Source organism: Mytilus edulis, chromosome 8 (assembly GCF_963676685.1).
Source record: "Mytilus edulis chromosome 8, xbMytEdul2.2, whole genome shotgun sequence".
NCBI classification, from domain to species: Eukaryota; Metazoa; Mollusca; class Bivalvia; order Mytilida; family Mytilidae; genus Mytilus; species Mytilus edulis.
Genome location: NC_092351.1, coordinates 78,337,977 through 78,482,155, shown reverse-complemented (window position 1 = coordinate 78,482,155; position 144,179 = coordinate 78,337,977). Strand labels below are relative to the sequence as shown.

Genomic DNA, 144,179 nt, shown 5'->3' with positions numbered 1-144,179 from the left:
TTAAGTTCGCAGTCACGTCCGGTCAGAAGGGGGACGTTAAATTCGATGCCTCGTGTAAAGAACGTGCCACGTTCTTTGCACGTTAAGAACCCTTGCAACAACTCTTTGAGGGGTCCGTAGGTGGCCTGTTGCAAGGCAAAATTTCTGTCCCTATCCAATATACCCTCCTTTTCCGGTGGCAGTCCAAATTTCTCCGACCATCATCCCAGATGGCCTCTATTGTATCAACCTACCTATTGTATTTATTGTGAACTTGTTCTCGTCCTGAATATGCATGAAATATTTGCCACTGGACGTTAAGCAACCAACAATCAATCAATCAATCGTGTGCTTTCTGAAATGGTGACTCTTGTCGGCTTTTAAACTCCTTGTAACAGTCTGTGCAGCTAGAGGTATTCTGTAATAATGAAAGTTCGTTTGTTTAAGTAGACAAGTTTTCATTTAATTTTCCCCTTTTTGCTTTACATTATAATTGTTCATTTAATATATGAATCAACTCCATAAATAAAGACAATGCCTGTTCTGTGCAAAGTAGGGTGTATAATATTGACAATAAAAAGAAATTTTGCACTTCAATCATATATATTTGGTAGTTCATGAACGTACATTTCATAACATGTCTTTACCAGTATATCTTTATCATTAACAGCTGTTCCAACGCTTTCTGTATTAACAGCTTCAGATAACAAGTGCACACTATCTGGTATACGTCTCTCACAATCATACTCTTTTTGTTGCCGTACCTGCATCATGTTTACTTAGTGTAAGGTTTTTAGATTCATGTGATCTTTCTGTTGGGTAGTCATTTAGTAACTTGTGAGATTTGGGTACTTTTTTCCAAATTGAAAAGTTCGACAAACGTATCAGAGGCATTCTACAGTCCTTTGATGGTGTAAACCTCCCACTAACACCATACACCATCCGAGGACGTGATTACAATTTCTTTTAAATTTCCTTTTTTTTTTCCTTCTGCTTTATTTCCACTGTCGGTATTCAAGCATCAGAATGGGAGCTAATTGGATTTTTTATACTTTTTATACTGTTCTTCAAATAGAAGCTCTGCCAACTCCATGCAAGAGTCAGCATCTGTTAATGTCAATGCTGTCTGCTTGACAGGCTGAGGAACATCATTGTATGGCATTTTTTTATGTAGGCCACTGGTTGCTGGCTGCGTGGTATTTGAAAATAGGTTTTCTTCTTTGACCCAATTTCACCAGGTTTTCGGATGCTATGTTTTTCTCCCAGTGTCTAAACAAGTGTCCAAATGGGGACTAGGTTTGGATGGTTTAACCATCAAATTTGTTAAACAAAGCTGTTGCTGCTCAATGGCTTTCAATTGCTGATTAAATTCTAAAAACTGTTGATGTACCAATTAAAGTATATATATCCACATTGTAACCATACAATCTCATGAGTTGTCAGCAAATTGTGAATAGTCTAGGGCAATTTGGGTATCTTGTTTTCCACAGAGACAAAGGAAAACTTAAAATCTTTGATATACATCGTGTCTTTGAGATCTAAACCTCGCAACATTAATACAGCATCGTTAAGTAAATGAATGCTGTCAACTGAAATATTCAAATTAGTGCATTCTTGGTTCTGAAATATTTCCAGTTGAGATAATCATTTATTGTAGATGTAAAACAATGCAGGTGAATCTTGTGCGATGCAGGTAAATATTCATTTGAAACGTTGTGGTGACGCAAATGAAGAATAATTGAATTGAGTAATCTATTTGCATTTTCCCCCGTGTACAGCAGTATACTACTGTTGCTTCTCTTTACCTATAAATGATTTTTTGGGGGGATTGCGACAGCACATTTTTTTGCATAATCAAATCCACATTCTCCAACAGCTACATATCTTTGTTTGTTTTCTCCCGACCGGCAGTAAAACGCTTGCCGAAGTGGGGCGTCCGTTTTGGCTGTGCGGGATGTATCAAGTTCGCAGTCACGTCCGGTCAGAAGGGGGACGTTAAATCCGATGCCTCGTGTAAAGAGTGTAAAGAGAGTGCCATGCTCTTTGCACGTTATAAACCCTTGCAACAACTCTTTGAGTGGTCCGGAGGTGGCATGCTGCAAGGCAAAATTTCTGTCCCTATCCAATATACCCTCATTTGCCAGTGGCAGTCAAAATTCCCACGACAATCATAGATGATCTCTATTGTATCAACCTACCTATTGTAGTTATTGTGAACTTGTTCTCGTCCTGAATATGCATGACATATTTGCCATTGGACGTTAAGCAAGCAACAATCAATCAATAAAACTTACATTTGCAACATCTGTCCATCCAGACCCGAACGTCTCATTACATGAAACACCGTTTCTTCCACAGGTACCATTGTAGGTGAGGCATATTCCAGAAAAAATATATATAATGCCTTTAAAATACAAATTTCTTTAAAATTGATTCAAATAAATACAATAAATAAATGCACTTTATGTACAAATATGCATACTCTCAACTCACAACACTAAACTGGAATGAAACATTTAAATTTCATTTATATTCGTTCTAAATAACCAATCTCTTCCCAAAATATCAAAATCTTTTACCCAACCTTAAAAGTGTTTCTAATTACTCTACCTTTGATATAATTTTTAACATAACTAATTTCTAAAAGCCTATAATTGTCCGAATATGAGAACAGTTCTATTGATAAAAATTAAAGTCCATGTTATCTTCTTTTATGTCCAGATCTAATTCTTCTGTTTCTTTTTCCACTTCTATTCTGCAATCTTCTGTTTGAACGCTTGTCTCTATCTTGACACCTATCCTCGTCTGGGTGGCTGCTGTTACAAGCACAACCCTCTTATCCTCAGTTTGCGTAGACATTTGTTGAAGTTGAAGCACTTCTGTCTGTGTCTCTTATGTCTTCAAACTGTGAAAAGATGGATCTGATATTAAGGTAGCAGACAGTTCCATCGGGCAGAATACACAATTCGTCTTTCTTTACACAACCATATACTTTTACTGTTAGCAATTCACTACCTGTATACTTTCCCGTCTTCTTTGCATTCTCAGCTACTAACAGACCTTTGGAGGCTTCATAGGAACACTGGAAGCGGGAGGGTGGGCCTAAAATATGTCTTCAGGACAGACTTCATCCCCAATAGCAGGCAATTCCAAATGCTTACTATCCCTAATAATACTAGTAACTGTGGATGGTTCTGTAGTTGGTTGCTCGGATACCATAATGGGTTCTATGAGCTCTTCCACTGCCTGTCTTGTAGGCGAGTCAAATAGATCGACTAGCTTTTTCTTAACTGGTGACAGGGAGCTATAATCTCCAATTCCCATAGAAACACTGCAAGGGGATATTTTGGACAGTGGCGAAATATGTTTTACAGATTTTGTCAGTATTGGTGTAGTTGGCGGTGTTCTTAGCCTAGTGATAGTGCAGCTTTGTCTTTTATGGAAATAAGATGTTGGCACTGGTGTTCTGGTTGGATTTTCTGGTATTATAAGTTATCGGTCTTTTGTTCTGGGGTTCATGATGTCTGTGAACATTCTTCTCATGAACCATCAAGCGGAAAGTACGAGCAAAATCTGCATTGCAGCATCTTCTTAAGATGTTTGTCCCTAACATGTCTGGTTAAAGGAAAATCACACTATTTATACTACCAATAATAATTCATTGAAATTTTGCTTGCGGACAGATCTTTTTAATTACTTAAAACAATACTTTAAGAATTGCGTTATACCGAAATAAAGAAATAGTGCTCTAAAATGCTTAAAGAAGGCTAAATAATTGAAAAATGATGTTTAACTGGTTTAACTAAAACCGTCATTATTAACTTTTACCTTGTACACATTTATTTTTCTCAGTTTCCTTATTTTTTAAGGCCTTTTTACATTTCCCGCCATTTTTAATTGCTATTTATTATAGATTTTTGTTGAAATAAAAAAAATCTACGAATGTTTTTTTCCATCAGACATCTTCATAAGTTGCAGCTTATGGGGAATTTTAAAAGCATAAATAAAAAAGGAGGTCACTGATCTTTTAAATCCGCTACAACGGAAATAATCTTATTATCGTTTTTTTGAGGGAATTATAACTTTTTATCTTAACGTTATAGAACGACGTTGCTAGCATAGCAGTATTTCTTGCAATGCTTTAAACTATTGGGGTAAACCTTTTCACTAAAAAAATATATTAAAAACATTTTTTCAAGGTATTTTGTTCGTTGTGAGCCAAGGCTCCGTGTTGAAGGCCATACATCGACCTATAATGTTTTACTTTTATAAATTGTTATTTGGATGAAGAGTTGGTTCACTGGCACTCGCACATATCTACTCTGAATATTCATTGTTAAACACAGCAACAGTTTATTATAATGTTATTGTCAAAGTTGAAGTCATCTAAACAAATTTAATTGCATTCGTCGTTGTTATAGGAAAAACGAATATTTTAATAAAAAATTAATTTACGGCTTGCAGATTAAGAATCTTCTTCGGAAGATTGAGGGTTCCTGGGCTGAAAATAACACGTTCCATTTAGATTACAAACAGAATAAATTCACTAACTTGTCCATTTTCACCAGGAAGATAAAACCTGAAATGCCGTGTTTAAGAAGCCACAATATCCGCTCTTTAAAAAACAAGGCCTCAATGACACCGTTTTTGGAAAAAAAATTAAAATTGGCTTACATATCTGTAATTACAAAACGCTCCATAATCGGAACAAATTAAGTTCGAGTTCCAGTTAAATTTTCAGTTAAAATTCAAGTTTATTTTTTATTTCGAATATTTATTCTAGTGAAGTTCTAGTTAATAGAGATTATTAAAATTTTATATTTTCAATAATCTGGTTTAATTCAATCGAATATTTGTGTGGGTGCGTGGGTGTTGCAGTCTGTAGCTCATTGCCATATTCGGCATGGCCATAGATGGCGCTCGCAGCTTGAATCAGATTTTTGGAATTTCCGTATCAGCTTGAATTAGAATTTTGGAATTCCCGTATCGGGCACTTGTTAATTTGCTGTCGACTTGAAAGCAGTTGTTTCACAAATAAGTTAAACTATTTCATTTAAAAGAAAAAGAAAAGATGCCAAACAAAAGAAATGCCATAGGATCGCCATCCAGGGTCATGGGAAAGAAGAGAAGAACGGCTAACAGGACAGGCGGACAGAGAATGCAGAACGAGGAAATCCCACAAAAGAAGGATGGAGCTGGACGGAGAAGAACTGCCAAGAAAACACAAGGGGTCGGACATGTGGTGGCAGAAGGACCGGTGGAAACTACTGATTTCTCATCAGGTAATGAGTCGGAGGAGGATGCACGAGCGTTCCCCTCTTTAAGGCACGACCCGTTACACCAAAACTTTGAAATTGCAAATAATTCCATTGATTTCACTCCGTCTCAAGAATCTAGCATTCATGACACAGTGGGGGAACACGTGTCTTTTAAAAATAAAAAAAAATAAAATTTGGGAGGGAAAGTTTATTGAGCTTCATTCTCTTTTGAGAACGCGAAAAGCAATGGAAGAGGTGGACGAGGGCGATTTGAAATTAAAAAGGGGAAACATTTGCATTGAAAAAAGATCGTCGAGTGTTTATTTGTCCATAAATGAATGGACTTCAGCATTCATGGTTTTTATGAGTGTCTACATTGAGAAATACAGCACACGGGCACAGGAATTGTTAAAATATATGCGCGATATAAGACTAGCGGCAACGAGGTCAGAAAACTGGGCCACCTATGACGAGCAATTTAGGCTAAAAATAGAAAAGAATCCAAATTTATCTTGGGGAAATATACACGGTGAATATTGGCTATTACACATCACATCTCCCATAGTACAAAACTGTGTGTCAGTGCAATCATAGGGTGACAGAACAAATACACAACATCCGCTAATCTGATGATTATAAATTCCTAACTGTCAGTATTAATTATAAGTCAAGTCAACTATAAAAGTGATAACGTATAATGTTAACATAATTTAACAATCCTCCCTCTTTTAATTTAGAAGATCAAGATAAACAAGATTAATCTCTAGTGAATGAAAGTCATAAATTCAATTTGCACTCAATTGAACTAAATAGCTACAAGTTTTACTGTCTATATTTTTAATGTTCAATTATGAAATCCTAAACCTACAGTGATATCACTACACTAACTTAACCACAAATATTTACAGTCATATGTTTCTAATAAGTCTCTCTGGTGCCTTTCTTACTATTTCTGTGCGGTGCATAACGATAGTATCATTAGCATTTTCAACTGTTTTATTTTTGGTTATTTTAGTTTGTTCGGATTCATTGTTATTTTCAGAGTTTTCGGTATCGCAATTGAATTACATGTTGGTATTGTTATGAATTCAGTGTCAATATCAGATATGGTAATTTTAAATATGTTTGGTATGTTTTTATTTTCCTGCGGTACGAATTCACGAATCTGATCAATATGTCTCTTCCATACTAAATCTCCAAATTGGACTTGATAAGTTACTGTTCCGAGTTTATGAACGATAGTTCCTTGTTTCCACTTGCTATTGTCTCTTTAGTCTCTTTAAGAATGGATGCAAAAAGAATATTTGTTTTTTACCATCTCCTCATTTTATTATTATTCTCTGTGGAGCTAATGATTTGACAGATTTAGAATTGACAGGGAATGGTTTAATTGAAAATGTAAAAATGGTCTACCCTACGTTACCAGGCTTTATTTAAAAAGGTTATTATAATATGGTCTTCAATGCTACAGTGCGATACTGGCATGTTGCACCCTTGGATGCGGGTGCAATAATAGAACAGAACAGAAAAAGAGAAATTTAGTGGCCAAAAACTTTGTTACAGAAAATTGGGGTAAAGCTATATTACATGAGAACATTAAGGCGTGAAGTGTCTTTATACAGAACAAATGGAACTAATTTGTCACAAACTGGAAATCAGGTTTTCTTGAATAATATACAAGGGTATGGGGGTTGAGTCTTTCCTACGCACACCATAATCAACTTTTCCTAAGATTCAATAATGAAAATTTTGTGGAGGTGAGAACCCATGTCAGATTTGGTAGCTGACTTGGGCTCTCATGTGGCGGTCCAGGGAGCTCGAGACTGGTAGTGATTGGGGGATTATTTCACTCGGCCCTTGCTCTGGGCCTGACAAGTTCTAAAACTTGCAGGTTTGGAAAATGTGGTTAGTGGTAACGGTGGGGTCTACAGATGGGTGACTCTGGGACCTCCTCCACCTCATCTTATAGAGGGGAGGCCTACACCTGCCAACAGGTGGGGCACTAATAACTGGAGCATTGGTAATACGAGTGTTTTCCCCGGTCACTCCCCATGGTAGGTGGTGGTGTAACCGTGTTTAACTACCAGGGGTTTTATGACACTATGTCAACATAGGTCAGCTGATAGCCATTGTGTATAGGTAATCGGTAGTCACCATGGCGCCTCAACAAAATATTATAGAATACTCTGTAGCCAAAGTAATGCCACAAAGTAAAAATGTATATTCTAGTCATGAAAATGTAAATACAAGTTGGTGTAATAAAATGTATTTTTAATTCAAAGGATTGTTTTTGTATAAGTTGTAAATGAAATACAGAGGATGGAACCTCTACACAAATGAGTAAAATATACAGAAAGTCTGTACAGTATTTGAATTTTGGTATTTGTGAATTACAATTAACAACACACAAAGAGAGACAACTCTAGTTTAATTTTTAACATATTTTAGAAAATACGTCAACAACTCTTGATCGTTGTTCTTCGTCTCATTGTTATTCGTTCAGTATTGATATAGGGTCTTCTTATATGAGTATTGCAATTAATAGAGATTATTAAAATTTTATATTTTCAATAATCTGGTTTAATTCAATCGAATATTTGTGTGGGTGCGTGGGTGTTGCAGTCTGTAGCTCATTGCCATATTCGGCATGGCCATAGATGGCGCTCGCAGCTTGAATCAGATTTTTGGAATTTCCGTATCAGCTTGAATTAGAATTTTGGAATTCCCGTATCGGGCACTTGTTAATTTGCTGTCGACTTGAAAGCAGGTGTTTCACAAATAAGTTAAACTATTTAAAACCCGCCCACCCTCCCTATGAGAATAGTTGCTGCTGTTTTTGTTTTATATTTTCAGGCACTTGTTTCTTGTATTTGATTGGAATATTATGGTTACCAGTATCCAGGCTGACCTTCATAGTATTGGACCAATACAGGATAATTTCGAATAAACTTGCGTTTTTATGAATTGGACATTTCAGTTATTCAGCACTTTTTAACATATTATGGACTATTGTGATTTAAGCATCCAGAATTAATTTTAGTTTTTAGTAATTAACGATTTTAATAATTGGAAAGAAAACAAGACACTTTTTAGAAATTAATCATCTTCTACTATCCTTAGGCGCAGAGTCAATTTTGAATGGGGGGAGGTCCAGGGAGACTGGTAGTGGTTGGGGGATTATTTCACTCGGCCCTTGCTCTGGGCCTGACAAGTTCTAAAACTTGCAGGTTTGGAAAATGTGGTTAGTGGTAACGGTGGGGTCTACAGATGGGTGACTCTGGGACCTCCTCCACCTCATCTTATAGAGGGGAGGCCTACACCTGCCAACAGGTGGGGCACTAATAACTGGAGCATTGGTAATACGAGTGTTTTCCCCGGTCACTCCCCATGGTAGGTGGTGGTGTAACCGTGTTTAACTACCAGGGGTTTTATGACACTATGTCAACATAGGTCAGCTGATAGCCATTGTGTATAGGTAATCGGTAGTCACCCTGGCGCCTCAACAAAATATTATAGAATACTCTGTAGCCAAAGTAATGCCACAAAGTAAAAATGTATATTCTAGTCATGAAAATGTAAATACAAGTTGGTGTAATAAAATGTATTTTTAATTCAAAGGATTGTTTTTGTATAAGTTGTAAATGAAATACAGAGGATGGAACCTCTACACAAATGAGTAAAATATACAGAAAGTCTGTACAGTATTTGAATTTTGGTATTTGTGAATTACAATTAACAACACACAAAGAGAGACAACTCTAGTTTAATTTTTAACATATTTTAGAAAATACGTCAACAACTCTTGATCGTTGTTCTTCGTCTCATTGTTATTCGTTCAGTATTGATATAGGGTCTTCTTATATGAGTATTGCAATTAAAGGGATGAATTAATTCCTCCATCGTTGATTTTCATCCATGGAGATCCCTGCATATGTTGCTCTTATTCATCTAGTTGTAATTTAATAGTTTTTCCCTTTTGATTGAAAAGTTACAGATTTTGGTCCAAGTCCGCATGATTCGGCAAATCTAAGTGCTTTTTCGGTGACCGGCTTCAAAGATGTTAATTTATAGTACCGTTGTGATTTTGCAAGTTCATCAACGATTTTTCCGTTGTTTCTTGTTATACTATGTTGTTGAATTATGTTCTTTATCCTCAGCAGGTCTTCATATTCTTGACGTTGTACGTTAGCGTCGTCTTGCGTTTATTACCAGTTCGGTGAGTAGTTCTGTATTTCTGAGAAACACGACATCAAATATTGTTCAGTCTTTCTTCATGCCTATCAGTCCTTTTCAGCTGGAAAATTTTTATTTGCGTATTCATTATATCTACATCTCGCTTTATAGAGTTCCGAGATGAAAGGATTGTAATCAGTTCAACTGTAACTGTTTATTTGCCACCAGCTTAATGCATTTTTCTAGTTACATGTCACCACACTTTGGGCAGTTGCAAGATACTGTCACAACAGAGTAAGTTCAATGTTCAAAACCAAATATCCCCACAGGAGAAATTGCGTAGCACCATATTTTTCTTGTAAAGTAACCTTCTTCACTGTTTCCTTCGTTCGCTATTATCTTGAAAACGTAGCTCTGTCAACTCCATGTCAAGAGTCAGCATCTGTTAATGGCGATGCTGTCTTCTTGAACATCTTTGGGTGGCATTTTATGTAAGCCACTGGTTGATGGTTGTGTGGTATCGAAAACAGGATTTCTTTTTGACCCAATTTCACCAAATTTGGGGGTATTATGTTTTTCTCCCAGTGTCCATACGGGGACTAGGTTTGGATAGTTTTACCATCAAATTTGTCAAACAAAGCTCTTGTTGCTCAATGGCCTTCCATTGTTGGTTTATAGTTTTTGCTGTACATTGACCTTGTCAGTAACAATTTGTTTTAGTCGTTGAATTTGTTCTGGAAGGTCAGATATGTGCAATTAATTATACTGGGTTATATATTTATCAAAACCAATATTTACATAGCCAACATGCATTTGTATGAAGACAAAAAATATTGATAAATAAAATGATTTGTTGAGCACAGCTTGATACGACTGCATGCGTAAAATATAAACGAGTCACTGATGATTCTCGAGGGGTACAATCAAAATCACGTGATGGATATACACACACCGGAAGTTACAGTCGAATTCGCCGCTTGAAAGGTTTGTAGTTGCATTTTCTTGTTTATATCAATTAAATTTTGATTAATAAGTTGGCACACCGAATGTCGGATAGTATGTAGTTTTAAAATACACAATTGTTTTTGCTAGAAAGCGTGCAGTTATTGCAAACACTTCGACACAGTTCCAAATTTTCGACGCATAACACATACACTCAATATTTTTTTAACGGATAACCACACACTTTGAATATTTTTAATCAAAATTTCATGAAATTGTTTTCTTTATGATTTGTTTGGCAAAATAAATGCATGTCTCAATTTAACACCGCTACTTTTGATTTGTACAATAATTTCTTTTACGATAAACGCTTGGTTTATTGTTGAAAATCAAATTTTCAAAAATGATACCACACACACCGAGAAAAACAACGGATAACACACACACACATTATTTAAGCTAGTCGCAAAGAACGTAAAAATAAACAATCATCATGACATGCAGTTCGTACTAATTGGTTGTCCTCATGAGTTTATAGTAAAACCATTCATTATTTAAGTTTATCTCGTATAAATAATGAAATTTTGGCTAGTATTTGTACATGTGCGACTTGTGATTGGATCATGCCATGCATTTACGTATTCTGTAAAATGTTTTTTTTTAAATTTTAGGACATACAATGACCAGAAAAAAATCAAAGCTTGTCCTTGAAGATATCTTTTTGATATGAAAACTTTATTGCAAAAAGTGCATTTGGCTGATTCTGTGTTGTGTACCTTCTCATTTGTGTGAAGGTCTTGTTACAAATATCAAGACCTTCAGCAACTTCGTGGGTTTTGCTATGCTTCGAACGACTGCTTCTGAAGCGGTATGCTTTGTCGCATATCTTGAAAATTTTGGAATTTATCCCTGTGTGCATATCTATGTGGTCTTTCAGATGGGATGCACGACTAAATGTAGCTTCACATTGGGTACATTTGTGATCGCCTCCCTTGTCCCCATACAGGCAGTGGTTCTTCAGATAGGCATCTGTTACAAATGACTTTCCACACGTTTTTCATATGAATGGCTTATGGTTTTGGTGTTTTTCGCTTGCCAAATGGGAAGTAAAGTTTGACTTGCTGAAAAAAAACAAGCTTGCATTCATCACATGAATATGGCCCCTGTCAATCATGCCTCATCTCATGTTGTCGTAAACCACTTCGACCTTTAAATTTTTTTCCACAGTGCTTGCACAAATGTGACATGTTCTATAAGTAAATAGAAAGAAAATAGATTTTTTTTAAATGAATATAAGAAAAATATAAATAATCTAACGATAGATATAATCTATTTAAAAACTTATCTCTCGTCGCTTCTATTTTAAGATATGTTGGTGTCATGCGTGAGTTACTACTACGGGAGAGGTTAACGACTATGACTGGCTATAAAGCCCTTTTACGGTAGGAAAACTGAAATTTGTGTATTTATATTGATATGCAAATGAGATGATTTCGGTTCTGTATGTTAATCAAATCTGTTCGCCCTTCGTTATACAAATGCGTTAAGTCCCTTCGATTAAAAGAGGGACGAAAGATACCAAAGGGACAGTCAAACTCGTAAATCTAAAACAAACTGACAACGCCATGGCTAAAAATGAAAAAGACAAACAGAAAAACAATAGTACACATGACACAACATAGAAAACTAAAGAATAAACAACACGAACCCCACCAAAAACTAGGGGTGATCTCAGGTGCTCCGGAAGGGTTAGCAGATCCTGCTCCACATGCGGCACCCGTCGTGTTGCTTATGTGGTTACAAATCCGGTAAATAGTCTAATGCGGTAGGTCAAATTCATAAAAGGGAAGGGGATTGTAGTTACGACGTAAGGAACATATCCGATATCATTTGTGAAACGGTTATTCCATAACGGCCAACCAACTCGTGATGGCGTCCGTAAAATTTACGAAGGGATGATTTCAACTTCACCATTTGGAACTCTTGGTTCAATAGCTTCCTTGTAAGCAGTAACCCTCTATCACGAAAATCATTATAGGAAATGCAAGCACGGGAATATCGTATCAATTGGGAGATATATACCCCGTATGCAGGTGCTGCTGGAATGTTGCTACTTAGAAATGGAAAGTTCACAATTGGAAAGCTGAAATCATCTCTTTTGTCGTAAAGTTTTGTTTTCAACCGACATTCGATAAACAATCAAGGTCGTGAAAGCTGCAAAATGTTTTTTTTTCGAACAGAACACCATTCCGAGTTCACTTGTATAAATTTTTAAGACCTCTAACCAGGTTTTTAGTCCAGTCAATCTAAAGGTAAAAAAAACTTTAAACTTTAAAGAAATTGCAACAGAATTAATGTATGTGTTTTAGTATTGTCTATGTATACTTTAAGCCATATAAAAAGTCTTCTTTTGTATTTTATGGGTAAAAATGGTAAAATGTATGACTCAAGCCGGAATTTTCGGCTTATTTCCCAAAAAAAGACTATAATAACTTTTGACACTTTTAATAAAGATTACAATGATAACGGACTTAATAAAATCAAGTAATAGTTTACAAATCCATTTGTACATGGAAAACTATTCAAACAACATGTTATAGGATAAAAGAATGCAAGAATCTTACTTTATACGAAAAAAAATACATTTGAACTCTTATTTTGATATTTTTAACTTTTTATCAATTTATTTTTCAATTCATCTTAGAAAGGTTTCATTTATATTTAGCAAATAATAAAGCAAATAGGTTTTTAAAGCTTTAAAAAAAATGTAAGCAAAATATAAAGAAAACATAGTCATTTGCAAATTTTACACAAACATGTTATCGGTCAAAGATTTTTCTTTAAAAAAGGAACATTGTAGAATATTCTGTAATTTTAATGATTATTTCTTATGAGTCATAACAATGTTAGTTATTGTTTGAAATAAAATGTTTATAATCAGGTAGAGCTAAATCTAAGCAGTTACAGAAGGTGAGTTTGAACAGTTTACTCCTCTACATTCTCCACAACTAATTGAGCAGTCAAGTCCATGTTTTCGACAAGTGCAACGTTTTGAGTCACAGTTTTGTTTACAATTATATCTTATGATATTTAAAAGTACTTCTGGTGCTGGTGGTAAAACTGATTAAGTTATAAGAAATTTGTTGTCACTTATAAACCATCCATATTCTTGAGCGTTTAAATCGTCACTTTTGTCAATCCATGTTTGATTTTGCAAATAAACTCTCAAGCTGTGAAATCTGGCTGCATCTGCTGTTGGATGTAGTGTATGCACCTGTACACATGCTGTTCAAAAACATTCTAAATCGAAGGATGTCTAGTCCTTCGTATGGCAGTCCTCCAAAAAAAAAAACAGGAGCTTCTTCACCAGCTTTTATAACCTCCACTTTGCTTTTATTCTCGCTCATGAAAACTACTGCCTGCTCCTTAAAATGGTCCTTGTTCATCACTTTCTTTAGGGCTAATCTCTTACCGATTCCATATACCCGTGATGTTGTATCGCATGAACAAATGGTACAAAAATGCATGTCTCTTCGCCCAAGGCTGTTTTGGTCATTTTAACATCCCATATTCTAAATTTCTTTGCTGTCTTCTTTTGAGTATCAGACTTGAAATAGATATTTCGGGTTGTCATATCTGCATGGTAGCAAAGGAGAACAAGATCTGTATCTTCCCCAACCAAAAACAACATCTTGACCACCATTAGCTGCACAAGAAACAGCAGTTTGAACTATCAGTGTATCGGCATCACCAGGAGCATGAAATGTTTTGCATCCCTTTTCACTTAGCTTGCTACTTAGAAGATTGATAAACTGTTGTTAGTTTTCTATGTTTGATAGAAATATTTCCTTCTTTGTTTTGCATGGCATATGCTCTGTGAAGTTTACCTTTTGGTAGACTGCACCTTTTGTACGTCGTAAATGAGTAATATCTTTTGTTGAGGGACCATCTAAATATCCATCAAATACAACGACCGGGTTCTTATACTTCTTTACTTCATATTCTGTATAGATGTTGCAGATTGATGAGAATGAGATACCTTTCGGCCATGGAATACGCTGTAAAAGTGACTCTCAATCTATATATATATCGCTTCTTTCTATTGCTGACAAGCCACATTCGCCTAGGGCTCATATATCATCAGCAAGTGTCGGGTTGTGTGCCTCTCTTGGAAAGCCAGATGCATCAAATATCGATGGTGGGAGACTGCATAATTCATATTTAAATATCTGTGACTTGTCTTAAAGAAATCATTAGATACTGTAATCAAGCGTTGAAAAGGAAGATGAGGATCAACTTGTACTGATTCCCCACAAACTTTTATTGCAGATTTTACGCTTAAAGTAATTGCATGATTTGATTTTTTGAAAGTATAATCAAGGATATTTTTACCAGCCATAGATTCTATTATCTTCATGCCGATTTCTTTTTGCCTTGTCCACATTTACACTAGATTCAGCAGTGACACCAGTTTCAATATTTCGTAAAGACTTGTCATCAGTAAATGGGTTTCTCTCCTGCAGAAAGGACAGAATCTTTAGGGTGTCCATTTCATCTCTGTTTTTTTTCTTGAATGAGACATTTCTTTGTGTTGTTCACTGGTATCAAAACCAACAGCAGTAAGGTTCTACATTGCAGTGTTGACATCGGCACATGAAGGCATAGAAAGAAGCCATTGTGATCTTTGAGTTTCTGTTATACCACGACCCCTGGTTAATCCACCAGACGTTTTCAACTTCTCATTAACACTCGTTCTATGACATGATCTGTTGTCAGTCCAGCCCAGTAACGGTCACTTCTCCTGAGGACATGATAACCTTCCAAAAAGATTCTATATACATCTGGGTGGTCTTGTTGAAGCATTTGCATCATAGAAATGTACATATAGTCAGATTTAGCATACATGTTATGACCAGCTGCAGCAAAATATGGTAACATGTCTTATAGAGTCTGTAAATGGAGTTCCCAATTTCCAGTTCTCTCAGCTTTAATAAATCTTTTGAGAATATTCACCATTTCAGAATATCTCATCCATAGTGAAGCTGTACGAGATACTTCTAGTTCCTTTCTTTTAGCTGCAATTCTTGCATTTATGTCATCTAGGATGCTGCTCTCACAAATGGTGTCGACAGAAAGATCTTCATTTATCAACTGATTGTACTGATTAATAGCAACAGATAAGACAACTTGAGATGAATTTGAAACATGTTCTTGTTCTTCTGTTGAGGTTTCTGCTATCTGGTTCCTATCTTGAACATGTTCCTCATTTGTCAAATGTTGTTTCTCATCCGGTAGAGGAATATCAAATGTCATTGAAACAAGTAAAGCATTCAATGCAGTGTCTACAATCAGATGTCCCCTTACTGCCCTAGCTAAAGCTTTTCCTGTCATCATATGGCCAACAGCATTCGTTGAATAGACAGTTTCTTAATCTTCATTTAGACCAGATCTACTCATCAACTGACCAATACTACCAAGAAAACTCATCTCGGAATGAAATCCACCTAGTCTTCTCCCGACCGGCAGTAAAACGCTTGCCGAAGTGGGGCGTCCGTTTGGCTGTGCGTGATGTATTAAGTTCGCAGTCACGTCCGGTCAGAAGGGGGACGTTAAATCCGATGCCTCGTGTAAAGAGAGTGCCACGCTCTTTGCACGTTAAGAACCTTTGCAACAACTCTTTTGAGCGGTCCGTAGGTGGCCTGTTGCAAGGCAATATTTCTGTCCCTATCCAATATACCCTCTTTTTCCGGTGGCCGTCCAAATTTCTCCGACCATCATCCCAGATGGCCTCTATTGTATCAACCTACCTATTGTTTTAATTGTGAACTTGTTCTCGTCCTGAATATGCATGAAATATTTGCCACTGGACGTTAAGCAACCAACAATCAATAAATCAACCTTTTTTACCCTCTGTTACTTTCATGTATGGAATTTTGAACAAAACATCTTGATCGATATGTATACCCTTTCCCCTAATATCCATAATTCTTGTTGCTGTAGCCTCCCCGTTGCCAGGTATGCAGGTAAGTATAACTCTAGGGCAGGTGTTTATGTTGATCATATACCCCTAACGACTCTGCATAATGGCTTATGGTTATTTACTCAGTTTAATACATTTATTTGACTTTATTTCAATATCAATCAGAAACAAATATATATATTCAAAACAATAATAGTTTTTTATTCAATAAAAAGTCAAGTCAGTAATAAAATACACAACGGAACAATGTAAAATCACTCGCTCTTCTGTTTGTTTACATCCGTTTGGTACAAGATGGCGTCCAAATCTCGCGGCAAAACACCTCGCTATGAACTTAGAAACTTCTTTTTAAAACTACCAGTAAAGTGTTACTTGGCCTGTCTAGCTGGGCTCTACGTATACCCCTAGGATTATGTATGCAACAGGTGTAAATATGTGTAGATATTTACCTTATGGTTTAGTTTCCTACAGGGATTGATCTCGTATATTTGTAGATAGGTTTATTCCGTGATTATCTAGGTCAAGAAGAGGCTGTAACCGGTCAAGCGTGACCCTTGTGGCATGTCTTTATTCGGGGCTCTCAGTCTCTACCAGGCCATACACGTCACCATTCGGGTCTCTGCTCTTTACCAGTAGATCACACCAGACAGAGGAAACCCCCTAGAACTACAGGGCAATTACACAACAACTTCAATATTTAAATTATTTTTTTCAAAACCAGTTTTTCTCTAAAGTGAATATTGATCAATATTTTCGAAGGGTTAAATATTTCTCAGTGGTGTCTTGCCATGGCTTTGTTTGAACTTGTTAGTTTGCTTTTTGGTCTTGAATGTTTGTCTCTAATATTTTATTAACTGTGCATTTGCAATCAGATATCGCAGATCAAATTTATTCGTTCATTGTGTATTAATTTACGTTTTTTGATTGAGTTAAGACTGCCAATTGATATTTTATCGTGTATTTTTCTATGTTGTGATGTCATGCTATTGTTTCAGAAAAAGAAAGAAGGTTTGGATCCATTAAAACGTTTAATCCCGCTGCAAATGTTTGTACCTACCTGTCTTAAGTCAGGAATCTGATGTACAGTAGTTGTCGTTTGTTTATGTAATATATACGTGTTTCTAGTTTCTCGTTTTTTTATATAGATTAGACCGTTGGTTTTCCCGTTTGATTGGTTTTACAATAGTAATTTTGGGGCCCTTTATAGCTTGTTCGGTATGACCCAAGGCTCTGTGTTGAAGGCCGTACATTGACCTATAATGGTTTACTTATTTTTAAATTGTTATTTGGATGGAGAGTTGTCTCATTGGCACTCACATCACATCTTCCTATATCTATTTTTGTCTTATTTTAAAAATATACTTCAAATTGTAAAAATATTCGAATTAGGTCTCGCCGCGATATAGCCTTTTTGTGCTGATGCGGCGTCAAGCAACCGAAAATCAATCAATCAATCAAAATGTAAAAAGTTAACGCCGACGACCACGGACGCCAAGTGATGAGAAAAGCTCACTTCGCCCTTCAGACCAGGTGAACTTATGATAGAACATAGGGGTGAAATGCAGTTGTTGGCTTTTATCTCATAACATTTAGAGCAAACCTGATGTGATGTAAAAATGTTCATTCGGTGATTTTCTTTGAGCTATACAATTTTCAGATGAATTCAACAACGCATTGTTGGGTTGCTACCACTAAAATAGTAATTTTTAGGAAATTTTGCAGTGTTTGGTTATTATCTTGAATTATATAAATGATAAAGATAAACTGTAAAAGAGCAAAAATATTCAGCAAAGCTCAATCTCCAAATAAGCCTGTATATGAAAAAAATGTCTATTGACCCCCTTCTTTTTTTAGGAGTTATTGCCCTTTAAATACACGTTTTCACAATTTGTTCATCAAATTTGCTTGCTTTAAAAATTAATATTTGTTTTTTTCCGTATTGGCCCTGTTTTTAAAGTCATATTAATATTTAAGAATGTACATCACATGGCAAATTTACCGTAATAGATAATTTATAATCATATCATGTAAAAAACACTTTGATAATATTAACTGTAATTCAATTGTCCACAATAAAACCTAGATGCGGACTTGACATAGTAATTATGTGAAAGTGTATTTTCAATGACTGTTCCTTGTCGTGTACATGATGTAATGATGTTTAGAAGTCAAACTATGTTTTACAATTTGAGTGACTTGAAATTCAAATTATCATGATTGCCATTCCAATGCACTTTATAAAAAAAAAAAAAAAATCGATTCGAGAGTCACTGATGAGTCTCTTGTAGACGAAATGTGCGTCTAACGCAAATTCAAAATGTACAAGCTTTGTCTAAAGTTTTATTCAATATCTTTTTTCATTTGACTTTTTTGTATCTATTTACATTGATCATGAATGATATCCTTCTCATTTATTCCAATAAAATTAACGGTACCAATTTTCTGGCACCAGATGCGCATTTCCACAATATATGTCCCCTCAGTGATGATCGTGGCCACAATATTTAAAATGCAAAGCTTATATAAAAGATGAAGAGCTATAATCCAAAAGGTCCAAAAAGTATAGCCAAGTCCGTAAAAGGAATCAGAAATTTGCATGAGGGAGATACATTCCTTAATTTATAATAATTTCTATCATTTTAATAACACAAAAAAAATCCGTATTTTTACGAAACGCGCGTCTGGCGTATAAAATTATAATCCTGTACTTTTGATAACTATTTACACCACTGGGTCGATGCCACTGCTGGTGGACGTTTTGTCCCCGAGGATATCACCAGCCCAGTAGTCAGCACTTCGGTGTTGACATGAATATCAATTATATGGTCATTTTTATAAATTTTCTGTTTACAAAACTTTGAATTTTTTGAAAAACTGAGGATTTTCTTACCCCAGGAGTAGATTACCTTAACCGTATTTGGCACAACTTTTTTGAATTTTGGGTCCTCAATGCTCTTCAATTTCGTATTAATTTGGCTTTTTAACTATTTTGATCTGAGCGTCACTAATGAGTCTTATGTAGACGAAACGCGCATCTGGCGTATAAATTTATAATCCTGGTACTTATGATAACCAATTAAAGTTTTAGTTTCCTCAATAAGTTTAATGTCAATATTTTCATTTTGTGCCACATTTTTTGCAATAGTATACCAAGAGTATGTTTCCTTAGTATAACAATCCGTATTTCCAACATTCCTGTCGTGTTGTGCTGTTGTCTAACCTTGCTTTTACAAAAAAAACAAAAATGCATTTGAACAGCATGTTTATTGATTTATATTTATACTAAAGTAGTCAATACACGATGGCTAGTGGTTGTTATCATGTATGTACATCCCGCACGCTTATAAGAAATTACATAACATTTGTTTTGCATTGTTTTGATTCATCATCTTTCAAAGTGAAAATTTCCAGGTTAAATATAGAAAATAAAATTTGGTCGATACGATGTTATAAAAGGATGCGATCAACGGTAGTATGTATTAAAATACAAAGTCTGTTACAACTGTTGTTGTTTTTACAAATGGGCTATTCCAGAAATAATCCATCCCCCCCCTATGGAAGACATGTTTATTTATTTTTTAATTCCATGGAATTTTTTTTAAGAAACCAAAAAAAGTCCTGGAAATAATTTTCCTAATGGAAAAAACAAGTACGGAAATTTCTAAACAAGGGATAAATTTTCTGGAAATAATTGAAACTTCTTTTTTTTAACCTATGGAAGACAGTGTAACCACTAAAGAAATTCCATGGATATTTTTCCAATCATGATTATTTATCTGGAAATTATTCAATACAATTACAATTGTTTAAATTGTAATTGTGCTGTGATGCAACCTAGGTCCTAGCTAAACATGTACTGTTTAATCTTGTATCATACTGTTACCATCATAAGCCATTAAGGGACCCTTAATAATTACCATGTTATGAATGAAAGAGATTAACAGGCTGGAAAATGTCACTATTTCATGCTGCATTATATATGAAAAGGGCATGAAATTTAGATTAATTATACCATTAGGTTTGAATTTAACAATGAATTGATTATATCTTAACTGTCTGAAACTAATCATATGTCAGTATTGATTTTTGATGTGGCTAAACCACAGTCATAAATGTATCGGATAAACACTAATTCTGGAGTCATCACATGTGGTATTCCCACTGGTCCTAGAATATAAGCATTATTTTGAGATTTGCAATTGATTAACATTTAAAAGATCTATAGTATACATGAAACAAGATACACATGATAAAGAGGAACCCTATGGCAAAGTAACTTTTTAACTTTTTCATTTATACACAACTAAAAGTGTATATTTCATCAAAACTTACATAGTGGAAATTTAAATACCTTTTTATAATGAAATATATTATAAGCGGACACATTATTCAAGGTATAGAGGAAATGAGTCTTTATAAAAAGACATTTATCGGAAAGTAAAAAGGTTTGTGTTGCTCCTGCATATGAGTTGTTGGTACACAAATGTTGCTTATGAGGTTTTATAACTGGTTAAATATAAGATTAAAGTAAATTAGAATATATACAAATGATATTATCTTATCATTCTTTTAAACAGTTTTAAGGCTAGGGTATTTGATGTCTCAGTTACACATCCCTACCATGACGAAAGAAAATTCTTAAGCCCCTTTTCTTGTCTCATCACTAAATGTCCAAAAATTTTGGTTCCAAAAAGCAGATTTAATACATTATTTCTAATATAAAGTCAATAGTACTGTTAGTGCATAGATGATACAAGTTTTTAACAACCTTGACTGACTATACAGCCCTTGCATGGTCGGTGTGGATAGATGTATAACCAATCTGCATTTTACACATGCCTGTTCTTGTAAGAACTTCAGAAATTCAACTATGTTTCTTATAATGTTTTTTGTTTTCTTGCTTTGTGTAAAATTTAGGCCACTAATTTTCTTGTTTAAATTGTCAAAACTCAGTGTTGAAGGCAATACTGTTACCTTCAATTGTTACACCAACCAACAGTGTTTGGTCTTGCATTGAGCATTGTCTCATCTGCAATCACACCACATCTTCTTATTTTGTTAGTGATTTGTTTTTATAACTGTTACAGTGTATATAAGTAAACAAAGTTCAGCATGTTTAATCCTGCTAACATGTTTAATCTCGCCACATTATTTATGTATGTGCATGTCCCAAGTCAGGAGCCTGTAAATTCAGTGGTTGTCGTTTCTTACAGAAATAAGGCTGTTAGTTTTCTCCTTTGAATTGTTATACATTGTCTTATCGGGGCCTTTTATAGCTGACTATGTGGTATGGGCTTGGTTCATTGTTGAAGGCCGTACAGTGATCTATAGTTGTTAATGTCTGTGTCATTTTGGTCTTTTGTGGATAGTTGTCTCATTGGCAATCATACCACATCTTCTTTTTTATATTAATTATAAGAGTTGTATAAGTTTCATATGGTTTATAATAAAAAAATCAAAGAGCTGCTAAATATATAATACAGTGTAGACAATGTCATATAATTAGATTACAACAGAGACAACAAGTCTCTGAATATCAAGTAATTGTAAAAAAAAAATAGTACAAGTTATTTGATATAAATTATGATGAGGACAAAATATTTGTTTTATCTCAAGAACATTGGATCTAATCACCTGCTTGATTAATTGAATAAGATAAATGATTTATTTTAGATCAAAGTGAAATTTTAAAATTTATCCAAAACAAGTTATATAAGTTATTTCCAGATTATTAACAATATCATCATGTACACAAAAACCAACTACACCAACATTTATACACATGTATATTTACATTTTGTATGGTATGAAATATTTCAAAAATGATAATGATATTCTACAAACTTCATAGCAAGTAAAAAGACATAAGAGCATTGTCCCAAATATGAATCAACATTTTAAATTTTATAGCTGTTAAATTTATTGCATTTATACACTTTTTTGTCATTTAAACCTGTATAGTCTGTTTTCGGATAAAAGTAGCACTATGAATAAAACAGTTTTTTGATTGTTTAAAAGATTAAGTATATTAATTTCACCCAGAAAAGATGATTTCAAGCAACTGTTTTGAGACTATTAAAGACCTTTAGCTTTATGCAGATAAAACCATGAGTATTTTCCCTATTGGGCAGAGGAAAATAAAAAAATAATTTCAACTATAAACTGTAGCTGTTTTAGATAACATCTAGACTTGCTACATGTCCCTTCCTAATTATGTTTTTTCTTCTTTTTTTCAATTTTGCCCCTTTAATAGTTTTACTGCTCAATTTTGCCCCTTTAATAGTTTTACTGCTATAACTAGGAGATTACAATTATAATGACATCTGCAGGAGGACAATCAGTAGGCTAGCACTTATCAGTAAAAAACATATAAATTAGTAAGAGAAAAATAATAGAAAGGGAATTGTAGCAAGTCTAGATAACATCATACTTATTGTTCTATTTTTAAAGCATTAAAAACAGAAACACTATACACATACATGTATGACAGGAATATATATATAAGCAGGAGTTAACTTCTTTTCAAAATTTTGAAATCCATGTATGGTTATCATTACTTTTTTAAGTTTAACCTGTTTTTAAGCTCATTCCCTCTAAAAGATTTTTTTCTGGGGACAAAATGAATATTTGAAAATGTAAATTAGAAAAAATAATAAAACTTTTGTTATTTTAAATGAAGAACATATTCACCATGTTCACTTTTTAAACACGAAAAGTAATTTATATGTTGAAATTATAAATACTAAACCAATAATACATCAATTATTTGCAACAAATACATGTGTATTGTCTTTAAAAGTTGACACTTTCAGATTTTTTACTTTTCCTTCTTTTCAGAATAAAAAGGGGATGAAACAAATTTTAGTTTTCCACTTAGAAAAGCTGAAGAATAATCTATATTGTATATAGAACCAAGTTCTTTTAAGTACTCTACTTCTAAAGAGTCAAAAGCTTCATCATACGAAACAACATTTCCTGTATACCAGCCAACACTCCAATTAGATGTTCCTATTTCTTCTCTTGTCCAATATACTTTAATTCTGGACCCTATTTCTTTGCATTGTTCATAATGGTTGGCTTCACATGTGCGTAAATCATTTTCATTTGTTTCAATTTTTGAGTGCAAAACACTATCCAACCAATCAAACAATGGGTCAAAGACTTCATGCAGGTTTTCTTCTGAAATGTGCTCAGGAACTTTAACTTGTGAGTTGGTGCGATTTTTAATATTGGAAAACTTTCTTTGACGGTAGATATGGTTTAATCTGTTATGGTGTCTTCTCTGCCATATAATGATACTGACTGCCTTTTCGGCTCCTTTTGATAATTTGCTAATGGTTGATTCCAAAATCAAATATGATCTTTTATGCCGAAGAAGGAAAACTCTCATTATCAATTCATCCTTTGTTCCACCATAATTCAAATTGTGATATTTTAGAATGCTTCGAAGCTTAAATATTGAATAGTTTGAAAGACTGCTTACATCTGCTGCAACACTACTCAAATTGCCATTATATGTTTCTTTCAGCGATGGAATGCACAGTTTCTTCTTTTCAGCTATTTGCTGCATAAGATCTGTTTTGGTGTATTTGCTGGCATATGTAATGTTTAGGTTTTTGGCAATGTCTTGAAGGTCTGCAAGAGACTTTTTGAAAAGTTCATTATCTTTCCATCGTTCCTTAATTTCATCAGCTGCAATCTGATGTTCTATTTTCTCCTCAATTTTTTTAAGTTCTTTTTCAATTTGAATAGGAGTCAACCATGACAGTAAAGCAGCAGAAGCCATAACAGTTTCAGGTATACTCACACACAATTCACTCAGCAAAATTAATGTGTTGGATGGGAGAAACAGTTCTTCCAAATCCCATTCACTGAAGGGTACTTGCTGTCGAGACTCAAAACACATGTAGTGTAATTCATCGCTCTCAATCCAACGCATAAAATCAGGCAATGGCTCTTTAACATATCTATTTACTTGAGTTGTTGGGCATTTGGTAAATATTGTTGCAGAGTATTCTGTTAACCATGCAGTTCTTACATTATCCGAAACAGAGTTGCATAAATGATTATAGTCTTCAATATAGGATCCTGCAAAGTTAGGTAGTAAATTCCAGGTTTGGCAGATGTTTGTAAGTAAAGGACAGTCTTTTACAAGAAAATCCGACTGACAGTCATTTTTTCCAAGTTCAGAAAGTTTCAGAAAATGCTTTAATTGATCTTCATCATCAAAAATATAGTTGTCTTTTACTCCTCGGAAACTGAAAAATTGGTTATTTCCAAATCTTGCAGATCTTAAACATGATATGACTTCATTTGCCATGCATTCCATATTTTCTAAATGATCAGAAGTTCCAGGTTTAGCATTTTTGTGGACAAATATCTCAGGCGACTTGAATGGACCATGTCTACTTAAAACAAGGTTTTCTGAGGCATGCGGTCTTTCAGCAGGATTGTCTTTTGAATTTAATTTTTCAAAAGAGATTTGTGTAACACTATCTAATGCCAGAAAATTAACAAGTCTTACTAATAGCATTCGTACAACGGAACTGGCTGGTGCCTCGGAAGGTCCATTATCCACCACAAATATCCATTTCTTCTTTAATTGTCCTGTGACAGAGTTGCGATAAAAAACATCAAGTGCAGGAATTGAAAGCAAGTGAAAAAGTTCATTGAAACATCTAAAAACTGTTTCAGGCTCATAAAAAGAAATATTGACCAGAGTGACAGGTTGACCAGTTCTCACCACATTCATAAGCGTTAAATTTGATGACTGCACGACAGTAGAAGAGGAGACAGTTTCCAGGAATAAATGTGTCATTGGTGTACATGCATTGGTTCTTGACTGATCAAACTGGTGATCTTGTCGAGTTTTGTCCCTCCAACTTTTGCCAATATTTTGTACAGGATCAATATCAGCACAGACTATGCCTTTGGCATCCTTTGCATCCACCAATGTGTTTTCTTTATCCGCAGCTGCCATTTCTAAATGAAAGTTTACATTAGATCTACAGTAGTGTGCATTTATTCTTTCCTCCATCATACCGACTCTTGGTAATGTTTTTAAAGAAATCTTTGCATTTACATTCTGTCCATCATGATGACGCTTTGCCTGCAGGGTGTTTTTCTTGAAATTTTGGGTGTAGGTATAGCATGTTGATAAGGCTATATTTGGTATACTGTCTGTGGCAACAGTCAGCAATATTTCTCTTGCGTCGGACATAGTTAAAGACAAATTTGGATTTTTGTACCTTGTATCATTTTCGAGCCTAGGGTGTATTTTACTTCCCTCTCCAAAGGCAAGCTCCAAAACCTCTGCAAGCTGAGGAAATTTATCGGCAATCTTTTGTCTTCCAGCACCTTGAGCTCTGGCTTTAAATGCATTTGCTTTCATTTTTAATATCTTCCTATTGTAAAGGCACTGCTGCTGTTTGTTTGTTAAATCATTCCTAACCGTTAGTAAACTCTGTTTTAAAATTTTGAATGAATGCATTTTTCTAGGAATTTCATCTCTAGCTCTTCTCCATGTCTGCTTGAACTTGGACCCCTCAATCTTACTCAACGCATTCACAGAATACAGCTGCACAAGAACTGCTCGTAAAATGCCTTTGTCTAGTTCAGTATCTGTAAACTGGAGATAGTCTTTTAAATTTTCCAATGTCTGGTCTAAATTCCTGTTTGCAAATTCCTTATGATTTACGGTATTAGCAATGGTATCAACAAATTCCTGAACATCACCTTCTCTGGATTCCATTATGTACCCTGTTCCATTTATGTAAATTTGCATTACAGGTAGGTACTTAGAAAGAGTTTCCAAGAGTTCAATTGATAGCTTCCGTTTATGAGTTGTCTCTTGTGAACCTTGATATTCTTGTTTGGATATCTTCAAAATGTCACACAAAGTCTGTGTCTTAGCTAGCGGCCCATTTTGTATTATATATGAGCCACATGCAATAACTCCTGCTAGATGACCTCGCTTTGACTTTTTTATTTCACACAGCATGCGTTTCTTTACAAATTCCAGAGCTTCTACCAATGAGCGGTCATATAACTTTGATCTATTTACGCTTATATTTTGGTTTGTTAAATCTTGAGCAACAGGATTAAAATTTCTATTTTTATTTCTGCTTTCATTCAGCGCTGCTAACCTCCCTAACTTGTAATAAAACTGTTCGCTAACATCATACGGTAAGGTTTGAAAAGATGAAATTTCCTCAGCTAATTCCTTTGTTGTATCATTAACTAATGTGGTTTCAATATTTGATTTGGGTGGTGTTTCCTTTTCTTCTGATATATTCATTGTGATATCTGGTGAATTGGGTATTGATGTGTCACTGTCTGATAATGTACCATAGCTGACTAATGGTGTGTCACTGACGGATGGTGTGTCACTGTTGACTAATGATGTGTCATCAACTGATGGCGTGACACTGCTGACTACTGGTGTGTCACTGACCAAGGGTGTGTTACTAACTGATGGTGTGTCACTGACTGACGGTGTGTCACTAACTGATGTTGTGTCACTGGCTATCGTTGTTTCACTGACTGATGATGTGACACTGCTGACTAGTGGTGCGTCACTAACTGATGGTGTGTCATTTACTGATGGTGTGTCACTGACTGATGGTATGTCACTGACTGATGATGTGTCACTAACTGATGGTGTGTCACTGACTAATGGTGTGTCCCTAACTAATGGTGTGTCACCGACTGGTGATATGTCTATTCTTGATGAATTAAATGGTTCATTTGATGATGCTTCCTTTTCTTGTAATTTGCATGTTCTGATGTTTTGAGAATTTGATGTTCCCTTGACTGTCTGAGTTGGATTGAGTTTCTTAATCTTGGCTGGTCTTTCATCACACTGAAATTAAAGAAAATTTTTCTAAATGATACTATCTTAAATGATATTTTAAATGTTATCCTTTTATATGTATTTTTAATTTATTATGATTTTATTATGGATATATTATAAAAGTAACAAATAAAAAAAAATATCTTTTTGCTGTCAAGGTTCATAGTCTTTATAGTCAAAGTACATGTAGTTTATACAGCAAACTTCTGACAAATATTTGTTAATGAATCCCAAAAGCTCTAAACTCAACCATTGCTGTACGGACAAGTTAAGAGTAAGTTCAAAAACAAAATGTAACCTTTTTGAACCTCAGACCTGGTCTAATTATTTATAAACATTCAAATAATCCCCCTTAATTTTTTTTTATCTCAAATGTGCTCTGCCTATAGAGCAGCTTAAAACAAGGGCCAAGAATGGACAAAATTTTCAAGCTTGACACGGCTCTGAATTTGGATAGAGATTAAGTATTTTACACATAAAAGGTTTCTGACACAGAATAAATGTGAGTTGAGAACCTAAAAATTTGAAATGGGATATTTGATTAACTAAATGGTCCAATATCCCAAATCTAGTTTAATGGTTAAATTCAGCATAAAAAAACCCACACAAAGTCAACTTAACATTCCTTTTGTGATATGGTACCTGGCGGCTCAATTTCATAAAGATAAAATAAAATAAACAATGCTACAAATTTCCATTAAACCATGCAGAAAAATAATGTTCCCCCTTTTTTGCCTCTAATTTCTAGTTCCTAAAAGGAACTGAGCAACTCAGCCTTGTAGTAGTGTTTACATTATAAGTTATATTGAACAAAGCACTGCCATATACATTTGGACAAGTACACTAATATTGCCAAATTCAATCATGATGAGGTCAAAGATATTTATTTAGTAAGTCCTTCATAGTTAAGTGTCTTAAATTTTTTTTTTATGTAGTATGTATACATGTATCTCTTATCATTCAGATACGTTTATCACTATAAAAAAATATAAACATGAAAAGCCATATTTTATTTGTTTCTTGAAAATTTCTGTTGAAAGTATTGCTCTCATAGCTTGATTAGCTGTCCTTCTTCAATATTGGGTAGTTCATTAACTTTTCATAGAGGTATATATATAAATTTATAAGCAATTAAAATCTCGTTCGTTTGTTATTTTGAAAATCCTCTAGGGAGCAGTTTTTGAAGGTTTTGTGGAGTGAACATCTGTGAATACAGGAGATTGTTGTATTTAAAGGATGAAAAGAATGTTTAAGGCATGTTTACACTTCTCAAAACTTAAAAATGGGATTGCAATAAGAAAGTTTTGTTTTTATAAGTAATTCTTTATCTTGAAATTAACAATTATATTTATTAAGTGCTAATTCTTTTGCTGAGTAATCTTGCAATTATTTACCTTTATTTCTTCAGTTCTTTTTTTGACTCTAATGCTTGGGAAAAAATCTCCTAAGGTAAACTTTCCTCTTCTTGGTATGTTACCAGCCTGTAGCACATTTTTCTTTAAAACACATGGAACAAAATGGTTTGGAGACCACCATCTGTTATATTTTGAATTAATTACTGTTGTTGTCCACATAATGTGAATAGTCTTATTTGTTCTTTTTAATTCTGGGTCAACTTTTCTATGATATAGACTACGATACATAACAGTTCCTACAAGATCTGGATAGACAGATATGATTGTACATCCTAAAACATTTGACATAGCCATCAGATGCCACATTTCACCCCAGGATGATTTCTCAGTAAACTTTATCGTACATCTTTCAAAAATTTCTTCAATAACCTTTGGTATTCTCAATTATCAGCGGGAAGTAATGTTTCTGTGTACTGTGCATATTGGTGATTTCTACGATTAGACAAATACTGGTCCTTGTTATTTACCATTTCTGCAATTATACGGCACCTCAACTCTATATGTTGGTTTTCATATCCAAAAACATACATGGAACCACTCCTACACAAACAGTTTCCATCACCATACACTGGAGTTGGTTCAAAACCTGTACATAGTGGATCATCACTCGGATATAACTCCAAAGATATTTTATCTGTTTTACTGAACTCAATTTCCTTTACATCTGGTAGGACATAATCACTTATATTTTTCAATTCACTTTCAACCTCTTGTTTAAGAAAGGTGTATCCAATTTTCCCTGCTATATGAAATTTCTTCAACAGCTGCTCAAAAAACAAATTTCTTGATTGATCCATCTGTGCTTTTTATGTATTCTACAATATTTACAAATATGATAATTAGTACATGTATATTGACTTTAAAAAAAAATTGCATGTAAAGGGAAAAGGGGGGGGGGATATTTCTATACTTTTTTCAAGCCCCCCCCTTCAATATATGTCCCTTTCAAAATAGATCTTTTGAATTCCCTACCCTATTTGCCAACCTATGATGAGTTTTCTAAAAATATATAATCATTTTCAATAAAACATTGTATCAGTGGAGGCTGCAGACCTCGAGGGAAAATTATGGTATTGATATCATGGAACTTATTACTGATAGCCTGGTGTGATCAAAATATCAGTTGGAGATCAAGGGGGTAAGGGGTTGGTACTACCCCCTTTTTGTCCATTGATTATAATGGGACATAGTTAAACTCCTCTTTTTATCCTGGGTTGGGGAATTCACCCTTTTAAAAATGGCCTCAAAATATATACCAACACATGTATCAAAGTAAGTTGCATCTACAAAATGTACAGTGACCGAGAGCTCACCCCAATTTAGTAAATTGTTGTTTTAATGTCTTATCCTTTAATTATACTTCTATAAATAATGCAAATAAACTAACTTAAGAGTAAAAAAACTGAAGTTACTATGACTTGGCAGGGAACATGGGGGTAACAACCTTGACATGCCAAAAAGCCAGTATGCATTTTTGAGCCTTAAATAATTTAAATGGCATATATTTATATATGTAAAAGTACAAAGTTACATGTAGCTAAAACAGATTGTTCATGGAGATAAGGTCACTTTATGTTCTACTACATGATTGTTTATTCATATTTTTTCAATAATATTTTCGCATTTATCTTCATTTCTGATATAAATAAATGATATATAAAGTATATGCAAAAGCAGTTATACAGACTGTTAAAGATAGTAAATATATTGAAGTCACATTGAGATCCATGTGTTGTGGCTTTGAGGCATGAAATCTTGACCACAGGATTTAGAAGATAATCATACTGTAATGTAGAAAAGCACCTGCTGTGCTCATGATTGAATTTCAAGGATAAACAATTCACTATGTGTCTAGATATAAATTATTCCCACACTGGGCGTCTTATCTGTTTCCTTGCTTACTATATAGCTAATCCCTCTAATCCTGGGAGAAATGCTTGAAAATTTATAGAAAGTGTTTTGTTTTCCATTAAAAAATTAATTATTCAAGATCTCTTCATGAAATTTCTATTAAAAAACATATTTTGTAAAAGAAAGTCTAGATTTTTACCAAAATATAGAAAACACAAGATACTGAAGAAATATAGTGAAAAAGTTATTACACTTATACAGCTCACTTACATGTACATATATGTTGTTTTTTTATTCTTAATTATTTTGAAAAAAGTAAATTTCCAAAGGTAAGTGAAAAAATTGTTCCCAATAAAACAGGGGGAAGTATTAAACTATTTGATAGTGTGCTTCAAAAAAATAAGATTGCGATCAAATTTGAGTAAGTGAAAAAAAAAGTTTTAGTTAAATACTTATAATTGTCCCTAAAAATAGTGTTTATAGATGAATATATGGCTAAATCACAGGCACCTGTGTCAGAACAAAATATGTACCTACAAGCACATTAAACAAACAGTTCTTGTCATTCAGGATAATATATATCTAGAAGTAAAACAAGTAACATTTTACTTTGTAATGTAAAATGCGTTTGAAGTGTATTTTCAACTTTATATTTTAAAATAATTGTGTGGAACCTTTTTTGATATAAGGGTATAATTTTTGCCTGAGACCAGTTCTTTTGGACTAAATTGCTGAAAGAACATAATTTTAATTTATTGAAAACTCATTCATTTTGCATTATTACCAAAGAACATGGTATAAATTAGATGGTACTTAATGAAAGTATTTCAAACATGCATCAAATGGGTATTTTACAGTGATTTTTTTTTAAATACAACGTTAAAATTAATAATGGGTTTCTTTTTTCCCTGCTCTTGCTATAATACCATCTTGTTGGCTGTATAGGATTCCTATTTAAATAGTTAACAACATTTTTTTCTACTACATGTATAATTATATAAATTGTACTTACCAAACACTTAATATTTCTGGAAAGATAGTTTTACTAGATGTCAGTACTATAAATCTATTGTTGATGATGAGTATCTTGATGAATTTCATGAACAATGCTTGACTGGTCTACATGCATGTACCGTATATTATACATGTAAATGAAACTTGAAGCTTCCAAACTCTTCTTGGATCTTAGATTTATTAATTATCACTCTTGGGCACCAACTATAGTCAACCCCTTGTGGTTATGGACAAACAACTTAGCTTGAACCCTTTGATAAAATCTTGTTGTTTGAATGAAAGTTTGAATTTCTAATTAGTGTATAATTAGTTACATCAGTAATCTGTCATTTATATCAAAGGCAAAGAGCCTGTTTCATTCATTCTTTGAAACAAGAAACAAAATGGAGATGTGTATAGATTTTGATGAATTCTTTGCAAAATATGACCTTGGAAGTTTGAAAGAAAAGTTTCTAGAAAATGAATTTTCAAGTTTTTTGGCATTGACTGAGGTTTCAGATGATGATCTTAAGGAAATTGGTGTGAAGGCAATGGGCAAAAGAAAACAGTTTCTTGCTGCAATCAAAGATGTTACCAGAAAATCTTTGCAGGGTAAGTAGATAATCAAACTTTTTTTTAAATACAATAGACATTTTTTAACATACTCCATGATTTAAACATGTATTTCATAGTCGGTATATATGTAAATCATAGATTATGCATACTGACTGATTTTTCAGGGATTTTGCATACTTGTAATCACTAAAGTCATAAATGATTATATATAAATTCCCTGAAAATGATCAGTGATTTTAGATAGTCACTGAGAATTATCTAAAAAGTAATTGTACAAATTCTCTGAAATACTATCAGGGATTATCATTAAAACAAATATTCTGCATTTGGCAAAAATAACTCAAATACAGATAAAGGAACCATATGAATAAGTTCTTTATGGTCTAAGAAGACAGCTTTCATTTCCTGTCATTTAAAAATTCGTATTCAAATGAGCAGTTTTTCTGGTGATATTTGATTGAACTATGTTAAACCATATGAACTTAATTACATAGGTCATGTAATTTTCAATTACACTAAAGGGATGAAAGTTAGTGAATACTAGGAATTCAAACTAAGCAAATAAAGGCTACTAAAAAAGGCTCAGCAGAGCAAATGTTCAATAGTAAAGTATCCTTATGGTTTACAGAATAGAGAATAATTTGCAAACCGTGCAAAATAAAGTGCTAAAATATAAAGAATAGACGAAAACAGACCAAAAATAAGAATAGACAGTAATTGTGTGCAAAAATAAACAGATAAGAGAATAATTGGCAAATTAAATTAAAAATTTGTATACAAAAAAATTATTAAATAATAAAGAATAAAGAAATGAGGGATCCTATCCATACCTTCACACAAAAGGCATTGGATTACTGCATGTGTTTAAGATTTTTAAACATCATTTTATAGAATAAATTATTCTACTTTTATTTATTATCTCTTCATTCCAGTTATTATGTATAATCCCTGACATTTTTTCTAGTAATTATATGCATAATTAAATGAAACTTAATAATTATAGATAATCATTAAATTTACGAGAAACTTACATGTATCTCTTTTCTATAAATTCACTGTTACATATATGTATGATGTATCTATTGATACATGTCATTACATGTTCATACAAAAAAAGGGGGGGGAGAAAATATGTATATAGGTGTCATACCACCAATTAAAAGCCCCTATCTGTTCAACCAAATTTTGCAATTTTCACAGCTTTCTAAATATTTTACCTTAAGTATAACTTCATAGAAACTAGGTATATCCTGAACTGTACAGGTGTCACCTTCTGCATGCCAATTTTCAACATACATTCAAAATCATATAAGAAAGAAGAGAGCTCCCGAAAGGAGGTACCACTAAAAATAACCCCTTGTTTTCTCGAAATCTTAAATTAGTATACTATGGAGAGCATTGATCCTCAATTTTAAATGCAAACTCCTAGACAGGTAAAATTAGGCTCAAAATGGTCTTAATATATTTCTCTTTCAAAAAAAGTTCAATTCTGCAAATTTGTTGGTTAGTTTAGGTGAACAATGACATCAAATGCACTATTTTTTGTCCAAGTAGGCCTACTTTTACATACGTTTTAAATTTGAGGGAGTAATTGGTGGTAAGACACCTAAAGGTCAGGAAAACTATCAGAAATATATATATCAACCAAGTTTTCTCATGTGAAAACCCCTCACTCTTTCCCCGTAAGCATGCATATATATGTTTCTCATAATAATTAAAAGTAGAATGATACAACTAAGTGACAAACAAGCATTTGATTTACTATTATAAAATATATACAGTTATAAGCTTGGAGCTGATTTGATATCTTGTCATTTTTTAAATGTATTTTTAGTGGAGAATAGGATAATAGATGTTGCCAACAAATCCAAGACAGAATTTCATCAGGATAGAATTGATACAGTTGTTGACATTGAAATGCCAAAACTAAGTGAGCCTAAACCAAGATCCAATGAACCACCCTCTAAGAGAAGACTTGATGTTCAATGTAAGTAATAACAATACATGTATATTATCAATATATGGTTTCACTCCACAAATTTCTAAAAACTTCATTGTTAATTCATTGCTTTAAAAGATCAAGCTTTTGTTTAGTACATCAAGTACAAATCTATTTATTTCGTTTCAGTTGAAGAAGATGAATTTTCCTGTACACCTAAAAAGCAGTCTGGAAGTACAAGCAGCACACCAAGCTCAAGGTAAAGTTTTTCTCTAATTATACATATATATGTACAATATTAGGTCAGTGTCAGAAAAATATAAACTTTTTGGTATGAGGCTGGGAAACTGAGGAAGGGCTAGGTTCTACCAAGCTTTTCACAAGTTTTGTGTTGCAACTGATAGCTATTTATATTGGAACACAATTTCAAACTTTTTTCATCCCTTAATAAACCCATGACTGGAAAAAGTGTCACATATGTATGATGAAATTGACATTGCAAAAAATATAGCTGTGTGACTATTTATGGAATAAACACAACTAGTTGCAGTATAAATATACATCTGTCTTTAGCAAATATATAATATGGTGTATAAGATTACACTTTGAAATTTCATTCACACTTTTTGCTAAGCAGGGGAGGATCCAGCTATTTTAAAAAAAGGAGAAGTTCCCAACCCAGGACGAAGTTGGGGTTCCAACTATATGTCCCCATTCAAATGCATTGATCGGCCAAAAAAAGGGGGGGGGGGGGGTTCAATCCCTGGAACCCCCCACCTGGATCTTTCTTTAGTTTTCTATACTTGTGTTTCGCGAACTATTGTTTTTTGTTGGTCCTTTTCCTTTTTGGTAATTTGCATGTTAATATATATATATCTAAAAGAAATAACTTTATCTTATCATGTTTGGTCCATTATATATAATACCATGTGTATACAATCTTTAATAAATATAAGAAGATGTGGTATGAGTGACAATGAGACAACTCTCCATCTAAGTCACAATTTGTAAAAGAAAACCTTCATAGGTCCAAAGTATAGTCTTCAACACAGAGCCTTTGACTAACAGTCTAATCTATATAAAAAAGAAGAAACTTTTGAACTACATCAACAAACGACAGCATGATGTTTTATATTTAAATTGTCTAGTTTGTATTATATTATAAACTTGTTAATTTTCAGTTTAAAAAATTGGTTGGTTTCTCCAATTAATCCAGACAAGATATTGGAATCAAAGAAAATCCATCTGTATACAGAAGTGGAAGTAAAAAAAGTGTATGGGCTAAGAAGAAAAAAAATGGAATTTATGAACAATAAACTGAGAGAACTCATGAAAGATCCTAATATAAGAGCTAAAAACAAGACAATTATAATGGGAATGGCAGAAGTTTCATGGGACCATTTTAGTGCAATAGATGCAAAGATAGACATTATACAGGTTGACTCATTGATGAAGGCACTAGAAAACAGAGGCTCTAAATATAATGAAAAACAAACTAAGACAATAAAAAAAGATTCAGAGAGATTGAATAGAGCCCAGAGCGACATAAAAGTCCAGCTACACAGGATTAAGATGGCAAAAGAAACTTCCTATACAAGTGAACAGGAAAAGTTCTCCAGAATAACTCAGAATGAAGAGGAGCTCGTAAAAATGCAGCATGAGCTTCAGAAAGCCACTGATGCATTAAGGAAGGCTTGTGGGGTGAAAATTCTGGAATTAAGTCAAATTCTCCAGTCTTTGGAAGAAAAAGAAGCAGAGGACTCAAATACATTTCTGTTTTCTCAAGAATCAACTGATGAGGAAATTGAGGAAAATATTATAAATGACATGAAAAACTCTTGTGAAGGTGTTAATGTCAGTGATGATAACGAATAGAAAAATTATTTGATGTACATGTATACATAGGGGAAATTAAAAAAGTTCACATAAGGGCAATAAGTTTTAATTAAATGAAATAGCTGGGATTTTAAGAAACCTATTAAATATATATATATATAAAGAGGAAGGTGTAAAATTAGCTTAAAAGCCCCTTTTAAAAAAGTAATTTACATTCTTAAGGGAGCACCATGGACTAATCCACAACTCCCCCCCCCCCCCCTTTTGTTGTCAAATTTTACAGAGATTTGCTCCACTGTTGCCCGTCCCTCTTATGAATTTATAGATTTACAAAATTGTGTGTGTCCTCTTAAGATTCATGATAGATGATATATTTAAACATAACCTCTCTGCCCAAGTGTTTGAAATATAAAACTTGTTTTGATAAGACATATGTTAGATAAGGGAATCTACTTGTACATTATTTAAGCTGTGGAGAAATATGTTTCAAATTTATGTTAAATAATAAGTTTTATTAATTGAAATTTTATCTTGGAACTCCTTCCCCTATTTATTTTCTTTCAAATAACTTATGTTTTGTTTGAAGCTTTGAAAGAGAATAAAGTATGTCCTTGATGGTTATCGTTTAAATGGGTAATGATTGTAAAATGTCAATTGGACCTTTTCTTGAATTTGGTCAAAACAAAATCTACTAAAGAGTAAACCTTGACTGCTGAATTAATAAAATTTGCACATACAGATTTTTTTAAAGTGAAGACTGAAGGTTTTTCATATATATTATAAAACACTCATTAATAAATAACCAGCTTTATAACAGATTCTTGTATCCAAATTTGAAAGGTTTAAAGTTGTTTTTTCATTACTGCATGGTTATTAAATTTGTATATTTGTATATATGCTTTCAACAAAGATAAATTTATATACTAGTACATGTATTTATTTTATTTACTAGTTGAATGGAAATTTTACTGCTTATCCTCTACAGTTATAAACAATTTATAGTTAGTTTTCACATCCTTATGGTCAAAGCTTCCTGATGAGATCAAAAACAAATATTCTTTTATAGATAAGCCTATAAATCATGTAAATACATGATGAACAAATTGACCCCTACTGTGCCATTGTGCCATTATCAGGACTTGAGGTCAATTCAATTATACTGTACATTATTTATTTGTGAACACATGGACAGCATTCCATTAAGATTCTTGAATTAAGTTTCATGTCACAAGGTGTCATCTCCTGAAGGATTCTTTTGGTAGAGCAATATTAAATGAATTCCACATGTTTTGTAAAATTCCTTTAATTTGGTGATTGCTAGAAATACATGTATCTCAAGATTATATATAAATATATATATATGATCCTATAATAATCCTTACTTATTTTCGGAGAAGCTTCTGTCTTTGTTTTGACTCATTTTATTTAATATTATAGGGGGATACACAGGAAGAGAAACCCTTGTTGTGGGAAAAAATTATGTTACTTGTATAGGGAATCACTGAGGCAGCCCACGACACCATTTTAGAGAAAGTTCTGGATCTGCCACTGCATTGGCCTATTAACTATGCGACTTAAATCCTGCACAAAGAAGTGCCCTCAACTTCAATCTTTTTCACTGAGATTGTTTCTTACCAAAGGCAATGTCATGGTTTTACCAGGCTTACTCAACCAATAAAAACTGACAGTCAGGCCCACAAAATATCAATAGTGCTGGAGTGGCATAAGACATCAATCAACGTATCAATTATTCTTGTATGTTTGACAAAGTTATTGAAGTTTAAAAAAAGGCTTAACCCCAGACTGTTTAAGAAACACATTATGGTCCAGATACCAGGCTTAAAATTGTGTTCACCAGATAGTGTTCTATATATACAAAAAAGACTTAACCGTGATGCTTGAATCAAAAAGTTTAATAAAAGACCTTATAATTTATAAAGTATGAAGTTGATTGACCCAAAAAATTTTAAGAGCTTTAAATTTCACCAAAAACAGCTATGGTAACACAATCTATTCCTGGAATAAAAAAATCCTTAGTATTTTGAAAAATTCAAAGTTTTGTATACAATGTTTAAGTGAAAAATAAACTTAGTCCACTTGTCGTAGTACTATATATTCCTTTCTTTCCATGGTCCAATATATGAATGAAATAGCGAAAAAAGAATGAACATCTCTACATGCTTTTTTTTGTTTAGAAGAAGTGTCTGTTAGTTAAGCAGAATTCCATGAAGATTTAACAAAACTTTTAAAATGTTGATGATACTAGAGCAAAGCAGTGGCGGATTCAACCATTTTAAAAAGGGGAAGTTCCAAACCCAGAGTAAAGGGGGGGGGGGGGGTCCAACTATATGCTCCTATTCAAATGCATTGATCGGCCAAAAAAAGGGGGGGTTCCAACCCCCAGCCCCCCCCCCCCCCCCCCTGGATCCACCACTGCAAAGGATTGCTATATATACAGGTATGTCTAGCTCTGGCAGATCTAGTTGCAGGCTAGACAAATAGTTAATTAAACGGGATATGTATTAAGAATGTCAGGTTTTTTTTAATCAACCTTTTAAATTTTCAAAACTCATGGCTGATAATTTTAAACGTCATTTTTAGATTATGCAATTGGTGAAGAATAATTGCATTCAATATCTTTTAAGTTTCATTCCAGCTTTTGAAAATGGGATAATTCTTTTAAAAAACATCAGTCATTTCTTATTTCTATCCATTTTACTTATCTTAGTGATATTTGTTCATATAAATAAAACACTATAACCACAAATACTAAACTATTTCCTTGTATCAAGACTATTAATTAAAAAAGTCTAAAGGCAGAGATTACCACTGATTCTGTTAACAATCTATTTATTTATATTTAACAGTATTTTGCAATCTATAGTAGAGTCATGAGCCCACAGCTGGTCATTTCTGGTCAGTCTTCTACAATATTGTGGTAATTAGACAATTTCCTGCTGTGAAGACAAACAAGTGTGTTTGAATAAATGATGTATCAATTATCTGTTAATTGGTAAATGTTCTGGCTTTTTAGCTGAAGTGACCTAAAATCTTGTACTAGTTAGTCAATAATGTAATAGCACAATGACAAACCCTAAATTTCATCATAAATTTTCGATATCAATTTAAATTGCACAATTTATTGGTGTTAATTAAATTCCGCATATTTAAAAGGGTGAAAAATACAGATTTTGATATATAACTTGGTTGAAATTATAAATTCTCCTTGATTACATCAGAAGTGTCTGAAGCTACATTCAATAATATGTCAAGATTTTTCTTTTTTTGCTAACAAAGGTCATTAAGGCTTCAACTATAAATTTATCAAACAATTGAAGTATGCATTCAATATAATACTTCCATAATCAGACCAAATTTTCTCTTTTTTTCTTTTCTGTATGAGTGACATTTGCACCTGATTAAAATTCAACAGTTTTACATACATGAAACAAGTCAAGATACAAATTATACTATTTATATACATATATATATATATTCCCAAAAGAGGCAGGCATAGTCTGTAAAAAAGTTGTATTTACAAAGTGCAACATATTAAATGAATAAAACAATATGTTGAATGCTCTTTCTCTTTAAAAACTACATGTATACTACATTTTGTACATGTACAGTACTATCACTGTATACATTTTTGTACGCTTCCCCATCATTTTGAAGTCTTTGACGAAATGTACATACATAGGGAATTGATCAGAACTCTTTGTGTTTCATACCTGGAAATAATAGATTGCAAAGTATTTCTCTTCTGGAAATTCTTAACGACTACCAGTAAATAATATATGGAAATTACTCTACCCTTTGCAAAATTCATGGAATTTCTTGTGCACCAATAGACAAGAAGTTTGGAAATTTTTTGTAAAGTTTGGAAATTTGTCTGGAATTTTAGAAAAAATCGAGGAAAAAAAATCTGGAATTCCAATGTCTTCCATAGGGGGGGGATGGATTATTTCTGGAATAGCCCAATATGAACATGTCGCATATTACTGGTAAGTCTTTATTCTATTTTGTATTCATGAATCACGAATGTCTTTTTTCATTTATTTGTTTTTATGTAACGTGTTTTTATTTTAATTTTTTAATATTTTTTTTTCAAATAAGGCATTGATCATTCGTCTCAGGAATGTTATGGGAAAGGAAGAATAAAAACATTTTATCAATTATTTAGTGCTTTAATAAAATAAAAAATATAACCTACAGCAGACTATGACTTGTTGAAACTTAATGTTTTATTTTTACTTTGCAATAACTCAGAGAAAAAAATGTGTATTGACTACTTTGGTATTAATATTAATCAAAATTAAGCAAGAGAGATTAATGGGATATAAATAAATAAAATGATATACAGTCATATATGATAGACACATTCCTTGACATACTTTATTTAACCATTTAATCTATTTATAACTAGGAATTTCCATTATCTTATTTAAATATCCAATACTAAAAATAAAAACGCAAAAAAATACGATATATATTGTGTGGCGCACACTATTGTAATTAATGTACGAATATATGTAATGTTTAAATTAAACAATTTGTTTAAAATACTGATGATACTTCAAATTGAAAACAAGTTAAATATATTTAATTTGTTCACTATAAAACACAGGTACATAGCTTTCTTTTGAAATACAATCAATTTTCAGACTGCTAATGGATTATTGTCTTCCGGTGCTGTGATTAGCCAAAAGCTTTTTTTTTATTTCATCCAAACAGGTCAACAAAGTTAAAAAGAATTTGAAGACAAAAAATAGTCAATAATTCTCTCATTTTTAACAAACACGTTTGAAAAGGAAACATGATTAGCACTGGCCTTGCACCATTTATGTTTTACTATTAATACTATCAATAGGAATTTCCGTCAACTATTTTTAGACATGAATTCCATAAACTATTTTTAGACTTAAATTTTTAAGCTCTATTTTTAAATGAAAATTTATGATCAATCACATTAAAATGATATGTGGTATTCCCGTGACCTAAAATCTAAATGGTATTTTTAAGCACACTAAGGCATAAAGGTAATTTTTATTTTCAATTAAAAAAAAAGCACAAAGCATTAACATTTAGAGACTGCCCAGCGGGCACATGACGTTGTTTCAACGTAGAAAAATTGTTGAATTTTGGTTGAGTTCGTCATCAACGTTGTATATTCGACCACAATTCAATGTTGATTCAACGTCTTAATTTCAACGTTGAAATTTCAACAGAAAATTGATGTTGATTCAACGTCTTATTTTTCAACGTTGAAATTTCAACAGAAAGTTAATGTTGATTCAACGTCTTATTTTTCAACGTTGAAAGTTTAACAGAAAGTTGATGTTGATTCAACGTCATATTTTCAACGTTGAACCAATTTATATATATGAAATGTATGATATCATGTATTAATCAACTATTTAAATCTGTTTTTCTAATGAATTAAGTTCGGAAATTGAAGCAGGCCGTGTGATTAAGTGGGAGGGGGATTTGATGGGGTGAAATCCCCTCTTTTTTTTTTACGATAAATGTATAAATTGACAATGGCGGATTCAGAAATTTTCCGGGGGCCGAACTGACTGCCTAAGAGAGGGCCCGCTCCGGTCAAGCTTAAGAGATTCCCTTTATTATCAACCAGATTTTTCCCAGAAAAAGGTCAAAACCACCAGAACCGTACCCCCCTTCCCCTCTCGATCCCCTTTTTGATCTGCCAAAGAACCTTGCATGTTTTCTGATAATCACTTTCTACAAAATAAAATATATTTCTTCCATACAAAGGGTTATAACAATATCCAAACCATTGTAACAATTTAAAATAAAATTAATTTACGGAGATATTTATACATATTTATTGAAATATAATTTTATACATTTCCCGCTCTTAAAACTTTGCTACTCGGAATATCACGGACATGCTTCCGAAAGTTCGCGCATGTCGATTACCGCTTTATTCAAAGAAACAATATTGTTTACTGCCCGAGAAAAACAGAAGAAAAAACTATTCTACTACGTACGTTTACAGCGATGGGAGAAGGTAGCATGAGACATGAACACAGAAGTGAACAATCTGTACGTTATTTTATTGTTACAAATTATTAAGTACATAGGCAATTGTGTTTCTATCAACATATCGTACATGTATGGAATTTTAAATCCATGCAGTGGCAGTGCCCACACACATCGTTTGAACACGTGGTTTAAACATAAACAAGTATTTACTAATTGATTCTGTGCACATAGAGTACCTATAGGTTATTTATTAATTGACAGGTGCAGATAAAACAGTTGAAGGCCTGTCATTCACTTCCAGTGTCCTATCCATTTTTCTTATTTAAAAAAAGGGGGGGCTAGATATATAATTAATGAAAGCTGAAAGGCTAAATCCATTTACATTCCTGCCAAATTGGGCAATTATCTGTCACTATTTGCAAGTTGGAATTTCCACTATTTGCGGGTCGGGATTTCCCCTACGGAGGCAGTTGTGGTCCTTGGACTCAGAAAATTCACTCAAATTATCCGTTTTCTACACTTTCTTTTCGTCATGCTTGTAGATTCTGATTTGATATTATATTTGGTATATAGTTTTATCGTCACAAGTTTCAGACGAAGTTTGATTTTTTTTTTGGTCTGATGATTTTTTGCAAAGCATTTTCAACAATTGTACTTGTATCATCCTGATTATACCCATTTTACATTTTCTTTAAAAAACTAAGTTAAGGAAACTATATGATTTTCAAACAGGTAACAAAAACAAATTATGAGGGAAAGACTACTATAGATATAGGAAGATGTGGTATGAGTGCCAATGAGATAACTCTCCATCCAAGTAAGAATTTATAAAAGTAAACCATTATAGGTCAAGGTACGGCCTTCAACACGGAGCCTTGGCTCACACCGAACAGCAAGCTATAAAGGGCCCAAAAAATTACTAGTGTAAAACCATTCAAACCGGAAAACCAACGGTCTAATCTATATAAAAATGAGAAACACCTATGCACTACATACACAGACGACAACAACTGTACATCAGATTACAAGCCAAGAAAAGAGTAAACACTTAGTACAAATGCAAGAAAAGAACATGTAGAAATTGAAATTAACGAGCAAATTTTAACAGCAAAAACATCCAAGATGTCTGTTAAAAATTATTTGATAAACTTGATGCATTTTCATATTGTAGACTGTAAAATTAAAAACATCTTAAATCTGAATGAGATTTTTTTTATTTAGATGCATATATCTTTTTCAGGGTCCTCCATAATTCTTTGATTCAGCGGGAAAAATGGCAAAATTTCATTTGGTGCCTCAAAGTTGTTCACAATAATTCTTGGTGAGTTACATTATTTTAAATTCTATATTAGCAAGTAACTTTCAAGCAAAATTTACTGGAAAACAAATTTGAAACCCTGTTCATCCTAACCAACCTCAAGACTACTTTTTACTTATCCTCAGTAGCTGTATGAACTTTTTACGTAAAAGAAATAATTTTTATACGCCCATTAAAATTTTGACGGGACGTATTATGGTATACAAATGTCTGGCATCCGTCTATCCATCTGTCCGGCGTAAACATGAAAATAAGATTAAAAATTTTTGAGTTCCAGGACTTCGTAACTAAAACAGGGGTGGTTTTTTTCCACATGTTGCGCTGTATCTCAAAAACCATTTATGATTATTGTTTAAAACTTAATACACTTCTTAGTTATATTTTTCTAAAGATTTTTATACTTTTTGGTGATGATTCAAAATTTTATTTCATAGTTATTGAGTTTTTTGTAAAAAAAAGGAGGGGGGGGGGGTTTCACATGTCGCACCGTATCTCAAAAACTATTTATGAATATTGCTTCAAACTTTACACACTTCTTAGTTATATTAATCCAAAGATCTGTATAATTTTTGGTGATGATTAAAAATTTTATTTTAGAGATATTGAGTTTTTTGTAAAAAAAGGAAGGGTTTTCACATGTCGTGCCGTATCTCAGAAACTATTTATGATTATTGCATAAAACTTCACACACAAGAGTTAGACAACGAGCGAACCATGCGCTCGTGGCGCAGCTGTTTATTCACTTCTGTGATTTAATTGTTACTGTTTTTTTACAAACAGAATGTGTCTCAGAGTCCTTTCCTGGGTTGGTTGACGCAACCGAAACCATGATGAAGAGTGAAATGTCCAGGTTCCTTAAATATGCCCCTGAAAGACGTGAAGGTGGAGGGAGGAACGAAAAAAACAAGAGGCAGGATGAGGACATTTCAAATTCCATTCCAGATACTGAAAATAAATAAATGCTCTTTTCATCTTGTTTTTAATGACTCATATTGACTAAATAATTGCATGGCAGGTTAGTTCAAACCAAAGATTATAAAATTGGTATTTGCCGCTTTTCCACCAAACATATAGCATTTAAGAGTGGTTAGCCTCGAGTTAGAAAATATGTGTCTGGGTAAGGTGACATGTGTGAACTGTTAGTGAGCTAGTACATTTATAACCCTGCTCAGCATGTCTGCTCTCATGTTTGTCCTGCATATGCATTTGACTTGTCACTGGATGTTAAACAACCAACTATCCATTCATCCTAATCAAATATTTTAATAAATGTCTTTTAATCTTCTTTTTCTCTAAAAAAAAGTGCGTGGAGCATCCAACAAAAATGTGTTGTATTACATACGAAGAGCTGACCAACTTACACCAGAGGCGTTACAATGAACTGGTTGTTAGTCTACCAAATTGCTTTGAGCTTTTTAGATAATTAATATTTAACTGTTGAGAGTGGAGAAATATCATATTACTTGAGTTAGAGTGTCCTTATCTGTTTCTCAAATGATTTTTATGCCCCACTTACGATAGAAGAGTGGCATTATTTTTTCTGATCTGTGCGTCTGTCCGTTCATTCTTTTGTCCGTCCGTCTGTTCTTCAGGTTAGAGTTTTTGGACAAGGTAGTTCTTGATGAAGTTGAAGTCCAATCAACTTGAAACTTAGTACACATATGTTCCCTATGATATTTTAATGCAAAATTAGAGTTTAAACCCCGATTTCATGGTCCACTGAACATAGAAAATTATAGTGCGAGTGGGGCATCCATGTACTATGGACTTATTTGTGTTATCATTCCTTTTGAGGTCATCAGGCATGGTCACCTTTTTTCATGCGTCACACTAGGAAAATTCAGAAGAAACCAAGAAATTTTGAGGTATTGATAAATTTTATCCAATCATTTGCAGAGAACAGATATTTCACTAAATATTTTTCTCACACTGATCAAGAAATGTGAAAATAGCACAAACATTATAAAGAAACTAATTATCAACATTCTCAACGTTGTATCAACTATGAGTTTTCAACGTTGAATCAACGTTGATATCTTAACGTTGATGCAACGTTGTATTTTCAACGTTGAAATGACCTTTCATTTTCAACCTATATTTCAACGTTGATTCAACGTTTCAGCATGACGTTGTTTCAACGTTGAAGCAACGTTGATGTGCCCGCTGGGTGGTGACAACATATGTGAAACTAATTATGTTTTCAACAAAGATATAAAAAACTATACTGTTGCTTAATATTTGTTGTTACTGTTAAGAGGATGTCATGTGACCCTACCCGAGCACGCTGCCAAGAGAATTTTAAACAGTTAAGTTAAAATGAAAGAAATGAAAAATGATACATAGAAAGTGAAATATTGTGCCTCTTGAGAAACTATGTATACAGCTTGTTGTAATTTAATATTAAGACTATTATGGTTATTTATGATGAAAACTAAACACATGTGTTGTGGTGTTTACTGACCTAATCTTTTTCTGTCCGAAAACTAAAAAAGTCTACTTTACATTTTATAATGCCCATGTTTTCAACGGAGTTGGCAATAAATGTTTCCATTGTAGGTCCTTCTGTCGGTCTATCCGTCCGTTCGCACGCCCTAAAAAAAATTTCCGTTTTCGAACTTTAGTTTGTATCAACCAAATATTATGAGATATATATCCACAATTTCATAATACGCATCCCAAAAACAGATCAAGTTCGAATTCTGATGGCGTCACTTTTATTGTTCTTCATACATTCCCTTTTTAACGTTATATGCCAAAGGGGGGATTATGTGTGTCCGAGTTTGTTGCCCAGTTTTCTTTTTTTTATATATATATTTCTAAATAGGTTTCTTTACTATAAAACGCACCTATATATTATGCAAATTTTCTTACAATCTGGAAAGCAACGTCAATACATTCAATTAAAATGAGTACAAACAATTACCATTTTTGTTTCCGATTTATTAATTTATGATGATTAAATGGTATTTTTAATTATAAATACTGCAATTATTAATTTCTTAAATGTTGCACAAGAAATCCTGATTTTGCAGTAAAGGGGCTGTATGACCAGACAGCTTTATTTTTTTAAATGACAACGATAGCATCCACTTCATGTCGTCATATGGCCTTATCATAAAAATGGAAACACATATCGTTTTGAATAAGCAGACCCGGGATGACAAAATGTGAAATAACTAATAAAAAAGATCTCTCATTGTGCAATATTTGTGTGATGACATAGGATGATAGTATATAGATGATTGTACTGAGATTTCTTCTTGCAGGACCTAATAAACACAGGGTGCTTAAACAGACTAGCAGACCTGGTGTAAGTAAATTAAACAATCCTTACGTAAACGGTATTCAAACAATTGGGAAGTTAGTATCGTTTATCAATTAACAATAAACATGATAATGCAACGAGATAATTCCAGTAAATCTATCTATTTTACCCCGATTCAATATCGGTCTAGCTGCAAATCGTGAAAATAAATTAAATTGTTCCCCATAAAAAAACTTTAAAAAGAAATGGTCCAATTCTCAACAAGTACTTATTTATTTCTCTGTAGGTAGAAACGTTTGAAAATATTTGCTTCTATCCCCGTGTGCTTTTGGTTAATTGATACCATGGTATATTGTTATCTATACAGTCACCTAGAAACCTAGGATCAATATAAAGTTTGTTGTTTTGTCCTGCGATGACCTACACATTTTTACAGGTATATTAATATAATCACCATGTATGTCCCTCCGGTAGAAATATCAATTAAATACTGGTTCGAATGTTCGATATGTTGACAAAAATAATACTCGCACCATTACTTGCATTAGAATGAGATTATAAAGTCAAAGACTGAAGTAAGTACTGAGTGCCGAGCGCTTTGCAACAACTATTTAGGGGACATGAGGCGATATAACTTGTCTCCATAAAATAAACTCAACTTCTCTCTTAGTATTGTAAAAGTCGCCTTGGGAATTTCAAAACCCAAATTGATATTTGATATCGGTGAATGCGACTGCAATACCCATTTTAAAGTCACGCAGGTTAATACAACACTCAATAATAGCAATACACAATCGTATTGAACAAACTGAACTTTGCAAAGAAATAAACGTTTACAAAGCCATTCAATGAATTCATGTGGTGTCATGGAAATACAACAAAACCACAACAATTGAATTATGCTTTCGTGATTCGGGATTTACTTTACAGGCTGTGTCGAGTCTTAAGATCCGGATGATATAATAGCGTTAGCTGATTCAGTGCAACAGTTAAGGTCATCTGACTCGAGTGTGCAAAAACTTAAAATGATATTAATGACAATTTCTCCACGGGATCAGGGTTAGCCAAATTTGTTAATTTACATGTTATCCGTAATCAGACAATGATGTAGAAACAGACATTTCAACACAGGTTTGGACTTATCAACTAAGTTGCATTTTTATTCTATTTCTAAGGATAGTCGCTACTTAGAAATAAATCCAGTGACCGAATATATTATAATATATAAAAATGTTATAATGTTTAATGCGCTCAACTAACAACAATCTATCAATTAATCCAATGACCGAAGACGTCACTGTAAAATGTAAATCAGCTACTAGTCAGACATCAATGGATTATTATTTCTCCCTAAAATGAAATAGATAAACAGTTTGAACTTGCACTTGATAATTACAATTAAAGTTATATTTTTTCTGCATCTATAAATATTCTCACCATAAATACCAGGATTGAGATTTATTATGTGTTCCAAACGCGCGTTTCATCTACTAAAAACTCATCGGTGATACTCAAATGAAGAAAAATTATAAAAAAAGTCGAAATAATGCAGGAAGTTGCATGGAGGACCAACAATTCCTAAAATTTAGTTTTGATAAAAGGAAGGAACAGTGAGCTTTAGCCATTACTTAGCGTCTGTCGTCGTCGTCGTCCGTCTGGTGTAAACGTTTGTAAAACGTGACTTTTTGCATTAAAGAACAAAATAAAATAGGGGCGAAAGATACCTAAGAGACAGTCACACCGAAGAAAGAAGAAACAAATGTTATGCCACTGAAAACTATTTTGTATTGCTTTACATATAATACTAAAACCATAACTCGCGACTAATATTTTTTGTTAACTAAATGTTTTTATTTTTTCCTTAAAAACGTAAAATATATAAAAAAAAATATGTATTTTAATTTTTTTTCACTGTTTTTTTTTAGTTTTGGAACCAGGGAAAATATGAATTTTAAAGAGTCAGCATTTAATTTACATTAACCAGAATGTGACGCTGCCACCAAAATAATAAACTTTAACAGTCTTTAAATTATGATTATAATAAAAACTCTTCCAAGAAAAAATTGTATACGCAAGTTATTTGACTGGCAAACCTGGAATCTGAAGTACAGTAATAGTCGTTTGTTTATGTTATTTATACGTGTTTCTCGTTTCTCGTTTTTATATAGATTAGACTGTTGGTTTTCCCGTTTGAATGGTTTTACACTAGTAAATTTGGAGCCCTTTTAAGCTTGTTGTTCAATGTGAGCCAAGGCTCCGTGTTGAAGGCCGTACATTGACCTACAATGGTTTTCTTTTATAAATTGTAATTTGGATGAAGAGTTGTCTTATTGGCAATCACACCACATCTTTATATATCTATCTACTGGCTGAGTAAAGTAAAATCTGTATGTGAACATCCCAGATTTTGCATGTGACTTGAAATACATAGAGCTGTGGTCTTGTGAAAGGATTAACGTTAATCATTGTATGCGTATCTGTTGTATATAATTCAATCGCTTCAAAAGTGCACTGGAATTTATTGTAATGATCATGATGTAAAATTGGCCATCTACATTTTTGTCGATTTATTATATTCTATTTTCATAACGTCAAATTGTCAAACTCCAAATGAGCCCTATATTATAACACAGCACCCGTATAGTCTATTTCTAAATTTAATAGCCAATATTTCTCCCTTTTTTATTATGACCAACCTACGATAGTAGAGGGCCATTGTGTTTTCTGGTCTGTGCGTCCGTCTGTCCCGCATCATGTTTAAGTTTTGGGTCAATGTCGTTTTTGATGAAGTTCAATCAACTTGAAACTTGGTATACATGTGCCCTATGATCTTTCTAGTTTAAATGCCAAAATTAGAGTTTTTACCACGATTTCAGGGTTTACTGAACATAGAAAATATTTGTGCAAATTTCAGGTTAAAGTTTTTGATGAAGTTAAGTCCAATCAACTTGAAACTTAGTATACATGTTCCCTATGACATGATTTTTCTAATTTAAAAAGAATTTTTATCTCAATTTTAGGGGCCATTAAACATAAAAAAAATGATAGTGCGAGTGGGGCATCCGTGTACTATATACACATGCTTGTTTTCCTAAACTTTTCTTCCTACTTTAACACATGTTTAAACCGTAATCAGATCTCCTGCAGTTCATCTGGCAATTACTAACGTCATGAATTTATTCAATTTATAAGCAAATGACAACTGTGAATTCCGGTCCACGTCTCCTTTCGGCCTAATAGGAAAAGAAGGAATACATGTAAAGAAATACTCAATCATAAACCCAGGATGACAAGATGAAAAATAATCATAAGAAAACCAAATCTTGATGTGCATAAACACTCATAACAATTGTGCAATAATAAGATGGTTATATATATATAGAGAGATAGATAGATAAGTGAAATAAAATTTCTTCTTGCAGGACGCAAAGAACACAGGGTGCTATAACAGACTAGCAGACCTGATGTAAGTATTTAAAAATAACCGTTACGTTAACTGTACTCATTTAATTTGGACGTTATCGATTATAAAACAATAACACAGCGACGAGATGTTTCCGGTAATCATATCTACTTTACCTCAATTCAATTTCGGTCGTATTGTGAAGTTGTGAAAATCATTTAATGTTTTTCGCCTTAAAAAAATCCCAAAAAATAAATTGGTTCTATTTATTTTATTTGTATTTGATTCCCACCTCAACAATTTTTTTTGGTCTAAATGCAGTATCTCTTGTTTCTATCAAAGTTGTTATCAGTTTTTATGGTATATGAAGCGATATCAATTGTTTCAATACCAAAAAAAAAAACACTTCTCCTGTAGTAGGGTAAAAGTCAACCTTGGGAATTTTTCAAAACTCAAATTGATATTTGATATCTGTAAATATAATGAAACTGAAACAAATTCCTGAAAAAAACATCTGATTTTTCAACAGTTTATATTTCTACGAGTTCTGAGTCTTTTAAAATTAAATCAAAACTAGCTAGCGTAACCTTTAAATACATTTCTGTGCAGAAAAGATCGGTGTGTTATTTCTAGATCACGTATCGGTCATACTAGAATAACATACGAATATCTAAAAAAAGAATCACGATGAATACTTTGCAACTGAAATTTACTATCAAACATGATTAATTATATTGACTTTGCTAATATTCAATAGGAATCATTTCAATATTAACAATATGTATGATTTATTTGATAGCGTTCTAATTACAAATAATGTTTCTTTCTGAAAAGAAATTGGAATATGTTATAAAATATAAAGATGTCGTATAATTTTTTTTTTTTTTTTATTTTAATCACGTTATTTATGTTAGTGTTTGATTTTTATTTGTGAAAAATCAATTTAGTCTAAACTTGAATTCGAGTTTATTGAAGGACCTTTTGTCTGATTTTAGTCTATACTGTAAATTGTATAAAATATTTGGATAAAGCGGTAATACATTTTTCATCAAATCATTACCATGTTTACATAATTACATAATTTACATAATACATGTATCAATCCCAATTTTAGAAATATGCTTTGATTTGTTAATTTATTCCAAAATATGAATTTGTTGTATTAATTTGATTGTCTCAATTTTTAAACAGAACACGTCTTGTTTTAATATTTAAAAAAGCTTTCACCCGATAAAGCCTTAATGTGCTGATGCGGTCTGACGCAATTAGTAATCAATCAATCCAGTAGTATTATAATACTTCAGCCTTTATCATGTCTCAGTATTTTTAGAGAAAATCAACTGTATTGATTAAATCATATTATAAGTATGAATATGAATGAAGTATTCTAAATCAAACGTTAAGAAACCAACAAGTAATCAATTATGATAGTGCCTCATTTGACGAAGTATGTATTAAGGGCAAACGTAATATTTAATCTCGCAGTTTTCACCTTATTCTATTTTAGGTTCAATATGAACAAAGCAGAATAAAGTCTCAAGGAGGGACTTTAACACCATGAAAATATTCGTCTGGTGGAAGAACGACGTTTAAATCATCGACTAAATACCTCCACGTTTCACAAGTGTCATATTGACTTTGTCAAGGATTCGCTTGTTTATTTTCTACTTTTGTATTCATATTTTTATATTCCTATTTTTCGCTTAATTAATCACTCGAACTATGGCTATTTTGTAACGTTAAGTGTATCGCTTTCAAGCTGTTTTTTTGTAAGAACTGTTAATTGCACTTTTTTACTCTAAATAGTACTTAAAGTTTTCAATTTAAAATTTTACATGATTATATAATCCTTTTGAACGGCTCTTTCAGTGAATAAAAAAATGTTCCATCAACAGTTCTAATTCTATTTTTTTTTTACATTATCTTTTTTTCTCTCTCAGATTCCCTTATTGACCGTTATTTAAATGGTAGTAAATAGATGTGCTTAATGAATCAAGAAAAATACGTCTGACACATTTTAAACTAACACAATAACAATCAAAACTAAGGAGTAAACATAGACTCCAAAAAACAAATGAATTTGCACCAACAGTTATAAATAAGAAATAAAAAACAACACGAACTCCACTAAAACCAGAAGTGAAATCAGGTGCTCCGGAAGGGTAAGCATGTCCTGTACCGTATACTGCACCCGTCGTGTTATTTCTTAGTTCAGTTCGGTAATATCGGGAGGTTATTATGACTAAGGAAGAATAATAGAATATGATTTTTGTCATAATGGCCAATCAGCTCATGATGACGACCGCGAAAAATCTTGAGTGATGACCTCAATTTGATTGATTCATAGCCCTGTCTTAGCAACTTTGCAGATAGCAGTATTCCTCGTTCAATAAAATCAACGTAGTTTGAGCTAGCTCTAGAGTAACGTATCAATTGAGACGCATATACGACATGTGATGGTGCCGCTGGTATTTGTTACACATAAATGGAAAGTTGACTATAGGAAAATTAAAATCATCGCGTTTGTCATAAATTTTAGTATTCAACCTACCATCAGTTGTCATTTAGAGAAAAAAGGTTTAAATATGAAGTAGATTTATCGGTGTCGGTAGTATCTTTTTAATTTCAAGTTCACTTGGATATACTTAATGTAAATGATGACTGAATCTTTTATTATTAAGAGACAGTGCATCATCAATATACCGAAAGGTGGCATTAAAAGACTGGACTAATCTCTTTTCTGTACTAGCCCTTGAATAAATTCTGCTTTATAAAAATACAAAAAACAAATCTACAAGTAGATGAGCGCAATTGGTACCCATTGGGATTCAAATAGTCTGTTGGATGACCAAACCTTTAAATTCACATGAGAAGTCTTATGTCATAAATCTAATATATGGAAACGTTATCATTGTCAACTTAAAATAGCCTGTATTGAAATCAGAAACGCAAAAACACACTTGTGAGTCAGTTTTTGTCAAAACTAAAAACGTAAAGGATCAAGCATATCGTTTTTGTGTACTCAACCTATCCGACGAACGAGTTTTGTGTATTAATATGAATAAATAATGTTTATAACTATGTTTTTCTTTATCATTGCCAATTTCATGTGAATTAAACGACGATAATCAATCCCATATACGTTATTCGACGATATTGTTGACCCTGTATGATCATCACACATATTATCACTGGCCTAGATATATCTGCTATCAAAATAACTATTAAAGATTAAAAACAAGATAAGATACGGCCGATGTATAAAAGGGACTGGATCAAAGTCTACAGGTAATAATTACCCAGTATTAACTACGGTTGAAGCTGTTTTTTCACAAATATGTGTGTTTCAAATATCACAAGTAAGTCTTATACATTAATCGTATTGAAGGGACTTGTACTTATTTAACGTGCCTTTTTTTATCATGAAATAATCTATAGTATTTTAAAATTTGCTAGCTGTTTATCCTAGTTACATATATACCACTAACGATTAGTATTCTTTTTTTTTTAGTTTTATCACAAGCAAATTTATATATATATCCAGGTTAATGTGTTTTTGTCACCTTTCACTTCAATACTACAGTCGACTCTCGTTATGTCGAAGTCAGCCGGACCAGAGAAATATTTCGAGATACACGTAGTTCGACTCAAACGAACACCGGAAGTTCGACAATCTAAGGGACACAACTCTTGCATAGCTTGGTAAAGCTAAAATAAATCCGGGTGAATATGACAAGGGGATCGATATTCTAGTATCAGATCGATGTATTTGTATGTCACAGTCTTTTATTATTATAATGACTGTTATTTTTACTTATTCAATTGTTTCAATTAAAAAAAAAAAATCCTATGGCTTTTCCAAGAGAGTAATTTCCAATCGACAGTTTCGTAATTCAGGTCGCTAATAGCTGACAAAATTGTTTATTCTCGGATACAAGAGATTTAAGAAAATTTTGATTTCTATTCATTTTGTTTAATCTCACTCTTTGTTTTCAAAAGAACATATAATAAGATTAAAGACGCCGTTTGAGTAGTTTTTAGGTGATCATCAACGGAAGCCATAATCCTCACTTTATACACACCCAAGCTCATTAGTGTAAATCACAAATTAATTGTTTTGTAAACAATTAAAATACTTTTTCATGAACATTAACAATTTATCACTAATTAAATTCTACAAAAGATAATCTTAGGAAAACACTCATGGAAATAGCATGTCATAAATCAATACAGTGGTCAGTGACCGGAAATTTAATTACACGTGTATTGTCAGATTAACTCTTCAATCCATTTAAATCCCGGAGGTCATGTTTTGACATATGTGTATTAGTTCGAGATAAAAAATGATTTTTGAATGCTTTTGTTAACCTTGGGACCGTAAATTTAGTTCGACTCAACCGAAATTTCGACTCATCCAATTTCGACTCATCAGGAGTCGAATTACATACTTTTGTATGGAATAAAGTTCGGGACCACGTGAAAACTTCGACTCATCCGAAATTTCGAGTCAACCGAGTTCGAGACAACGAGAGTTAACTGTATATTTTTTTTTCTAATATGAAAAAAAAAAAACACATCTGGTTTCCCTATCTTCCCTTTTTACTTTTACATTAATTATTTAAAAACTACGAAAAGCATGTCGCAGAAAAAAGGCTAATTAGTTCAATCAATCTAGCATAAATTTAACCCTTACCTTGAGGTAATTGCAACAGAAGATTTTTAAGTTTTCATCTTTAGCATTTTAACCCATGAATACACAAACAAGTCCCATCAAATCTAACTTGATGAAAACTAAAAAATCATGATTTTAACATTCCTATGGAGATTTACATTGATATAGAAGATAACTCTGCCATAAGGCAGAAAAGTCAATAAAATTGATACAAAATTATAACGTTATCGCTTCTATTGAACAGAATGCATTGCTTCTTGATATTTCAGCCGTGTTTAGAGTATAACAAATCACTCTAAAGGTGTCTTAATATCTTTTATCAACCTACAACCTAGATTTCATAATCATTAGTTGACCATTTGATAGATTTTTCAGCATGTCAAGGTAGAGAATCTCAAATTGAATAAAATTGATTAAGCATATATATTCCTCTTTTTGTGGTTTAAAGTTTTCTTTATAAAACAAGGTAGAAGCCAAACAAATATAATTTACAGATATAAACAATACCAAATCTTCACATTATTATTTAAAAATGGCCAGAAAGCCATAAATTTTCAATTTCATGAATGAAAAGTTACAAAAAATAATAACAATATCCATACCACTTAAGTTTGTACATTTCATCAGCGGAAGATTATATAATGTATTCAAATATGAACTTATTACCCATCAAAGAATCATATTTTTACATGAAATTTAAAAAAATCAACCATTAGGTGACACAAAAGACTAATTTTTGCAGAGATTTCTCACTTTCAAATGATTCAAAACATTTAATACGTCGATTAACACAGCAAAAACAGTGCTTACGAATTTCGAATAAAGAAATTCCTGGTTCATGTTGGTGCAGGCACTTCAAAACTAAAAAACAAGTTGTACAAAACACCTGAAAGTGAATTATAATTACATTATTTGAATAATATCCGAGAGTTTACCCCCTCACCTTACTCAGTTGCTAAAATTAGTGGTTTTGAAGTTCATAATAACAAACTTCAAGCAATAGAGAATATTTCAACATAATGAGTAGCTTTGAAAAACAGAATTTGAAAAATGAGAAAATAGGGGGGTCAAAAACAGGCCCTGAATTATTCTTTAAGTTAGATTTGATGGGACTTTTGTCTGTGTTTATTTGGGGCTTAATGCTATAGATAAGAACGACAACATTTGCTGTGGCAATTAGTTTGACGTTTAATATAAAAAAAAGAAGATGTGGTATGAGTGCCAATGAGACAAATATCCACAAAAGACCAAAATGACACAAACATTAACAACTATAGGTCACCGTACGGCCTTCAACAATGAGCAAAGCCCATACCGCATAGTCAGCTATAAAAGGCTCCGAAAAGACAATGTAAAACAATTCAAACGAGAAAACTAACGGCTTTAATTATGTAAAAAAATTAACGAAAAACAAATATGTAACACATAAACAAACGACAACCACTGAATTACAGGATCCTGACTTGGGACAGACACATACATCAATAATGTGGCGGGGTAAAACATGTTAGCGGGATCTCAACCCTCCTCCTAACCTGGGACAGTGGTATAACAGTACAAAATAAGAAACGAACTATAAAAATCAGTTGAAAAGGGCTTAACTCATCAGATAGACAAAAAATAAAAGTGGACGTGGCCGGGTACTTATACATCCCGACAAAAAGACACAATGAACAGATGAATGAAATGAAAACTTAGTTTTTACTGGACTAAAAGGGTTTTTGCAAAACTAAATGTTTTTTTTTTGTCTCTCATAGTTCTGAATAAAAGACGTGATTGCCAATCAACTAGTTAAATAAAAAAAAATATTTGAAGCTGAATATTAAAACAATTCGACGTGTCAATATATAAATCGAGCAAGCGCAATATTTCAAAATTATGCTCTGGCATACTTATAATAATGCATATTTGTCTAATTTCTGTCAATAATGTATGGGTGTTGTTTTGCAGCGACACCATGTAGAATGGTCACGATATATTTGTAGTATTAGACCAAATCTACTCTATACTTTATTTTTTGGCCTATCTAGTTAAAAAATAGTACCCCATTATTCTTTATGACTTCATCTCCAATTGATGTCTGGGGAATCACTATATGGTCATCATTGGTTTTAATTTTTATCACGTTGTCTTACTGTTGTTTTGTATTTGTAAATACTTAATTTGCTTTAGTCTAGGATTTTAGTATATTGAAGGACCTTTTGTCTTATTTTAAAAATATGCTTTAAATTGTAAAAATATTCGAATTAGCTCTCGCCGCGATATAGCCTTTTTGTGCTAATATAATGCAGGATAAAGCAACAAACAATCAATCAGTCATTGGTTTTCTTTCGAACGGCAGTAAAACCCTTGTCAAAGTAGGCTTCAATTCGGTTGTGTGGGATGAACAACATGTACATGTACAAATTCACAGCTACATCCGGTGAGAATTGGCACGATAGATATGATGCCTCTTGAGAAAGCGTTCTACGCTTACTGTATGATTTGAACCCTTGCAACAACTCTTTATGGTAATTCGTAGGTGGCCTGTTAAAAGGAAAAATGAATCACTTTATCTAATTTATCCTTCTTTTCCAGTGGTAGTATACATTTCAACTTCAAACACGCCTCTATCACGGGACCAGTTGTGTTTTTTTTTTCTTTTTTTTCTCATCTCTCATCCTGAACATGAAAATAATCTGTTTGCTAGTTAGTCCGAGATTACTCTAACGTCCAACGGCTGTTTTGCCAGACAAGCTGTGGCCGTGGGACGTCAGAGCTCGTCCCATATCAAAAAGTGGATATTTGCCCACCCAAAATAGATGCGCTGCTTCGTCGCTTCTGGTGCCAACTGACGGCCTTGGAATTATCTTAATCAGGCACCAATCTGTTTATTTTTTCATTTATCTCTTCATTTATGTAAGTTTCACCTACCTGTCAACTTTTAATTTTTCAGATTTATGCCATTCGGCACCAGAAGCGACGAATTAACGCATCTTTTTTTATATGGGACGAGCTCTATTCAAATAACTTTCTTTACTGTAAACATTAATCATAGGCAGATCAGCTGACACTTTTATCAATAACTGCACCTTAAATGCGTTAAATAATACATTAGAAGCGAATGGTAACATGTGGTAAAACACAATCACTTTTCTGATTTGTCCTACGACGATGACATTGAAATGGTTATCTTATATACGATAAACTGGAGAAAAAAATTGAGAATGTAGCAAACCAATTCACGATTTCCCAAAAAGATAGGTTTGGGATGGAAAAAACTGAGATCCAATTAAATAAAGAAAACTAACGGCCTGGTTGAAACTTAAACATTAAACTGAACTTGCTGTTTGTTTTTTGTTCCCAATATTTGTGTTGTGAAAATGAGTAATATAAAATACATTTATATTTTTCATTCAGGACTTAGACAATACAAGAGTCATATCATACTGGCAAATCTATTGTGAGTATTTTGCAAAGTTAACAGTTATCGTTTAACTGGATTATTATCTAGTCTTTTTGACAACGAGTGTCTTCGTAGTTTGATAAACGCGATAAAAACTGTTTTCCAATTCAGCAGTGTCGATTTGGATGGCGTAAAATTTATATTATCTTTCAATTGGAAGTCGCCCATACTTATTTCTGTTTTATTTGTTCCATGTAAGACATATTAATCGAAACTTTTTCTATGTCAATCAAATAGGACGATTCAATTAGAAAAAAACACTTGATATGGTATAATTGACAATAAGACAAGTCTCTTTCAAAGACTAAACTGGCAAAAAAATTATTAAGATGTCCATTACACTAGTTTGAACTTTGTTGGCTTTCAGTTCAATGTATATCGGTCATTTTTCATTATACCCAAACTTTTACAAGGGTATATGAGTATGTTAATCATTGTTGTTTTTGATTTTATATCCGTTATAAAAATAAATAAAGTGATGACTATATAATGATATGGTAAATAAATACACTAACCATCCGTTTGGTTAGAATTGTCACATATGAAGACTATTGTAAGTATTGTAGAAATAAAAAAAGGGTGGGTGCAGATATTGTCTCACTTCATTTATGGTGGTAATCTTGTGCCAATTATGCAGAGCATGCAAATCATATCGATTGATTCGAAACCAGACCTGAATATCTTCTTCTGTTTTTAAAAAATCAGCAGACAACATTTACTCATTTGTACAACATGTGATGTAGCATTAATCAATTGAGTGCAAACTATAAAAATATCATCCTTTTTAACATGTTCTATTTGATTTAGCCCTTATTACTTAATTGAGAAACATGATATATCATTTGTTTTCTATTGTAGGTTCGAAATGAACATTGTGAAATAACGTCTCGATGGGAGACGATTAAGCCATGAATATCTTCGTCTGGTGGAGGAACGACGTTTATATCACCTACAAAATGTTTCCACGTTTCACAAGTGTCGTATTGACTTTGTCAAAGACTTGCTTGGTTTTTCACTTTTAATGTCTTATAATATTTTTTTGAAAAAAGTTATTATACTTTAATGTCATGTTTAATATAGTATAAATTACATAATCTTTTCAACTCCAATTTTACTGATAAAATATGTGTTATTAATAGCATTATTCTATGTTTGCCATTCTTATTTTTTTTCACTTTTCTTAGCACTGTGACTATTTGATCGTTGTGAAAGATAACAAACAAAGGCGTTCAATGATTAAATATATACTTTCAATTGAAATGTTGAATCAGCTTTAAGCTAAGCGACTGTGTAGTATGGTGCTTGACAAAAATATATATGTTAATATTTTATTTATTTAAACGTGTTCAATATCTTTTAAATCATAGGAGCTCAAAGTGAGGAATAAAAGGCGTCAAATAGCAATACTTTGTATGTACGATACGTTGTACACAAAATGAAATTGAGAGCTGAATTGTGAATGGGCAATATGTCAAAGAAACAATAACCCGACCATACAGCTGAAAATCCAACAACCGGAAACTGGCCTCTACATAAACATGTATATTAGTTCAGTAAAAATTGACGTCATACTCAACTAAAAAGAAAAAAAAATAACTAAAAATCAAAAAGCATACCTTCAGTGAAACTCAGTTTAAAAAGACCGAGTCCGATGTGAGAATAAATATTAAAAGACAGTGAAACAATGAGACACAAATTAACAAAAACTACTGCAGCTTCAGACCTCAATTAAACTGATGGAAATAATATGTTATTAAAAGTTGCGTTTTTGGTAGTTGATGTTGCTATCTTACACTTTTTTTCAAAGATCAACAAACATAATTAAAATACAAAAAAAAAAAAAATTTCAGTGAACGTAAAAGTGAATGTAACGATCCGGTTAAATTCAATGACGAAAGGTAAATAAATAGATTTATACCAGCAACGCCGATGACTAACGTCAGTGTTTCCCTTTTTATATTCAACAGATAAAAATAGATCTTTAAAATTCCCATTTCGAAAAAAAAACGACAACTTTATCAACGAAATCTCATGTACTAAATATCTTATTTTTTGTATTTATTGTTTTGCTTAACTACTACGATATAAACTAAACAAGCTTTGTCTAATGAAAAATGCAATATTTTGTAACTCTTTAAAACTGACCGTTCTGCGTCATATCAACACATGAGGTCTTACTGTACTATCATGTGTTGTAAAAATTGATAAAAGATACCGGTATTTCATTGCGATACATAGGACGCGTGATTCATTTTCATTAATCTCGACACTGCACTGAAATTAGTAAAGCAAACATTAGCATGATTAATACATGAAAGACACAATCCTTGACATACTTTTTTGAACCATTTAATCTTATCATAACTGAGAATTTCCATAATCTGTTCTATCCAATACTAGAAATAATTACGCAATAAGGACTGATAACCCTTAATCATATGGAGTACAGTGTGTAATTACGTACGAATATTTAATATCTATATGTTACAACGTGTTTAAAGTTCATATGATACTTTAAATTAAAAACACGTTTAAACTGAGTGTTTCATTTACATGATAGGCTACGATTTACTACAAAACACGCGTACATTATCTTTTACTTTAAAATAAACAAATCAATTATTGACTCAAGAAACCAGTTTGAAAAGGAAGCATGATGAACATATATATGCCTTGTACTATAGATTTTTACTATTAATACTATCAATCGGAATTTTCATTTACTATGTTTAGCCATCAATTCCATAAACTATATTTAAACTAAGACTTTTAAGAGCTATTTTTAAACGTAAATTCCTAATCACTCACATGACTATACTACGTAGTATTCCGGTGACCTACAAAATATCAATGGTATTATTAAGTGTTAACGGTATATGTATACGTAGGTCATTTGTATTTTAAGACAAATACAAAAGAGGAACCCATTACTTTTTTTTTTTAGAGTGATAGATATATGAAACCAACTTTTTGTCAACACATTATACGGCTGCTTAATTGTACTCCTCGTTTTACTATTTGCTATTACTTCGAACATGCTGACCTACCAAAACACATCATGCTGATTCAATTGTACAGTCCTTGTTTTGAACCGACCGGGAGCATTTTGAATAATTAAAATTTAAAATAGTTATAGGGATACATAGAAACTGAAATATTATGCTCAAAGAGAACCGACATACAGCTTTTCTAAGAGTTAATATTATGATGATTTATGTATATCCAAAATTTGACCCCAAGGGTGACTGGTGAATAGAAATATGGGCACTTGGTTTTCTCCCGACCGGCAGTAAAACGCTTGCCAAAGTGGGGCGTCCGTTTGGCTGTGCAGAATGTATTAGTTCGCAGTCACGTCCGGTCAGAATGGGGACGTTAAATTCGATGTCTCGTGTAAAAAGAGTGCCACGCTCTTTGCACGTTAAGAACGTTGAATGGCTTGCTGCTAATATATGGTCAAATAGTTGGTAAAAATGCATGACATGAAATTATACTCGTATGAAGTGTGTTATTTTCTTGAATTATCAACAATTATGTAGCATTTGACAATGACATAACAATGTTCTATATATGTATCCGCCTGCAATAACAAGCTCAAATACAGATGATATCATGATACATGTAGATGAGGCAATGCTAGAGTAAAGCAAGAACGGAAATGTATTTCAACGGATTGTTGAAAATTAAGGATTCTGATATCTGTTGAGTAATAATTCTACAATGCGTCTTGCTGTCGTTGGGCAGCGGAGGTGACTGTTTTTTTTTTTATCTTTTGACATGATTTAAACAAAAGTACTTTCCAAAAACATTTCATTGTAAGACATTAAAAAAATGTTTTAATTTCAAAGTAAGGATGAACTGTATTGAAGATAATTTATTCAATGAAATCAGCTTTTTATTTTTTATTTGACACTTATATGATCGTTAAAATCCGCTTTGTTTATAATCTGTTGGATATATTTTCATTAGCATTCATACAACACCACCCTAATTTATGTTATATGCATCTATATTGATTTTGTTGCCGAACTATTATTGTATACTATTAATTAGATAATATTATGTTAAGTTCGGTGTTTTTATGACTTGCTGGGGGTAATGGGAAGCTATCAGATTTGCTAGTAGATGTTAATCCCGATGTCCTTCAAATCTCACAGGAAATTGCAAATACCTTTGTCTGCTTGTTTGTCTTATTTGATAGTTTTTGTTAAGCTTTTTAAAAAATCTTACTGAAAGGAAGGTATTAGGTATGATATTCAATTATAACTTTGTTTTGGTTTATTTAAGCGGCATGTTTTTATTTTGGTATTTTGCAGAGATTTTTGTAAGTTAAGCAGATGCCTTTGTCTGGAAATATTACAATTCTTAAAATCATCGACTTTCGTATAAAAACAACCTTTTCACCCAAATACTTGTCAAGTATATATGAAACTTGAAAGATGTCTGTTATACCTGTAATAAATCATTGTTATTAGATTTTGAGAAGAACTGGTGAGTAGTACCAAAGTTCAGGCCATAAATCGTATAATTATCAAAATCAGTGATTTTCATATAAAAAATCATGTTTTCCTCCAAAAAAGTTGTCCCTTCATTAATCCAATACTGTCTATTACTTCTATAAAGATTAATTGTGTTAAATTTTGGAAAATACCTGATGAGTAGAACAAAAGTTAAATTCCAGTAACTCTCTACAGAAAGGATTCTGATATAAAAGGTTACGCACAGAACTACATTTACATATGCACATGCAGTGACGATCATTGCGTAATAGCACCAACATATGACCATATTTTAAATGCCCCGTTCCTAAGTTTAAGTTACTGCAATTATGGACTAATTTGAACTGGGGGACATAAATGGCCGTTATCATACCTTTCGTTCGAACTCAAAACAACATTATTTAAATATGAATATAAAAATAAAAAGATAAAGTATGATTGCCTAAGAGACAGATACATCTCCCCTAGAAATCCAATAACGATGAAGTTAATAAATATAAGTCATCTTCAACAGTAAGCGATACATGATAACACAAATGTATAACAATAAAAATAAGAAAACTAACGATCTGATGTTCATAACTACAAACGAAAAACAAATTTGATTTACACAAGAAAACCCCCGACTTACAGGCACATATATAAAGTGACGGGGTTTAACATTTTTGCTAACAACGTAATTGTTGTGAAAACTATACATTTGTCATCATTCGACTCGAACCTCACCTACTGAAATCAGAAAATCAAACATTATTATATGATAGACAAAATCCTTGACCTAGTTTATATAAACATAACTAGGAATTTTCACAATCTACGTTAGGTATTCAATACTAAAAATAAAAACGCGATATAGCCTTGACATAGAATATTGACAACCCATACTCATGTGGAGTATATGTTTAGAAATTTAAATTTAGAATTAATATCTTCTGAAATATAGTGCTATTGGATAATTGTCTTCCGGTTTTTGAATTTGTAAAATTCTTTTTTTTTTATTTTATCAAACAGGAAAAAATTATCAAACAAAATTGAAGGACAAAAAGGTCAATAATTGACTCATATTAAAAAAAACAAGTTTGAAAAGAAACATGATGAACATAGGCCTTGAATTTTTATCTTTTACTATTGATACTATCAATTGGAATTTCCATCAACTATATTTATCCACAAATTCCATAAACTATTTTTAAACGTAAATTTCTGATCACTCACATGACAATGTCACGTAGTAATCCCGTGACCTACAAAAGATCAATGATATTATTAAGTGTTAACGGCTACACGTAGGTAATTTGTATTTTAAATTAAACACAAAAGCACGACCCATTACCTTCGTAGAGACTGATTATTTGATATGAAACTAACTATGTTTTTAACACAGATATTAATCGCACCCCTCGTTTTAATATATATTGTTAATTTTAACAGGATGCTATCTCAACCTGACCGAACACATTATTTTACAGTCTCTAAATTGCACCGGCCAAGTGTGAACTCACGATCTCCCACATTCGGAAAGATTACTCTACCAAGAGGACTTTAAATCATTATGATCAAATAAAACAAGTAAGAGTTGTACATAGAAAGCCTACATACATTTTTTCTAAATTTAGTAAAGGCAAAATGTCTGTAACTATCAAATTTACCCCCCTTTTCCTGTGGCAGTCCAAATTTCCCCGACCATCATCTGGGATGGCCTCTTTTATTACAAACTTACTTAATTTATTGTATTTATTGTTAACTTGTTCTCGTCCTGAATTTGCATGAAATATTTGTAATTGGACGTTAAGCAACCAACATTCAATCTATCAATTAATTAATCTAAAGATAATATAATGATGATTATTGTATATCCATCATTTGAAAAAAAGTGCAACGGTCTTTTTCACTCAATGGCTTCTAAAATTGATTGATGAAACCTAAACACATGTCTTATGAAGTTTACTGTCCTATTCGTTTTCTGCCCCTCGATCAAAAATTGTTTACTATCGTATACTTTATATATTTTATAAATGCCACAAAATTTCACCAGAGTTGGTATTAATTGTAACAGTTGTCTGTCCGACTGTCCAACCATCCATCCGTATCATATGTGAAATGGTTATTCCATAACGGTCAACCAACTCGTAATGGCATTTTACGAAGGATTGATTTCAACTTTACAATTTGGAACTCTTGGATACAAGCGTTACCCTACGTTTCAACAGCTTTAATTGAAGGTGACTTTTATACGTTAATGTATGTAAACATAACGAGTGATCGACATTGGCTCAAGTATTAAGCATATGATGTTATCAATATCAATATAATACTGTGCCAAAATAAATCCCCCTTCAAAAATCTAGTAGCTGTTATAGATTACACTGATACATTTTAACAAGAACTTTGATACCTCTGCAGCTTATGGTGATTGAATTAAGCTTTACCGCACCACGAGCTAATAAATTATAATGGTTTTACTGGCTATGCTAGTTTTCCTGTTCAACGGTAAGACCATATTTTAAAAATTATATATTGTGTTGTTTATTCCATACCCATAACTATATGTAGGTTATGGAAGTGTTGCACTAATATTTAATACAAAAACAATATTGGTATGGCTTAAGCTTGTACGGTTTGTATTTATAAACGAAAATAAGTTTTGTTTAGCAGGCAGTATATGCATGTTGGCCTCAACTTAATTTTTATAATTTCTGATTGATTTATTGCATATCGAAATATATACCGCATTTTGAATCATTTAAATGACGTGTAGCAATACACAGTTTATCCTATGTGTTGGTCAGAACGAAATTATAAATGAGCTGTTAATCTCATATTCAAAAAATGGAGATACGTTAAAATTGTATGAGATACATGTATTGTGTTTATTTAAGGTATATCTATTTTTTTAATGTTTGGAGTACATTTTGTAAACCACAATGGTTACAATTCTTAAATGTTAAAAACAGCTTGATTTTTTTAAGTTTTAATAAAATAAAATAAATGCGGTTAACTATGCAAATACCAGACGGTTCAAGTTAAATATGACATTGTTTACAACGTTCACGAAGGCCTATTATATAAATCTAAATATATTACTGTATAATTCATAAGAATAATTGCATTACAAAAGGTAACCAGTAACTATGTTGGTTGTAAACAGATTATAAACAAAATTAATAGAGCATTCGTATGCCCTTTAAGACAGAATGTGTGAAATAAAATCATTGAATGAGTTGCGTCATAATAGTTACAATGTGTGTTATCATTCTCCATTAAAAAGTTGTATTTCTTATTTATTACTTTCAAAGCTATTTATCGCAGAAGTCATCACTCTATGTTCAATTGATATAATTAACTCCTTTATTGACAATAATTTAGAGTGTTTTATAGCTTCATATAATATAAGTCACTATATACTACTTATACTTTAATCTAAACTATGGACATTTAATGAAATATAACTTTGAGGCCTGTTCATATGCATTTTATAAAATATTTGTTGAATTTCAATTATGTGAACTATATTTTGACACACAAATCTCAGCGATTTTAAGTTCATCATACGTCGAAAATGTCTGTAAAATAACGTTAATATGTATTATTTTGGGATCGGGATGAAGTTAAAGGTCTGTGAACAGTTAAAGGTCTGTGAACAAAATTTTTTCTATAATTGAAAAATTTAGAAATGATTGTTAGTGAAATGGATTAACTAACTTGTAAAAAAGTACCCATATGTGTAAAAACGTACTAAAAATACACAAACTAAAAAAAATGCATTCTATGCAAAAGTGACTTGAATTCTTATCTAAACAGAAGCATATTTTTTGTCCCCGCATAACATATGGCGTAGAACCGAACGTTCGTTGTTCGTGTCTCCGTTCGTCCGGTTTTTTTGGTGCTCTCTATTTTTTTTGCCTGTTGAAGATATCTATTTTAAGAAAAATGGCTTCGTAAGCTCTGTCAAAGGTTAAACTTTTTTCCAGGTTTATAAAAAAACTCATACTATAGATTTATATTAGCAATTTATCTAACATGTTTTGTAATGGTGGACGATCAACTATTTTTAAAGAGTAATGTCCCTTGAAATATGTGAAATGCGGGGAACATTGGGTCTCTGATCTTTAATGGGTTCTTCAGAAAAATCAAACTGTGGTATCAATAGCAATAGTTAAATATTATCATGCGAATGCATGTTACAAAAAAAAAACAAAAAATCACTAAAATACTTACCTGCAAGGACATTCAAAATACAATATTACATTAACATGTCCTTATTAAATATTTAGATCAATATTGGAGGTGAAAAATGTCAACAAAATTTGTCCGGAAAATTAAAAACATAGATATAGGAAGATATGGTATGAGTGCCAATAAGACAACTCTCCATTCAAATAACAATTTATAAAAGTAAACCATTATAGGTCAATGTACGGCATTTTTTAGCAGACTTACAGTTATACTGTTTTCTTCAGTCAAGATAAGGCCTATTTATAACGAATATCCGTTTTTGGGTTGTTACTCTGTTTAGAGAAACTAAATGTTGACTTGAGTAACTCTACATTAATGAATTTTCTCTGAATGGTACCCCTAATTGTTATCTAACACAAGCAAATAAATAGCGAACCTTTTCTTGAATGTTGATAATATACGAGGAGAAATTCTTGAATAATCCACTTTTCATGGAAACCAAATTGAATAGAAAATGAATATTAGCAAAAGAGAAACAAACAAACTAGCTTAAGACTTCCAATTGATATTTTATAGTTTGTCTTTCTATGTTGTGATGCTATTATATTGTTTCAGAAAAGGAAAAGGTTCACTACCATAAAAACGTTTAATCTCGCTGCAAATGTTTGCACCTGTCCTAAGTCAGGAATCTGATGTACAGTGGTAGCCCTCTGTTTAAGTATTTCATACGTGTTTATCGTTTTTCGTTTTTACATATATTAGACCGTTGGTTTCCCCGTTTAAATGGTTTTACACCAGTATTTTTTGGCCCTTTTATAGCTTGCTGTTCGGTGTGAGCCAATGCGCCATGTTGAAGGTTGTAACTTGACCTATAATGGCTTTCTTCTAATAAATTGTTACTTGGTTGAAGAGTTGTCTCATTGGAACTCATACCACATCTTCGTATATCTTAATAATAACATAAAACGCAATTTCAATGAAACAAAAATATTTATTATACAGTATGGTAAGGTAAGCTCCGGTTTCTACTGCCAGTTTACAATGAATCCTCTTAACATATAAAATTTGATTTATGATTATGACGCTATACCTGATGATATTCCTCGATCAAACTGTTTTACATTATCTCCCGAACATATACATTGTATATGTCTTATTTAACATGCTGGTAACATTTACCACATGACTTAAAGTTATCTTTGTGCAGTCATAGCACTGTCCCTGCTGTTCTGTGGCAGTCTAAATTTCCTCAAACGTCATTTCTGTTTCAGTACCAATTATTGAACTTCCTGTTTACTGCACTTAATATGCATCAAATAAAAACTTAGGGACTATTAGCAACCAAAAATCAATTTAATCTTACGAAATGAAGGTAATATATTGCTGAAACTTGACGACAGTAGCGAAAACAATAATATTTGCAGGTCATTTAAGTTGTTTTAGAAAAACTTGTTTGCATCTGATCCAACATTAAGATACGCTCAGTGATTATATATAATGGAGATCACATGGCATCTATGTATAAAACCGAAAACATTTGATAACATAGTTAACTATTGCATGATTCTTTTGACGGCTTAGGCAGTTTTTAATTTTTGTAGAAGGTATGTGTTTAATTTACATCACTATGGATATTGAGTTTTCCAATTATGCATTTCTGAAATAAATTAGGCCTATTTAGTTTTTACAATAAATGTATATATCGTTCATTTAATTCAAATACACTTATACATTTCAATTAAATATTTGTATCGTCTGTCATGTATGTGTAAGGATTAGCTGTTATATCCATGTATGTATTGATTAATCTGATATGTTGTTCACTTAGCAGTTTTATATTAACACACATTCAAAAGGACATAAGTTGCATTTTATATGTCACCGATAATATATTTTATTTATGAAATTTATATAATAGGTCTTTGCGTATTGTCTCTTGACAATATGTGTGTGGTGATGGCTGAAACACGTGTATTCATATTCAAGTGATTATAATATCAAAATGTCGTATCGTTGAATGCAATAGGAACTGGCAGTCGGTCCAGAGCACTGATGTATGTTCAATAGCTTATTCAGAACATGTTTGTGTTTTTTCAACAGTTCCGTTGACCCTGCCAGTATCCTTTTTCAATGCCTCGTATCCTCATTTTAGTACCCTTTTAATGTCTTTGATCCATGCTCGTTTTATTTGAATCTACTTCGTGATATTTAACGTTATGGTCTCGGAAAGTCAGACCTTTAGTGAAATTTAGTACACGAACATCATATATGTACATCCGTGTCCGAATATTAATATTGTTTTAAATTGAAAGTGTTTCTATCATTGCTAGATTGATTGAAAATAAAAAAGAAAGCGTTCCATTATTTTATAATTTTTTTAAAGATAGCATCTTAATATTGGATAACATTACAAGAATATGCCTTTTCGCATTAACCGTTAGTTTTCTCGTTTGAATTGTTTTATAGTGTCATGTCGGGGCCTTTTATAGCTGACTATTCGGTATGGGCTTTGTACGTTGTTGAAGGCCATACGGTGATCTATAGTTGTTAATATTTGTGTCAATTGGTATTTTGTGGAGAGTTGTCTCATTGGCAATCATACCAGATTTTCTTTTTTATATTGATCACTATAATGATACATACGTCAGGTGAAAAAGTGTTTAAATTTAACAAATGCATGGTTATTGAATATGGTTTAAGTTTACTACACATATATAGAGACCTAATCAATCACAAACATCTATCATGTTATGATACCCTCTTTCATGAAACTTATAAACCGTGAAACTATTTTAGAAAACAGTATGTTACGTTAAAAATGTTAAAATGCCTTTTCAATTTTGTATTTAAAACTGTATAAAATTTTGAATAGTCTGTATGTATAACTTAGAAATTAGCATATAACAACTTGTGATTCACTTTTAAATGGTTTAAATGATAAACTGTGGGTTCATATTATTTGTCTATACCTAAAGTCATATTTCAGCTCATACACATCTATGCAAGTAAAGATTATATATGCAAACTTAATTAGATTCATTAAACATGTTAAGTTTTGGATTTTTTTCCCAAACCGAGAGAAGAACGACATATCATAATGCCAATTAACGACTAAAATAGATAACACTTTTCCAAAAAAAAAGATGGTTATATCAGTGGTAAGTGACTATAGATATAGGAAGATGGGGTTTGAAAACCAATGAGACAACCCTCCATCCAAATAAAAATTTATAAAAGTAAACCATTATAGGTCAATGTACGGCCTTCAACACGGAGCCTTGGATCAAACCGAACAACAAACTATAAAGGGCCCCAAAATTACTAGTGTAAAACCATTCAAAAGGAAAAACCAACGGTCTAATCTATATAAAAAACGAGAAACGAGAAACACGTATAAATTACATAAACAAACGACAACTACTGTACATCAGATTCCTGACTAAGGACAGGTGCAAGTATTTGCAGCGGGCTTTAACGTTTTAATAGTACCAAACGTTTCGTCCCCGAGGATATCTCCAGCCCAGTAGTCAACACCCAAGGTGTTGACATAAATATCAAAAATGTGGTCACTTTTTATAAATTTCCTGTTTACATAATTTTGAATTTTTCGAAAAACTAAGTGTTTTCTTTTTATCCAGGCATAGATTACCTTAGCCGTATTTGGCACAACTTTTTGGAATTTTTGATCATCAATGCTCATCAACTTTATCCTTCTTTGGCTTTATAAAATTTTTGATATGAGCGTCACTGATGAGTCTTATGTAGACGAAACGCGCGTCTGGCGTTCTAAATTATAATCCTGGTACTTTGATAACTATTTACACCAGTGGGTGGATGCCACTGCTGGTGGACGTTTCGTCCCCGAGGGTATCGCCAACCCAGTAGTCAACACTTCGGTGTTGACATGAATATCAATAATGTGGTCACTTTTTACTAAATCATAATCCTGGTACCTTTGATAACTTTTTATAAATTTCTCGTTCACAAAACTTTGAATTTTTCGAAAAACTAAGGATTTTCATATCCCAAGCAGATATTACCTTAGCCGTATTTGGCACAACTTAGAATTTTGGATCCTCGGTGCTCTTCAACAAAGTCCTTGGTTGGCTTTAACAATATTTTAATATGAGCGTCACTGATGAATCTAATGTAAACGAAACGCGCGTCTAGCGTACTAAATTATAATCCTGGTACTTTTGATTCTCCGTTTTTCTGACACAATAGCTTAACATCACAACATAGAAAAACACACGATAAAATATCTATTGGCAGGCTTAACTCAATCAAAACATGTAAATTAACACAGTATGAACGAATACAATTGATACATATATTTAATATTAGTATACATTCATTCTTTTTAAATACAGGGTATTTAACTTATAAAACCAAGAAAAAAATGGTTATATCAGTGGTAAGTGACTATGTACATATATTTTATATTAGTGTAAATTCATTCTGTTTAAATACAGGGTATTTAATTTATAAAACCAATAAAAAAAGATGTATATATCAGTGGTAAGTGACTTCGTACATATATTTATTATTAGTGTAAATTCAATCTTTTAATTACAGGGTATTCAATTGATAAAACCAAGAAAAAGATGTATATATCAGTGGTAAGTGATTATGAACATGTATTGTATATAATTGTACGTTCATTCTTTTAAATATGACACGCTGTAATCAGACAATGATGCCAAAAGAATATTTAGTAATCGATAGCATATATATTGTTTCTGACACCATGTAAATTGATACCAATGGATTTCCGGATTTATCCAATCGAGATGATTAAATTATCAATTTTTAAAGCCCGAGTTTCGGCAATGGCGTTGTCCGTTTTTTTAGACTGAGTTTGAATATTCCTTATTTTTGCCTCTCTTTCGCTTATTTCCATTAATTGGAACCGTAATAATATTTTTGGTTTTATATTTACAATGAACCAAACGGACAAAATATACATTTTAAATCTCACTAATACTATTTTATATTCATTAATGTATGAGAGGTTTTCGATGCATGCCTCATGACAAGACGTATTTTGTGAAGGTTAAACATATTGTTTATAAATGTACTGTTTATGCATAGCTTTTATGATAACGATATCAATATTGTTCAAGACGTACTAGGTCATATTTTATTTAGATAAGTATAAAAAAAGATGTCGTTTGATTGCCAATGAGACCACAGTCCACAAGAGACCAAAATGACACAGACATTAACAACTATAGGCCACCGTACGGCCTTCAACAATAAACAAAGCCCATACCGCATAGTCAGCTATAAAAGCCCCCGATATGACAATGTAAAACATTTCAAACCAGAAAACTAACGGCCGTATTTATATAAAAAAATGAAGGACAAACAAAGATATACTTTCTACTCAAAATGTTTCCTATTAGTTTAAAGTTGACTCAATGCTTTTTATCACGATGTGTAATCCATGTGAAATAGGAACTAGCCATCATTCCAGAGCACTGCTTTGTATAAAAGATCATTTTAAACCGTCATGTTGATGGTTGTATATTGTTAACATTGAACAGATTTAAGAAGATGCGGTATGAGTGATGACGGGAATGTACACATGTTAATGGTATAATCATTTTTTTCTAGCATTTGTAGAATTGTTTGAGAATGAAAAAAGATAGCGTTCTATTATGTATATGCTTTTTAAGAAGATAAGAGCTTAATGTTTGGAGGAAATTACATACCCATGTCTCTTCTACTTAACCTTATTACGACAACATACATTTCTGTCCAGGTGAAACATTGTTTGTTCCCTGATTAAGCAGTAAAATAAGCTTATCTTAAGGTAGCACAATACAAAGATGTTTTCACTCCCAATCAGACAACTTTAAACTGATGTTATTCATTTCATCCTTCTTTATATTTTATAAATGAGGTACCAAAAGAAAGAAGAAAGATTAATCTTTCAAATTGTGATAATTTCATTATGATATAATTATTACATAATAATTGGAGGTCAAACTGTGTTGTACAAGAATCTATAAAGTATTTTGGGATGCTATAACAAAGAAGCTAAATTCATTTAAGTAAGGACATAACAATATGGCAACTAATTACATAACAATTAATTATGTAATAATTATGTCATAATGAAATTATCACAATTTGAAAGATTAATCCTTCTTCTTTCTTTAGTACCTCATTTATAAAATTTAAAGAAAGATGAGTGGAATTACATCAGTTTTAAGATGTCTTATTGGGGATGAAAAATCTTTGTATTGTGCTACCTTAAGTGTGTTTTGATTATGCATTCATGGAGTCATTCCAGTTTTAACATAGACGAAGTTTTTTTTAATAAATCACCAGAGTTTTATCTCATATAAAACAGAAGCTGGTGTATGATAAACATTGAGACAACTCCCCACAAAAGACCAAATGGCACAGAAATTAACAACTATACGTCATCGAATGGCCTTCAACAATGAGCAAAGCCTATGCCGCATAATCAGCTATGCATTTATTCGTCTTGGATTTACATATATTGATATAAGAAGAAACGGTAGGTTAAAACCCGTCTCCATGGCGGTGGTATACGACTGGAAAAGACATGATCTTGAATTTAAATCAAATTCACATGATCAATATCAGCATATTTGAACCCAATCATGAACTCATATTCTGAAAACATCTATAATGTTATTTTACTTACCAACCGTGAAACCTTTTTTACAAAAGTAAAGAAACGTTTCACTTGAGATAAAATATAAGACAATGGAACAATGTAAATGACTATTCCTAAAAAGCAAAGCATTTTGAATTGCATTAAAGTTTCTGAAAGAGGGACAAAAGATACCAAATGGACGGTCAAACTCATAAATCGAAAATAAACTGACAACGCCATGGCCAAAAATGAAAAAAAGAAAAACAGACAAACAATAGTACACATAACACAACAAAGAAAACTAAAAAATAAGCAACACGAACCCCGCCAAAAACTAGGGGTGATCCCAGGTGCTCAGGAAGGGTAAGCAGATCCTGCTCCAGATGTGGCACCCGTCGTGCTACTTACGCGATAACGAATCCGGTAAATAGTCTAATTCGGTAGTTCACATTCATCAAAGGAAAGAGGATTATAGTTACGACGTTAGGAACATATCCGATATCATTTGTGAAACGGTTATTCCATAACGGTCAACCAACTCGTGATGGCGTCCGTAAAATTTACGAAGGGATGATTTCAACTTCTCGTTTTGGAACTCTTGGTTTAATAGCTTCCTTGTGAGGAGCAACCCTCTATCAAGAAAATCATGATAACGAAATGCAAGCACGGGAATATCGAATCAATCGTTTATACCCCGTATGCAGGTGCTGCTGGAATGTTGCTACTTAGAAATAGAAAGTTCACAATTTGAAAGCAGAAATCATCTCTTTTGTCGTAAAGTTTTGTTTTCAACCGACCCTCATTGTCAATTTCTAGATGTAAGTAAAGATAAGAGGCAGACTTAACTGTATCTATAGTATCCTTTATCTCTAGTTCGATGGGATAGATGCGTTCCACATAGTCACCATTTTTTTAATTATTTAGTGAAAGAACATCATTTATATAGCGGAAAGTAGAGTTAAAGGATATCGCTAACTTCTTATCTTTCTTCCTAAGACGTTTCTGCATGAAGTCAGCCCATAATAATATAGAAACAAGTCGGCAAGTAGAGGGGCACAATTTGTTCCCATTTGAATGACGATAGTCTGTTTAAAAACACGTCCTCCGAACGTCACAAATATGTTGTCAATCAAGAAATCAAGCATCTTGATAATGTCAGTTTAAGAGAATTTTTTGTTTGAATCAGAGTGATCATTTACAAAGCAGGATTTATCCCTTCCTAAGACAAGATACTTGTATCTACGTATCTACGTTGGCCATTCTTTTTTAGGAAGCAAAGCAATACCAACTCTTTCAATTAGTCTTTTAGTTTGGAATGTTGAAAACTTGTGTAAAGAGGAGAAAAGTCAAATGATTATTTGTGTTTTCATTTATTTTAACAGTCGCCACTATTGTAGTTATATTTCATACAAAAGGTTGTACTCTTTTTTTCAACCGAAAGTACATTTTGTAATTTAAATATTGAAATAATATCAGATGATATATAGGTATACACTTAAACGACAACACTCAACCGAATCAATACGGTAACCATAAATGTATCAAAATCTTCACATACTGTTTGCATCAAATATAAATTAATTAACAAATAATTCATTCATGCCAAACTTTGTACTCTTTTTTAACTTGGAAGTCATTTTATTTCTCATTATCTGTATACGGAGCGAACGTGAGGTGAAAAATGTTGACAAATATATAGACAATAATAGTGCATTGACTTGACATATCAACGATATAAGGATGAGGCTTAGAAACGGGGAAATGCGAGGCTGTGCCGAGCTATTTCCCCGTTTCGAGCCGAATCCTTATATCGATGATATGTCAAGTCAATACACTTTTATTGTATTTATACTGCAATCTAAAAGAACATTTTCAATTGTTGTTTAAAACGTTAAGTTAAGATTATTTATTAGATTTAAATATTTGGGCATGTTGGGGAAATCCCCTTTAAAAAGGCCTCATATCATGCTCACGGAGAAATTTTCAACACAATGAAATGTACATTTACCTGTTGAAACCCACACTCGATGGTGAACGAAATCATTTGAGTATGGACTAAAGTATCAACCATAAGCATAACAAATTAATGATTTATAGGTTGCAAACAAAAAATACTAATAAATGAAATATGTTTTTCCAATAATTGCAAAAGAAACCAGGTTGAGTCGTTCCACGCATCGTTGTATGCATTTGAAACAAGAACAGGTTGAAGAGGTCGTATGAATAATTAAATTTTATTTCGGCAACTTCTATTTAAATATTCATGAGGAAAAGTTATATCGGGTCAGTGACTGTATATGACATAGAAATATACAGTAAACGCATTTTGACTGCTCAAATAGAACGAGTGCAGTATAAAACATTATAAGGGGTACCAACATTAAAATAGGCATATAGCACATGCATGGAGGATAGAAATATTTCGAATGTAAAAGTAAAACGTATATTATTCTTAATTCGAATCGGACGTATAATGCACATTTGAAGACATCTAAACCGTATCACCATAAATACAATAAAAGAAACATTTAGATGTATACCTTTTTTAAGAATAATAATATTTAATTTACTAAGTAGCAGCAACAGAACACAAATATAAAAAGAGGATGTAGTATGATTGCCGATGAGACAACTCTCCACAAGAGACCAACAATGACACAGAAATTAACAACTATAGGTCACCGTACGTCCTTCAACATGATCAAAGCCTATTCCGTATAGTCAGCTATAAAAGACCCCGAAATGACAATGTAAAACAATTCAAACGAGAAAGCTAACGGCCTCATTTATATTAAAAAAAGTCCATTTTCAAATGAACTTCACGTAGATTTAAATTTCTTACAGGATTTTTAATTTATAAAAAGAAGAAGATGACAAGAATTGAGGTAAGTGGTTGTGTGTTTTCAGTGTAAATTTATTTCCTTAAAAAAGCTTAGTACAATTAAAAGAGATGGAATATATAGTACTCGATTTTCTTTGTTTAATGTTTTATTTTTTGTATAAATAGTCACATGTTGATTATAATTTAAGTAAACCATGTTCGGAAAGTACTGTAGTTGTACACGTGTTTATGTAAGCTAAGCCGGATTTCAAAATGGTCATATTTTTACTTTCAAGTGCGAAGATCTGTAAATAAACTTTGTATCAAAATACTTACATATAATGTTGATAGCGTTTTACGGTTATTTCATCATCACTTGCAATATGAACAGTCGCTTTTATTTGTGTACAAAAGTATTCATTGATTTACTCTTTTTTGTTTAAAGCTAGATACTGTCCTACCCATGATACTTGTGTTGCTTTTTTTCGAAAACGAATGATATATCGACTTTTTTATCGGGTTTATTTTGATACTATTTTTTTTTTAAAGTAAAAACTAATTTTAACAGGAAATTATAAATCAACCTTAATGCATCTTTTTCATAGCTCTCTTTTTTCATTTTTAGATACTTATACACATTATGGATCATAGTCCTGATGGGGGACGTTAAATTCCATCTTTATATCAACAGTCGTCTGGTGGGAGAACGACGTTATAAACTATAGCAAAATACTTCCTCGTTTCACAAGTGTCTGTTAACATCATCACAGACTTGCTTGGCATATATCTGTTTAAAACTTGAAATGTTAATGTGTTGCCCCTGCAAATAACTACTTTTATCATTTTGAACTTTCGATGACCTTTTTATTATTTTGGACTTGTGATAACCGGATTGATCTGTTTGAATATGCGATGCCTGGATTTATCATTTTGGACTTGCGATATCTAGATTTGTCATTTTCGACTGGTGATATTTAGATCTCTCATTCTGTAAAATTCTAGAATCCTCTTTGTTAAAAATAAATGACAACGAGGAGTGTTGAAAAATTTTAATACATAAAACAAATAAAAGTTAAATCTAGTTTGCAATGTATTATTTATTTTATTAACGCATACTTATCAAGTATTAGTGTATAACACACTAGTTAAGTTGCTTAAAATATTTTCAACTCTTTAAACCACCGATTTTAAAAATAAAAACGAAATAAATGAAGAAGAAAAAGAAAGTCATCTTAAAGAAGGAAAATCGAAATCGTTAAATTTATTTTCAAAATACTTCAAATTAGCTCACGACAGATTGATATTTATAATTTTTTATTCCATGAAGGACTAAGTTTAAGCATAACATACACTAAAAACACGTTTTAAAGGTTCTGATTGATTGCAAGGTATGACCTTCAATTTAAAAAAAAATTATAAGAAAATACTTGCGCAATGTACGTATTCTGAACTGCGAAGAAAATTCAAAAAGGAAAGGTCCAATTCATATGGCAAATTCAAAAGCTCAAACATATGAAACGAACTGATAACTACTGTCATATTCCTGACATTGTACAGAAATTTCATTATGTAGAACAATTGTGGATTTAACCTAATTTGAAAGCTAGCTAAACCTCACACTTGTTTTTCAGTCTCATCAAATTCCATTACATTGGCAATGATTAACGAACAAAACAGGTAGACATAATAGGTAAAAATAAGACATATAGGAGTACAACGACAACATGAACCCTATAAAAAGTGGGGGTGATCTAAGGTGCTCCGGAAGGGTAAGCAGATCCTGCTCCAGATGAATAAAGGCAACAGTAGTATACCGCTGTTCAAACTCATAAATCCATGGACAAAAAACAAAATCGGGGTAACAAACTAAAACTGACGGAAACGCATAAATATAAGAGGAGAACAACGACACAACACTACAATGTAACTAACACACACAGAAACGGACCAAGCATCAAACAAAATCCCACGAGAATAACAAATATAACATCAAAACCAAATACATGAATTTGGGATAGACAAGTACCGTGACACGTCTTATCGCAATGTCAATTTACACTCAAAAATAAGAGAGAACAAACGACGCAACGTTAAATTTAATACGCCAAAAACGCGACTCGTCCACACAAGACCCACCAGTGACGCCCAGATATAAAAGATCGAAAGCGAAAAATAAGTACAAAGTTGTACAGTACTGAAGATCAAATGTTGAAAAAGGTTGTGTCAAATACGGCTAAGTTTGTATGCTTGGGATAAGAACATCCTAATTTTTTAGAACAATTAATGCTATTGCAAACAGTAAATTTTATCAAATGAATATAACAGATATACATAATGAAACTGAAGTACTAACTCATTACATAAAACAAACACGAATACATAATGAATGACCAACACAGAATAGACACACCCGACTCAGTCCAGGCCTCAACGCAGTAAATATGAAAATGACGTCACATACGACGGTGAAAAGGCATTGAAACACCCGTTGTTTTTTTTTATGTTTTTACAAAGAGGGTAAATAGTCTAATTCGAGATGTCTTATTCGTGAAAAGGGAACGAATATTCAATAACGGTCAACCAACTCGTAATGGCGTCTATAAAACTAAGAAGTAATGTTCAATAATAAGAAAGCCGAAATCATTTTTTATGTCGTAAAGTTTTGTTTTCAACTGACCCTCATTATCAGTATATAGATGTAAGTCAAGATATAAAGCAGACTAAACTGTATCTGCTGTATCCTTTTAAATAACGACAATATTAGCATAAGTCAAAACGGAAAGTTCCTAACCAAAATGCAAAATCAAAAGTTCAAGCAAATCACACGAATATATCAACTGTCATATTCCTGACTTGGTACAGGCATTTTCGTATGTAGAGAATGGTGAATTGAACCTTGTTTTATGCTAACTTAACCTCTCACTTGTATGACTATCGCATCCAATTCCGTTGTGTTAACGTCTTTATCACTCTAAAAAAACACAACAACAAAAAACCAACACAAAATGCCATACATCATATTTAACAACCTCATTTTGCTAACTCATTTTACAATTTTATTCATATGTGTAAAATTAAGAAATAATTGATGCAAGCTATCCTTTATTATAGTTTTAACATGGGTATGCATTTAAATCGTGTGTAATAACACGAATGAAAAGACTAACCATGTATAACTACAATAAAGTATAGCTTGCATCAATTATTTCGATTCTGATTAGGACAAGTAAAGTAATTTCTATGTCTGATGTGTATAAGTGAAATGGATTTGCGTATGCTCTTCCATGAATATCCCTTTATTGTTTGTAAACAATCAAACGACTAGCAATGTGATTTTGCAGAGGGGGAAAATAGAACAGCCAGCATGAACAGTTGTCGTATCGAGGTCAAATATTTCGATTTCGAATTACAACACATGACAGTCATAATAAATGAATGAGTAACGACTTACGCATCATTTAAGAGTTTGGAAGTGTTTAAAATTAATGAAAATTATTAAACATGTAAATTGCATGCCAATTTGATAGAATTCATTATTCCTCATTGGTCAATATACGCATGTGTAAACAAATTTTATTGGTTTTAGAGCATGGGTTTGTTCACAAAGCAAAAGAAGCACGTCATATTATAATCCACCAATACAAATGATAAAAGATTGAAAGAATTTAAGTATTTGGACCGAATTCTTACCATGACAGACACATGTTTGTTTAAAAATGATTTTGTCGTAGAAAAGCGTCGTCGCTATATATATACGTTCTTGGCAATTTTTTTAAAAACAATATACATCTTACATTTTCAATTACAAAAATGTGTTGCATGATCTCCATATTGACAACTTCAAGTCTTAACCTCCTGATTGCACCTGTGCTTGTTCCCCATTTATGTATAATCCTACTGGCCACGTTATTTCCGATTGCATCAACATTGTCAATAACACTTTCCTGCGAAATGTGTTATCTGATGGTCAACATATCGTAAATCATCAATTGGAAACACAGTGTCAATGTGCTAATGGATTAAGTTAATGATATGTTAAACGCAAGAAGGAAGACATATATATTCTTTAAGGCTGTGCAGTCGTTGATACAAAATTCAGAACTATGAACCTGAATGGGTCTATGAATACCCATGCAAGTCAATCTTTAAAGACCCATCTGTTGCAAAACACTTAGTCTAACTCCATGACAAATATGGTGTTGTCACCGCAGATGAAGACACATATTCCATCGTTTTTGTGTGTAAATATTAAAATGTATGTTGATTGATAAATGAATAAATGAATAAGTGATTAACAGTTAACCTGGATCCTAGCAATCAAAGCCGGGATTCAAAATCATTGTGAAACTTCCTATTCTAGTAGTGGTGTGAATCAGATGCTGTAACTAGATAAATCAAAATATCTGTTAAAGTACATACTACCGAAGGCTCTTTCCTCTTGCATTATTATCAATACATTTAATTTTTCTATACTTTACAAAAGAATTCCTAATTCTAAAACTAAAAGAAAAATTAAGAGTCTGTATTGCTTTGTTTCAGAAAAAGAATAGCCAACGTAGATACAAGTATCTTTTCTTAGTTAGATGTAAACTTACTTTAACAAATCACTCTGATTCTAATTAAAATTATCTGAAACTTTTATTTCTTGACTGACAACGTATTTGTAATAACTGTAGAACGCGTTTTTGTCAACAAACTATCGGCATTATAATGGGAAACAAAAATGCCATCATCTTGCTGACTTGTTCATTAATTCTTATAAGTCTGACTTCATACATGAAAAACCAAGGAAGAAAGACCAGAAGTTAGCAGTATCCTTCAACTTTACTTTCCACTTTAAAAAATGATTTTCCCTCACAAAATATTTCAAAATTTGGTGACTTTGCTATAAGATATAATACCACATTTAAGAAAGTGCTTTGGCGATTGTACGTGATTTTTTGTACAAATGTACATGTTTTTGTCATGATTTTTTTTCAATCCGTGACAATCATATACATGTTGTTTAAACTGATTAAAAAGGAAAGAACATCAAATGACAAATATTAACACTCCAGTCGTTAACATTTAATCGAAAATATTTATCCTTGTTTTCGTCCCATATATTTGTGTAACTTAGGCTATTCTGTTCGTTACAAAATATATTTTCTGCATGCTTTCTTTGAAACATATTGATAAGGATGATATAACATTCAATCACTATAAAATGTAAAAAAGGTTAAAAAAACGAAGAATAAATTTTAAAAATAACACGTTTAATTCAATTGATAATTTAATATAATTGATTTAGTGAATAAACGTAAAGCGCAAACTGATGCATGTGACTGTTTGATTTTATGTATGACAACTTCAATCAGAACCGGTCAATATTAAAATAAAAATAATAAATCAATCATAATAGCAGACCTGTTCATGCATTGTTACATATCAGAGTGTGTGACCAAATTTAGTAATTCCAGTCTAAACAACATTAACCGTAAATTTGGCGATATATTTTCGATGATTAATCAAGAAATGTCTTAATATACTGCTAAAACTTCCCGAGAGGAATTTATTTTCACAAATCATATAACACCAAAAACTTTTTTCCTATCAATTGAATATGCAATCTAAAGCAAAACTGACATCACCTTGAGATAAAACGATAATGACAACAAACTACATCGACAGTACACGTAAAAAAACACGAACTGCGTCAAAAGCCGATATTGATTTAACATACTCCAGAATAGAAACAGAGTATGCATCACACGTCGTGTTGCCCTTGTAAGTACAATGACGATTTTCAAAAGTCGTTTTGATTTTATGTTATAATCTTTTTTTAAGAAGGTAAATTATCGTTTAACTGTCTGGAATCGATATAAGATAGACTTAACGATTGTTCGAAATGGTTCTTGTCGTTATATTGGCTCCGATCATATGACGTTGCTTTGTTGAAATCTGTCTATCTACACACCGAACATGTCTACACATAAGTAATTAATTTCAAGCTAATGGATAAATTGAAGTTGACAAAATTTAATAAAACTTATTTTAAATATTGAAATATGTTTTGCTGTTGGTAACAACTAATATCAATATATAATTTGTACGGGGCGTAACGAAAACCCTTATACCTGGTGTGTATTTAAGCATGATATAAGGGACTATAACTTACTAATTTATTAGTATGAGTACCTGTTTATAAGTGTATTAAACGTATCTATAAAGAGCTTCTATGTTGTGGTCTATTTGTATTGCATTCAGTAAATTGTACCAGTATCCTAGTGATCAATTCAATATGACCTTCAATCCATCGTTCGTTCAATTTCAAATCATAAATATTCAAATTTGAATCAAAATTTCCATTTATTTTTATCGGCTGTGTATTACCATATTCAATAAAAAAAAACACCATAAGAAATGATTGCATGGACAGAAAACTATGTTTATGAAAAATTGTATGAAAAACAGATTCGAATTGCATATGAATTTATGTTAAATCATCTGTAAAAATTATTACATCATGAATTAATTGACTTTGTAACTATAATGAGATGCAATGAAACATAAATAGTTTTTAAATAGGATTACGTTTATTTTTGGAAAGTTTGTTTGGAAATTTTCGATGACAAATTTCTTGAACTAAAAATACATATAAAAACATTCAACATTTATTCCATCCGTGTTTATTACCCCGAAACCTTGATTGCACATAATGCTTTAGAGTTAAAGTATGGAATTAAAAATGTTGGGAATTGTTATTGAATGTCCTGGTTTTGGGGTTGTAATGTGTTTATCATCTATAGTGCAAACTAAAGGTAAGTCGTCAGACTAAAATGAAAACTAGGTACAGTGAAGGGTTTAATTAGGTGCAGAACAAGTATTGATATAGAGATAACGTAAGTTCATGTCGGCTTTAATGCTTTAATTATCATTAAATACTTTCAATTTATGTTTTTTTATTGTAAATTTTTATTTTTTTATTATGAATATTATAAACAAATCAGCATTTTAACTCCTGAATTTGCTAACAATCACAACAAGCAATACGAACTATCAAATCAAAATTATAAGTGGTTGTTTTCAAATAGTAGGCAAAATAATAAACCGAAGAGAAATGAATATTTGACAGTGTTGCATCTATGAATAAAAGTGGTTTGTTTGGTGAATACAGAAATGTATATGTTACGCAGACGCATTTTTTCTTGTCTTAAAAAGTAAGAACGAGCCATGCTATTAGACACTTGTTTTCAGGAACAATGAGGTGTTCTCAAATAGATGGTCATGATAAGATTTTTTTTCTTTAAAAACAATTCAGTTCTTGCTCTTAATGTTATACTGTAATGTTTATTAATCACATGTCATTTATGAAGTGCCCTCTAAATTGTTTTGGCTCGTACTTAAGTATAAGTTCTAATTCTATTTGAAGAAATCACAAATTGTTTCTAATCAAATCATTCATGAATTAATTTCTGTTTTTAATTGTTTAACTTCAAATCTGGTGCTAAAGTTTGTTTGCTATCACTATAAAACATAAAGATATGATTATTTTACATCACAATTTTCAATCTTTTTAAAAACGAAAATTGATTGATGGTTCTCAAATTATAACATGTATAAGTTGGAAAGTCGTTCTGATATCTTTCGCCTCTCTGAAACAAATACAAACAAACGTACCACTCAAATCCTCTGTTGTTTTTTTTTTTTGAGACAGACATGTCTTACTTGTATTATCAATTCTTTACATGTCTTTGCTATGTACGAGTTAATTTTAATTGAAGTCTAAGAATTTAATGAACATCAAACCTGTAATGACTGATGAATTTTTAAGTGAATGAATAAGTAACCGTTAATAACAAAAATTATTGGATTCGTTAGTTTTTTATGATGATAATGTTGATATTTATTGTCTTTATGATCGAAACTAGGATTTATTTTATTGCTTTTTTTGTTATTTATTCAAATGATTCAAATGGTATGAATAAAGGTGAGTCATTGTCGTCAAAATTTTAATTTCATTGCACTTGTATGGATTCTTCCTCTTTTTTGTTAACATACACACTTCAAAGCATCTGCATTTTGTTTGCTAATTTCTCTTGAATGACTTTATTTAGACTTTATTTATATGGAACCAATTGCATGCTGTAATTTAACCCTAGTGTATAGTGTAAATTCAGTTTGTGTGCATTTTTTATTGTTGTTGACATGTAGGAATAAAATGCTATTTCGAATTTTTGGGAAAATCTTTTTTAAATCATATAAACAATTTTAAAATGCAGTTTTACATTATTGCGATTGTAACCTTGTTGCAAATTTCAAAATAACTTAATTATCACAATAATTTATGAATGTATAGTATTTATTTTCAAATTTTAATCTATAACGTAACCTCTTGAATCTTAATGTCTTTATCGTCTTGGTGCTATCTTTTTGCATTTATTTTTTGTTCAGCACACTTACCGTATCACATGTGCAAGTAATCATATGTAGTTATCATGTACAACTATTACAGGTATGATTAAAATTACTTTTTTTCGCAATTTTTTTTTTTTTTTTTTTTATCTCTCACGATTTTGACTAAAGTTTAGGCTGTTGACGTTGATCTACCAAAAAAAAAAACAATATATAGTAGCAAAACCAAAATTGTAAGTGGTTGTTTTCAAACAATTAACCCATTTCTCTGACGTCAGTCTTGTTCTAACGGTGGATTATTTTTTAAGAATCCACTGACCACCAGTTAACTTAAGATAACTTATGTCATAACTTTTAACTTACGATATTTTGTCCTCTCAAAAACGAGTGACTAATATAGGTTCGAACTCGAGGGTATTTTCGACAGTTAAGTCTGTAGTCTATGTCTGATACCACTAGACCACAAATGCTGATATAAATTGTTATTTAAATGTCACTCTTATAGCGTATATCTGTCAATGCATGTCAATAGACTGTATTTCTGTCTTTTTGTTATCTAATGAAATATATAAACACTATAAAATCAAGGAATTGTAGATATTACTTACTAGTACAATTCCTTGATAAAATAAACATCCATGTACACATTACACTTAACTCTTTTAAGGTACAAGGCCTTTCCCTCTTCATCATCTTTTGGTTTTATGATTATAATGATAGCATACTATGATCACTTTGTTAAGCTTTGTTTGATTATAAATAGTCCAAATATACATCAACATTTAACTGACTCTTATGGGAATAAAGTGTGATTAACTACGACTGTAAAACTACTTCTTTGACCGTGAAACCAGAAACAAAATCGTCAACTTTAGAGTAAAAATGAAATATAGATACTTCAATCTAAGATTAAAAACAATATTTTGGTAGAGAAAACATTACAAAAAAAATCATTCCAGGTATTAGGCTTGAACTTGGCACAGTTAATATCACAGTTTTTTCTTTCGGTGCCAACGACTATACGATCACGGCTATGAACAACTTTCATGACACATTGCAAAATTGACATAACTATATATTGTACATTTGAAACAAAAGCAATTCTGCTTGAGTTTTAGGATGCGTAACACAAATAATAACAGTTCATTAGCTGATTGACGATGGATGACAAATGCAATAACGTTAAAAAAATCAAAACAAAATGAAAGGGAACCAGTTTAAACAAAATGTATATATAATATTTCAACTATAACAAATCATAGTATCTATATTATCAACAACTGGTGTCTAGTGAAGTGGTGTTATTGTGTATTTTACACTTCATTTAGTTTTAAAATGTGTATAGTAATTTTGAATGTGTGCTGTAAATTCAATCAATCAGTTGGTTTTATCATATATATGGAAGTGTTTAACGACATTGATTGGCTTTTCAGCCCTCGCACGGTCGGTTGGTTTGATCATTATGTTGCTAAACACTATATGTGTAAATATTAAAGGTTTCTAAATGTTGGTAATTAAAAAATCTTAACTTTCCAAAAAAAGATTTAAAAAAAAACCATACATTAGTTATATGTCTTTTTGAATGAATTATAAATACTAAAATCTAATCAATATAAATAATTTGTAATGATTCGTTTACGAATCCACTCCTTCTTATCAATTCTCTACTACAGAAAACATGGTTACCCGAAAACTAATGCATATTTGACGATGTTGATTGATATTATAACATCTATAATTATAGATGGCTTGTGGCATGGCTTTCGAAATGTATGTTTTTTGGCAGCTAACTACTGTAAAGACAGTTTTTTTCCTGGAACAAATGGTAAGAACTAGTAGACACTTATATTGGTAATAATTTCGTGTAATCAAATATATAATAGCTTTTTTGAAATCTTCCTGTTTATGTTCTTCATGTTATGCTATAGTTTTTTTTATTCTATATTCCCTAAATTGTTTTACTGCATAATATGTGAAGTGCCTTCCTTGTTTATTTGAACCTTTTGAAGTATTGAATGAAATTTTATTTAGAAAAGGAAGACATTTTCACTGTTTTACTTTCCGAAAAAAATGATTTTGTTTTTGTTTGACTTTAAAAGATTATTATTGTCAAAACAACACTCCTAACTGCTGATGAAGAAACTATTATTAAGCTATTTATATCTAAAATTGTTTAACTTTCAAAATATAAGAAAAGAAGATATGGTACGACAATTCTTGGTTTTAGACTTAAGTTTTGTTTGATGGCCATAAGAATAACTATATGTCTGGGGCGACGGCGTTAAGTATTGGTAAAAGTGCTGACGTTTGTTTGTCTTTTTCAATTTTAGCCATGGCGTTGTCAGTTTGTTTTATATTTATGAGTTTGACTGTACCTTTGGTATCTTTCGTCACTCTTTTGTAAAGTTCTGAAGGGAAAACAACTTCGCTACATCATACGTTGTATGTACATGATGTAGCCGTACGCGTCTGGCATATGTCCATTTTCTTTAGCCTCATCTAATGGTTTACAGAATGCTTAATATTATATCATTTATTTATATGTAAGTATTTTAACTTATTATGAGTGATAAGGTACCTATATTGCGTTGTCGCTTCCTTTAAAGATCTACATATTTGTCAGACACAGTTCATTGATCTCAACCTTTTTTTTATGGAACAGTGAATGATGGTTATGTGAACAGGTCTTTCGGATAGGGTTTGTCTAACTGTGACCTTATTTTGATGGTTCATTAGTCATTGAAAAGTTTAATGGTTATGTTTGTTTTACAGATACAGTTAGCAGTAGGTCAACTATATATGGTTTATGAAATAATTGCATGGTGTACATGCTGTCTGACACAGTTTATCTGACACGGTTCATCTGACCTTGACATAATTTTAGGGTTCATTTGTAAATGTTCAATTTTCGTAAAAAGTCTGTTTCTTTGACACCATAAGTAACACTGTTTACTATATTTTTTTGTATGGTGTGATTAAAAGTTGTACTTGTCTCTCCCGAAGTGTTAATCGGATGTAGAAATCGTTTACATTGTTCATTTATAACGTTTTTTTTTTCTTTTTTTTATTTGAAACTTATATATAATTTTAACAATGGTCTTAAAGGTGTCTTGATGGATCTGTTAATTCCCTTAAAGTCTAAGACTTCACTTTCGGAGGAAAAACATCGACTGTATAACGTTATTTTAAACGACTCTTGTGAAGGCAAATCAACGGATACAACCAGATTCAGACATTACGTACTTTTTTGTTCAGGTCACAAACCGTATTGCATGTGCAAGTAATCATATGTGGTTATCATGTACTATCATTACAGGTATGATTACGACTACTTTTTCGCGATTTTGACTAACGTTTATGCTGTTGATGTTAATAGGTCTTTTAAAGATGACCATCACATTCGAATTCGTTGACATATTGTTAATTTTCATTTTCATAATTTAATCTTAAAATGCTAGCAATCGCACTCCTAACTTTGCTATCTACCAATACAAACAATACATAGTAGCAAATCGAAATTGTAAGTGGTTGTTTTCAAACAAAGACAAAATGATTATCCGAAAACTAATAAATATTTGACAGATATTAATTGATATTATAACACTTGTTTTTATAGATGGCTTGTGGCATGGATTTCGAAATGTATGTTTTCAGATAGCAAACTGTAAAGACAGTTTTTTTCCTGGAACAAAAGGTAAGAACTTGTAAACACTTATATTGGTAATAACTTTGTGTAATCAAATATGTAATAGCTTTTTTGAAATCTTCCTGTTCATGTTATCCATGTTATGCTATAGTTTTTTTTATCATATATGCCATAACTTTTTTTACTGTTATGTGAAGTGCCGTCCTTGATTATTTGAACCTTTTCGAAGTTTTGAACGGAATTTAATTTTGAAAAAAGACATTTTGAAATCACTTTTTTTATCTGAAAAAAAAGTGTTTTTGCTGTTTTTTTATATTCAAAGATCATTATTTTTAAAAGAACACTCCTAACTGCTGATGGAGAATCAATTATCAATCTATTTATATCTTTAATTATTTAACTTTCAAAATAAAAAAAAGAAGATATGGTATGACATATCTTGGATTTAGGCTTATGTTTTGAAAGTTATAACCATTTAACATTAGGATATGATTATTTGCATTACAATTTTCAATCATTTAAGTAAAGAAATTTGATGGACAGTTTAGCAAATGAAAACAAAAGTACAACTAAAATCCTTTTAAACTGTTTGCTTTCCTTTTGAGACCTTAATGTTCTATCAGTATTTTCTTGCAATTTGTTTGAGATGTAGGATTTTTATTAAATTTTTTAATGATGTCTTGGATTTTGATAAAAATCATACCAGTGAAAGTTTTGATTTTTTAAACTGTTTTTTGGTATTTAAAAATTACTCTTTGTACAGAACAATCAGTAACTGCTTTGAGATGCATCATAATAACAAAATGGCTAGGACGACGGCATTACGCAATGAAACAAAGTTGTAAAGTTCTGTAGGGGAAAACAACTTTGCTACATCATACGTTGTATATAAATGCATGATGTTATGATGTAGCCGACTGGCATATGTCTATTTTTTTTTGCCTCAGTTAAAGGTTTTCAGAATGCTTAATAATATTTCATTTATTTATTTGTGAGTATTTCATGAGCGATAAGGTACCTATATTGAGATGTCGCTTCTTACAAAGATCTACATATTTGTCAGACTCGGTTTTAATTGATCTCAACCTATTTTTATGGAACAATGAATGATTGTAATGTGAACATGTCTATCGGATAGGGTTCGTCTGACTGTGACCTCATTTTGATGGTTCATTAGTCATTGAAAAGTTTAATGGTTATGTTTGTTTTACAGATACAGTTAGCAGTAGGTCAACTATATATGGTTTATGAAATAATTGCATGGTGTACATGCTGTCTGACACAGTTTATCTGACACGGTTCATCTGACCTTGACCTAAATTTAGGGTTCATTTGTAAATGTTCAATTTTCGTAAAAAGTCTGTTTCTTTGACACCATAAGTAACACTGTTTACTATATTTTTTTGTATGGTGTGATTAAAAGTTGTACTTGTCTCTCCCGAAGTGTTAATCGGATTTAGAAATCGTTTACATTGTTCATTTATAACGTTTTTTTTCTTTTTTTTATTTGAAACTTATATATAATTTTAACAATGGTCTTAAAGGTGTCTTGACGGATCTGTTAATTCCCTTAAAGTCTAAGACTTCACTTTCGGAGGAAAAACATCGACTGTATAACGTTATTTTAAACGACTCTTGTGAAGGCAAATCAACGGATACAACCAGATTCAGACATTACGTACTTTTTTGTTCAGGTCACAAACCGTATTGCATGTGCAAGTAATCATATGTGGTTATCATGTACTATCATTACAGGTATGATTACGACTACTTTTTCGCGATTTTGACTAACGTTTATGCTGTTGATGTTAATAGGTCTTTTAAAGATGACCATCACATTCGAATTCGTTGACATATTGTTAATTTTCATTTTCATAATTTAATCTTAAAATGCTAGCAATCGCACTCCTAACTTTGCTATCTACCAATACAAACAATACATAGTAGCAAATCGAAATTGTAAGTGGTTGTTTTCAAACAAAGACAAAATGATTATCCGAAAACTAATAAATATTTGACAGATATTAATTGATATTATAACACTTGTTTTTATAGATGGCTTGTGGCATGGATTTCGAAATGTATGTTTTCAGATAGCAAACTGTAAAGACAGTTTTTTTCCTGGAACAAAAGGTAAGAACTTGTAAACACTTATATTGGTAATAACTTTGTGTAATCAAATATGTAATAGCTTTTTTGAAATCTTCCTGTTCATGTTATCCATGTTATGCTATAGTTTTTTTTATCATATATGCCATAACTTTTTTTACTGTTATGTGAAGTGCCGTCCTTGATTATTTGAACCTTTTCGAAGTTTTGAACGGAATTTAATTTTGAAAAAAGACATTTTGAAATCACTTTTTTTATCTGAAAAAAAAATGTTTTTGCTGTTTTTTTATATTCAAAGATCATTATTTTTAAAAGAACACTCCTAACTGCTGATGGAGAATCAATTATCAATCTATTTATATCTTTAATTATTTAACTTTCAAAATAAAAAAAAGAAGATATGGTATGACATATCTTGGATTTAGGCTTATGTTTTGAAAGTTATAACCATTTAACATTAGGATATGATTATTTGCATTACAATTTTCAATCATTTAAGTAAAGAAATTTGATGGACAGTTTAGCAAATGAAAACAAAAGTACAACTAAAATCCTTTTAAACTGTTTGCTTTCCTTTTGAGACCTTAATGTTCTATCAGTATTTTCTTGCAATTTGTTTGAGATGTAGGATTTTTATTAAATTTTTTAATGATGTCTTGGATTTTGATAAAAATCATACCAGTGAAAGTTTTGATTTTTTAAACTGTTTTTTGGTATTTAAAAATTACTCTTTGTACAGAACAATCAGTAACTGCTTTGAGATGCATCATAATAACAAAATGGCTAGGACGACGGCATTACGCAATGAAACAAAGTTGTAAAGTTCTGTAGGGGAAAACAACTTTGCTACATCATACGTTGTATATAAATGCATGATGTTATGATGTAGCCGACTGGCATATGTCTATTTTTTTTGCCTCAATTAAAGGTTTTCAGAATGCTTAATAATATTTCATTTATTTATTTGTGAGTATTTCATGAGCGATAAGGTACCTATATTGAGATGTCGCTTCTTTCAAAGATCTACATATTTGTCAGACTCGGTTTTAATTGATCTCAACCTATTTTTATGGAACAATGAATGATTGTAATGTGAACATGTCTATCGGATAGGGTTCGTCTGACTGTGACCTCATTTTGATGGTTCATTAGTCACTGAAAAATTTAATGATTATGTCTGTTTTTCAGATACAGTTAGCAATAGGTCAACTAGATATGGTTTATGAAATAATTGCATAATTTACATGTGTCTGACATAGTTTATCTGGCATGGTTTATCTGACGTTGACCTATTTTTTGGATTCATTTGTAAATGATCAATTTACGTGAAAAGTCTGTTTCTTAAACACCATAAGTAACACTTTTTACTTTATTTTGTGTATGGTATGATTAAAAGTTGAACTTGTCTCTCCCGAAGAGTTAATCAGATCTAGACATCGTTTACATTGGTCATTTATGATGTTGATTTTTTATTTGAAACTGATACATAATTTTAACAATGGTCCTTGAAAGAACTGTTATTCCCCTTAAAGTCGAAGATTTCACTTTCGAACGAAAAACATCGACCATATAACGTTATTTTAAACGACTCTTGTGAAGGCAAACCAACAGATAGCACCAGATTCAGACAATATATACGTATGAAATAATCAATAACCTTTAATGTAAGGGTTCGTATAATGATCTAGTATCCAAACAAATATTATCTAACAGACAACGATCACTATCATAATTATAATGTTTATAGATGAAGAAAACAATGGAATTGCAGGTATCACTGCAAAGTCAGATTTCTCCTGGTTAAAGGTAAGCAGTTGTAGATACGTTTTTCTGTGGTATGATTTATGAATATCAAATATTTAATCTTTCTTCGTTATAAATACGCGTCGTTCGATACGCATGTTATGTTATAGTTATTTTTAAATCATATATTCAGTTAACAATATCAATTGGATATAATGTTTCCTCTTTGGTTATTCCGCTTATTTGAAAGTTTAATTCAAAAAGAATAACTTTGAAAAAAAATCTTTGATCATGACGATGATATTACCATAATAAATTATTGTCATTACATGGAAATAGATTTAACATTCGCTTTGTTGGTTGCCAGAAGTTTAAGTTGTTGATTTTATTTGGAATTTTACGCATCACCATGTCGCTGTCTCAGGCATATCGTTTAATATTGTTACATAGCTCTTTTATTTTTAAGTCTTGAAATACAAGCGATCGTATTCCTGTTTTTGCTAACAACCAGAACAAAGAGTATAAATGTCTAGTGCATATGAAATTTCAAACCAAAATTGTTATTGGTTATTTTCAACCAAAACCAAATAATTATCTGAAAACATTACATATTTGACACTAGTTAATTTATATTATAATTTTATATAGATGAATTGTGGTGTGGATTTCGAAATGTAAGTAACATACTTTGCATAAAAATTATTTAAAGTAGACATTTGCTTTTGGTTACAATTTAGTGTTATCAAATAAATAATTATAGCTTTTTATCAACAGAAAATCATGTCTTGCTTTTCATATAATGTTTTGGATAGTTTTTTCCCGTTTATTCTTAAACTGTATATTTATATTCACTTTTTTCAACACCATAAGAAAAAAAGTTGATAATAATTGGTATATGATAAGATTGCAAGGTTAACATATCTCTATGGCAGGGTTTATCTTACCATGATCTCTTTTACATTGGTCATTCATATTGTTTCCCTCGGTTTCAGTTTGTAACCCGGATTTATTTTCTCTCAATCGACTTATGACTTTCGAACAGCAGTATACTACTGTTGCCTTTATTTATATTAACAGAGAGTTGATTTGTCATTTAATATACTTTCAAAATAAAGTATAGCATGATAAATAAAACAGACAAAACATGTGCACTCTTGTCTATAAGAAAATAAATATCGTTCTAGTTCAGATAAGGTTATGGTTGTATTTGGTTATGATGTTATATTTTATATTCTCGTGGGATTTTGTCTGATGCTTGGTCTATTTCTGTGTGTGTTACATTTTAGTGTTGTGTCGTTGTTCTCTTATATTTAATGCGTTTCTCTCCGTTTTAGTTTGTTACCCCGATTTTGTTTTTTGTCCACGGATTTATGAGTTTTGAAAAGCGGTATACTACTGTTGCCTTTATTTATCAAGCACGGATATTGCCATGTGACTAAGTATTTTTGTGATTTTACTTTTTTTTTTAAATAACTCAATTGTTTACAACGTCGTATTACCTTTGCATTTGTCAATTCAAATGCCCTTGTTAATTTCATGTTTATAATATTGTCATGCATTCAACTGGTGTTCACAACGATACTTTGTAGTATATCTTAGTTTTACTGATTTTCTCAGGATTTGTTTGTAACCTGAATGTGAAGCTTCTTACTCTTTAAATGGGATTTGACTGTTGGTAAATTAATGTTTTCTATATTTACACAGCTACTTTTGTATAGGTACTATTTCTGTACTAAAAAAATGCAGTACTGGAAATTTACTTTTAATATTTAGTACTATTTATTTACTTTAAAACTAATGTAATAGTTAGGTACTTGTAATTAACAGTACTTGATTTGTACTAAATATTTTGGTACAGAAATAATACAATATTCCATGTTTGAAAATCATAACTTTAAGAGATTTGAAATAGAAAAACTTTCAAAATGCTGAAAATGTAACGGTATTAACCAAAAATCTGTAGTACCTAAATTTCAAGTACAAATAAAGTACTGTAAAATACAGGTATCTAAATATTACAATAATTTTAGAGTAACAAAATAGTACTGAGGTAGATTTCCAGTACTACAACTTTTTAGTACAGAAATTGTACCTATGCAAAAGTAGCTGTGTACCTAGAGTCAACTGGGTGAAGTAATTTAAACACTAAAATAATGTTATCAATCATTGTTTACAGAACGTAGTCATGAACTCTCTGAAAAAACGTGTACCTGACAGTATTGAATTAAAGTTAAATTTATTAACTATGTCTATTTTTATGTCATTTTTGTAAATAAAGCATGTTTACGTCCTTTGTTCTTTTTTTTTATTTGTATTTGTTTTTTGAAGGGACCATATCCATATATCTGTTATATTATTTGAGTTGTCGAATTGTTTTGATGAACATTTTGTCGTTTTTATTAAGTAATATCATACAGAGTACAGTGTTAATGCAATTGGTGCGTAAGGGACATTTATTCACAAAATTTGAAAATAGTACAATTGCCTAATCATTTCAATTACACGTGAATAATGAATAGGGTGGACAACCTGGAAATATTCAATTATGAATGATGTTTCTGTCATGTCATGTAAATTTCTAGAATGGCATATTAAGTCATTTTCATGACGAGTTTTAAAATTATTTATGGCAATTAGTTTTAAAAACTTACCAATACATTATGTGTGACATATAAATGAAAAACAAATGATGATATTCAGTTTCGATTTGTTTTAGGAATAAAATAGTTGTCATCAAACAACTAGTTATAGATATCAAACTAATCAGGGAACAAGAAGTAAGCGTACACTGAGTATATACTCTATGAAATACTTCATATAGTCAATCCTTTTATTTTAGGTTTGACGGGAACGGATTACAGAGTGCCTTGCTGTGATCAATTATAGACTTAAGGCATTTTAAATGAGACATCTGGTGGAATGATGTCTCAGCCTCGGAATGACATTTTGAAAATTTAATCTGGATGATTACGTGTATACTTAAACTTGTCTTTACAACTATTAACAAAAACTAATGGTATTGTCTAATCTATCACTTCAGAAATTGAAATATTTTTTTATAATTCAAATGTGTATTAAAAAAAATAATGATGTGTTGGTATTTAACTTGGTGTTACCAGGAATGTACAAGATTTACATTGGTCCGGAAAATTCATCCGCCCTGAGGAGCAGTCAAAAGGTGTATAAATTTACAACAGCGGATTAAAATTCCGTACATCCCTGATATCACCAAGATAACGAATGCTTTTTTGATATTTTTAGCGTTCCTTTATTCAGTGTCAAATTCAAAAGTGCTTACATGTATGAAGAATTTCAACAACAACATGGCTTGTGCATCGTCTTATATCTTTAATATTTGAAAATATTTTTCGAACTTTTGTTTCCATTTTTTTATTTTTTGAGTTTTCGGTTAAATTTGTACAATTATATTACGGGTAAACAATAATACATTTTATCCACACCTTGATAATTAACCAATATTTTTGAGAATGCTTGCTTGATAACAATTGAAAAGTATTAACTAAGACTGTTTTATTTATAACTCATTGCGTATTTCATTTTTCAAATTGTTATGAATGTGAAGTTGAAAAAGATATCAACAAAACATGTTTATAAAGTGTTTAACTCTCAATTTTAGAAAAGATACGCGACTTCCGAACATGTAAGAAATCAACATCTCATAATAACAATTTAGAAAATGCAATAAATCTGAAGATACATATGAGTATTCTAGACGGAAAACATAAACAATGTGCAACTTCTTATTGCGATATGCAGCCGAAAAATTGACGCAACTGCGGCTTACATTTTCGCACTATAAATAACTTCATCTCTGGATTAAAATTAAGTTAGTTGTACCTTTCTTTTTAAGTAGTAGTTATAGCTGTTTAAACGTTGAACAAGAATGTTCACGCTTTGAAATCCGTACCACACATGCTACATACGAAATTCATCTGATTTTAAATGATTTATTTAAGGACCTTCTACTAAACTCTTTTTTATGCGTTATGTTCTGTATGACGTATCAAACGTTTTTTGTTTAAATTAAAATGTTCTGTTAACATTTCAATGCTGCAATATGAACCAATCTCATTTCTAATAAAACCGAAAGCAATTTTTTCAAAACTTATCTTCTATTATTAGATTGTTTTTGGTAGTAAAATTAATTATAACTGTTTTATTAAGACAGCTACGATTTACAATGTTTATCAATCAATGTTACATTGTGTATTATTTATATTAATGAATAATCAAGTAAAAGTTAGAATCACATTTTATCAACTTTGTATTAAATATTAATACCAGCAGAATAATCAAAATGTCTTTTGAGGTATTTATTTTCCATGTTTCACAAGTGTCCTTTGTATTAAAAGAGGACTTGCTTGGACTTATAGTTAGATTGTATTGTATATTGCACAAAAATCTGTATGTCAAATAGATGTTGTTAAATTTGAAGATTGTTAACTGTTGAAATAGAAGTTTCTCTAGACAAAATATTGTTGTAAATCAATCTGATACGGAAACTTCTTCTCAATTATTTTGATTTAAAAAAAAACAACACTTGAACATTTTTCAAAGATCTTTCATTTTTATTCAAACAAGTTTCATTCTTTAACGTTAATTTCTTTGTTTTGAATATTTTTTAATTTATATGTATTTGCTTATATAAAAATATTTTTTATTGTATCAATGATTTTGATTCGCCATCCATATTTTTTTTTAGTTCAAATATGAAAACTTTTAACATTCTTTTTTTATCCTACCTTTTCTTTGGAAAAGCTTGTTTGACCAATCATTTTCCTCTGAAAATACTTGCGGCAAGTCTGAACTATGGCAATTGTTTTTCACTTGTTCCATTAATTGATAGCGTTTTACTGAGTTCCTCGTTTTGAAATTGCCTTGGAGTTTTTTTAGTGAAATTTATTTTCAATTGTATAAATCACATTCAAATGCATAAACTTGACAGTTAATGTTTTATTCATTACAAATATATATATATAAATTTCTGTGTTTGACCATAAATAGAAACAGTGGCAAATGAAAAAAAAAACAACATATCAAACATATATTTTATATCTATGTATATCTATGGTCATATTTATAAATTAACTGTTTACAAAACTTTTGAATATTTAAAATACTAAGGCTTTTCTACCTAGCTGCATTTGGCAAAACTTTTAGGAATTTTTGTCCTCAATGCTCTTCAACTTTATACTTTATTTGGCTTTTTCACTTTTTTTTATTCGAGCGTCACTCATGAGGCTTTTGTAGACGAAGCGCGCGTCTGGTGTAAACATAAAATGGAAATATGGTGTCTATGATAAGTTTATTTGCATATTTTGTAGACGTTTACTGATAAATTTTTTTTTAAAAGAATGGAAATACCAGTATTTCTTTCTGTTTAGTTTTGCATCATTGAACATGACAAAAAACACCGGGCAAATTGGAGTTAAGATATGAACAGACAAAACATAAAATACTGAAAAAGAGCAAACGATGCAAAAGAAATACACAACATTATACCTTGGAGTATTGGCTTCAGAATTCTTACCGTTGACCGGTTGTTTATATACATTGTGATATCGGATATGTTCCTTAAGTCGTAACTACAATCCCCTTCCCTTTCATGAATGTGACCTACCGAATTAGACTATTTACCGGATTTGTTATCACATAAGCAACACGACGGGTGCCGCATGTGGAGCAGGATCTGCTTACCCTTCCGGAGCACCTGAGATCACCCCTAGTTTTTTGGTGGGGTTCGTGTGGTTTATTCTTCAGTTTTCTATAATGTGTCGTGTGTGCTGTTGTTTGTTTGTCTTTTTCATTTTTAGCCATGGTGTTGTGAGTTTGTTTTAGATTTATGAGTTTGACTGTCCCTTTGGTATCTTTCGTCCCTCTTTTGTGACGATAGGTATTAATTAATTAGACAGTTGCAAATGTCTTCATTTTTAGAAATTTGTATATCGTGGACATGTCGTTATATGGAACACGTGTACACAAATTGTTATTGGAGGCACAATGATGGTGTAGAAGGACCTAAACTTAGTATCCCCGTCAACAAGACAGTTGTTTTCCCTCCGTTTAATGAGTTTCATCTTTTGATTTTGTCATTTTGTAACGGACTTTCTGTTTTGAATTTTCCTGGGAGAACAATATTTTTATCGTTTAATTTTTATATCTTGGATCGATATCTGCATGTTAGGTTGTCTTTTATTCGCTCAGACTGGCACTTTCGGGTTTTCTTTCCTTAGGTTCAAAGGACATAACGAGAAGGACTTTTAAAAGAAATATCAAATAGCAGCATGCCAAAGATGAAAAAGCAGGACAGACAAACCACACTCATTAAAATATAAAAAAAAGAAGATGTGGTATGATTGCCAATGAGACAACTATCCACAAAAGCCCAAATTTACACAGACATTAACAACTATAGGTCAACGAACGGCCTTCAACACTGAGCAAAGCCCATACCGCATAGTCAGCTAAAAAAGGCCCTGATAAGACAATGTAAAACAATTCAAACGAGAAAACTAACGGCCTTATTTATGTAAACAAATGAACGAAACACAAATATGTAACACATAAACACACGACAACCACTGAATTACAGGCTCCTGACTTGAGACAGGCGGGATCCCAACCCTCCCCTAACCTGGGACAGTGGTATGTTTAACAGTACATCATAAGAACAAACTATAAACATCAGTTGATAAAGGCTTAACTCATCAGATGGACAAAAATACAAATGGACGTGGCCGGGTACTTATACATCCCGACACACAAAAAAACACAATGAACAGATCTGAGAGTACTCGTAGTTATCTGACAGCTAGTTCAAAGCCACTATCAACTATAAAAAAATTCATGCATCTAAAACTAAACTATCAATCCGTACACATCCAACATCCAATAAATTTAGTGTAAAGACAGCATAAACAGCCAGAGAAAAACTTGACCTTGTGTAATGCCAAGTTACAGGTATCAACAGATTGTAGATCTATGAATATGTATATGAATATAATATACTAGTTATATTTAGTTGGCTTTTAATTAACTGATAACAAAATCAATATTTATACCAATAAAAACAATATTCAATGATCTTATTACAGTGTTGAATAGGTTACCTTTTAGAATACGTTTATTTAAAGGAGCGACCAGTTCATGCAGTTTACATGGATCATTTCTGAATTTCCGGCACGGTTAACAACATTTCCGTAAAAATGAGGATGTGGTATCCAGTTTGAAATAAGTTTTCTACAGGTACAACCAAACTTCAAAATCAAATCTTTATATCTATGGAAAAATTTAGTTAAGGTTTTAAGTAATTTATGGTAACGATATCCCCGGTTAAATAATTTACCAGTTATACATAGGTTGCGTTCGTTAAAATCAAAAACGTCACTGCAGACACGGGCATAGCGAACCAGTTGTGAAATATAAACACCGTAAGATGGTGCCAAAGGAACATCACCATCTAAAAATGGAAAATTAACAATAGGGAACGAAAAATCGTGTCTTTTGTCGTAAATTTTAATGTGGAGTCCCGTTTAAAACCGAAATATCCAAATCCAGGAAAGGACAGAACTTGTTGATAATTATTCCGTATCAACTTCACAAATAATACACGATGGTGTTAAAGTATAGATTTTGCGTACTGACGTTGTTTATCATCTTAATAACATGTTACATTATTCTTTTATTTGTCTTTATTATTATTAATTTTACTGTTAAGTCTGTTTTTTGAGATATCCTTTTTACGTAACTCTGTGCTTATGTATCCCATTATAATTTGAACGACAAAATTATTGTATGATGTGACTCTGTACCTATGTATCTTGTCATACTTTGAATGACAAAATTATTTTAATTATTAATATTACTTTTACTGTTAACCCACTTTTTTTGTGATATACATTTGACGTGACTCTGACTTATATATCCCGTCATACTTTGAATCACACTATTATTTTATTTATTATCATTACTTTGACTGTTGAGACAGTTTTTGTTATATCTATTTTGCGTGACTGTATTTATGCATCCCGTCATACTTTGAACGACAAAATATCTACCTGTGCGAATTTCAAAAGCGCAGTTTTACACCAGTACTCAAAACCCTCCTTCTTTGATTGGAGCATTTTACATAGACAAATAAAATCGTATAATATAATCAAAATGAGGATGTTAATTTGATGCATGCCTTTTTGTGTTTCTTCGTTATATTTGTTGTTTTTATAGTGATTAAGATAATAACACAATGTTGACTGCAGTACCCCTATTTTTGACATTTTTACCTATTGTGTCTGTTTGTTTTGTTCACGGATCGGTGACAATATGATGGAATTTGATGCGACTGTCATACAAGTAGGAGGTTTAGCTAGCTATAAAACCAGGTTCAATCCACCATTTTCTACTTTTGAAAATGCCTGTACCAAGTCAGGAATATGACAGTTCTTGTCCATTCGTTTTTGATGCGTTTTGTTATTTGATTTTGCAATGTGATTACGAACTTTCCGAATTGATTTTCCTCTGAGTTCAGTATTTTTGTGATTTTACTTTTTATTGCCGAATAAATTTGATTTATTTAAAGTAAGTTCCTTAGAGTAAATTTCAGCAGTATTTTGAGAAAATTCTTGATTATTTAACGAAAAAATATCATCAAGATAACGGTAAGTGTTGTTGAATTTATCAATTAAATGCAATTGCAACGGGTCTTTACTGAGTTTAGTCATAAAAAAGGGACAAAAAATACCAAAGGGACAGTAAAACCCATAAATCTAAAACAAACTGACAACGCCATGGCTAAAAATGAAAAGGACAAACAAACAACAGCACACACGACACAACATAGAAAACTTAAGAATAAACAATACGAACAACACATAAACGGTTAATCGTAACAGTACAAAAACAAGTCTGCTATTAAAGGAGCACAATTAGTGCCCATGGGGATACCTACAACCTGTCGATAAACTTTGTTGCCGAAACATACATAAATATTATCAAGGAGAAAATAAACAGCTTCAATCATCTCATCACACCTCCAGTAAGTATATCTAGCATATTTACCTTTCTCATTAGAGAAGAAGGCTATAAATGAGTTGCAGCAAATATATCTACATTCAGCTTTACCAAACGACCATTTACTTAAATAGGAAATTTTTTGTTTAATAAGATAGTGTGGAAGTGTAGTGTAAAAAGTAGAAAAATCAAAACTATTAACAGAATCAAAAGGACCATCAAAAGCACGTAATTTATCTGAAACATCCAAAGAATTTTTTACACTCCAAAAATGGTTTATACCACTATGTTCATATATTTTATTACAATAGTTTATGATAAGCTCTTTAATAGTAGTCAATGAACTAGTTGAGAGCACTGAAAGATTAGTTGTAGAACACTTACTAGAGGCCGAGATGAAACGATATTTAAATGGTTTTGTGTGAAGTTTAGGTAGCCAATACATAGTAGGGACCTTCAAATGTTCAGAAAAGCCTTAACCTTTGATGTGGTTGTGATATGATTGTTTACTATATGGCTCTTTGTGGAGCGGATGGACTTGAATGTAGATGAATTAAAAGAACGTCCGTGTAGTATTTATGGCATACCACCACCACATTGTTGGCTGCTTTGTCGGCCGGTACAAACACAAACCGCTTTGAAAGTATTTGAAGTTTATTTCTTATTCTGGAAATAGGTGTATTATATACTCTATTATTTACTTCTAAATTATTTTCAAAATGGGATATTCTCTAATCTACAACATTCATACATTTATTTAAATAAGAATCAAGAGATTTTTTATCAGATTTTCCCCGTTTACACCATTTTTTACAAAACGAGGAAAGAGCATCTTTGGTGGCTTGATGACACTCTTTCCAATCTATTTTAGATGAAGGACGATATTTTTGTCCTTTTTTCAAAAACTTTTTAACCTCTCTGTCCTGGACGATGTTGAGGTTCCCTGTAATAACATGGTTATAGGGAACATATCTAAACTTCGACGATTCACAGTTTTAAGTTAAGGGAGGATAACTATCTATATTCACGTCTGATGTAACCAACGTATAATTAAAAATTAAACTTCTGCTGGTTTTTTTTGTATGTGTATGAAATTATAGGTGGTTCTATAATATCAAAAAAGAGAGGTATAAAGTTTTGAACGGTAGAGTCATTAAATATACTAGAAAAATTGATAAAATCAATACCTCTGCTGATATATTTAATTTTTCAAAAAATGACGTTTATGATCTTCAGGTTGGTCGATACGCGGGAACAGCATATGGTGGCAAAAAGCTGTAATTATACGAGAATATTCATACAGTGGGCTGGAGAATGAGATGGTGTTACACTCTTTGAAAAGATCGTGTAATTTACAAATGGGTATTTGACCTAGTTTAAATAATAATTGATGGCTACCATTATTTTTAAATATAGATAGGAGATTATCAGGTGTATAATTTATACGATGTTTAACTCGTTGATTTCGAATGATACGTTTCCCATGAAACCTATTATTTCGTTGTTTTTTATCAATAATATTCATGATATCAATAGAGGAAGTAGTAGATATGTTCCCTTGTACAAGTATATTATCATTTAGACCCAGGGGATAAGCTGTTTGAAGTCGTTTAATCCAAGACAGTTTGATAATTTTACGGGAATCTTCAACAACATGTTCAAATTATTTATGCGACTGCCCTTGTGGTTGCTGGACCGTCTCAAGTTGTTGAAATTTAATAAATTTAATATTGTGGTTGTGTTTACCTAAATGTTGATAAACTATGCTTTTGAATTTCTTAGGTTTTCGGAAGCGGTGTAGATGTTCCTGTGTTCGTTTAAAAAACTCTCGTCCTGTTTGTTCTACATATTGTATACCACACTTGGGAGCTTAGTTCATATAACCAGATAAATGAGGCTTTGGGTTTTTCATGTTATGTCACAGTACAAGGAAAGCGAAAAAGCTCTCCCGTTCACTATTGACCGTATAGTATTATCAGAATATAATCTAGAAAAGGTTTGTCAATTTCTGGCATTGCAAGGAAATATTTGTGGATATCCACGTGTATTTTTATTGAATAATATGGCTGCAGCAGCATTGCCACCTTTAACACAATTATAAAAACTGCTAAATTTAGATGGGGAATTTCGATTGAAAGCGGTTGAATTACTATTTGGAATAAAGTTTTTATAGCACGTGAATATCCTTGAGGGATTAGAGTTTAGTGTTTTCTTACCATTTCTTAAAATCATGATTATTTAAATGGTTATCAGACGATAAAATGAGGCCGAAAGTCATAACATTGAATTAAGAGTTACAGTAACGGAATATATAAACAATTCATAAAACAGTCGAAGAATTCTTATAAAAACTATATTGAACAGCCGGACAAACAATGACGTAACATAACAAGACAGACACGAAACAAATATAGGTCCGAGAAAACAGTTATGATGTAGTGAATTTATCTTTAACAGAAAACAACAAAAATCTTTTAACAAAAAATATCACTTTCTCGCTTTAAAAAATATTTGTCAACGAATATAGTCCCTAATGCGGACAGTGTTTTACATTTGATTCATACACCTTTCAATTTTATTTCCTTATATTTTATGCCTAATATAGTCATGAAAATTACATGTCTAAATAGTTTTAGTAATTTTATGTTAAGATAAATTAATGATCTGGTCCCGTTTGAAAAGGTCATAAAGTAGGATGTGTCCCAAAATTAATACACTACACTTAATATATAGTCTATTCTAGTTTTGACTTATAAATATTCATACCACTGGATACATTTAGCTTTTTTTTCTTCAAGAATGCAATATTCTGTTATCAACACTTTAGTGTGAATATCATTAGGAATAATGGTATATTTCTTAATAAGGATAAGCTAATTTTTAGACACAAAATATCATAAAAGTACCATAATGGGCATCTTGTTTAAATCTAGCAAGACTTATGAAAGTTCAGTCTTGTATCAAAAGAAAATTTAATAATTTTGATTACTTGAATCAACCCTATAAATCATTCCAAACTACTGTAAATATCTTACATATCAAATAATTAAATGAATTGCGTATTTTGCAAAATTTGACATTCAGCATTATTCTTTTTGAATTTGTGTTTCTTTTAATGTATTTCAGTTGAAACTCTTGCTCAGATAATAAGGTTTTTAAGTTAAGATGACGACATCACACGTACCAAGATGTAAATAACGACTGATGAAAATATTGCTAAGCTCAGTTTCGGTGTTAAATAACGAAAAGTCTCGTCGAAAAGTTCAGCATTTGTATATAACATCAGGACCATAGTATAAGTTTTTATATTAGCATATTTTCAACATCCAGGCTGTAATTTCAATTGATCATAGATACCAGGACTAAATTTTGTAAATAGGCCAGACTCGCGTTTCGTCTACAAAAGACTCACCAGTAACGCTCGACTCCAAACAAGTTCAAAAGGCCAAATATAATACGAAGTTGAAGAGCATTAAGGACCAAAATTCTTAAAATTTGTGCCACATACAGCTAAGGTAATATATGCCTGAGATAGAAAAGCCTTAGTTTTTTAAAAATTCAAAATTTGGTAAACAGTTAATTTATAAATATAACCATATCAATGATAATTCATGTCAGCACAAAAAGTGCTGACTACTGGGCTGGTGATACCCTCGGGGAAATAAATCTCCACCAGCAGTGGCATCGACCAAGTGGTTGTAAATAAACTCAAAGTGACAATAACACACATGCATCGACATATACATGATACCATGCTAAATAGCTGCTACCGAAACTGGTGCTTTGTTTGAATTTCAAGAACTAATGGCATAACGCGTAGATGGGTAACAGCATATTTCATTTCGAGGCCTTTTATAGCTGGCTATTCGTTGCTTTGTTGAAGGCTGTACGCTGACCTATAGTTGTGAATTTCCATGTCATTTTTGTAACTTGTGGAGATATGTCTCATTGACAATCATACCACACCTTCTATATTATATATAAAGCATGTGATATACAGTGATGATATAGCCAGAAAGTACGGCCAATTAGTCTATATCATTAAGGAACCATCACCACTTGGGGTATAGGCAGTAGATGGTTTGTTTAAAACATTGTTATCTGCACTTTGGTCGGGTTGTTGTCTCTTTGACACATTCCCAATTTCCATTTTCAATTTTATTTACATCATACACATGATCCAACAATTAACGTCTCATCTGTCTTCAGTGATAATCGTGGACCAATTATTCGAAAGCCCAAAACCTAGTAATTTTTTTTTAACAAATTATGTCTATATTTAAGGTGATGATGATTCTTACGACGGTCAAAGAGAAACAGTTCTGGAAATATTGCTAGATACTTAAAAGCCATGGCGTTGTCAGTTTATTTTCGATTTATGAGTTTGGCTGTCCCTTTGGTATTTTTCGCCCCTCTTTTAAAAGGGAGATAATGGTTAGATAGCACTTTATATATGTTAATAGTGTCTTAAGGTAGTTCACTGTGTGAAGATGTGTGGTGTGCACAAAGTAAAATCAATATGGCAATTTTGATTTAGGATAAGGCTTCGGCCGGGGGTTTCCTGCTGATTTTAATCACAGTTCTAGTTTTGAATAGTGTTATACAATGTTGCTTACTTATAAGACACTAAGCCGAGAGATAACTATTTACTACCGTTACAGACAACGTCAGCGCTATGTTGTACTTCATATGAACATACGAAATTTGTCTATCCTGAACATTTTGTAAAAACTGACCAAATATATCAGGCTTAATTTCAATAAAGAAGGCGCACTACATCATGTACATAGTGTACTAAAAATCAGGAAACCAAAATATTGAAAATGCCTGTATCAAGTCAGGAATATGACAGTTCTTGTTCATTCGTTTTTCATGCGTTTTGTTATTTGATTTTGCCATGTGAGTTTGGACTTTCCGAATTGATTTTCCTCTGAGTTCAGTATTTTTGTGATTTTACATTTGATCTTACATGATTAACACATGACAAACACAATCCTAGACATACTTTATTGAACCATTTAGTCTAATTTTAACTAGGATTTTCAAAATCTATTTATATCCTATACTCAAATAAAAACGCACTTTAGCCTTGACATAATATATATACATTGATAACACTTAGTCATGTTATGTAGTCGTATAGTATTTAAATCTACACATATTTAATGTACATATCTAGCATCTTGTCAAAGTTCATATGGTACTTCCAATTTAATATAAGTTAAATATATTATTTTATTTTATTTATCTTCTAAATATTACTATTTAACATTCGTACACTCACTTTCTTTTTGAAATAAAAATCAAAATGTTTTGACAAATACTGCTTATAGATTATTGTCATCCCGTATTCCAATAAGCCGAACGTTTTTTCTATTTAACCAAACAGGTTAAAGATTTTAGCAAGAATTGAAGGCCACAAAGGTCAATTATTGACTTATATCCAACAACCAAGTTTGAAAAGACAGCATGATGAACCTATGCATTGAAATATTTATTTTGATCTATTGATACTAACAATCGGAATTACCATCGACTATTTTTAACCATCAATCCCAATTACTATTTTTGTAAACTTAAACTTTTGAGAACTATTTTTAAACGTAAATTTCTGATCAATCACGTGACAATGTCACGTAGTATTTTTGTGACCTAGAAAATATAAATGATGTTTTGAAGTGTTTCTGGTACACGTAGGTAATTTGTATTTCAAATTACTGATTGATTGTTGTTTGCTTTAGGCCATATCTCGGCGATAGCTAATTTGAATATTATAACAATTTACGGTATATTTTTAAAATCAGGCTAAAGGTCTTTCAATAAACTAAAGCAAATTGATTATCTACAAATAAAAATTGACACTAAGATAATGTGATGAAATTGAAATCGTTTTAAATTAAATTTTGAATCATCACCAAAAAGTATACAGATCTTAAGATTAATATAACTAAGAATTGTGTAAATTTTTAAACAATAATAAAAAATTGTGTTTAAGATACAGTGTGACATGTGAAAAAAAAACCTGTTTTAGTTACAAAGTGCAATAACTCAAAAAGTTTTTATTTTATTTTCATCAAAAAGTATACAGATCATTTGACCATCATAAAAACTATATTAAGTTTAATGAAATTTGAATAAGTCGTTCTTAGGTTACGATGCAACATGTTTACGACGGACAGACAGACGGACAAACGGACTGACATACAGACAGATAGACGGACGGAAGGACACTGGACATTTGTATACAATAATAAGTCCCGTCAAAATTTTGACGGGTGAATATAAACCATATCTATACTATTACACGTGAAGATCTTTTTTTGTATGTCGCTTCTCTTCCTTCAACAATTAATTAATCATTATGCCTCTGTGTCATATAGGTACCATGCATAGTCGCATTTGTCATCCACTATTATTGCTCAGGTTGGGTTTTTTTTTTGGAAAAAAAGAAAATAAAGTGTTATTGAATATAATTATATCCTAATATGTAATGATGATAATCAACACACGTAAACCTACTGAGATGTGTTTTTCTTTCTTTAAATATAATTTATTAGAAAACTTTAAAATTAATCAAAATGAACAAAGAGGGCACTTCCCATAAAATAATGAAATTTACAAATGAGCGCATGATACTCAAGACGTCTTTTGTGGAAGTTTAATGCAATAATCATAAATAGTTTCTTTTAAGCAACAAACATATATTGTTCAATATATAAATTAGAGAAAATATATGTTTTTATAGAAAAGGATATTATATATTTGATAACACTTCATTGTTTCCGAAAACAAGTTTCTACTAGTTCTTACCTTTTAACCTGTGGAGACAACTGCCCTTGGGTTTGGCTTTTTTCGAACATAAATAGATAAATTCATCCAAAAATCTAAATCTAAGATTACGATATACAATATAAATTGATCACTGTTAAATATCTATTTGTTTCCAGGTAAACAATTTGCCTTTTGTTTTAAACAAAACCACTGAAAATTTTGATTGTATTCGTTGTTCTGGTTGTTAGCAAATTAAGAGGCCAGATTGCTGGTATTTATTATAATGAATAAAAAAACAATATGTCGTTTGTAGCGTAGACAATGTAATGGCCATGTGTTAAGTCTAAATACCATCGATATTTTAAACGTCAGTCAAAAGTTAAAGTCAATGATCTGTAGAGTGATCAATTTTGTCTTACAACGACATTCGTTTTATGTACTGTCCCTTTGTTTTTAGTTAATGATTTGCATGGTACTTGATAAACATACACAATACATAAAAGCTTAACCTTTATCAATTAACTATGTCATGATTGATTGACTTTGCTTAACGTCCAGTGGCAAATATGTCATGGATGTTCAGGACGAATGCAATTAACTTTGATTTAACATTGCTCACTGTTTCATGAAATGAGTTTAAGGTCAATAAAGCCTGTCTGACAAACATGTAGATCTTTCAAGAAAGCGACGTATCAATATAGTTTACCTCTTACTTATATTAAGATTATTATTCACTTATAAATAAAGATAATAATATCAAGTATTTTCTCATCTATGAAACGAGGCAAAAAAAATTGATTTATGCCAGACGGAAACTTCATTGCATATGCACACATGAAATGAAGCATCCAAGTGTTTTACCATCCGAACTTTTTAACTTTTAACAAATACGTAACTCCGTCGCCTCCGCCGACGCTTGAATGTTATCCCGACGCCTCGCAAAAAAAAGCCCAGAATATTTTTTTTTTTCTGAAAAAAACGTCATACATTGATTCCCATCAATCAGTTTAAGTATTTAACTTTTTGCGTTTACCGATAAATTCATGTATTTAACATCGCGGTATTTCGATAGATAGCACACGATAACTAACAGATTGAAATTATTCTTTAATTAAGGTCTTACTGTATTTATTCTTCTGATTGTTATAAGGTCTTTCCACTTTTTCTAACACCGTATTACAAGTTTCATACTTTATTTTAAAGGCGGAAAGACCTTAAACTGTTCTCTGAAGAACTGGATTTTAATTATTATAATCTGTATGATTATTATTATTTCTGCCAAACTTTTACGACATTTCTAAAAAAAGGTAAACGACAAATTAGAATGATATTACGTATCAAATATTGGTTTAACAAACGTAATCTTGTGGCTAGGGCACCACCCGTAACTTTTCTTTTATAGCGGTTATCTCCCCCTACATTCTAAAATCTTGTTTTAATTCTAACTTCGTAACCATAATAGGTACAATAAATGAAGGGTTGAATTTGTTCAGGATAGGCTCAATGGTAGGGTTATGCCACTTTGAAAATTAGCCAATGTCGGATGGTAACTAAAACTGGATGGTTATGTAAAGTAAGTACATTTATATAGATATAGATTTTGGTAATACATATTTGTTTGTTTAAAAAAAAAATTGAAAAAAATGTAAGCTGCATTTGTATTCGTGCGTATTTATTTTTCGCGGAAAGACAATCGTCCCCAAAATCGGAAAAAATAACATATCGCAAAAAAATACATATACAGTAGTTTGGTCGTAATCGCGGAACATGATCACTGCTTTTACATGTTTTAATTGCTTTCACATGTTCAATTCGTAAACATACATGCAAGTGCACTGTACCAAGACGTACTACGACATTTAGGTCAAATAAAGATAACATCACATTAAAATAGTAAAATAAATATACAATAAAGTTGAAACACAACATTTTTTTTCTTTGAAATAAAAGCATGTAATAGAAATTAACAGACAGCATGCAGATGCTTTTAAGTATCTATGTAAATAAAAAAAGGAGGAAGAAATCCTACAAGTAAGCAAAAATGAAATGTAGAAACGTCAGTGTTTGACTTCATAGCTTACAGTTCTTTAAACCAATGGGATCTTTAAATTAAAAAAAAGGAAAGGCTAACATTGAGAATAAATAAAAGTTTAAATTATTAAAAAAAATTTAAATACTTATTGCAACTTTCAAGCGATTTCATTCATATCAAACCAATTGGGTTATTCAAACATTTAAACCTAGCCAAAAACAATCGGTCTATCAAAGGGAAAACTATCAGAAAGAAACATCATGAGTTGTATGTCTGTTTCATTTTCTAAAAATCAAACAAATGATTCTTTGTTTTAAATGTCAGATTGTACATGCGAGATATTTATATCGTAATGTGTTTGGCAATATATTTAACAAAATGTAAAACCAAATTAAATCTGATTATATAAAACGTAATTTTTGTAGTTGCGGTTTATTCCTGAACTGCCGCCACATGCAATGAAATGATTTTGTTTTAAACACGGTTTTCATTTAAATAAGTGATTATGGAAATAATATTGTTGTGATAAAACATCTGTTTTCTTCAATAAAATTCATAATTAAAGAATAACTATTATACAACATATGCAGCTTAATGTGTTTTTTTTTATAGGAGTATTAGATAAAATATCTGATGTTCATAAATTAAATTTCCTTTTATCCAGGAACAAAATGACTGAACTTCAATGCTGTCGTCCTAATCAGGTTTTCTTATTGTTATTCCATCATTTTCTTCATCTATAAATATGATAGTCATGATATTAATCGATATCGGTTAGATATAACTTGTTTGGATAATATTTCGTTATACGAACCCAAACCTCACAGATTACTTGTAATCTTTACATGTATGTATTGTCTGATTTCGGTGTGTCCGTTATTTTGCATACACTAACGTCATTTCGAGCGCCTTCATCAAGTCTATAAACATTTCCTTAGACACATCTCACTACAATTGTTTAGGTTGGTTTTTTGTGAGAACATTTTTTGTGTTTATACTCATTTCATTTGATTTATGCGCTCTTGTTTGTAATCATTCTGCCATACAACGATAGTGTCTATATGAATAGAGACCGTAAGGAATATTTAGATCTTCAAATCAATTTAAACATATTAAAAACCAAAAAGAAAAGAGGATTAAATGCCATAATTCCCTGTGAGTAAAACAGTAGATTTTGATTAACGTTTTGTTTAAAGAATTATTGAAAGAAAGACAATTTACCGATACTTAGAAAATATCCAGACGCAAAGGTTGATAACAAACTGATTATCTCCGAAACCCTGAAGTATGACAAAAACAAAGGACAGTTTACAAATTCTTACATAGAAAATGTAAAAGTGGGCAACACAAATACCTCCAAAACAAGAATTACAATCTCAGCTAAAATAGAAATAAGATGTTGTTTGTGTGCAAATGAAAAATATCTGAATTCGAAAAACTATGTTTAAAAAGTGAAAAATTAAAGATCAAAGTACGACCTTCAATACGGAGCAAACCTAGTTTGAATCATAAGTTCACATATCAGGAAAAGAGTACGGGAATGTGGTTACATTGATTGAAACATTACAGTTTATCCCTATATATACGACTTACCTTGATCAAATGTCGGTATATCTTGGAGATGAAGCATCCTTAGCAAACAAGGTTCGAAGGAACATACATGGACGCCATATATGTTGAATGTGTTTATATGTGAACCTCTGAACCAACTATGTTCAATTGAACTTATGTGTCACCAAAATTTCCATTTAAAATATCTCAAAATAGATTAAATTCTGTTTGACACCTCCTTATGTTTTGATTCATATCATTATATTCTTTGGTCTTATAATTGATGATTAAATATACACTTTTTGCTTTGCAATCATTTTTTAATTGATGGTTTTATTTAATATGGAAAAACACAGGCGGAAATATTAATGGAAATTTTGACTCAAATTTGAATATGAATGATAGAAAATAAAACAATCACTGGACTAGAGGTCACATTTAATCTATCACTATGCTAATGGTTTGAACTACCTCATTGGATTACATCAAATTAATTTGAAAATCGCGAAATTGGCATGAAAGGACCAAACGCGAAATACAGTATTCGCGAAAATAAGTTGGTTTACAGTATATGCATCCATGTCAGCTGAACACATATTGGTCAGTTCACTGAATGCAATATAAACACACCATACAATTATAGCTCTTTATAAATACGACATTATGATTTGTATAATTTTTAAACAGTTTGTTTTGTGAAATTTAAAATGAATGAAGATCTGTATCAAAACACATGACTCAATAGGTGATGTAAAAAAATGGGGGAAGGTTCAACAATACATTTAATATATCCCAACCATGTATGTTCTGTTCCCCATCTTTGAAGCTCTATATGTTTAAATTCTCTATTTAAATGATGCATTATAATACAAAGTGAACTTATTCCAACCAATTAATTGAACTATATTACAATAATTGTATATTGGTTTTTTCAATAGAGTGAACTTTACTTCCTACCAAGACACTTGTCTGCGTTGTATACGTAGATTGGTGCAAGGAATTTCTTCCAAGGTTATTTCAAGTTGAATGTCAAACCTTGTAATTAATAAGAACCTATAACACGTGTTGCTAGTGTATTATATGATTCAACTATGTCCTTCATGGAGTTGGGAAACAAAAATATCAATTTGACGTGAGCTGATATAAAAAAATCGAAAATAATATAAACGATTTCAATTTTTTTTTTAATTTAAGATCACGTTCTTTTTCTTCTTCATTTGCTTCTTTGCTTCATTTTTATTTTTACCCAAAGCTTCCATTATAGTTTAAAATCAAAACAATATATTGTGCAAACTTCACTCGTGTGGTATACACTGATATTGCATGTATATGCGTTAATCCCATGTACATACCTGTTAAAAGAAGACTGTAAAAAAAGATTAACTTTTATTTGTTAAATGGATTTAATTTTTATTTTTCAACACTTTTTCGTTTTCACGTATTCAAAGAAGAGTCCAGAGGTGTCCAAAATGATCAATCTGATTTTCGGAAGTTAAACTGGATAGATTAGGTAATCACAAGTCCAAAACGATCAATCCAGTTTTCACAAGTCCAAAACGATGAATCCAGTTAACGCAAGTCCAAAGTTATAAATCCGGTTATCAATCTAAAATGATAATTCAGGTAATCGCATGTCCAAACAGATCAATCCAGTAATTGTAAGTCCAAAATAATAAACCCGGTCATCGAAAGTCTAAAATGATAAAATTGGTTATTTGCAGGTGCAAAATATTAACATATCAAGTTTTAAACAGATACAAGCCAAGCAAGTCTGTAATGATGTTAAAAGACACTTGTAAAACGTGGAAGAATTTTGCTACTGTTTATCATTGTATAACGTCGTTCTCCCACCAGACGACTGTTTGTTAGTTGATGGAATTTAACGTCCTCCATTAGGACCAGGATCCATAATGTTTTATAATTATCTGAAAAAGAAAAAAATGAATTGGGAAACAGATTTATGAAAAGGTTGTCTAAAAAATCATATTAAACTCAAATATTTAATTTTAAATGAAAAAAAAAAAAAAACTCATTGTCGATATGTTGTATTATGTATTTTGCCTCTTTTTTTTTCTATTCGAGCGTCACTGATTTGTCTTTTGAAGACGAAGCTCGCATCTTGCACAAATACCAAAGTTCACTCCTGTTTTCTATGAAAAATTCATCGATCATATTTGTATAAAGCACGCATATTTCGACTAAATTATCTAACTTAAAACAAAACAATGATAAATCAGAGAATTACATATTTTTCGAGGTACTAGTGAATAAAAAAGAATGTATATCAAAGACATTGTTCATATAAACTGACAAACACACTATAAGTCTGATGAATAACGATTTTGATAAGAAATGTATTTGCAGAGATTCGTACTTTGATTAGTGACAATAACATTATTATCAACTTGAATATCGAATTTCTTTACATATTCCTAAATCAATACAAGACATGGTATACTCAAAATAATTATCAACGTGTGTATACTAGTATTTAAAAAAAAAACACATATCAATGACAATTTTTTTTATAATACTTCACGTTAAAATGCCATATTTCGATTGGCTGATACGAGGGGGTTAATTTACTCTATCACATGACTGAGCGGGTGACCATTTTTTTGAATGTCACCCTCTCGTCCAGACCAATCGAAAATCGATAATTTAAAGGACGATGAATTGAACTTACATCAAGTTATAAAAGACAATGCTTGAGTTCAACGTTTTGGCTCAGATTTTATTATTTGAATGTCAAAATAATAAAAAAAAAAGCATCTTGCTTCACTTCTGTTGATTTTTCTAATACCCATAACGTTGCTATGTACGTGACATTATTGGAAATATTTTAAAATAAAATTCATCTGTAAAAGACAAGAATGAAAGGACATTCAGTATAATAAATTAAATAACACATAGCTGAGAGGCTAATAGAGCAGATTGGTACCCCTCGCCTCGGTTGACTATTTTTTCTCGGGGTAACAATCTGCTCTATCACCCTCTCATCTATGTGTTATTTATATAATGATAGCATCATTGTCTGATCTCACTGTCTTTTAAAGGAATAAAATAACAATAAATAAAGGCAACAGTAGTATTCCGATGTTCAAAACTCATAAAAAACAAAACTGGGTCACAAACCAAAACCGAGGGAAACACATCAAATATAAGAGGAGAATGACGAAACAACATTAAAAAGTAAAATTTAAGATAAATACACAATCACTTACCTCGAACATTTTCATCTTCTTTTCTTTTTAATCAAACATCCTGTAAGAAAAAGTGTAGTTTACGTTAGACGTAAATAAACATTTTATTTATATGAGGTTCTTTTTTTCGCTTTGCCATTTTTGTTGTGATTGACGTACCAATACAGGAATATAGCAGTTGTTATTAAAAAAGTGCTTTGCTATGAACGTTGGCGTTTGTTTTTGTTGCAGTTCAATTTTTCTGTTGTTTTTCTCTTTAAGTCGATGTGTTTCTCTCGGTTTTGGTTTGTGACCCGGTTTTGTTTTTTGAGGTTTGATTTTTGAACAGCGTTATACTTCTGTTGTTTTTATTTATTGACGTCACAACTTTGTTCCAATGTTGCTGAAAATAGAAATGAACATGTTGTCTGCTCTGTAGTCGGGTTGGTTTCGCTTTGACACATTCCCAATTTCCTTTCTCAATTTTATTTGCGTTGTTGCTATTACCTAGGAAATGACATAAAGTCAATTATATTTATCTTAAAAAGGTTCATTGTCATAAACCGTGACTGCCTGTTAAATGTATATTTTAGATCCGATTTAAAACCCACAATTTAATAATTACAATCGAAATAATCGTTTCGTTCCATGCTCTAGTCTTATTTCAAAATCGATAACAAGCTTTCTACCTGGGGTCACTATTACGCATTTTGCAATGAAATAAAAAAAATAGCGCTTAACATTTATTATTTACGAAAGCAGTATGACGGTTTGTATTCGTCCTGCTTTTTTATATAAGCTTCTTTATGAGACGACTCTGTTTTTAACCTTGCACTCGTCACCCATTACTATTATGACAGAAACAATCCATTATCAGCTGATTGCATGTTTGTGCCTATTCACAAAAGCTTTAACAGCACATGTAGTTGAAGCCAAGTTCAAAGTCTTAATCTTAACATTTACTAAATGACTAGAAAAAGAAGACTTCTTTAGAAGAAACACTTTTAAAAGATTTCGACTTTGATATATGTCCTTTAACTGGACAGAAAGTATTGGATACCAACAAACGACAAGCACTGTTCCTGACTTAAATGCCTGATTTAGGACAGGTGCATATAATATATGCTGCTGGTTTGAACGTTTTAACAGGCGCCAACCTTCATCCTAAAACTGATACAGCAGTATAACATTACAATTGAAAAGAAGCACTATCAAATATTAATTGAAATTGGCTTTACTCTTAGACTATAAAAAATGAATGTAATATGAAATCGTGTACCAGTGTTTGACTGAAATTTCTGCAAATTTACTTTTCATATAGTTGTAATGGCTTTTGCTCTTTCTGCACGAAAGAGAATAAACTTTCAGAAAGCAAAAAAAAAACTAATAATTTTGAAACCATCAGCTACGTTTTCTCTTATCTGTTTTGACTCCTTATAACTATAAAATCTTGATTTATTTCCTTGCAAAAACTTCTAAGCTTGTTCGATTTCATGTAGTATGTGCAGAAACGCATTTAAAAAGATTGGCATTGATGACAGGGGACTCTACAAAGATCCTTTAGTAATCGAAATAAATATTCATCGGTTGAAAAATGACATTGCACCGAAAACAAAAAATAATCAATTTGGAAAAAAATGTATAACAGATGTCAACTTAAATTAAAAGATACTGATAAATTTCATTTTATCAATAAAAATCGTATTTTTTTAGCTTACTGTCAAAAAAATATATATATCTGTAAAAATCAATCACCGACTTAACATCTTACGTATGCAGTCAGTGATTAAGTTCGTAATACATAAGTTTTCACCTTTTTAACGGTCTAAAAAGATTTTGGGAAAAGAAAGACAATCCAAATTTATAATTTTCACTTTCATACGTACAATGTATGTTACAATGACGCTTGAAAGGTATAAATAACATGAAGTTGACGCTTCATACGTACAAATACCATTGTTAAGTTACATTTAATGTATAAAGTAGATACTTATGTCGCTTGTGTTGTTTTCTCTATTAAAACATCATTACGTAATGTCAAAACCATATCAAGTAAAGACAAAATAGCATTAAGTAATGATAAAACAACATAAAGTAATATCAGAGTTCCGCATAAGACAGCTGTGGCTATCCATAATAACCCATAGTGACGGTAAACGCATGTTCAAATAAAGTTCTTCAAATGAAATCTAATAATATTGTTACTACCAGAATAACTTCACTAAACACGTATGGTTGAGAGGAAGCTACCGAAGACCTCGTATATAAATGTTATCAATATGATATAGAATCGATGACATTCAGAATACGACTTTTGTCCTTTTTAATTCAAAATCGGAAGAGGTGACCACGGATCTAATTTATAAATAGACATTTTCATATAAAAAATAACTGTTTTCACACATAATACAACTATATATTTGGAAACGTATTGGTATTATTGTTATGAAGAAAAGTGTATCTTGGAGTGAGGAAGGCAATATATAAATATCACATATAAAAATATAAGAAAACCGAAAATTAATAACCGATTTTGTTTTGAGATCAAAATAAGAGAGAACAAAAAGCATTAAGAGTGTATATTTTTAAACCTATAACATTAAACGTTTGTGTGAATCATTTTCTAAAAGTAAACAAAAACATATTATTTTATAATTTACATTTAACACATACCCTTCTACAAAAAAATGAAAACAGCCTAAGTCGTAATAAGAGTCGGAATTGGTAGCGATATTATTCGTATGTGTTTTGTTTTATACATGAGAGTCACGTGAACACCATTATATAAAAGTGTGGATTATATTTCCTTATGTTGGATCAAGTGCAAAATAGCTTTTGTGAACTGTACTGTAAGTGTAATTTACTTATCATATGTAGTGATTTTTTTTTAAAGATATGAGAAAGTAACAGAATTATATATTCTTATATGTAAGTCACAAGTTTCGACATTTTCGCTCCACAGTGTATTTAACTTCGTAGTTTATGCATTTGGTGTAAACTTTTATAGCTAGTCACCACCTCAGTTTAATCATGTAAATCTATTATATAGTCTTTTTATGAAATTTACTTTTTGCAAAACTATGTATTATTCTTGATATAAATAACGTTTTTGACCCAGGCGGATAACCTTGGCCTTACAACTTTTTGGAACTTTTGGTCTTCCGCGATCTTAAACTTTGTAGTTGTGATGGCTTTCAAACTTTTTACTTCTGAGCATAGTTTTATGTGGATGTAGCGCGCATCTGGCGTTTAAAAATATTTTTTAACCTGTTACTTTTTTATGGCTGTTATTCGTTTGTTTCTCTGTCCTATATTTTCTCCCATTTATTCATTGTAACCATGTCGTGTAATGTTGTCATTATAATATTATAATTAACACTATCATTTAAGCGGGAGGTTTGGCATGCCACAAAACCACGTTCAACCCAACATTTTTTTCAAAAATGCCCTGTACCAAGTCAGAAAAATGGCCATTGTTAAATTATATCTCGTTTCTGTGTGTGTTTCTTTTCCCTGTTGTGTCTCTGTTGTGTCGTAGTTCTCTTATATTTGATACGTTTCCCTCAGTTTTAGTTTGTAACCCTGATTTTTTTTCTCTATTGATTTATGAATTTTGAACAGCGGTATACTACTGTTACCTTTATTTAGCTGGAGGACCACTGATGAGTGTTTTAAACAATATATCTTCTGATACATATGCTTTCATGGTACACATGTTGTTAAAATTCTATTTTTCCTTTACATCAAGTTTTTTAGTACATGAACAAATGAAAAATAAAATGTACGGCAAACCAAATAGTTTAACAAGATTATTGGGTACTTTTCCAAACATTATCGAATTTTGTTTTATTTTCTTAAAACAAAAAATTCCATGTCGCTCGTGAAATTAATTGTCAGTGATAAGCTGCATAAGTAAATGATACATGAAAGTGACTGCACATTTTATAACATAGTCAATCAAACTGTGGTGAAATATATTTAACTTTCGTACATGACTTCATTTTCCATGTACTATTCATCTAACTTGTGATTTTTAACGCCATTTCATCTAAACAATGTATTTCGCAGGGAGAGTGATTTCAAATATATTATCAACAGATTGTTTAAGATCAGACAACAAGATCTCTAATTTACTAAAAAGGGACAAAAGATACCAGAGGGACAGTCAAACACATAAATAGAAAATAGACTGACAATGCCATGGCTAAAAATAAAAAAAAGACAAATAGACAAACAATAGTACACATGACAAAACACAGAAAAGTAAAGAATAAGCAACACGAACCTAACCAAAAACTAGGGCTGATATCAGGTGCTCAGGAAAGGTGAGCAGAACCTGCTCCACATGTGGCACCCGTCGTGTTGCTTTTGTGATAATAATTCCGGTAGTTAGTATAATTCCGTAGGTCACATGCATGAAAAGGAATGGGATTGTAGTTACGACGTAATAAACATATCCGATATCATTTGTGAAACGGTTATTCCATAACGGTCAACCAACTCGTGATGGCGTCCTTAAAATTTACAAAGGGAGGATTTCATGTTCATATTTATGTTACATTTATACAATATTGTCGTTTGACATGTTTGACATATATTCGAATATTCGAACAATTATTTCAATAAGAATATTAATGAATAATAAATCATACATTTAATTACATGACTATCCATTTCTTTCTTCAAATTGGCTAAAATCATAAAAAATCCTTTTTCATAAAATATATACACCGCTGCAAAAACCATGAGAGGTAATAATCAGATTAAGAAAAAATCCGTATACCCTGTACTTTAATATATGAATATCCGAAGGCAATGTCAATGACGTAGATTTGTGTCATTTCCGTTTTCATACTTTTTGGTGACTTGTTGGTAAACTCTTAATACTTTTCTAAGAAATAAGTAATTGGAAATGATATATTAAGTAAAAAAAAAAACAGGGAGCAATTTCAAACATATCAAAAGTAATTTTAGCATATAATTAGGAATTGCTAAATTTTATTTCAGTTCATGCAATTCAAACACTATTTATACCATGCATTGGCCTCGGTGAATATCATATATTTGCTTTAGTCAACAGTTCATTTCTCAAAATATAGTAACAATCGTACTTTAAAATATATATCGTTGATAGGTTATACACTAGTAACCCGAATTTAACTTGAACGGACAAAAACGTGTTAACGCTATTTAAATGAGATTGATCGTTATTTGAGAAAGATTGACAAAAATTAAAAATTATATTTAATTCATATCAATTCATATCAATTCATTTTAACGCCAGTCAAATAGATTTCTCTGCGGTGAATCAATTGAAATCAAGTTGCTGGTTAGTTGCGTTAAACTAATAGGCCACGCCCCCGTTAAACTATTTCAAACATGCATTAATTCGTTTTAAACATGGATGAGACCCGAGCTTTTTACAGGTAAATCACCCAAGCAAAACGACCTCGATGTATCTATCGTTTTTTGTTTCAAACTTTAAATGCGTATAGTCTTATTAAAGTCACATGCTTCACAATTTAAAACGTTGAAACGAATGAATAATACACGTATCATGTTCATATGTAAGGAATTAAAATAAAAACATTAAAATATATATGCACACGCGGTTTAAAAATACAAAACTTGTGAATCTGTTGAAAAAAAAATAGTTAAATATATAACATGATGGTTTTCTATATTGTACTCGTATTCAAATGTAGACACGGAAAACTATGTACACAAAAATTATTTATTGTGTACATAATTTAAATCGATGTATTTCATATTTTCGGCATTGACTGTAAAAAGTGATTAAGTCCTTTATGAGTAAAATACAGAATTAAAAATAACTCTACCTTTTTTTTATATTTCTTTATTTTAGAGGTAAGCTTCTGGCCAAGTGTCACTGATTCTGTCGCAAATCATTTACTTCAATAACCAATCAATTGTATTCTGAAAGAAGTTGATTTGTTTTCTGTACGAATACATGAAATATTTCTCACTGAACGTTATGTTTGCAATCGATGTTCAAATACAAATCTACAGTATCTATATGAAAGAGACTTAATAATATATTTTTTTTATTATTATTCTACACATGCATATTTGAAGGATCGAAATAATCAGTTCTACAAATGGGTGTTATTTTTAAAGACTTGAAACTTTACAATTATCAAGTGAATCCATGAAATGTTTATCGACGCACCAAACTTTCATCGTGCATAGCTCATTTTCCGATTTAACAATCTTCTTACTTGTTCATTACATTCTAAAATTAAAATCCTTCAGAAATTGCAAAAACTTGTATTCTCCGGCTAGACTGCGCAAAAGATAAATCTTGCTTTGTTTGTGTATACACAATGTTTTGAAGGCCGATATCCAGTTTGGCTAAAAAAGAATTAATTTGCACCACAAGTTAATTACGCGAATTCTTTTTTTGCATAACTTTATCATAAAAACTGCAACATTCATTAGCGCCAATAAAACAATCATTTAATTGCGCAAATATTATAGACTTCTTTTCAAATGTTTCTTCTTAGTGCACTGAGGAGGTCCTTTTAGGTATTTTCATGTAGGTACAGAAATCGCAAACTGAAAGGGCCTCCTTAGTGCACTTAGACTGACAAAAAAAGTGCACTATGGACCTGATGGAAAGATAGAATTGACACATAAAAACATAGCATACGGAAGGAGAAGTACATAATTTTGAATTTTAGTAATTATAAAGTTATTCAACAGTTGAAGTAGGTATTCTAATGTTACATGTACGTGTAAATAGGTTAATAGTCGGTACGTCTAAACACTGCTAAGGACTCCTTAGTGCACTAAGGACTATACAATGCCACTAAGGACTAGAAGGACTACTGTTATACGTGTTATTTTTACATGTTATGTTAGAGATTAATATTTAATGCATAAATTTCAAATTTTATAGAAAAATAATCATAAATAAAAAAGATATTCAACATTTTCTAGACACGTGCCCATTTTTCTTTGATATACCGAAAATCAATGAACCGATTGACACGTGCCAAATAATATAACAACTGATTAAACAATCATATTCTTTAATTTAAGTAATTAACAATTGTATCGAAAAGATTAATACTTGATTATCATAATAAAATGTGTTGTTCTGATTTAAAATGATTAAAAGGACAAATAATTTTGCTTTTGTTTTATTCATTTCCCGACAAAGTTATTTGCCATAGGTTTTATCTTTGATGTTCGCCAACTAATAAGTAAGAGTGTGGTCAGCTTGGTAAAATGTTTATGTAAGAGACATGAAGACAAAATGAATAAATATATTTATAACTTTTTTGTCAAAGATGCGTGTATATACAAATGGCTTCACTAAAACATGAGTAAATTCCAAAAAAAACTATAAATCATGATATTTATTTTTCCACTGTCTATTACTGCTATATACGTACTAGTACGAATAACGATTGAATTGAAAAAAAATCATGTATGGACAAATAACAATTGTGAATCAATAAATCATGTGTTCAAAACGGCGATAAACTGGAAACCAAAAAGCATACCAGAACTTGTGAAAATTCTCCACGAACTAGTCAAGCTGGAGTTTGCCGACTTAAGACGAGCACTGTACAGCCAAGGCAATTACCTGCTGTTTGGATACTATAAGCGCCACCAATTATTGTATCAATGCTGGCTTACAAAATCAGCTGATCAAAAAGATCGTCTTTTTCATAAACTTATGAAAGACAGTGACAAGTCCAAATTGACTACAGAAAAAGAAAAAACTGTGACAAGTACTCTGTATGACTTTACCATGACATTACCCCCAAAGACTTGCCAAGAAACCATGCCAGACAAAAATACCTAGGGTTGCCCGAACACAGCCGCGATTTTGAACATTTAAATGTCTTATATTCAGTGCTATGAAATGTAATGTAAATATCTGTATAATATATGCATATATATATGTATACTCAACTATGTAATATTTTAGGAAAGAGTAGCCTAAACTTGTACCAATCCTTTGTGGTTGTTAGTCGTAAGCAGCCGTATCTGTCAAATGTTGACGACTTCCGCTCAACAAGGCTAAAATTTTTGGCAAGAACGAATTGTCTGCCTATAAATGCAACGCTTCAACGAATGAATCTGACAACAAATAATGAGTGTCAGCTATGTTCCTCAAATGCGATTGAGAATATCTTTCACGTTATGTTAGATTGTCCTTTTTTCTCGGCTATCAGAAAAAGAACAAGTACTAACATACAAGCATGTTTCGAGAATTTAAAAATGGATATCTGTTTTTCAGAGTAGCCACCCTTATCACAAATACAGTTCATGATAGGTGATCTGGGCTACTTGTATTCCCCAGACTTAGGTAATAGTTTAGATAAGATCGTTAAAAAATACCTTGTAGACGTAATGAATGAACGTTCTTTTCAAATTGATAAGATTTCCAATGTATAATATCTTGAACTGTATGTGAACGTTTTTAGTTTTAAGTTTGATTTTTTAAATCTTTGATGGATGAAAGATTTTAAAGTATTTATGCATATGAAATTGTCACTGTAATGTACTTTTACGAAATAACCAATGTATTATGATATTTTAGCGTTAATGTATTTATAAGACTTATAAAGACATTTGCAAGTATCTTATATCATTTTTACTACAATCATATAATATTGTTTGTAAATACTATGATGTGCATGTTTTATGACGCAGGTGTCAGTACCCCGCTGGCGCTTGCCCCCGTTGTAAAGGGGTAGTTTCACAATAAAATATATATATATATATATATATATATATAAGTACGTCTGAGTCAGTGACAACCCTACAACAGATGTATCCATCGGATCCCCATCAATGATGGTGATACATGGCTGTGTACATAATGTATATACAACTCGTCTAAACATCAACCCAACAATGTTAGATCTGTAAATTTGCTTTCGCAAATTTTTGGTTCTTCCCTCGCCGGGATTCGAACCCATGCTACTGTTATATCGTGACACCAAATCACGCCCAGGTGGTCGTGTGGTCTAGCGGGACGGCTGCAGTGCAGGCGATTTGGTGTCACGATATCACAGTAGCATGGGTTCGAATCCCGGCGAGGGAAGAACCAAAAATTTGCGAAAGCAAATTTACAGATCTAACATTGTTGGGTTGATGTTTAGACGAGTTGTATATATATAAATGGCGAATTAAAATATTTAAAAGAAATATATATATATATTCTGTCATTTATTAATATGAACATCTAATTAAAAAACCTTCATTAGATATAATTTATTGTTCTGGAGACAAATTTATTATTTACAAGAAATAATTCCAAAATACTTCTTCATTCTCTTAAAAACCACATTAATAGCATTTCAACAATTCATTTATTAGTATCCAACTTAACTAATCTTGTCCATTAAACACAGCAAATACCATGATTCCCGTGTAATCAGTTATGTAATTTGACACGTGTCAAACGGATCATTGATTTTCGGCACATCAAAGAAATACGGGCACGTGTGTAAATAATGTTGAATATCTTATTTATCTATGATTATTTTTCTACAAAAATTGAAATTTATGCATAAAATATCATTCTCTACCATGATATGAAAAGAAATTACATGTAACAGCACTCCATCTAGTCCTTAGTGGCATGTTATAAGTCCTTAGTGCACTAAGAACTCCTTAGCAGTGTTTAGACGCACCCCATCGAGATAAATATGACACAATTAATAAAATTGAGAATGGAAATGGGGAATGTGTCAAGTTTCATTTATTGGCGCGATTCAAAACTTTACAATATGACAAGTTACACCTAACCGTTTTGACAAATCAGTAAATTCTTCGCCCGGGGATATACACCTGCCAGTAATCTACCTTCAGTAACTTTAAAATACCCAGCCGTGCCATTTCCGTATATTGTACATGTAGATAGCAAGTGTGATACATGTATATACACCAGAAATACCAATTCAAGTGATTTTTAATTTCAGAAGAACTCCATATCGGGTACATAAACATAAAATTACAATAATATGAAAAAATGTATTAATAAGTTCAAATGTTGTTTTGGTAAATGCACCTAGGTATGAATTTATAAACTTATGTTAATTCGTTATTTCATGTCTCTTTCTTTTTTTTTGCTTCAATTAATTTTTTGTATCTTATAGACATATTCGTAAATCGAAAAAACTCACAAATCTGAATAGAATCATATGGCAATGAACATGTTGAATGATTTCTCTAACTCAAAACTAGTTATACATGTACATGTAGATGCCTCTGAAATTATATTTTTCTCGTTGGGTTGCTTGTTCATTAATTGACGTTTACGATATATTCTAATGTTCAGTATTTGTGAAAACCGCTCATTTATCTATTTTACAAGAAATATTATAATACTTGTAAGTCATGAACATTGAAGTTTAACTTTCTATCATTTTTTCGTATACGCACAAACATACAATAAAATGAAACACTTTAAATCGGTTTAAATTATGCAATGCATTTCGAAAATATAGTTTTGAAAAACCGGATATTTTTGATTCATACTTTTTCTATCCCTTTTCTTAAAAATTAGACCACGTGTCACTGGTTAATATAGAATACAATTAACGGTACCAATTTTCTTGTACTAGATGCGCATTTCGAAAATACATAGATATAGGAAGATGTGGTGTGAGTGCCAATGAGACAACTCTCCATACAAATAACAATTTAAAAAGTAAACCATTATAGGTTAAAGTACGGCCTTCAACACGGAGCCTTAGCTCACACCGAACAACAAGCTATAAAGGGCCCCAAAATTACTAGTGTAAAACCATACAAACGGGAAAACCAACGGTCTAATCTATATAAACAAAACGAGAAACGAGAAACACGTATATATTACATAAACAAACGACAACTACTGTACATCAGATTCCTGACTTAGGACAGGTGCAAACATTTGCAGCGGGCTTCAGTGATGCTCGAGGCCAAAATATATGAAATCAAAAGCAAATTTAATATAAAAGACGAAGAGCTATAATCCAAAAGGTCCAAAAGTATAGCCAAATTCGTGAAAGGAATACTAGTGAACCATGAATAATCCCAAACAACAAATTTGTGATTCAATTTGGTCACACTTGCTTATATTGTCAATATTATGTATTGTTTTCGGCTGAGACGACTACATGTATAAAATTTATAGTAGCCTCAGTTTTCGGCAATATTGAAACAAATTGAATATCCTTTGAATTGCTTCTTAAGTTATTTTAATATATATACTGAGCCAAAAAAGTTTAGCAACAAAATTGTGAAATTTTGTTTTATTACAAAATCATAAAATTTAAACATATAATTTTAATAACACAAAAATGGAATTATGATATGTCAGAAGCAACATGAATGTTTATCATTCACATTAATTAGGATTTTCTTTGTATGGAGCGCGGGAGGGTCAAAATGCTTAAATGAGTATAGTGTTTCTCAAAATCAATTTCTCAGCCATGCCCTTAGTGCACCAATGAAGGACTGACAGGAACACCAGCAACTTCCCTTAGTCAATGCAGTACTTTTTTAGCCGAAAAAAACTTGTCACGTGTTGACGTAAAGCGAAGGAAGCGCTCCTCCCTTGACGATAGTTTTTTTTTTGTCTACGAGATATCGACCTATCCTATGCAGTTGTAATTTGTCGATATCTGTTTGTTAGTCTCTGAACTGTTGCCTAGTGCACATTAAATCGAGCCATGATGTCAGCAACCCTCATTCCGGCATCAACCGTTTCAAGACCTTTCTGACTGTCATTTTCGGGGTGGCCTGGTTGACGCCCCAAGCAAATTTTTCAACGGTGTTTGTGTTTTTCTTACCAATGGTGTGTTTCTTGTAGGTTAAAAGAAGGGGACAGTATACCTCTAAGTAATAAAACTTTAAGATTTGTATTCTTTAAATTGTATAACGTCTTAGTCTGGCTTTCTCTTCAATTTTTAGATTATATTCAGAATCACGTTTTTATGCCAGATCTTTTATCATTTGTTAAATCAAAGACATGTAGTAGATGTATTTTTTTTTTAGACCAAAAAAACTATCATACGGTATTCCACATGTACGGTGAATTAAATTATTGACAAGCATATCACATCTTCTTATATTCATTCGTTATTTGATGAAGATCTTCAACAAGCCTTAAAGGGATTATTCGCGATTTTTCACTTTAAATAAATGATTTTGAAAATGAACTTATTGATAACTATACACTTTTTAATTCTAAATAATTATGTTTATCCAGAGACATATAATTGTATTATATGTCTCTGGAACAAGCATGTGCATACAATAATGCATGTATGTATACGCATGAGGTTCTCGCTACATTGAAGACCCGTAATTTGTCCATCCTATTTAAAATGATTCTTATAGGAGGGTCTGAGTTGGGGGGGGGGGGGGGGGTTCTGTTTTTCTGTAAACATTTAATTTTCACCCCTTTTTTTTTCTAATCTTCAAAAAATAAGTCTATTCTTTAAAAGTAATTTTTTACGCATTATTCTCTAATTTTTCCCCAGTTTTCTTTAATCTTTAAAAAAAAAAGTAAAAATCATTCTTTTAAATGAATGAGAACGGTGATTTCCAAACAACAGCAAGGCTTTCATTTGTTACTCAACAATGACGTGTTGGTGTGTATTGTTCTGCATGATTTAAGTGCTAGTTCTATGAAGTAACAAGTCCAAGTTTTCATCAGTTCTTTCCAGTGATTTTGACTACACATAAGAAGATGCCAATGAGACCAACTCTTCGAAGAGACCAAATGACACAGAAATTAACAACTATAGGTCACTGTACGGCATGCAACAATGAGCTAAAGCCAACCGCATAGTCAGATATAAACAGGGGCGGATTCAGGCTTTTTGAAAGAGGGGCTGTAGTTTTGTAACGAGGGGAGCGAGGCGAAATTTTTTTTTTGCCCCTTTTTAGGACTTAAAACATAAAATAAGTGAAATATGCACTTTTTAAACGGTTCCTGGCGTGGGGCATGCATATTTTGTAGTTGCTGGTAAGGTGTAAGGGTTGGACATTTTAGATGCTGCATCTCCCTATTAATTCACGAAGTCTAGTCTGATTAATCATTTAAAAAAAAAGTCCAAGCAAAAGGGGAGGTGTACGCCCTCTACGCCCCCTCTGGATCCGCCACTGCATTTAAAGCCCGAGTAGAAGTATCGGAAACCAGTTCATATTGACTGAATCCTATAGTCTGTTACCACGAAACCAAAAAAGGTTTACCAAGTTTGTTTTCACTTTTATCATATTTTTACAATGATAACTTTGATAATTTTCTTTAAATTTTAAGAAGAGAAAATTCTGTTACCAGATAATGTTTAGCATTTTCTTTTATTAATCATTCAATAAAATTCAGGTATCTTTTAGCGTTTTCTTTTATTGATCATTCAATGTTCATTATATTTTTTAGACCACGCATTTCTCTAATCTTTATTTTTTATGCCCATTATTCTCTAATCTTCATTTTTCAAGGGCATTATTCTCTAATCATTGAACCCCATCCAAACCCTCTTTTTTTTATTATGTTGTACATGTACTGTTATACCACTGATCGAGACTAGGGTGAGGATAGGGAGCCCGCTAACAATTTTAACCTCGCCACCTTATTTATGTATGCGCCTGTCCCAAGTCAGGAGCCTGCAATTCAGTAGTTGTCGTTTGTTTATGTTTTACATATTTATTTTTCATTCATTTTTTTTTGTTATATAAATAAGGCGGTTCGTTTTCTTGTTTGAATTGTTTTACATTGTCATATCAGGACCTTTTATAGCTGACCATGCGGTATGGGCATTACTCATTGTTGAAGGCCGTACGGTGATCTATATTTGTTAATGTCTCTGTCATTTTGGTCTCTTGTGGACTGTTGTCTAATTGGAAATCATACCACATCTTCTTTTTTATATTCCTGTCCTTTTAAAATGCCCATTATAGACATATAATAATACATTAGGCTTAACATTTCAATTTATAAATATCAAATAGCGAAAAATTTATATATTTATTCAATGATGACAATGTTGCTGCAATAGATGCCAAAAACATCAACAATATTTTATTGAAAAGAAACGGCATTTTATTTCACTTGTTCTTAAATTAAAAGATGTTTCATTTCATTTGTTATATACGGACACTGTAAATTTTGAATGTAAATGAGTAAAAATTTGTTTATATTTATATATTGTGTCTTATACGCGTCTCATTTATCTTTTTAAAGATTGATGCACACAATGCAAATGTTTAAATGTTTTGTTTAGTTCTGTGATTCTCACTTTATGTTTGTATGTGGTGAGACTTTAAAAAATAATAATAATGATAAAATATTGAATCTAAAAATATTCAGAAACTATAAACCTTTCTTAAATTTATACTTGAGACAGAAAATTAAAACCAGCAGTGTCAAACATGTTTAACACTCAGCGGGCATTCGATATCATTGACATACTATATAGCACTAATCGCAATATGTATACATGTACATATATTTTGGCATCTTATCAGTAATCTCTCTATTGAAGATGTTGAAATATATGTATTATAATTATTCGCTTATTAGGCAAATTCATATTCTACAAAGATATTTTCAATCATTTTAGTTTTGATAAATACCATTACAAATAACTTATCTAGTTTCCTGTGTGAGGATATTTGATTGATAAAATTCAATAAACAATTTAAGGTTGTCGGGTAAATGTGGATTACGGATTAAGATGTTAGATGTCAAACTTGAATTAACAAACTAAGGTGAATTTAACCCGAATATGTAGTTTCTCTTCAACAGTGTTTTAATTCTAATTTCCTTATTTTCATTTAAACTAAATTAATTAGCATGAAAGAAAGATTCGAAACTAAAGATAGTCACAATTAAAAATATGTATTTTGAAAAAAAGACAAAAACCGCCAGATCATATCTGATTTAAATCCAGGGTCCGTATATGCATCTTCTGACTTCAGACTCAGACTTCTCTTGAACTGAATCTTAATGTGCGTATTGTTATGCGTTTACTTTTCTACATTGGCTAGAGGTATAGAGGGAGGTTGAGATCATAAACATGTTTGCGCCTGTTCCAAGTCAGGAGTCTCTGGCCTTTGTTAGTCTTGTATTATTTTAATTTTGGTTTCTTGTGTACAATTTGGAAATTAGTATGGCGTTTATTATCACTGGACTATATATGTATATATATATATATATATAGTATATATTTGTTAAGGGGCCAACTGAAGGACGCCTCCGGGTGCGGGAATTTCTCGCTACATTGAAGACCTGTTGGTGACCTTCTGCTCAGTGTTGGTTTTTTTACTTTTGTCGGGTTGTTGTCTCTTTGACACATTCCTCATTTTCCATTCTCAATTTTACAATGGTACGTAAATTAAGATTTTATTCGAAAAGACGGATTTTTCTACATGTTCTACATGTACCAAAAAAAATGTACAACTATTGAATATTGTAAATGTTTAATGATGATACATGTCCAGATCTAGATCGAACTGCTTTGCTTCGTCGAAAGTACGAATATAGAAAAATCACAGATTTATACAACTAGAAAGTCCTCGAACAGTTGCAGAAATCATCAGAATTTGTTTATTGTAAGTTATTTTGTACATGTATAACTATAATGCGAACCCGAAGTTGTGAAATCGCAAATAAGCGTACTTTGGAAAAGCGACGGTTCTATGAAAGCCTATTGTCAAGTTCAAGTTCTGTTTCGACATCATTGTAATATATGTCACTGAACGTTAAAATTCAATCCTTTATTTCGTCTTCGTCTTCGTCAAATAGTGCTGTTGGTTACTTTTTATTATTATTACATACTAGTATACATGAATACACCACAAGTTATTCCTATGTAATCTCATTAAGATATTTAGTAGTTTAAACATATTTTATTGTTCTAAACAAATGGATTAGAAATTTAGTAAATTTTAAAGATGACAATGATTGCAGTATCTGTGTGAATCTACTTCTCAATCACGATTCATAAAGATATTACAGAATATTCAAGATTTACAACTTTTCGTGAATATGATTGCCAATGGAATAAACCATGCAGCAGATTTCAAAATAACCATATTAATTTGTGTCTGAATTATAACAACTGAAACTGTAATTCTGCTATAGTGCACCTTTAGAACTTGTATTTCAGATAATTTGACCACGTGACAAGAAATTATACAATAAACATTGGTCACGTACGATAGGTTCTGATGTAAGACACGTACCGTTACAATACCCAGTTTACACGCATCAGCGCACACAGGTTTCTCGAATGGGGCAGTTGATTGGAGGAAAGTTACCAAAAACCACGCCTACCTTTACCTATTATCCAATCAAACGCCTTTGACATAAACATAAATAATACATGAGTAATATTACAGAGATTTTGAAAAAAGTTGAGACTCTAAATTCTAACTTAAAATTATAAATTTATGCTCGTAATGCATTTTCGCAATTTACAATAAATGTTATACATACTTTCACCTATCTAGTGAGGAAAAAATAGAAATTAAAAAAAATTGCAATTTACAACTATTTCGAATTATAGTGCACAGCAAGGACGTATATTTGTTTTCCGTCCTTGTGCACAGTTTGTGATAAATGGGTGTCAAAATATATTAAACAGAAACCTAAAGACCAGTTTCAAGAAGAATTCTTTGCTTTTATGCAGAATCGCATAAAACATAATGCTGTCATATTTTCAAAAAGAATTATCAATTAGAAAACTCCTTTTTACATTTCTAAATTCATATATTACGCAGATATAGATGTGGTAGTTGCCGATTGAGTCCAGAAGGTTTCAGGATTTACACAGAGAAGACAGAATATGTCGTCTCTGTGACACAAACAACATTGATGATGAGTACCATTACATTATGAATTGTAGAACATATAAACTATAGAAAAAGAAGGAAATGTTTAAGGAACTACTGTTAGTCAAACCCTTATATCTTTAAAGCTGATCAACAGTTAAACTCATCAAATATTGTAATATTAGAAAAACTATGTAAAAGTTATAAATGTGAAAGTCAGTCCTCCAAGCTAATTTAATTGTATCGTTTACACATGCATGTACTAATTTTACCTTATAGTTATGTGTATGTATGTTCTTGATAACTAATAATTGAAGTTTTATGAGAAATAAAGTATTCGTATTCCTTTAAACATGTAAACCATAAATTGCAGTACACGAAGACAGCCTACGGGTAAAGTACAAGTGAATATATCACAAAAAGATTATATTTAATCCTCATCCGTACGCGTCCTTGTAAATGCCGAAAACTATGAATTTTCTTTGAAAATAACCTGAGAGGTTATAAAAGATCTAGAAAAGACCAAAAATGAATTAAAATAAAAGATTTTTGTGTAGACGAGTTAAAACATTGCATAAGCATGATTAGGAAATTTGAACAAAAAAAGTTCGTGCTCATCTTTGTAGTGGCGAAAAACACGCATATCGAGTAACGTAGACGAAAAAGAATAATTACATTCATAATAATTATGATGTAAATTCACGAAATTAAAAGGTTATAATTAGAAAACAATCTAAAACACGATTCGTCATTCCCCATGTATAATTATAGATTAAAACAAAATTATAATTTTAATTCTGAAATTCAAAAGGCATGTTTCTGATACGTGACAGTTCAGCGAACACTATAACATGAAATGCACGATGATATTGACCGAAAACAAAGGTGAAAGATTCAAATTGTAAAATCATTCGCTGAACGGTAGAATTTCTATCAATCATTCAACGATATAAAAAGACTTTTGAGTGTAAAAGTATGATAGAAATACTTTTAATTTATTGAAATGCCTGTTATATTGTTCCAGTCATTGTTTACTAGTGCATGATTGTCATTTCAATATTTCATAGCACTTTTACAAATTCTGAAAAAAAAAGAAAAGAAAAAACTAATATTCCCATGGGAAAAATATATCTTCCCATGAGAAGAAAATTGTCCCGCAAAGTGTTCAACTCCCACAAAAAGGAATCTAACCAACTAAGAAATGCATAATCATCTGTAGATTGATTTTTATATATGAAACGATGTGTATTGATTTTACTTGGTTCAATATTCAGTGGCAAGTATTTTATATATGCGCAGGTCCTGAGACAGATAATCAAATTATCAGATTGCGGGATGACGGACAGGAAGACTCCAAACGTAACAGTGTGAACTAGCTGTCAGAAACTTAAGTACTCTCAGATTCTTTCATCGTTGAAGACCCTCTAGCGACTATAAAGATGAACAGGAATAAAAACGCTGACCATTGATAATTTGTATTTTTGTTAAGCTCTGACTTTGTGTTCGATTAGGTCCCGTGTATGTTTACCCCATATTCCTTTATTTTCTATAAAGGCGTCTGTCTTGACAGTAAGTTGACACGACTTAATCATGTTTATACTAGTTAAACCCTTAAATGTAAGACACCAGATGGAAATACTCAAAAAGGACAGCCAGTTTGGTTCTCTTTAATGTTAGAGTTCAAATCTTCATGAAGAAACGACTATATGTTTTCTGTATTCAGCATAGAATAATATCTTCTAAACTATATTTTTTCGCACAATGTCTGGATATTGGTGGACATGCATTATTGCGAAACCAGACATTTACAAATGAAAATTAACACTTAGACTATAGACATTTAGTAGGGAAGTAAATGAACAAAAGACAAGTAATTCAGAAACATAAAATTGAGAATGGAAATAGGGAATGCATGGATCACGCAAAATTAAGCAGGGGCGACATCGGAGTAATGGGAGTTTGCTTCTTGCAAGACATTCGCCGTGAAAACAATTTGATATGAAGACAAGCCTTTGTACTGTGACTTTGTTTTAAAATTTCAAACATGAGGCTGTTACGGCCCTGGTCAATGTTTTTAAGCAATACATAGTTTCCTTTCATTTTGTTGTTGGCTTTCTGAAATAAATGTTTACATATTATAGACTATCATGATCCTTTTTTTTTCAATTTCAGTTAAACACTATGTCTGATTTGCTTTTTCAGAAACTTTAGCATGTTTAAATGTCTTTTTCTTTTTCTTTATCTTTTTGAAACCCTAGTTTTGTAATACCACTGACCAGTTCAGTAAAAAAACAGCTGCTTCATGTGTGTATAAATGTGTTTGTAACCTTTCTAACCTGCTATTATTTTCCGTTATTTTTTATTCCGTGTCTATAGATAGTCTTGATCGGAGAGTCAAGATTTATTTTGTCTGTTGGTTGCTTGGCTAGCGTAAGCTAATCGATTTACCTCACATTTTGAAGTTGGATGGAGATTGTTTTTAAATAAATGCCGTACCTTTGTACTTTGGTTTCCTGTCGGTTTTTTCTCAATTTTAAATTGGGAAGTTTTATCATTTGTTTTGCATGATTATTAATTTTGACTTGCAATTGAACAATTAATAAATCTAGTCCCATGTGTGCTAGCGAAATGTCTTTAGTGTAATCTCGGAGTGTAATTTTTATTTCAACTGTTACGTTTGCTTCAGCACAACCTAAAACACGAAAACTTTCATTTTCTTGTAAGAATGAGATTCGTTACTTCAAACAAAAATCGCTTTTATCTTCTTTTTTTTTTTTTGCAGTAAAAGACCGGTTTCTTAAAAAAAACTTTCATACAATCGACTAAACGAAGTATAAGATTCGGGAAGGTCAAGGATTATAACATATTTTTCGTAATTTTGCAAAAATCGAAAATTTACGGTAATTAATGGTCGAATTGAAGCTTAATACCTACCAAAAAATATCAATGAGCGAAAAGACTTTCATTTTAGTCATCTCTGGTGTATTTATGATGGCTTGGTTTGAAGCGAGAACAGACGAACTATGCTTACTAGTGTTGCATAAAAAAACATGAGGATATGGTTTGTCCTTTATGAATCTATATTGCAAATTTGAATCATATAAGGATAATGTTTGTCTCATAGAAAAATCGGCAATTTTAACCGATAATTTATTTTTCGATTTTTATCGGATATAGTAGTTATTTGGAAAAATACAAACCGTATAATTAATTATTAAAGTTTCGTATGCATCATAAATCAACCGGCTCCGGCAACTTTTGACTTGTTCTAATATCAATAGTAATGATTTTCAGCGGAGAAAAAGATAGATATTTTGGTCGTGGTTGAAAGAATCGTAAAAGTGTTATTTTTCTAAATTCTGTTTGTTTAATCGGACAAAGTAGAGTCTTAATTTGATTTTTTTTTGCCGAACTGGACTCTATATTGTGTATTGAATTGAAAGTTTGCAAACGTTCCGACCAATGAAATTCATTTTAATGTGTAACGCGAACTTCAACGAGAGCACCTAGATGAAATATTTTATCTATACTACAATCCGTTTTAACTTAGAAATTTCCGCTCAAATATATAGGAAATAAAATTATATGAAAACAACAATGCAGAATGTTTCTTTTCCATTTTTTTTTAACAATGTTTATGTTCATTTCAATTTGGTAAGTAGACTTATATTTAATGCCCAAAACGTAAATATATGTTTTCTTTTAAAACATTAAAAAACGTGAGAGTATGCCGATAAATAGCCAGTCTAGGTCGTTAAACTTAAATCAACTTACCCATCGTTATCGCAGACTAAAATTTATCTCATATATATATATGTTCATTTATTACAAGTACGTCAGGGTGCATGACAGCACAATAATCTTTTTACAGAATCGTAAGAACAATATTTTTGTTTGATATTTGCTTCTCTTCCACAATTAACGCCCGATTTGGCCAGTGACCGGTATTACAATTTAACACAGTTTTAAAAGTTCAGTGGGCTGCTACTTCATTTATAATTTTGGGTATGACTTTCTGTTTATCATATTCAACATACGTCAACATTGTCTTCATCAATTTTATTATTCAATTCATCAAAACCTTGTTTTTCATTACAAGCTTTTCCGTATATCAATATACGGCAAGAGAATGAATATTTGTTGCTTACCGGAAATATAAGATACATCGATTTAAATTATGTACACAATAAATAATTGCTGTTAAGTTTCCATGTCTACATTTGATTGACGAGTACAATATAGTAAACATAAAAAGAGAAAAGAGAAACGGTAAATATACAGGACTACATAAAGTTTCGTAAATAGTTGCAAAGGACCACATGTTACTTACATGCCATGAGGTTTCATAGCATTCAGTAATTTTTGAAACGCACATATATATGTGCGATAAAGATCTAGTGCATTTGAGCAAATTAAATTTATGTTATCCATCTAACTATTTTATTTTCAACAGATTCCCTAGTTTGACATTTTTAAACCACGCGTGCATATATATTTTAATGTTTTTATTTAAATGTCTTATATATGAAAATGTCACGTGTATTATACGTTCGTTTAATTAAATTGTGGAGCATGTGACTTAATAAGACTACGCATTTAAAGTTTGAAACAAAAAAGGATAGATACATCGAGGTCGTTTTGCTTGGGTGATTTACCTGTAAAAAGCTCGGGTCTCATCCATGTTTAAAACGAATTAATGGATGTTTGAAATAGTTTAACGGGGGCGTGGCCTATTAGTTTAACGCAACTAACCAGCAACTTGATTTCAATTGATTCACCGCAGAGAAATCTATTTGACTGGCGTTAAAATGAATTGATATGAATTGATATGAATTAAATATAATTTTTAATTTTTGTCAATCTTTATCAATAAACGATCAATCTCATTTAAATAGCGTTAACACGTTTTTGTCCGTTCAAGTTAAATTCGGGTTACTAGTGTTAATATATGATATTTCCCCCACGTTCATGCAGTTGAGAGTATGCAAATATAAATCATTGTAAATTCGTTATAAAAAGACCTTACCTGTAACGGTAAATTGCTGGTGAAAACAGTTAAACTGTAAGTTAGCTCAAAGAAGTACAAAATGTACAGAAATATTTTCTATCGACTTCTTTTATATGTCGGTTTAATCAATATTAAATGTTGATATTTTCAATCTTTTGTTTGATTTGTAACATATGCAGTCATTTTAACCTACAACTATAGATTTTATTTTCAGTAACATTAGGTAAAACACAAATCAATCTATTCAATTCAATTTAGAATATTAATGCTGATAATGTTTTTGGTGTAGTTTTACACGAATTTAGACAAGTTTTACACGAATTTAGACAAATACAAATATGATGATCGTTATCAATTTTATCTCGACAATCTATTTAACAAAAAAATTTTTAATTTCCTTGCATTTGCTTGCTTGACATTTACACAGCTTTTACAATAAACATCGTTTACATAGTTTTATTTTTTTTAAATGCAAATGAACAATCCTAAATCTAGCTTATTTCCAATTATCGTTGGGAAGTGATTTGCCTAAGCGGATCGCAGATTCCGCAAATACATATATATGTAATTTTATATCTATAGTATATTTAGTAAGTATGACTTTTGTGAATAATAACACATTATATTCTAATATCAAATATTTAAAAATCATGAAAGTATTTTTTTTTTTAATTTAATATGATGCAAACAAGAGGGGTAACATTTTGTATTATTAACTGTTAATTTTTAATTAAAAAGCTATTAAATAAATAATTAAATATTAAACCTTTCTATTTAAAGTCATCATAACATACAATGTAAGTATGATACAAATGTTCCAATAAATATGTAACGCAAATTCTGTCCTAAAAGGCGTAAAGACACTGTCTTGACCATATATAATACAATTAGGTGATCGATTATATTTTTTGATTCTTGAATTACACAGCCCTTAAAATTGAATGGGAATTTTGAGTTAAATATGGAAATGAATAATATGACCTAGACAGAACGGGGAACACAAGGTCATATTTTACTTGCAATCACTTGATCAATGAATATTTTTCCGCATTTCTTTGATCCATTTAAAGCTTTACAAATAAAGTTTTTAATAAAATGTGTGGTTTACAAAATGCACTCTAAAAATTACCTTGTATTTAAATATAGCAGAAATAAAAACCCCATCTTTAGACGACATCACGTTTGTAACATTTGTACTTTTCTCACAATAGAATATCCTTTCATGAGATCACATTTACAATTAAGCTCTATCAAACATATAGGATAAACTGTGTATCGCTACACGTAATTTAACCTAAAGGAAGCACATTTGTTATTAATTCATGGTATAATTCAATATACCATGAATTAATAAAAACAAAAATGCAAAGTCAAATTATGTCAAAATAAATACATCTTCGTCAATTGAAGTTTCAAAAACACAAGCCTTATAAGATGAAATCATATCAATTTTGATTTTGCAATATAAGTAAATGCATAAATACTGGACAGTTGATATCTCCTTCATTTGATACCGTTGCACCAATTTAAACAAATTACATGCATTACAATTAACATTTTTTGTTACACAATATGATAATTCATTGAAAGAAGAATGTCATCGTAAATACAAATTAAAAGATTATAAAGTGTTTTTTTTTATATATTATGTTCATTTTCTATTTTAAAAGCGAAATACAGAAAGACATTGTTTTCATTTTAACGATTTTCAATTTTAGATCAATTAATAAAAAATTAATATTAAGAAAAAAGAGCAAGCTTTGTTAGTTTTGAAAAGAAAATCTTACCGTTTAACAGTAAAAACTAGCGGAGCAAGTAGGATTTTTTATATGAATAAGTAAAACTAAGTCAGTAAAGCTTTATGCAACCACCATATACTGCACAGAATATTCTTTTAAAAGTGTATCGGAATGACCGATAAGAGTTACTTAGTCCTTTATAAAGGATTATTTTGGCATTGTATTGCAATTGATAACATCGTTTGCCAATGTCGTTATATATACCAAATTAACATCGATAAGTTATGTTTGCCTATTTATAAAGTGTGTTTGTATTAAATTATATAACCTTCAGCATTTTTTGGAGGTCATTTCGATTGCTAACAAGACAGCATATAATCCAAAATAAGTACCAACAAAAAAAGATTATGTGCATCAAGTTGTTTAAAAATATTTGAAAAAAAGTATATTGTTAAGGTGTTTTTTTTATGAAGGGGCGGAATATTTATTTCAGATTTTAACCAGTTATACCTCGAACCATATTTGTTTTTTTTTTAAATTTTATTACCAATGTTATTTCAACTGATCGGGCGGAGCTTACGTTTTAATTTGCATAAGAACAGTCTACTTGAAGATGTCTGTGATTAGGATGATTGCCGTTATAATTATTACTGATTTCTAATCAAAGAAATTTACAAAAGAATGAATGGACACTTCATAGATGTGTTAATCCTAAAACACCTATCTATAGATGGACTGGTTTATTATAAGCTAACCGATTAAACTCCGCCCAGTCAAGTGAAATAAATCGCATAATACCATAAAGAAAAAAACAGCACAAAGTTTCAGATTTAAAAGGGGCTTATATATAAAACCTCCTTCCAGAAAGCAAAGATTTAACGTGAATCCAAGAAAACATTTTAGTTTTATTTGTTATACGCTACAAGTTGTTTCACGATAAATGAATAATAACCAAGTATTGTTTAATAGTTCCCTACATCTTGCTAAAATATAAATAGCGTAAATTATTCACATGTGATATCATTAAAATTGTAAAGCAGACAATTTTTTATTTATTTAAGGATAGAAAACGAATAAAACAGTACGCAGCATAATACATGTATAAAACATCAATTAATTTAAGAAGGCATTGCATTGGGAGGGTCGTTGTATTTTAGTTGAAAGTGATAGATGCCCATTTTTATCATAACATATAAACCTTAAAAGCGAGTCACCCTGACATTTTGACATTTAATCCTATTATTTTAAATTGAAAAGTTGAAAAAAAATCGTTCTCGTAATTTAATTTAAATTCAAAAGGGCATATCCTTACCAATAATGAGTATGAAACTTAGGATACGGTGTAGAAAATGTCATTCTTGATTAGTGTAATTTGTTACTTTAAACTGATATTAAAAAATAAAAATTCTACATACTTTTTCATAGGATTAGTCTGAAATAGGAAACTTGCGCTTAAACACGGTAATTTCTTGTCGACCTAATAAAAAGTGAAATGTCTATAACCAATTGCAGGAGACTTAATTGTTTCATAACGAACTAGTAAGAATTTTTAGCAAAGGTCGAAATCTAAAACGTCAAATTGACCAGTGACCTGGACCTCAATTTCAAGGTCAGAGGTAAGTGATCTCGAATCGAAAGAAAACAGACGATTCACTTACATGATTGCACAATACTAGTTATTTCAAATTCATCAGGGGAGAAATCTCCTATAAGGGTTGACTAAAAAAAATAATCAAAACAAAAGCAAAAGGTATTTTCACGAAAAGTGAACAGACCTTATAATAATCAGAAGAATAAATACAGTAAGGTCTTTCCTTCTAATGAAAGTAAGACCTTATTTAAAGAATAATTTAAGTCTGTTAGTTATCGTTTGCTATCTATATAAATACCGCGATGTTACACATGTTAAATACATGAATTTATCAGCAACTACAATTTCCCTAGAATAAGTAACCGCATAAAGTAGAATACTTTAACTGATTGATAGGAATTAGTTTATGACTCTTTGTTCAGAATAAAATAGGTTATGTTTGTTTTATTGCGAGGGGTAGGGATAACAGTCAAGCGTCGGCGGCGGCGAAGGAATTACGCATTTGTTAAAAGTTGAAAAGTTCGGATGGTAAAACACTTGGATGCTTTATTCCTTATGTGCAATAGGCCCAAGACAACAATAGTTAATGACCCCTCTTTTCGTTGTTTACGAAAATAGTTCCTTTTAATTATAGTGTATTTTTTGTTTATTCTTTTCCTTTCCCTTTGTCATACATTTCCTCATATTTCTGGGGTATAAATGGAAGAAGAGAGCTAAATTACACATTGGATGTTTTATTTTAACTGATTTTGATATGGAAATAGTGATTATATCATCATACGTACCTACCTAGTCCTTATTATGCCCATGGGCACATAGGGCAAGGACTAGATATTACAACTTAACTCTGTTCTGTGCTTTTTTCTATTACACCCCAGCTGGTTCCATGTTCTTTCATTTCAACTTCAACTGTTCTTCTCCCAGTTGTTTTGGGGCGTCCTTTCTTCATTTTCCCCTCAGGTGTCCATCTTAGGGCTACTCTTGTCAAGTCCTCTGCTGGTCTTCTAAGAACATGGCCAATCCATCTCTATCTTTTCTGCTTGAATAAAGTCTCTATGTTGTTGGATCCTGTTGTCTCATGGAGGTCTTTGTTGGGGATCTTACGCGGCCAGAATATCCCTAAGATCTTTCTAAGCAACTGTTGTGAAAATTGGAGAGCTTGTTCATGTCTTTTTTTGTCATTCTCCAGCATTCCGCCCCGTATAGTAGCACTGCTAGTACACAACTGTCATATAGTCTAATTTTGGTGATCTTACTAATGTTGCTAGTCTTCCAGATGTGTCTTAGTTTTAAAAATTGTAGTTCTTGCTTTTCCTATACTGGCTCTGATATCTTTGTCTGCTCCTCCTTCAGATGTTACTATGCTCCCCAAGTAGGTGAAAGATGAAGTGCTATCTAGGGGTGTCCCATTTAAATCTATTAAAGGAGGCTTTTAGTGTTAAGAGGCATGCCTTTTCTTGATGTAAAGAGTGATTATGCCAGGTGCAAAAAGGTAATATTTACCCTTTTGGAACATCACTTGACATGCCTAAGGGGTATGGATTTGTATTGACCACATTTGTATGATGTAAACCAGCAATTTTTCTGAAAATTGGATATACTTTTGGACTTGTACTGTTCATTCCACACACACAAAAGTATACCAATAGAAACAGGACATTTTGTTTTCAATGCGACAAAATGATTAAGATGGTAAAATGTATATGAATGTCAATGAGACAACTTTCCATCAGAGTCACAATGTATATATAGTTGACAATTATCATGGTTAAAGATTAAGTATGACAATCAACACGGAGCAAAGACTCACATCAAGCAGCTATCAAGCCTAATGTCCAAGCTGATTAGTGTAAAAAAGTCAAACAGAAAACCAACGGTCTAATCAATATCAAAATGGAAAAACGAGAAACACATATGTACCACACCAACAAACATGTTTCAATAATTATATCCATTAAAAGCATGCACTGAACACCACAAGGCTTCCATCATGCATTGGCTTTCTAAATTACAACATAGATCTTTTTTTTTATCTGCGGGCAGTACATTTTAAACTTTAAAAACTTTAAAGTGTATTCATACGTAACAGGTTCTAATAAACATTTTTAAGGGAACTCGTTAGTAATTACTGTCCCACTGAATATTTTAAATGATTTTATATTTATTTTGGATATGAAGAATAGGATCTGTATGTAGTCCTTTTTGTTTCCATTGAGAGCTATGATTACACTTCGATACTAAACAATCCAATGAAGGATTATCATTATATACATGATCTTTTAAAAGAATATGGATGTAATCATATCTGATGAAGTTGCTAAATTATTTTCTATAGCAATTCAACTTTCATTATAAAAAAAGTTCATGCATGTTTAGAACGAGAACAAATTAGCAATACATGCAGTAGGTACATGCAGGTCTTACTTTTTAGGGAAATTTTCGAATATAACTGGAAAGCAACATGCCATCTGTGGACCCCTCAAACAATTGTTGCTAGGGTTTTTAATGTAAAAAAAGCTTGGCTCACTCTCTCTTTCTACACGAGACACTACAATATCATTCTCACGTTTTTGAATTGAATCCACAAAGTTTGAAATAACATACTGTATTTTATGACATTGGTTGATATATGTAGAATACTTGGTTTTCACAGCTAATTAAATACATATAATACACATAATATAGTCCAAAAACAAAAAAAGTTCTCATATTCGGATCTGCTTCGCATGTTTTAACAAAGTCCCACTCGGGTTTGCAGGGGACAGACGGACTCCACAGCCTAAACAAGCTTCAATTCCATTTGCCTCTGCACTTTCATTACCACCCATTGATCTGTAATAAGATACATTATTAACATTACAATTCGTAATTAATGCAATCATTAAATTATTTGTATAAAATGATTTAAACTATATTACAACCTTAAGATGCACAGGTTTATATAAAAAAAAGTTTTAGAAACACAAATGATGTGTCTATGTTTTTTTCGCTGTAAATTATGTTGTAAAAAGAACCCCACATTTTCGCTGAGTATGCTAATAATAATAGTAATAATAAATTGTATATATAAGAGAGTAAACATAATAAGTTACAACAGGCCGATCATCCCTGAAGACCTTAGGAACCTCGTTATTTATACTGTATAGCTACATTGAAATGTTCATTGTTAATATATATAAATTTTTAGGGGTACGATGATTGAAACTCTTTTAAACTTTGTTGCGCATATACACTACTGTTTGAACTGTAAGCGATTTGAACATCTAACCATTCGTAACTTTTCAATCATATTTCAATAGCATATGGCGTAAGTATCGTTCACATGATATATTATTGTCGGGCTCATATTTTATATAATGCATTTCTTTAATTAATTTGTTGATGCTCACTAATATACCAAGGTGCCAATTGTCCGTAATGGTACAGGTGAAACAATGTCTTCTAATGTAAACTATTATGTATATTTGTCATTTTTGTGTCATATAAACTAAATACTGACCAATACTGATCGTGAATATCTGTGCCAGTCTAGGCCTATAGTCGTGAATAAATGCCTTGTGTTTTCAGTAGGGGTAGCAAATACCAAGGTTATTTGTTTTTGTCACAACTGTTTAAATATCGAAACACTACGTCTGTGAATAAATCAGTCTATTAAAGAAATAATTAAAACTAGTCAACGGCACAGGTATCAAAGCCAAATTAATATTGGAACTCTAAAGCATCGATACAAAAACACTCTAACATTTTTTCTTTTAATAATTTAAAAAAAGAAACTACTTGCCCTTTTGTTTTTTTCTCTCGTGTAGAATGTTATACACACGACTACAGAATTGTAAATCAAAACTTGTAAACGTGTTATAAGGCGGTATTGTATTGTAGTTTGATAAATTCCCCCAAACCTATGACGCATGAAAATCGGAAACATATTCAAATATAGTTTAAATGTTTTCGTAAAAACAAATTTCAGAGAATATGTTAAATACTCTTTAACTTTGTTTGTTCATTATCTTTTAACTATGTGTAAGTACAAACCCATTTACAATGATCGTCATTTTAAACGCCTTACTCATGTTACTTCTGAGAAGAAATAACATAATGTTTTTATAGATATTTTTTCCCTCTATACTGCTTAAATTGGACTTCAAATTCTTAAGGGTACGCAAGTCTTCATTCACAAGCTCCTTTTTCCTAAGATTAGAACGGTAGTTTCACTGTTTGAATTGATTTACATTATTCATATAGGGGCCCTTGATAGAAGGCTGGTCAGTATAAACAAGGGCTCCGTGTTGAAGGCCGTTCTTTGACCTATAATTCATATCTTTTTTATACATTATAATTTTGCACTATCATACAAAATCGTCTTACTTATTACTATAGACAGTGCTTGAAAACTTCGATTCCGATATATCACTATTAGTTATTTGAATAATAAAACATGAAATTGTAAAGATCATAAAAGTATTACTCCTTCTGATAACGTGTTTTTCATATGATTTTAGTGTTTGGGTCCATGGTTCTATATTTATATTTTTTCATTCTGCTTTTATGTA

The 144,179-nt window shown here is 31.6% G+C and overlaps 3 protein-coding genes and 4 long non-coding RNA genes across 11 annotated transcripts; 5 read left to right on the top strand and 2 right to left on the bottom strand.

Annotated features, from left to right (window-relative positions):
* Positions 1 to 28,979: 28,979 nt before the first annotated feature.
* Positions 28,980 to 29,396, bottom strand: LOC139484382 (vertnin-like). Its single transcript, XM_071268118.1, has one exon. It carries the CDS (start codon positions 29,394 to 29,396, stop codon positions 28,980 to 28,982), a length of 417 nt encoding a protein of 138 aa, XP_071124219.1.
* Positions 29,397 to 31,847: 2,451 nt separating this feature from the next.
* Positions 31,848 to 35,833, top strand: LOC139484381 (uncharacterized protein MCAP_0864-like). The gene is made up of 4 exons (XM_071268117.1): positions 31,848 to 32,055; positions 33,854 to 34,006; positions 34,148 to 34,217; positions 35,140 to 35,833. The coding sequence occupies exons 1-4, from the start codon at positions 31,848 to 31,850 to the stop codon at positions 35,831 to 35,833; spliced, it is 1,125 nt and encodes a 374-aa protein (XP_071124218.1).
* Positions 35,834 to 39,771: 3,938 nt separating this feature from the next.
* LOC139486335 (uncharacterized) lies at positions 39,772 to 59,238 on the top strand. Its single transcript, XR_011655552.1, has 6 exons — positions 39,772 to 39,798; positions 46,385 to 46,428; positions 49,806 to 49,849; positions 51,294 to 53,145; positions 57,858 to 57,900; positions 58,762 to 59,238. It is a non-coding gene; the product is annotated as an uncharacterized lncRNA (long non-coding RNA).
* LOC139486336 (uncharacterized) lies at positions 41,484 to 44,087 on the top strand. Its single transcript, XR_011655553.1, has 3 exons — positions 41,484 to 41,860; positions 43,041 to 43,121; positions 43,899 to 44,087. It is a non-coding gene; the product is annotated as an uncharacterized lncRNA (long non-coding RNA).
* Positions 59,239 to 68,091: 8,853 nt separating the features above from the next.
* LOC139486334 (uncharacterized) lies at positions 68,092 to 77,109 on the top strand. Its single transcript, XR_011655551.1, has 4 exons — positions 68,092 to 68,179; positions 71,151 to 71,194; positions 76,051 to 76,091; positions 76,653 to 77,109. It is a non-coding gene; the product is annotated as an uncharacterized lncRNA (long non-coding RNA).
* A 5,328-nt stretch (positions 77,110 to 82,437) lies between these two features.
* On the top strand, positions 82,438 to 97,309 carry LOC139486332 (uncharacterized). Of its 5 annotated transcripts, none has more exons than XM_071271200.1 (7): positions 82,441 to 82,827; positions 86,166 to 86,246; positions 88,038 to 88,115; positions 90,123 to 90,200; positions 91,924 to 91,982; positions 92,568 to 92,593; positions 94,759 to 97,309. In XM_071271200.1, exons 1-7 carry the CDS (start codon positions 82,743 to 82,745, stop codon positions 94,793 to 94,795), a joined length of 444 nt encoding a protein of 147 aa, XP_071127301.1. In that variant the 5' UTR covers positions 82,441 to 82,742; the 3' UTR covers positions 94,796 to 97,309. The 5 variants fall into 5 exon arrangements, with proteins under 5 accessions (XP_071127303.1, XP_071127301.1, XP_071127304.1 ...); XM_071271199.1 differs by lacking the exon at positions 82,441 to 82,827 and adding an exon at positions 83,893 to 83,996; XM_071271202.1 differs by lacking the exon at positions 88,038 to 88,115 and having other exon boundaries at positions 82,438 to 82,827.
* A 15,375-nt stretch (positions 97,310 to 112,684) lies between these two features.
* Positions 112,685 to 136,411, bottom strand: LOC139487124 (uncharacterized). Its single transcript, XR_011655760.1, has 3 exons — positions 136,318 to 136,411; positions 114,525 to 114,564; positions 112,685 to 113,225 (listed from the first exon to the last, which is right to left on the bottom strand). It is a non-coding gene; the product is annotated as an uncharacterized lncRNA (long non-coding RNA).
* Positions 136,412 to 144,179: the final 7,768 nt, after the last annotated feature.

Coding starts and splice junctions, on each gene's coding strand:
- LOC139484382 (XM_071268118.1), bottom strand. CDS start 29,396: ATGGATCAATCAAGAAATTTGTTTTTTGAGCAGCTGTTGAAGAAATTT.
- LOC139484381 (XM_071268117.1), top strand. CDS start 31,848: ATGGAGATGTGTATAGATTTTGATGAATTCTTTGCAAAATATGACCTT. Junction 34,007..34,147: donor GAGAAGACTTGATGTTCAAT/GTAAGTAATAAC, acceptor ATTTCGTTTCAG/TTGAAGAAGATGAATTTTCC. Junction 34,218..35,139: donor AGCAGCACACCAAGCTCAAG/GTAAAGTTTTTC, acceptor GTTAATTTTCAG/TTTAAAAAATTGGTTGGTTT.
- LOC139486332 (XM_071271199.1), top strand. CDS start 83,894: ATGATGATAATGTTGATATTTATTGTCTTTATGATCGAAACTAGGATT. Junction 90,201..91,923: donor TTTTTTTCCTGGAACAAAAG/GTAAGAACTTGT, acceptor TAATGTTTATAG/ATGAAGAAAACAATGGAATT. Junction 91,983..92,567: donor CAGATTTCTCCTGGTTAAAG/GTAAGCAGTTGT, acceptor AATTTTATATAG/ATGAATTGTGGTGTGGATTT.